A 143214-nucleotide genomic window follows, 5' to 3' on the forward strand; every position below is an offset into this window, starting at 1 on the left:
TTTAGCACAAGGGCTGCAGGTCCTTAGCTGGTGCCAGGGCAGGCAGGAAGATCTGAAGTGATAACGCAGCTGGCCAGGTCTCTCGCACCCCCAGCTCCCTGCTGCAGGCAGCGCTGGAGGCAACCCGACTCCTTGGGTAGCTGCAGCCACTGCCCCGGCAGAAAGTTTCCAGGCAGTTGCCATAGCAGTGCCCCACCCTTGCCAGAGAGAACGATTTAAAGTCCTCAGTGGCTCTGGGCAGGAATTCCCTCCTCCAGCACCACGTCTCTGTGGGAGCCTGTTATAGTAGCCTCCTCTCAACTGTTTAGGGACAGACAGGAGAGTCTGGGTGACTATCTGTGATGGTTTCACTCTAGGCCTTCCTGGAGACCAGCTTGTAACCAGGAAGGAACTAGGAAAGTGATCATGGAAGTATTCCATGCTATTCCTTTACGTAACTTGAGGTATAAATAAAGCCAGCAGGAGGGACCTCGGGCTCTTCCTTTCCGGCGAGGTTCGAGAACGGTGGGTCCCTGTCTTGGTCTGGCTTATCTGGAGCTGAGGCCTACAGCGACTGCTGTTATCTGCCACACGTGAGAGGAGAGCGCTGGGCCGTGTCTAGCCATCCCGCCTGTTCAAAGGGAAGAGGTGAGATTTTGCTAATTTACCTTCAGTTGGCTGGTTGACTTGCTCGGTCTTTGTCCCTTTTTGTCCTTCTCCCTTCTCCCTCCCCCTCTTCTCTTTTTGGGAACTGTTTGGGATTTCTGGAGTTGTGGTGTATAGTATTCTCATTGTATATATCTGTCTCATATGTAATATATATATATATATATATATTTTTGCTATAGCTTTGGCTGCTTAAGTTGTTTCTTTTCTCTTCCCTCTCTGGGAAGCAGGTCCTTGTTGTCGAGTTTCGGGGACTTGGCGGGAAGCCAGCTCGAAACTTGCACACCATTGGGGACGAAGAAATCCATGCACTGCCCAGCCATGGGTAAGCTGGCAGGGAGTCAGTTTTAAAGAGGAAACTATGAAGTGTTTTGGGAGAAAATGAGAGTGGTATTTGGGTAGAGGAAACTGAAGGAAAGAGGAGTGTATTAAGCTACCTTGATGCTCTGATGGATCTTCCCAGATCTCAGGTGATGAGAAAGGGCTGTTTGCTAGCCTCTTCTCCTCACTATTTTTTTTTCTCTTTTGAAACCACCCATGAGACTCCCCACCTTCAGACCTGGCATCTCTAGTGTATGCTAACCTTTAAGGCCATCACATCTGCTGAAGATCAACAGAAGACACATCAACCAGAGACATCTTGCCTCCAGCCACTCCAGGAAAATAGGAGCTACATCAGCTCTGTTCTGTTGAGATCGTCCTTGGCCAGATGGATACATGCCTGTCACATCACTGCTTGCAGGACAGGTGAAGAGTGAGAGGGACTTGGAGGAGCCAGAGGTTGGCCCAGAGGGTCTGCACTCCTACCTACAGGACTGCAGACAGGTGAGATACCAAGCTTTTCTAGCTGTGACTCTACACCATGCATTGCTTTTCCTTCCTCTGCTTCAGCTCAGTCTCCAGCACAGACATACAGAAGCTCTGTCCCACAGCAGTGCCTCTTTTACTAATACTAAAAAAAAATCCCAAAAACCACCACCTGAAAGTGTGAGGAAAACTGTGCTTCAAAAGATTTATTACATATATTTGTACATATTTTACATGAATGGAATGTTAAACATACAACCTAAAAATCAATAAAAAAATATTTTCATTCATGATTATGTACTGGCAAACCACTGAAAAGAGTACCTTAGAACAACTTAAGTCAACTTGCAATCATACTGCTCAATTAAAAAAACCCGAACAAAACAAACAAACATGTTTTACATTAGACATTGCAAATTACATTCCAATTTCTGCTCTGGGTAATGAAGGAAGATATCTTGTCCATTACCACTGCACATACAGGTGGCATTTCAGAAGCTAGCACGGAGTTCCCTCTAACTTGCTGTGGGCAGGGTTAGCTCTGCAGGAAGAGGCATATAAAAAAGGGAATGCACACTCTGCTCCCTACCAGCAGGCACCTGCCAAAGGCTAGGAAGAGCCAGAATGAGATTCACAATCAAGTGATAAGGTTAACCCTGGATCACCACTGTGTCAGTGTGACATTGGAGCTCTTAAACTTTGTTACAAGTAGATTTTAAGTAGTTCATTAAAGCATCCCCTCTACAGCTAAGTCACCTCCCTTCTTCCTTGAAAGTAACAGTGTTTTGGCAATATCACTGGGGAGAATTCTTGACTGCATGGTAACAAATACTCCAGGCTTCATCTTAATATATACAAGTAGAGCACAGAATCAAGCTTTGATGTCTCTTCCTCTTAGTATTTCACACCTTGAGAGCTTGTGACCAGTCATGTTGAGAAGTGTTTACTACTAAATAGAACAAATTAGCAATAAAGGGGACAGATTTGAGGGAAAACAAGAGGAACTGGATTCAGCAACAGATTATGTTCCTGCAATGTTGGGTTACTTACATTTGAAATTCTGCCAGAATCGAGCAAATCCTATTTATTGTTGCAAAATCTTTGCCAAAGCACACCCAAGGGCAAAAGTCTCTCAGACAAACACACATAGATTAAAAGCTGCCAGAAAGATCAGCTAGTGGGCTGGCTGCCTTCTACTTCTTGTACACTGGCAACTTATTAGATCAAAACCAGAATGAAGTCCAACCTTTTTCAGGTGCAGGATATTCCTACAGTAGTTTACTTGAGCAAGTCTTCAACAACTAATAATGCCCCACAGTGAGGTCATTTTACAGCTTATCCCATCATCAGCTCTGATGTAGTAATTGAGACATGACTTTACAGCAGTTTGGGAAGCTAGCCTACAATGTGTAGTAAGATAACCAAATGCAATCTGAGAGTAAGGACTGGGTTGGATTTTTCAACCCCCAACAGGCTACAACGTCTTCAACTTGATTTTACAAGCAGGTTAATTTATATGGAAACAGAAACATCAAGAGTTTTACATTCAGGAAACAAATCCTGGACACAGTTCTGTCGTGACCTGCTCACACAGAATGTTTTGAATGACAAAAAGTTAAGCAGTACGAGCTGCATGAAAAAATCATATTTGGCTGGATTGTAGGAAACCCATAACAAGCCTCCCCTTCCAGTTACAACCTCTTACATTATGTTTGCTGATGCCAGTGGAAAGCCTGTCCAAAGACTGAGGGAATATGGCCTAAAATATAACGTGTCTTCAGCTAAGAAGAGAAGAAATTGATACTAAAATGATTTTTAAGCTTGGAAGGGTGGAAAGTAAATCATAAAATATAGCACTCATCAAAAAATGAGATAATCCTCCACTGGCAAAGGTGAGCTGGAAGATCCCATAGCAGCATTTCTGCATTCCCAGGTATATGGGAGTCTCTCAGCAGGAAACTCCCAACTGCCCAGCAAACTTAGAAGATACAAAGCAATACCAAATTCGCATACGAATGTTCTCTTTCAATGTGGGAAAGCAGCTAAAAGCCACAGAAATTCAGAGAGATCATGGCTTGTACCAATATGTGTTTTGCTGCTGTTTCTGTAGAGAGAATAGTAATATTCAACCACCAAGTTCCTTGCTTTTGGTGGAACACAGAAGAAATGGAGCAAGTTTCTGAAGCCCACACATGGAAAAGGCAGCATGCCAAAAGCATCCATAAGCACATCTTATGTATTAGACATTAAGCATCCAGAAACACCAAATATCCACATTTCTGAATAAAAATTACCTTTCTCATATTTGTTGAGATTTTAGTCTTCTGGGAGTCCATTTTACCAGCTCTCCAGCCTTTCAGGAAAGACTTAAAAAGCCAATGCTCCTAACATTAGGAAGTAGGATGAATGTCTGAATCTTGACATTCAGTCATAAGCCCCCTTTACATCATAAAAGAGGGGGAGCAAGGAAAAAAACCAAGGTCAAAAGTACATACTCAAGTTTTTGTACATCACTTATATGTTGTCCATTTCAAAATACTGCAGTACACTTAACCTTGACTACAAATAAGACCATCTGGTTTTGGCCTTGTTCCTCCCAAAAATAAAATATCAAAAATTTGTGGTGTGCTTTGTAGTTTTGCTTTTACATCCCACTGAACTCATCATTGAATCCACACGCTGAAAGAAAATTAGCTACCTCCTTTAAAAGGGAAGTGTTATTATAGATATACTGACTCATAAGAGATAGGACAAAGGGTGCCCTGTGCCAACAGTAGTGTGACTCTCTTGGTATTGTAGGGATATGGTTATATACAATTCAACTCACAGCCACCTCCACTATGAACTTCAAAACACAAGTTGCTACTGAAGAGACATGGGTATGTTACAAGTTCAAAAAAATCTCACATTTCAAGACAGTGTCGAGTCTACTCTTCCCCTGCTGGCAAGCAGCATGTTTATGGCAGACCTGAGTATGGGAATTATTTCACACCTTTACATACTTAGGGAAGATATAGGCCAGATGACAGAAAAATACTCTGAAACAGCACAGAATTGGCAATCTCAAGATATTTACAGGCAAAGAAGCATATCGCACCATAATATAAGTTATTGCTTCTTGTGGACAAGTGTGGTTTTCCTTGATCAAGACACAGGAATTGTTTGGTGTTTTATTTTCCCCTTCTGAAGCACAGTGACTCAGCACCCCTGTGAGGATGTTTTCAAACTGAAGGTGTTGCCTATGACTAGAGCTATGCCTACAGCATAGTCATCAGCAACTGATGGTGACAGAAAGCTTACCTAGGTGAGTTTCCACAGGTGTTTTCAAACCCAAGCATCACTACCAGGCTTCCAGGGTCATTCTAGGCTTGGTCTCTATTACAGGTTTTGATACAAGAAAACCCCCCATAGTCTTTCAGAAGAGATTCATGGATACCAAGAATGTCAAACTAAGGCTGACCTCATGTCAGTTCCTCAAATAATCCAAGGTATTGCTGCTCTACTGTGCTGATGGAAGTAGCGATGGACTCTTGCCTGCAAAACCATGCACAGTGCATTGGCTTGTGGCATGCTTTTCTAACACTGTTCCTAAACATGGGACAACAGCGATAATGGCTGGGTCTTTAAATCAGCTACTACCATGAACTACCAAAACTGAGCTCAAGTTGTAAACAGATTCATGTTTATAATATTTACCTACTTAATTCCCAAGCCAAAGGCTATCTATGACCTCAGAGCCCAGGACATCAAAACACTTACCTACCCCCTTTACATTGCTACAGGTTTCTGTGGGCATAAAGCCAACAGCAAACATTAAATCAATGCAAATGCAAAAGCTTTACTTTCAGAAGGTATCAGGAATTTAAAACATTGAAAAAGTGGGCCTGCAGGCAACACCACTATTTGAGTATAACAGGTGCTGTAATTCCTCATCCCCTCCCTCCCTTCCCCAAGATAATACAAGGCAACACAAATATTCTTGTTGAGAAAGGGTTCTTTACAGGGAACAACTGTACATTTGATGTGACTACGGAATTGAACGTGTGACAAAATGATTCTGCTCCCACTGAAAAAGAGAATACAACAGGGCCCCATAGTTACAGGTTCCGCTGAAACCAGTGATGCAAGCCCAAAAATGTAGAAACTGCACTGGCAACTATGACAATTACCTAGTTTGGACTCCTTTAGATTTGCAGCATAACAAAGGCATTTTACAGAGCAACATTCAGGAGAAAATGTTATCCAGGGAAGAATTGCTCTTCAAGCAAGATGGGAGAGTTTAAGAACACGCACTGCACTTGTTCTCCAGATAGCAGCAGTTGCTCCTGTTCTTTGCCCTTTTTGATATGAATCACAGTAGCAACAGAGAGAAATGTGTACTTAAACAAAAAAAAGAAAACCAGAATTATTTATGTACAAGAAAAATGTTTGAAGTATTGTGCAACTTATTTTAACTATTGAAACTCACTATGAATGCTGTTGCTAATAAATATTCATAAACTCTTCCCTGTGCTGTGAAATTCAGAAACCACTACAATTAATTCTCAATATAAAAAGTATGCTTCTAAGCCCTGATATCTGTTCCAGTTTACTGTCTTTTTTTCTCTGTCTTCTTTTATTTTAACTGTGATACTTTATGGGAACTAATATTTATACACAGTTTTACTTGATGTACGCACCCAGAGACATCCCGTGTTTCGTGGAGCCTTGGTTATAACAATATAATACAGTAAAATAATAATAAATTAAACAAATGCAGATGCGTTAAAAAAAAAAATAACCAAAACAAACCACACTGTCAAATGCTGGTCTCCACATGAAGAGACCAAGGGTTTAGATGCAAAGTACTACAGATCCTGCCACCAAAAAAACATTCAAACAAGGAAACATGAACTTGCGCATGTTTTAAAAATTAAACACAAATCCCACCTCGATGTTCTCTCGCCTGTGCCTATAAAAACCTCTCGCTGTGCCCACATTTGCAGTTATTCATTTACACCTCAGGAGGCAGCCTGGAGATGAGAGTAGTACAATAAAATAATTACCTGAAACATCTTTAAAAAAATACCCGTTAAACAAATTACCTTAACTGGCAGCACTTAAAATTGGTAATTCTTTTCTTTTTCCTATTTTAAAAAAAGTTGCATAGCTGTAAGATTTTGCTTTGCTGCATTTTTTTTTGTAGTTTTTACTCACAAGCAGTAAAAGAGATGTTTTAGTTACTTAAATAGCAATACAATGTGCAGATCTCAACAATCTCTATAGCTTGATCAATATAAATTAGTTACCTGTCTTGGTTTTACTCTTTGGACTGCATTGTGACAAAGGTTTAGTTAAAAAATTTTGAAATATTCCTACGCAGAGCAGTTTATGTTTTCTGTTCTTGAAAAAAGTGAAGAACATAAAACTGGGTGTGAATTCAGTAAATTAAGGTCACACTATTAGAATTTATTTAGTTTGCCATTTACTATTCTTCAGCCAACGAGAAGGTGAAAACGTTCCCACTCAAATCCGGGGCCATCCTCCTGCAAGGGTCTCAGACAGCACGTATCGAACATCTCCGCTTCCACTCGAGGCAGTAGGAAACATGTCCAATAACTCGCTTCTTCACAGAACCAGAAGTTAGGCTGAAATTAGGAACTTTGGCCTTCGATACAAAATAGTGTCAGTAATGTCTGTGGGGAGTCGATTGTTACAGGATGTGCAGCATTTTCAAAATCCCTGTATGTCCTTTGCATGAGTGTTTGGTATACTGAGCACTACTGGCAAGTAACTGGTGTCTGCAATGTTTTTTCCATGTCATTGTCCGTCTTTGCCTTTTTCAGCCACAAAGAACTCTAAGTCTCAAGCCAGGCATGCTGTGTTCAGCAAGGGAACCTCACATCTCCTATGTTTTCTGATCAGTGGAAGCAGCTGTTGGAAAAGCAGAAGACAAAGTACCATCATTTCAGCTATTTCAGTACAGAACACACTCAAACAGCATGAGCACAACCACCGTGTTTTCCTTCCCCTTTTTCCTAAGCCCCTAGTTATCATCATCTCTGCTGTAAACAAAGCAAATAGAATTTAATATGAGGTTAGACACCCATGAGCATGTACAGAGACAAAGGCATTCATGAACAGCATGTAGGTTTCTGCCACAGTCAGTAGTTGGGGGCAATATAGGAAATGCATTTGTTTATTAATTTTGGCTAACACTGCCCTGAGATTAAAACAATTATCCCTGTAGCAGGATACCTTCCTTCAGGTTTTCTCTGCTACCCCTGCAACAAAGACTCATGAAGCAACATGAAATAAATGCACAAATAAATGCCAGTTTCCCTCAGAACAACAAAACCAAACCCTCAGACACCAGCTAGAATTTCAGATATCTCTATGTCTCTAAGAATTATGATGATTGTTAGTGTGTTTTGCAATGCTTAGGGGCTTAATGTAAGATAAAGTTTTCGAGCTAGTCAACAAAAAGAATAAACCTATCCTTTAAACTTTTGACACTGATTGCAGATCTGCAATCATTAAAACAAAACATAAGCTGGAAATACGTGAACTTCCGTGAGATGGGATGGATAGAAACAGGTCAACATTTTTTATTTATTTATATATTTTAAACATTCTGGAATGCATTAACATGAAAGCAGTTCTGAAAGTATCTAGTTTTAACTTTTCCATATGATTCCAAAAGCTTCGTGTCAGAAATAAATGCCAGTACTCATGAAATAATCCAAAATGACACAATTATGTTATTTTAATTTTGTTTCATTTCCATGGAAAAATATTCTTTAGAAGTTAATGGCTAAAGCTTTAAATTGCCATTACTTGCCGCTTTCCAGTACTAAAACTGGAACACAATATTTCAGACCATGCCATGTTAGGATGCAGAAACCTTTTACCTATATTGCAATATATGTCAATGCTTACTGATTAATATTATAGTTCTGAGACATAGTAGCAAATTCACAAATGAAAAAAAAATTAGCATGGAGTTACTCCAGATAATCAAGATATTTATTGTTGAAATGTACATGTCTAAAAATAAACATTACCTAAAAACATGAATCTTGTCTTAATCAGATGGATGCTCAGGGCAAGATCGATTTACTTCAAACCATTCGTCTATGCAGCTGTTGGATACAAAACAAAAATGAAAACAATTGACATGAATATCAGAAACATTTAGCAGTAACATATGAATAGAAATTGGTTTCTCATAATTTCAATGACTAGTAGGATTTTATATTATACAGAGTGTATCATACACACACACAATTGGAAAAATTAATAACCCCAAACCACAATAATATTTAGATATTAAACACTGTTGAAAAACTAAATTTCTTAAGTGTTAAAATTTTCTCAGGAAGTATTTTACGAGTTGCTATCCAGCTTTTTTACACAGGTTACTTCACTATTAACATTATCATTTTGCTGATATAATTTATTGACATTTTACTTCCCGTAGTTACAGACACTTGTGAAAACAAAATATGAAACAGGTTTAAAAAGCATTCCCCCTCCTCCCTGCCCACATCCATTAGCATCTGACAAAACATAAGCACACTAAGCTCCTCAGCCATGATGTGCACTCCTTCCCCATACAGGTGATTTTGCAAGAATGAGAAAATTATAGCAGGGAAAAATAACTTCAAATACATGGTGAAGATGCAGAGAGATGTAATTTAAAAAAACTCTTTAGGGTTGCTGCTGTCGTTTTGTTGTTGTTTGTTTTTAAATGTAAAAAGCAACTAAGTTTTAAAGCTCCTTTAAGCACCCCTTAAGGAGTTACCCAGTAAATGCAACCTTCCCATATTTTATATCCATCCCAAGGAATACTTGCCCTTTATGATATATGCAGAGGCAAGGCAGCCGTGCTATAGTATCTCCTTGCTGCAGCTCTTCCAGGCATATTGCACACTCCCCAGCATCTTTACTCAGCACATCCTCTGATGAAAGAGCACAAAGTGAAATGGTTAAAAAGCAGGCTACTACAGGCAAAATGTTCCTTATTCAGAACATCAAGGACAGCTACAGAAAAAGGTATTTCTTGTTCTGCAGAAAGTCCTGTCAAGGTAAAGTTAAGTGACATACCAGCTGACTCATGATGAGAGACCTCTTAGTAGCTCAATTTACAATATGGTTATGATTCTATTTCTTGCCTGAACAATACTGCCATAGCTCAAAATGAAGTCCTGTAGGAAGACACCCATATGGAGAAAAAGGGTACCCATAACCAACAGTCAGCATTCCTTTGGAGTTTATACTGTGACGGCAGATCTATAACCCATCTCACAGGCTCTGAACCACACAGCCACAGTAGACAAACACTGTGTTTGCCAACCCCAAGAGGTGAACATCGGAGAAATTGGGTTCTGGACACAGATGGTATGTAATGCCTCCAGGACTGCTTTGAGGATTCATGCTAAGTGGGTTTTTCTTAGCTGTACTTTCTTCCTTACGCTCAGTTTTCAATATGGAGGCTAAGCTCGAGCCTGAATGTAACATTTCTCTGGACAAGGCACTGTAGGTAAGTAACTAGATAAAATTGTTCCTAACTTCTAAACACTTAGTCTATCATTTTTATTTTTTTTTAACTCTCCTACCCATCTGGCATTCTTTTACCAGCCTTGCTCATAATTTCACACCCTCCACCTCTTCTCACCATGTAGCAAGTTCTACATCCCATCCACCTTTTTCTCAGTTTAAAGTATCCAACTGTTAGCTGTAAGAACGGGAGATTTTCATCAGGGAAAGATCAGTGCTGTATGGCTCCAATGACCCTAAACTCCTGAAGACACTGAATTTTTTGCAGCATTATCAAGTCCCTTAACAAAGGAGGAAAAAGTAAGCTACTAGGAATGCAAAAGAGTTGGCTTTCGAAAAGAAATTTCTGGGAAAACATATTATTTTTAATAAAAACCGTCTCTCTTGGACACTTCTCTTAGCCAGAATGTGGGATGCAGAATTCAGTCTTAGTATGACACAAAACAGGAGATCACGTAAGGCCCTGTTTGCCAGAAGCAGATTAAAAGTCCCAGTTACACACATCCTCACACAGCCCACAGAGCACTCCCAACACGGGACCACATAGCAACCAAGCTGGCAATGCAGTCTCTGGCACAATCAGAAAGGTGCACACTTGGCAAAATAAAGCCCACCTGTTCAAGTTTCCACAGTTTCATGGGAAAAGGTTCCCCTTCTTTACCAAAAGCACCTAAAGTGACTGTTTATGGAGAGTACCCGTTTCCAGGCATGACTGAGAAACCAGCACTCTATGCTGTTCTCTCCAGTGGCTCCAATACTCACCACTGGCTTTCCAAACACAGAAAATGACAGACAACTACAAAGTTATCATGGTAGCAAAAAAAATGAGAGGAAATTAGGTCTACATTGTTTCCATTAAATGACAGCAAGCTGTCTTGCAGGTGCTTGGGTTTCTAAAACAGTGCTTATTTCAGTCTCTGCTATATTCATTGGTTATGCTAAAAACACCATGTAATGCCACCTTCCTGAGGAGGTGTGAAAAATATATAACATGAAGTGAACCGTTATAAAGAAGAATATTCAAAACAAAATAACGAAGAAAATTTAAAAAATGTATTTCAATGTGGTAACATTATTAGAAGGTGTTGTATTAAAAAATTGCTTCTGTTGTTCTATCAGAAGCTGTAAGCTTCTGAGAACATTAGAGATACTTCAGAGACAAAGTAATTTAAAACAATACAAAAGATTTTAAGAACTCTGTCAACTTGCCCAGAAGAGGGTGCTTGGGATAAATACTTTCTTAAGGTTGTTTTTTGGTGGCTGTTGGGTTTTTTTGTTTGGTTTTGTTTTGTTTTTTAATAAAAAGATATTCCAATCTCTGACACCAGGAGGCACATACTCTCCAGACAGCATTGTCCTGCTACAGAGATATTAATCTTTGCCTGAGGCTCTCAGACACTACCCTCCTAGACCGCCTCTTTGCATAAGAACTTTGCCAAAAGTCCTATGGGTAGATCTGCTTTCTTCCCACAGTTAGGCTGTAGGAAACAGCACCATTAATAATGCAAGCATGTATCATGTACACAAAGCATACTTAATAAAAGCAGTTTTTTTCCACGGAGTCCCTTTATCAGATCAGCAACTGCTACCTAAAACAAAATGGCCCTAAGATACATCCAGTGTATTAAACCCCAGCCTTGCTCCCTCAGCACTCTTGAGAGGGAAGCATTTAGTCAAGCTTTGATAGCAGAAATTAAAAAGCTGTCTGATAAAAATACAGTTCATAAAATGAAGCACTCGTGTGAACTGCTTTCCCATCATTCTCTATTGTACACGTCTGGCTTATCCTGCACTCCCCAGATTGCACAACACTCGGGTCTGAACTCCCGCTGAGCAATTTAACAATGTTCTGCACCTTTGGCTAACGTTAGGGCACGATGCCAACTTAAACATTTGTATCTCCCACCAGCCCTGGCGCAAGTGTCTGACACTCCTTTTATTTTCCCTCCAGTATTCCTGTACTCTCCCTCTTGCCAATACTGGCCCTACTGCCCAAGTCCCTGGCAAACAGCTTGCCGCCCTCCCTGGCTTCACCCCAGGCTTTCCGACTGGGATGAGCCACCAGGCACACACTGGGCTTTGCCTAGTCACACCAGAGGGAGTTGGTATGAACGCTGATGACGGCCGGCACGGACTGGGCCTCAGAAACACGGTGGAGTTCTGCCACCCCTGCAGAAGAGATTTTGTTAACAGGTTTCAATGCTCCTCTTCCTCTGGAATAATGAGGAGTCAGCATTCCCTAGTTCTTACGTTAACCTTATTAATCCTGCTAGGCTCTTGTGCATAAATACTGAAGGAATGACTACCAAACACCCAACTGCTATAAATGTCCACATGTAACTTGGCACTACCTATTAGCAGACTCCAAATCCATGTAATTAAGCTCATAATTAATTACATATGTAGAGCGACGACAGCAAAATCAAATCTTTCGTGGACCTATGACACTTTGGGTCTGCTACCTTTTGACCATTTTAGGTGATTCAGATCATCAGTCCAGATAAAGAAAGAGGAGTGAATAGTCCTGTTAGACCTGGATCTGGTCAGAATTTGTTCTGTTATTTATTTCACACTCCTGTATCAACACTGGTTTGTATCAGATGGAAGTCAGTTTAAGGGCCATTTAACAATGACTCTTAAACATATCTGTTACAGAAAAATCTGTAAATCATCTTGCACAGAACCACTGCAGTCTGAACAGTTTTTTTGTTTTCATCTTTTCCTTCAGCGGAGTGATTCAGCAGCTACACATTATTTCTTCCTTTTTCTCTTAAAAAAACAAACCAAACAAACAAAAACCAAAAGAAAAACCAGTGAAACAGTTCAAAATTTCATCAATGTTATGATTTAAACATTTATATCAGTGTACTACCTAAATGGAAGTGGGAAGAGGAAACAAGCATTTTTCCATTTCACCCACATGTGGGTACATACACAAATACCACACCTCCACATCCATCTGCCTTGCACCAAATAGGAGATAAACACTCCTCCGCCTTCCCAGCTACTTGAACAAGTACACACTAGCCAAAAACTGGTGTCAAAGATGAAATCTGGCAAAAGAGCATAGTATTTCCCTCCTGAGTCTGCTCAAGTACTTCTCCCTCCCCTCCTCTATCTCTAGTTACTACTACTACTGTTTTAACTTCTGGTTGTCAGTGTTTTTTCCTCCTGAAATTCTGCTTTTACCTTCAGTGGAAAATAAATTCTACTCCACTCCTGCATTTATAGCAAAATAGGTAGTACTGAATTAAAATACAATCATCTTGGCAAATTTACACATACTTTACCAATTAAAAACTTTTTCTATAACTTTTGAAAATATGTCCAACAATTAAAAAAGCCATTAACTCAGCCATCGTTAGGATTATAGGCAATATCTGTGATTAAATTGTCTTTAAACTGAGGACTGCAAAAGCACATGCAATACATACCTTATGGAATGAGTCATTAAAATCTGTGCTCCTGCTTTCTGTTTTTCCTTTTAAAACACAGATATAGCCCTAGGCTCAAGAAACACCAAGTCACAAATCATGGAGATGTTGATAGTATTTGGGGAGATATCACTTTATAGCTGCAGTATTTTACTTTTCTCTAGGCATTCATTGGAAACAGAAGACCAAGTTAGAAACATCTCTGACCTAATCAAATAAAAATTTTTTCAAAATACATGTATTTTTATTAAAATTTAAAACATTAAATGTCCATGGAAGCTGCCACCATAACTAGCTTAACAGTGAAGGGCACCACAGGAGTCCACCCTTTCAGGAATACAACAGAAACCAAACTGAAACACCTTTGGAACAGTATCTTATCAGAACTAAAACTGGTAAAACAAAAGCCATAAGAGGTTAAAAAATATTGATGAAGCTTCATTAAATGGTACATATTACCATGTATTACACATTCATTAATTTTTGAAGCTGATTACTAAAAACTGTCTTAGTAAAGTACTAGAGACTGTCTTTGCTTGTTTTTAAATGGAGTATGTAGAGCTCAAGACTAATAGCCAACATGTTCACAAGTATAGCATAAATTCACCCATATTGCAGAATTTATTCTACATTTTTACTGTTATCACAAGTAGTCAAGGAGAATCTGCATGTTCCACACGTATCCTACTATTCAGTAGCCAGCAAGCATGTGTGTATGTGATTAACACATTCTTGTTAGATGTCACTGACTTGATTTACTAAATCTTCCTGGCTTCTGCTGCATCTGTTTTTTTCCCCTCTCCATTTCTTTCCAGCTATCTCCTACTACACTTTCCTCCTCTTCACACTCATTTCCCCCAAAATATCACTGTCTCGAGACCCATATTTTCTACCACTCCTCCTATTCTCCAACATCTTATTTAATTTACTGCTGTAATGCAGCCACTGGAGAAAGGAGAAAGAATAATATTATTAGCTATTATCTGATGGACAGCCTTCTTGTACGGGGTTAATATCCTTGGAGAAGCAGACACTGGAATGGAAGGAAAACCATTATGCAGGATGTGTTTCTTTCATGTAGCTCAGTAGCTGTCTTTGCAAACCAGTATTGGCTGCAAGCAAATGCTGCTTTTCCAGTCCATCCTAAGCACTAGGAGAGCAAGCAGCTTCTTTGACATTCCAACTGTCTTTCAGAATTCTGACTACCACAAGAGGAATGCTCTTGATTCGCTAAGGGTCATTCTTGGATGACCAGGTCAGCCATCCGCTGCTGCTCAAAAGTTGAGGCAGATAAACACTCTGAAGGAGAGCTGATTCTTTAGTGCTCAGAGCTCTCAATAGCAGGAAAAAGATCATGCAGTTGTCACTGCAGATGCTTATTTTGCCACTCAGTTTTCCCAGCTACAGTGTCAGTAGGCTTGGTTCACCAATGAAGATTGTACCTTCACAGGTAGAAGTTAAACTTGTGCTGCTCTCAGCAAGGAACACACCTCCTGAAGAAGCAGTGGATTTCTGACTAAAAACGTTTCTTGTTGTTCTAATACAAGCCAGCTCCTCTAAATTAGATGTAAAAGGGAAGATTTTCAACATCTAGTGTTTTCACTTGTACCACAGCTAAGCAGTTTTCAGGATTCACAACACCACAAAGTTGAGTATTCAGCTGTCCTGAATAACTTCAATCCAAATTCTCTTTTATGCTGCTGAAAAAAAACTAACACCCTTGTGCTAATCAAACAAGCACAGGTTGCAACTTTTTGTGCGCTTCTGAGAGGCACAATAACACCATTTCATGACTCATGTGGTAACACATAGAATTTAAGCAAGCCAAAAACATCTTTCCCACCACAATACACAAAAACTTAACATCTGTAAAACAAACTAGTCAGCTACAACAAATGTGACACTTCATCAAATACTGACAAAGCATTTGATGAATTGCTGGTGACAATGTTGTTTGGCATCTCACTCTTCACCCCTTGTCACATGGCAGCCTGTTACAATTTCCTACTCAAGAGTCCAAGCATTACCCTTGTTTTCCCCTTCCCTCTCACCTTGCTCAGAGTTGGTTCAAGACTGAGAAAGCTATACAAACAGACACCCATCATGAAAGACTTCCTGTGCAAACGTTGCCTACAGTCTTTGGTTCTCCCTCTTCTTAAAACACAAAAGCAAAGGGGAGAAAGCACACAGCAAAGTGAAAGAAAAATATTTACAGAATAAGACCTAAGAGGCAACACTTGTATCGCAACACCAGGCTGAGCTAGAAGGAAGTGGCTGCAGAAGTGTAACTATTTCTCAGAGAACCCACATTTGAAGACCTGGATTCAGATTTTCATGGGACATTCTCAGCTTTCAGCAGTGAATTCTGAGAAACAGCTAGAGAGACTTCCTGTTCACAGATAATGATCAGGTGTATGGTGGAGAAAAAGTACTCATTTCTTGTCGAATAAAGACAGAAACCAACATAGTAGCGACAGAAATACATTTCAAGGAGCAGGATTAGTATAAAACAGTCTAGTTTACAAATGCATCCAGGTAGCTAATTAATATAGAGGGGAGAAGGATTTGTGCACTGAGGAAAACAGTTCTTTCATAAAGAAGTTTTGCTTCAGTGGTCACAATGGAAATCTATCTGCAACTGTATGATACATAGAGTCAATACAAGCTACAGTTTGGGGGGGGTGGGGAATAGAAAATTAAACCCCAAGTTTAAATAACACAGCTTTAATACAATGTCCAATTAAGATACCTTGGTCTTAGACAAAGCCATGTTTGCATCCCAGGACTTGCAGTGAAAAGCTAGGCTTTGAAAAAAGGCCAGGTAGTCAGTGAAATAAAGCTCCTTGCTTCCAAGCAACAACATCCACAGCCACTCCTATGCTGTTGGGATCAGTGTAACAGCTTTCTCAGTCCATATCTGTACTGCTGGCAGAAAGTGTTGGGGTGAATTAGGTATTCATACAAGAGAAATTTTATCAGCCCAATTAGACATGAAACATCTTGTGCTCCTGTCCTGAGATTTATTGCCAGAGTGTCTATACATTTCCACAGTGATTCAAGATTTGCTCTCAGGAATCTGATTGACTCTGAAACTTCTGCTTAAGCTACAGTCTTTCCAACTTCTGTTACTAGGTTTGCTTGCAGTTTGAGATGCCCTTAGACATTAAATCTTTTCAAGATAGCTAAACAACTTTCTCCTGTTGCACTGACTTCTAAAGATAAGTTCCATTCATCACATTTGTAAGTACCATGTCCTTAAATTGTCAAGTTTTAGTCTAGATACGGGCCAAAGAGCTGCACCTGTTCATAAATTAACCACAAATAAATAGTCTTGTCCTCCAGAACATGATGCAAAGACGCTGTGTCTCACCCTCACCCATTCCGTACTAAGTCCCCATTCCAACTGAACTGACGTATATTTGTGTTTTGAATGACCCAAGGGATACCTTGTTCTTGAATAGTCTTCCTTGGCATGCTGTGTTTTGTTCCCAAGGCTTCCCCCTCTCCCTTCGGAAACATTACTCCTAGGAAATGATAACACCTCTAAATATTGTCTCATCAGGAGGTAACTGGGAGAAAAAGTCTTGAATGCAGCAGTACCAAACTAGTGTTCCACCGTGAAACTCCATCACAAATGGTGTACCCCAACACATGCTTTCTGAAAGAAAGCTGCTTATTGCAACACATGGAATAAAGAAGTTGTCTTCAGGTTGTTTTCTTGGTTTTTCATCATTATTACATGACCTCTCAGGTTATTGGGAATTAATCTTGAATGTCAGGAGTTAAAAGCAGCATGTAAAGGGGCAAACCCACAAGAAACAAAACAGCAGCAAAATAAGATACCTTAGGAAACAGCGTAAGAAAGTATCACTTGGGGAATGCGTCCTCCTTGGCTCCATCAGGTAAGAATGATTTACACTTCTCAAGGCTGAGTTTACCATCAAAGAGGATCTTACACCACAAATATGCTACAAAAGGAGGAGTGGTTGATTAAATGGCCAGAGGCAACCAGCATGTATTGCTGACAAAGAGTTTGCTTCTTACAGGGAGCTGGAGAGAGCTTGGATGAAGGAAACTTACAGAAGCAGGCAAGAAGGAATACCAGTGTTTGATCCAAACACACAGATCTTTTTTCATTTGGGTGTTTTTCCTACTCTTGAAATTAAAGACCCAAACACTCATTATATTACTGGGATAGTAATAACCTGTAGGTAGGTACTTGTTAGTACAAGAAATACTATATCTCTCTGCTTGCTAGAATAAATTATATCATTTTTGTTCTTCGTGGTGTAAAACAAAGCAAAATATTTAAGCACTACTTATATTTGCTTGCCAATCCGTACCAGTACTAAGAAATTATGATAGGTGAAAAATCAATTTAGACCTGCTGAAAATTTGCGATTGTAATCCAGAGATCCATTTCAGAGGTGGTTGAACAATACAGCTTCCCCTTGAGCAATGGGTAGAGATTAGGTCCTGTCACCAAGCAAGGTACATTCAAGAGAAATGATAGGCCTGAAGTCCAGCTTGGCTTGCATAGCAGATAATTTCTTTATCAAAAGTTAAAAAAACCAAAACAACAAAAAATAAACCAAAACCCCATACCACACCAAACCTAAACAAACAAAACAAAAAAAAAAAACTACAAAGAAACACAAAACCATCAGCCACACCACAACCAGTCAAGCATATAACCCCAAGAATATTTACCTATAGTAGCTTCTTATGGTAGTATGGGAATCTGTGTTAATGATTTCATCAGGAAAAGATCCTTCTGTGGTCACGAGGAGAGTGAAGAATTCCTTTCATACTGTGCAGAGACAGATCTCTTCCAACAGCTTTACAATTGGAAGGAAGACTTAACTAAGACGTGTAAGTCTGTTAAAAGGAGCAACTTTTCCAAATCACAACTAGATGCTACCGCCAACAGCATTCATAAAAACTGGGCAAGCAAGGCAGAGCATGGCTGTGGCAGAGTAAGTACAACAGAAAATGAGTGTCTCTGATCAAGCTGAAGGAAAGATCTAAATTGGATAAGATCTTGCAATTGCAAGATGTCGATGTGGCTGTTCAAAAAGATCCCCACTGAGGTTAGGAAATACCTTTTGCTTTGTCAGCTTTTTTAAGTGGCTAAATTTATTTTATCCCTAACATGAAAGGAAACCAAAAAGATTGCAGAACACAGTTTTTCCAAATGGCAAGTCTTCAACCATTCACCATCACTGAAACTACAGTCAGAAGCCAGAGAAATTGTTTTGCAATGATTTTCAATTAAGAAGTTTCATTCTTCGTGGTCTGCAATGAACCAGGAATGTGATGGAGACATGCTGGCCTAATGAAATCTGTGAGAACTCTCATCTGACAGAAGGCAGATGAAGGAAGCCCATTAGAAAACTTCACAGAAGGAAAGGATAGGGCAGAGAGGGAATGAAGAGAAGCAGCTCAGATCAAGTTAGCTATCCTATTACTCTGGGCAACACTGGTTACTTTAATAGTGACTTGTTTTGAAGTTGGATGAAGGATTTGATTCCATGTTTTGTTCACTTTGTCCTTTTTCAAGTTCCTATTCCAGGCTTCTTACAGGTGCCCTGAGCACAATGAGTTTTGCCAAATCTTTTTTCCAGTCTTTTAACACTGGCCAAGTAACTGACTCATTTCTTTGCAAGCTTGCAGAGGAGTTTAGTTTGATCTGATGCAAAATGAACGCATAGGGAGCATCACTAAGGAAGATGGCATGAAAGATGAAACTATGAGCCTAAGGTCGAAATAGGAGGAAGGGAGAAAAAACAGTTGTGTGTGACTAAGACACTATTCTTAGGGAAGATATGATGTATTACTGAGCAACACACAATGAAAACACTGCTGCCAAAACTCAGCATGCATGAAGTCTGACTTATTAACCCCACTGCCAGGTGCTAGGCCTACAGGGTGCTTTTCCCAGCAGGCTCAAGATCAGTCTTCTCCAAGTTAAAACTGAATGTCTGGTGTTAACATGTATACACGGGACAGGGATATAAATCACTGCATAATTTTTACTTGTCTGTCTTTAGTGTTCTCAGCAGACAGACTGCTTTTTCCAAGCTATTCCTATTTTAAATGCAATTATCCTTGTGATATAGATGGAATGCAAAACATGTCTGAATGCAAAGGGTTCTGATAACATCAAATAATGAGTCAGAGTTTTCAAAGCTATCTCCATTTTTCTTCTCTACACTAACCCATTATCCACTATTATAATTTATTCCAGCAAGCACTGAGATACAGTATTTCTGGTGCTAACATATACCTACAGGTTATTACTATACCAGGAAGATGCTGAGTATATGGGTCTTTAATTGCAAGAGGAGGAAAAAAAAACACCAAAAAACCAAACTACCCATAAGCTTTCCTTTAAATTTTATAGCAATTAATTGAAATACAAGACACCTATATAATTTCAACAGTATTCAGCAACTATGATCATTCACAAATAATAACACAAAAAGATTAACATGGGAGATGTGTTTACAAAAACAAAAGTCCCCAAAGACAATTGTCCAGTACTTGTTCGAAGTTATATGCCCACGATCTGGCAGTATAGTTCCACAACCATATTAAAGTTATATTTTTCTCCTATTTTTTTTCAATTTACAGGCTAACAAAACAATTGGACGCCATTATGACAACAAAGTATTTCAGGTAATAAAGCCATAGATTAAAATAGACTTCCTTGGAACTGGGGAGAAAAAAAAAAAAAAAGGTAAGTGTTAATCAAACAATTGTTCACTCCATCTCTTGATTCCAAATAAATAAACATTATTTATGGGCTAAAAGTTATCAAAGAATACTACATTATTGCTTAGCTACACAGAGGCTATCCAATACCTAACATTACATGAAGACTATCTAATGAAACTTCACACAAGGAAGGAGGGCATGAGGAACATGGTCAAAATGATGAAAATTTGACATGGTTTTAAATTACAGATAGCTGTTAGTGCAGTGTTAAAATGGAAGTTGATATTTTTATGAGGAAACTTTAATAAGGTTTCCTAAGTGTTAACACAGTTCAGCACTGAATCTAGTGCTGAACGTACAGCTGAAACATAAGAACAAAGTTTCTTATTCTTCAGTTGTATGTTAAAACTTGGGGTTATTTCTGTAGTCAAGCAAATCTGTAGCTACGTGAGACAAAGTTAAGCAAACTTCGAGGAGCAAGGAGGTTCCTCCAGGGAGGCTACAATAGGCAAGTCTAGTATTTTGTACCTGTGTCCGTAGGCAATTTAGAGCCTGGTCTAGAATCACTGGATTTTGCTAAAAATACTAGAAATGGGTAATCTTTTCCCCTGTGTAAGCAGTAATAATAATTCCCAGTTTAGAAGTAAGAGTACTCCACCACAGTAACAATGTTTTCACCCAGGTTGTTTCTGAAGCTAGGCTTGTTTTATCACTGAAATTCCCTGCAAAAGCTGGACGGACTTCTTTTCTACATTGAAGGGTTGAGTCTGCAACTCAGAAGCACAGACTGAGTAATCTAAAGGTAGCTGGTTTTAAAGTAAGATTTTAATATGAAGAAAAAAATAAACTACAAATGACATTTCAGGCAATACTTGCAAATTGATCAGACCTTGGGGTAGTTTCTGAGCAAGAAGAGTGCCCCTTATTCTTTTGTATTTCTTTAGGGAAAAAAAAATCCTGGTCTGCAAACAATCTGTACTAGTCCCTGTAAAGCAGTGAGGAATTTAGGGAAGAAAACACCATGAAATTCCTGTACAGATCACTCAGTCTCAGTGAGATACAGCTTGGCATTTATGTTTTAAAACATAATGAATTCAAGTACTTTGATTTCAAAATCCAGCCAATGAAATCCATTCTCTAAGATTAGAAAAGGGGTATTTTCAAGGTTTTGTCTCCACAGAGCAACTTTAAAAAAAAAAAAAAGAAAAAGAAAAAAGAAAAAGAAGGCAGGTTGTTGCTAGCAAATGAGTAAAATCTTAAGGTTTTAGAGGTATCAGCTTTAAAGACTGCAGAATTACCATACGAAACTAGGAACGTTATTTCCCTTGGAGCTAAGTTCCCAGCAGTCACAAGACTGCAGCAGTTGCAGACACGATTTATGACATCCTCTGAATGACCTCTCAAGAGCTAAAGACTGATTAAGTGTAAGGCATGGAAGGTAGCTCCTGTCTGCCCGCATCACATGATGCGGAGTCACGGCGCAGCGAGCGCTCGCTACCCAGCGAGCAGGACCGTCCCTCGGCTCTCTGCTGCAGGCAGCACTGCGCAGGCATTATGTAAGAGAAACACAGTGACACAGCGCAGAGTATCGGGTCCCCCGATCTGAATCACTCCCCGTGTCACCCGTAGATGTTCTTTGTGGCACTGGTTCACAGGTGTAGCTGTAATTTTCTAGGACAAGAATTGTCATTTGACTTGAGCAGCACTGTCAGTACAACGGAAAGACAACGGCAATATCCGAGGTTAAGGAGTAGCTTATAAGCAAAAGAAACAACTTGAGCTATTCAGCACATGGGTGATCCCACTTTATTTATTTCAGAAACAAGCAGGGTTGTTCTATAGCTGTCAAAAGCTTTACTGTATTTATCCAGTGCTGCATATAAAATATGCCCGTGACACAGGTATGTATTTATATAAAGGCGATTCCAGTGTACTGAGAAAAAAAATTATTGTCCCACTCTCCAGAACTAAGTATGAGGTGACATTGCCGCTATTTTGGCCATGGCTTTGTCACAGGAAGTTCAGTCTAGCAGATTTAGGCCTGGCTCAAGGGAAAGTATGCAGAGAATCACCCAACCAAATATCCTTCTCTTCAAAGGTTCATTAAAGAGTAAGTCACATGCACAGCAAATCAGAGAAAAGTTTAAGATATTAATAGGTGTGATCTCTGCAGTGTGTCCTTCTCAGCAGGATACAAGCATGTCAACTTTACTTCATTACAGAGAGAAAATGCAGCATAACCTATGTAGCATCTCCAACCTGAACCATGAAAGTGAGCTGTCATACCTTCTTCACAAATCTATACCTCCCTTTCTCTTGTGTGAAAAGTAAAATAATAAACAATATTGATACCTCAACCACCCCCACTAAACCTCTGAGATTTTATTTTACCATGATAAATGGGGCAATTTGCAGTTCTGGGAACTGCTGCTCCAGACAGTCAAAGCACTTCCCTCTCAGTTACACTGTGTTCCCGTTCATGAGCTTTCTTCACAGCCACACCATTACAAACACACAGCTTACTTTCCTGACTCCATAGAAAAGAGTGTGGAGGAAAGAGACGAGACTATGGTCTCTAAAAGTGCTGCAGCTCCACACTATCACAGACTGACCCAATTCATCCAGTGACTGAGGCTGAAATGGAGTCACTGAAGCAGGCCCTACCCCTTTTAGGAGGCAGGCACAAACTGAAATGGAGTGTGTTTTTTAGTGACATCTGTCAGCATTACTCTTTCAAATGAACAACCTCCCTTCACAGAAAGCTGAACCGTAACAGGCTGCTTTTGCAGTGATGCTCTTTTGAGAGGCACCACAAACTGTTGAAGGAGAGATGTGAGATGGTGGGACAGAAATACAGCTTTACTGAACAAAGGGAGGAAGAACTACAGTTTGACATTGCTCCTCTTTGCAGTCTGGTTTGGACAAGTAGCTATCCATGGCATACATTGGTGAACACAAGTGAAAGTTTCCTCTTTGTTCAAACATTACCAACAATTCCCAAAGGGATAAAGTATAAACCAGTCAATATATTTTAATCAAGGTCTTCAAACACAATTTTCCTCCTTAAAATGACAATTCCCTCCTTAAATATAACAATGATGTACAAGACAAGCTATGAAAGTTTGGGTTGATATTATATCCGTTCACAGAAGAACAGCTGTGCAAATGTCTGAGATGAAAATTTTATTTGTTATAGTAATGTTCTACTGTCACCACATTAAACAAAATCTCAAAGTTAAACGGCCCTACATAATCTCAAGAACTACTGAAGAAAACAGTTTTAAAGCATTAGGGACACTGAATGAACCTCCTACATACTCTGGAGGATGTTCAAGAGTACATAAGATCAAAACAAAGAGTAAATATCACTATTTTAATTGCAAGCACAGGATAAGGGGTTTTTTTTACATGTTCCGTTAAACCATCTTTTAAAGGTTCTTCCCCTGCATCCCTGAGGACAGAGCACAGAACTACATAAGGCAGAGCAAGAAGCTAGAAACTTCTGAAGAATCTTGTTAAACTTTAAAAATGGAAGAGTTGAGAAATTCTATGGAGAATTTTACACCTTGGATAAAGTGGAAAGAACTGGTCTGCCTTAGTATTATTTTGTACTGCTCTGCTGAAAGTCTAGTCCTATTAAAGGATGAAGACAAAGAGGAAGGCTTAAGCTTTTCCAGGCAGACTGGCAAGATGCCCTTTTGCAAGGTCTTTCAGGGTATGATCTCAGGAACCCTGGAAGAGAAGTGAATTTGAGGTTAGTAATTCCCTTCATTCCAGATTGAAGTTTTGAGTGCATCAATCAAAATAGTTGAGAGCATCATCCCTGCAGAGTAAAATACTCTTGGGTGCACAGAAGTGACCAAGAAAATCAAGTCACTGCAGTGGGCAGGACTACCAGAATAATGTATTTTGGTGGTTCAAACATCAGATTAAGGTGCAATATTTTAATTTTGTTCTACTGAGCAATATAAACTCATCAAGTTCTGGCATAAGTATCTTGCCCCAAAGATGTTGAAAGAGACAGCAATCAATAAAGCTTATAACTTGTGTTAGAAAAAAATTAGGTCAGCCCCATTCACAAAGAACATTTCCAAAATATTTTTATTTTGTCCCTCAAGTGACTCATGCCAGTCTTTAAGTCTCTACTTTTGATCAAAATGCAAATGTTATGGCTGTCATTTCGATGTTGACAACTTCTCTACCAGGATTACTGCTTACACAGATTCCAGCTCAAGATTCTGACACTTGCTCACAGGCAGGCCTCGGCATGTGGCAGTCCCAGCAAGAAATGCTTTCCTCACAAGATACAACCCAATACCTCAAACTGGTTTAGAATAAACAGTGTATTTAAATCATGGCAAAACCCTTTGCATCCTTGCTAATCTGAATGAGTTGCAGTGCTGTGGCCCAGGTCAATTTGAATTCACTTAGATGGCACGGGAATTCTTGGATAGTTGTACATGGTATTAGATCAAACACCCCAGAAAACAAAGTACATGGCCAGATAGGAAGAGCACCCAGAGTTCTGCTCATGTTTTTCCTTCTGGTACACCTATCTGTCTGTAGGTACACCTACAGACAGAATACAGACAATATTCTGTCTGTAACAGTTTTCCACATACTAATTCTTGATTTCAAAGAAATTGGATAAACTCCTAATATAAAATTATATCTGTAATCCCTGCTATCTGTGATGTCTGATCTCCTGCTCATTTTTAGTATGATAGGTCTAAAAGAATTCACTTGTTGTAATTTAAAAAGAAAAATTACAAAGTCCTTACTTCAAGTAAGGAAAAAATCTCCAGCAGTTCATGCACTGGGTGTCTCAACATTCTTCCTGTTTGAATTACACTAGTAAAAGCTTTTCCCCTCAAAATGAACCTCAGTAAATATGTTGGCCAACAGTCAGACCCACTGCCATATGTGAATTAAATGCAGAACAGTCTGAGTGAAAGCAACACTGATGTCAAAGCAGCACCACCCCTGAGCAAGCGGCTTTGAGGAGGTCGGCTTAGAAAGTTTCCAGTAGAACACCATTCCAACAGAAAGTGCTGACTTGATGAAACCCAAAATATTCCACAGGAATGTGCTAATTCAATCAAAACTTTTGAAAGAGGACAGGCTGGCTCGCCAAGCCAGCCAACCACTCTAGTGAGCTGACTGGCTCTCCCCAGCTCTCTGGGGTCACTGGCTTCCCCATCTGGCCAGGTGCCAGGTTGCTAGTCCCTGCTCTCAGAGGGGCCCTTTAATAATAACAAAAATAATATTGTCTTGCAAAGTGTTCTGAGAAACAAACAAAGGAATTTTAAAATGAAAATCAGAATTATTTCAGAACGAACTGCAAGGTTTCTTCAGAAGGAATTGGGTTCATTTGTTGCAAAGCATCTAAAAATGATGCCTCTAAAGTCACAAGTCTCTCATGCACCTTCTCAATTTTTTATAGAACACTTTCCAATGAAAAAAGAATCAATACTGTAACAACACAAAATGCACAACAATTATATCCAAAACCTAAACTTCACCAGATAGCTCTAATCATCAACAAGGAATCAAAGGCTTGTTGCTTCCAAAGCACTGAGTAAATTCACATAAATGCTCCAGCCCAACCAAAACATGGGGTTACACTGTAAGCAACACCTTCTGCAGAGTAGTCCTGAAGTGGGCTCCCTGAGTAACTCACCATGGCAAATTTGAACAAGGTGGTGCAAGGGGCCTCCTTTAACGCTTTGGAGAAGCTCAAAGAAATAGGTATGGCTACAGAATATTTTAGTAGTGTTTTTTAAAAACCCCTGTCAACTAGCAAGTAACCCACTTTCTTCATAAAAGTGGTTAACCAGTGCATAGGACCTACTCTAGTTTCCCAGCAACTCAGCAAGTAACAGTATTTTCTAACTGTTAAGAAAAGGAAGACTCTTTAAGACAGTATCACCAAACAGTACAATGTTTTTTGCACAATACCGTTGATTTAACCAGCTTTTGTATAAAAATTCCTAGATATTGGTTCATATGTGAGCACCACAAGTAGTTTAAAGAGATGTGGAACAAAGTTCTACAGAAAAAAGAAAGAGCTCTTTTTACATGCCAAATTGAGTCAGCAATGAGATCTCTGTTGCAGGCAAGTCATGTGATTTTGAAAGAAAAAAGCTAAATAAAATGTACCGATTTATTTATATGAAAATCAGTGTAACTTCCAGCATAGAACTGGGACAATTTTGTGACCACTCTCTTTCAGAAAACACATGTAAATCAGACAGCTGCCCGAGTTTGCAGTTCACTGACCCTTTCAACTGCCAAATGCAGTGCACAAAGGTAGCTCAGAAAGCAATTAGAGATTGGCTGGGAGGACTCATTAATTTTTTAAAACTTCAAATCACAACTAAACAGTCTTATAACATTTTTCTGAGGGAGACTATATGCCTTAGACTCATATTTAAAAAGAAGGAAGATTTGTCTTCTCAGAATGACAAAATGCATAGAATTTGCTCCCTGGTGTTTCTTAGAAAGAACAACTAATACATTTACAGTATCATATGGAGACACAACTAGAACAGAACTAGACGTAAGTACAGTTCGATCCAACTGCTCAGTTTCTAAATATCTCAACATCTGCAGAGTCTAAGGCTCCCTTCAATGTGCAACACAAAACTCAGAGACAAAAGAAAGTGAGGTGGAAAAAAGGAAAGAAAAAAAAAAGATATTTTTCCTGCTAGTGGTAACAGGACTGGGAATGATCAGTGACCAACACAATCAAATGGTGCCTAGTTGGCTTTAGTTGAGTATGTATGGCACAAGGCCAAGAAAACAATGAGAAAGTAAAGTATAAAGAAATGCCTTCCATTTTGGAAGAGGGTATCAAAAGTTGAGCAGTATCTTTTCTTCTCTCAAACAAAACTTGAGATGCCCTCCTTATGGCCTATGACAAAAAGGCAGATTCATCACTAATCTCACCATGGCAAACAGCAAAATAGACAAGCAGAAAAAGCATGTATGTAGTTCTGCTCCTGAAATCACGGCAGCATTACGTTACCAATCTGCTAGTTAATTTGCTTTTATTATCCTGATTAAAGGGACCACAACCATACTACAAAGTAGCAACTGAGCACTGCACAACCCTGAAGCCATACTCTTGTTTTCTTTGTGTTGCAGTAATCCGAATAGCCAGCTATAGGCTATAATTTAAGATTTAGGTCATGAGTCCAGGAGCTAACTAACTGGAGTCACAAGGATCAATGCACACTTCTATTAAGTGTTTATGAGAATGAGACCATACTTCTAAGTAAGTGTCTCTCTCAAACCTGCCTACCTAATTTAGCAGTTTTCTTCTTCCGAGTTTATATAACCATTTCCTAGAATGAGTTTCTGAGGCTCAGTGTACAGCAGACACACTCCTAAATTGAGAAATGACATGTTGCTGGTAATAACTGCACAGAGTTAACAAGATGGCCCAAAGGAGCTCCAACCAGTAGTGTGCCAGTTGAGAGCAACAGTTCAGGAACGAAAAAAAGAGCCTGAACACAAGGCACTGCTGTGATACAAACACACACCATAAACCATACTGAAAGAGTACCTTACGTAATTGCTGTATCTTTCAACAAAAGTCAGTCAGTTGAGTGCACTCATATGTACATGTAGAAAGCAGCAGGGGTAAAGGATTTCAGTCAGTCAACTCATAATTTGTGCACATTCCATCAGCTGGATTACTGCCAGTGCTTGTTCTCTGCCAGTCTGCCTCCTCCTACTCCACCCTAACTGATTCCAAGAGTATTATCCACCTTGACTGGGGTGACTAACCTGCTTCTCTTCTCTCCAACGTCCAACATCCCCCAGTGCACAACTTATCTTGAATAACGCTCAGTACAAAATTTAAAAAGGAAAAACAAAGAGAAAAAAAAGCCCTCGCTGTTAGATGAAGTCAACCTTCTCAAATATACATGTGGTAACAACAGGAAGAAAAAAGAAATATTTACTTTTCTCAAGTGCTGTGCTGTGAAATGGATTTCACAACTCTAAGCATATGATTTCAAATTATTTTTGCAATTATTGCTGTCTGGATAAAGAATAAGGTGGGTCCAACCATTCTTCAAGACTTGTTCCAATAAAGAAGTCCAGTACAGAGTACCATAACAGCAAGGTGCCTGGAGGGTCAAAGAGCCATAATACTGCAGGTTATTTATGCAATAAATAACTTATGTTGGAAGTGACCTCTGGAGGTCTTCTGGTCCAGCCCCTCACTCAAAGCACGACCAAGTTAGACTAAATTGCTTAGGGCCTTGCTCAGTTAATTTCTGATCATCTCCAAGGATGGAGGTTGCACAGCCTCTTCGAGCATCTGCTACTATGTTTGACCACCCTCATTATGTGACGTTTCTATTTTACATTGAATCGGATTTTTCCCTGATATAACTTGCAAGCATCAGCACCTCCAAAAAAACCTCCAGCTCCCTCTCTTCTACAATTCCTTTCTAATTGCATTCTGTTCTCACATCTGATGACTGGTGAGCAATAATCTCATTGAAGAGACACCGTAAGATTTTCTGGTAGCAGGGCAGCTCTGCCAAAGCAGGCGCTAGGATTTCAGTAAAATTTTGAAGTCCTAGTTTCCTGAAGCCTTTTTCTGTGCTCACCATAGAACTCAGTGTCAGCCTAAGCTACAGTGATAGAAAGGTTTGATCTCAGTGGCAGAAGTCCTGTTTGCCTTGCATCAAAAGTTGCCTAGAAGGAGAGCTTAGTAGTAGAGGAAAAACGGCTACTACAGGTGGTTCATTTGATATTGGCCAGTTTGATCAAAATAACAAAACCACATATATCTACCAGTCCTTATGAAGTATCACATATGCAATCAGCTGAAGAAGGAGGAAATTCTTTAGTTCCTTCAAGAAAGGGTCATTTTCTTGAATAATGTGCAAATGCACAGTGTGTCAAGTAACAGTCCTTAAGAAAGTCCCCAGGAGACTTGACTGACCCACCTCACTACTTGAGGTAATCACGAGAGGACATGTAAGCTACACATATCTCAAGTGGACACTAAATGCACACTGACCAATGGTCAAAAAATGGAATGCATACAATCAAATGAGAATAATTTTATATTCTCAGAACACAGTGCAAATTATATTGGCATGCAGTATAAAAAGACCAAGTTCTTAAGCATTAATTTGAAAAAACTACAAGCAAAAAAACATACCTAATTTCTGAGTTCACTAACTAGTTACCAGAGTATCTTATTATGCAAAGAATTATTATCACAGTAATGTTTAAAATTAATAAATAATTATCAGCTTACTTCTTTCTTACCATTGTAGGTTATCCTTGGTTTTGTCAAACACATCACAAGATGTAAATCCATTTCGTCAGAAGATACAAATTTTGAACATACAGGGCACTTGAATCCTATGGAAAATAAAAATATATAAGTGTGAGTACACTCAACCATGTAGCAAATACATGTATTCAAGTCAAAAAGTTATTCTGCACACATTAAAAGAAAGAAAAAAAAATCCTGGAAGCTTTTCAGCTTTGACCTGATATTTCTTACAGGAATATAATTCCCTTGATTTCAAAAGATCTCAAAATGGACCATTTTTTCCGGAAATTGTTCTGTTGCCAATTGCAAACATGTCAGCACCTCTGGAATGCAAACTTTCCTAACAACCCTAAGAACAGTTTAGGATAGGAGCAAGAGGATAATATGACTAGTAAAACAGACATTAGAAATGTGTAGAGGACACAGCCATGAAAATCTGAACTTGGGCAAGACCTCTGAATTAACATGTCTGTTTTTACCAGGAATTGCACTGAAACTTTAACCAAGGATCTCAGTTTTACATCTCATCATACAAGCAGCAGCATCTTTTACCAGGCTGGGGCACTGGAAAAACATTAACTCAGGGGTGTTGCCTCACTTACTGAATCACTAATATTTCCTGTAGCACTGATTTTGTTTGACTCTCTCATCCTAGCCAAGCATGACTTGTTGAGCTTTTGAGGTCACAGCCTCAGGCAACATGGGGTAAAGAATAACCAAGACAATCTGGATTGTGATGCAACTGCATAACAGTCTATGACAAAAGTGCTTAATACCTAAATTTATGTCATTGCCAAAGACAGCAGTCTTCCAGTTAAAGGACAAGATCAGCTGGACAAGATTTACAGTCCACAGAAAAGTCTGAGAAAAGCCTGATTGATTTTGATCTGCTGAATAATTAACACACAAGTGAGAGACAAAAAGCCACCAACAGGCGTCTTGATCCACAACAGTTGTTAAGGAGCATCCTTACAGGTAGGTTGTCCAATAGGACAACATCCGGCAAAAATATCTAATCTATGTCCACACTCAGTGCACAAGCACAACTTTTTCTCTCATGCTGTTGAAAATAACGATGCAAGCCTGTATAAAAGGCCACTGCACCTTCCAGCAACGTGCCCGTCTGGGCCTGCTCCCACATGTTTTAGTTTGTTGCCCTTTACTTCTGTACTTTTAACCTTGGGAGTCCACAGTGAACCGAGTCAGTCAAGGATGACAAGAAACTTGATGCTGCACTTTCAAGTTACTGATGCCTGAGAATTTTCATCTTTACTGTTAATTATTATGCAGCAACTAATCTGAAGCATTAGCACTTGATAGAAGTACTGCACTTCCTTTATCAAGACAATGATTTATTCCTTTAGTGCAGCTAATAGGAAGCAAGTCAAAGAGGACAGCTGGTCATAACCATAAGGAACTCAGGGCAGCAGCTGAACATGTACTGGAAGCCATTTCCTGAGGTAAAGTACAGCTCTGATTCCTCTCATTTTAGTCATAAGCCATTCATATCTATTTCTTCTTTGTGTCAATCTTACACTTCAGTTTAAATACTGCTCTTCTCTCAATATTTTTAATCCTCCACCCCCAACCCACATTTTTACAAACAATAGTTACAAACAGGTTAGTAAGCATACAACAGCCAAACACATCTTTTGGAAAAAAAAACAAACAAAAAATTTGAAAGGACTAATTTACTTTTAGAAAGCTTTATCTGTGACATTTCAGCCACTGTGTAGCCTCCTTCCCTGAGGATGCATCTCAACATGACTAAAATTGAAATTAGTATCTCAGTCTTCTGAACACCCAAACCTCCCATTACTGTTTTGTTATGGGTTTCCTCAAAAACTGACCACGGGTAAACTTTCTCTCCATCTTTATCAGCCTAATGCAGCTGATCACCAGGCTTTGACTAGACCTAAGTCCCATGCATTATTCTCATTTATAATTGACAACATAGTTTGATGTGAAAAAGCTGGTAACTTCCTTCTATGCTGCAGACAGAGTCCTGCTGTGACAGAAGGGAGTATTTGCATTAGAGCAAGTTAACATTTATGTTCATGGCTAGTTAAGCATGGAGACAGTCATTAACAGGTTCCCTCTGCTTTCTGGACAGAACTCTTCTAGTTTATTCCCAGGGTCATCAACACACGTAATTGGGAGTGACAGGGGGCAACGACAACCACCAACAGGTCCTTAGAACCACTGCTAAAGTTAACAGTGTTATTAAAAAAGAACATACATCCTGCATTCTATCAATATAGTAAATATTTTATCAATACATTATCTTGTGGTTTGTCCTGTGTCAAAGGGGGATCTGAAGGTAATGGTTAAACAACTACAAATATCCTCCTGACACAGCAAGTCTGGGATACCTGACTGCTGTAGCTCTACTCAGCATGTGGAACTGAAGTACCCAAAGAGTAGAGGACATCATACTTAACTAAGCCTTAAGGACAAATTAGCTGACAGGGGTAAAGGTATATTTGTGGAAAACATGTTTTTCCAGTGTCCAGAATCAGTTGCATGGCAAAGACTAGCATAATAGCAGAAAAAGAGCCTTGGGGTCACAAAACTTGCTGGAACATTTTTCAAATACAAGTAAAATCCGATTTCTCATTCTTTCACAGTGTTCTGCTGCAATAACCAGCTCCTGGATTTAGCCATCTTTCCTAAAAGATGTATAGTGTATGTTTTGTGTGAAGGAAATAAATATTTCTAACTCGCTTAGTAACCCCAAAGAACAGATTATTTTGACTGCAGAGACAATATTTACTTTATTTTAAACTGTATTTGAAAAATATAAATAAGTGAAAAATCAACACTGTCCACAAGCCAGTTAAAGGTTCTTAAAAAAAAAGCTGGTATTTTCCCACCTTTTCTCAAATCAGAAGGCAATAGTTTCACGACCCAGTTTATAATTAAGTACTTTGTAAGAACAAAGATTCTATTGTATCCTGCCCAGCAGGCTAACAACATTTATAGCCTATGTTTGTTACCATCAGTCTCACGGAACAATTCCAATAACTTAAAGAAAGTTTCACATGACTTTAACAATCAACAACAGGTCAGAAATAACTTGCACTCTACATGACTTGTTTTACTAGTTTTGTAGATAAACAATGCATGCACAGACATTTGGAAAACAAAGAGGAAGTAGTTATCAGATGAGGTACTATCACGTGAAGTGTCTTCTAAAAACTGTGGCACTTAACTACTTGCTCACCCTATTTACAAGGAGGGCACAAGAGATAACGCACAGTTCTAGGTAAATATCCATCTCTTATGAAGGTGTTGGTTTCACAGCATTCCTTATGAAACCCAAGATGACAAACTGTCACCTTTGTATTAGTGTTGTCACTGTCAGCATATCACTGCAAAGCTGTCCTTCCTTCTACCATAGTAGAGAACACGCCAGTGATACAAACTAAGTCAGTTGAAGAACTGCCTCTCACCTCATTCACTACATACAGAAGTACAGCAGGAAAGAACTGAGCACCAAAACTGAGCAAACACACACTTCTAGCTGACTTTTCCGACTGCATCCTCAACAGGCAGGGAACCAATTTCTTACAGGCTCCCAGCATCTAGTTTCACAACCCTGACTACAATATTGAAAGTAACACATTACTTAAAACAAAACCAAAATCCTGGAAAAAAGTACAGTTACAAGAAATGGAGACAGAACAGAAAGCTGCAGTACAGTTACTAGAAAATCCCAAGGTGGCACAGAAAGTTTGAAATAACTAAACCTGCCTAAGTATCAGGACTTATATCAGAGGTGAATTCTGTCTTCTCATTCTCTCTTGCATGCATCACTTTCTTGATAACATCACCGTCTTTTGCAAGTGAACCTCTAGTTAGCCCAGAAATCCCATTTTCTTTCACATTCATCTACCAAACCTATGATTTCCTTCTCTGGCAGGCTTGGAAACTATCCACATGGACAGGTCAATGGGTGGCCACTCACTCTATCCGTACCAGTTTCAACCTGTTAGTGATACCTTACTGTGTTTGCCATGCTTTGCAAACATCAGGCCGCTTAACTTCGTGGAGCAAACATAAAGCATCCAAATAACAAACTCCTGGACCTATAAATTTTTGCAAAATCATACTGGCACTTATTCTGGAATATCTAGTTTGTGGTGAAAAAAAAAAGAAGAGCTAAGAGCTTCCAGACAACACAGTGCAGTGTGTCACAGAATTGCACATGAAGGAAACATGTTAAAGCAGTATTAGACTTGCACAGAAGAATGGATGATTATTTCTGCCAATATGAAAGAGTTGTAGCAAGAAGTAAGCACAAATAAAACCTGCAACAACACAAAAGACTGAATCAGCCTGATCAGAGTAACCTTTCAGCAGAAAACATCAACTGGAACACTGCCAAAGCCAACCTAAAAGTATAATGAGAGCAGCTGCTCCTTTAAAATAATTATGCAATATATTAGTATTTTAAGTCTTTGTATCCTTTTGTTTTAAAATAAGATGGATAAATCTACTTTGTTTTGCATTTAAAGAAGTTATAAGAAAAGATAAATCCTTGCATCCACACACTTTTTCTAAGATCTATATCACAATAAAATGCCTGACAAATGTTACTTATATATTCACACTTCTTCTTTGGTACTTAGAAAAAGAGGTATAGACAATGTGGTAGCACAGCAACCAGTAAATATGACGGTATGAGAGTGGTATGCAAAATTACTGTCACACAAATAAAGCCTGCATAGTAATGCTAAAAGGAAACAACACAACACATTAAAAAAAAGTTCACTATTTCTTATGTGTTCAATAGACATGAAAAACAGGCAGCAACTGTGCTCAGTATAAAACACATGTTCACACCAGAAAGTGTGTGCCCTTCATCTTTTTCCCGTAGTCTGAAAAAAAACCAAGTTACTCTAATCTTTCCTCACAGGCCCTGATGTCTAAACCTTTTATTCCTCTTGTTGTCCTCTGGCCTCTCTCCAACCTTACTGTATTGCATTGCCAAGAACTGGGCAGAGCTCTCAGGCTAAGACTTCACAAGTCCTAAGCAGAAATTAATAGTTACCTATCATATCATTCCATTACACCTGGTGTTAGATAGCTATATAGACATCCATCTATACATAGAGATATCTCCTTTATGTGTGTGTATGAGGGTAGGTTGATTTTAAACAAATCAACAGGTGATTGGCTCATTCCTCTCATGTCCCACAACAACCCCTAAATCTTCAGCAGAACTGGTACTAGCCAAGTCCTGGGTTATATAGTGTTATATTTCTGCTTACCTTTAGTAATTCTCATTTGTCTTTTTTAATCAACTATGAACACTCTTCTAGCATGTTAAAAACAATGCTAGAATGCTAGCATGCTAAAAACAATGCTTCCACAAAAAAAAGTTGACTGAAAACAGACCCAAAGCAGACCACTGTGACACTTCATTCGAATTGCTCTCCTAGAGCAGCTGCAGGACTTTTTTCCCAACTGTTTCAGCATCCACCTACTTTTTCACCTAGACCATGTTCCCTAAGTTGCCTAATAAGAATATAAAGCAAAATAGCATAAACATTTTTTAAAAGGCAAAGTATAATGCCTCTACTTCTTCTGGTTCTTCATTTTCTATTCAATTGTATAGAAGACTATGAAGTGAGATCGTAGAACAGTAGAAAAATAAATGGAAATACTTCAGATTCTTGATAAAGTAACAGTCCTGTTCAAGCCAAAATTCTGTTACTCCCTTCTGGAAAATAATTTGTAAAAATTAAAGAAGGAAAAAAAAAAAGAAGGTTCAGTAAAGACTACATGGTCTATAAGTTATAATGTACAGAATTCTGTCTTCTCATCAGAGAGCTGAAGTGGAAAGACAGAATGAGTAATTCTGTAAGCTCAAAACCATGAAGCCTTGTACATGAAAGCATATTCCTTTAACACATCTTACCCAGCAAGTTTACCCTAACCATCAAAGAGAATATGAAAATTATTTCACAGTAAATTCAAGAACAAAGAACTAACATTTAAAAAATGTCTAAGTTAGAAGGAAAAATAAAAAAGAGCATTACCAACTCCCAGGGAACCTTCTACAGGTGAATTTCTAGCTGCTGTAGCTGCCAATACAAGTGGCCACTCAAAAAAAATTTGCCATTTTATGTACAGAAGTTTTTTTGCTAAGGAAGAAAATGTCTTGGTGAAAAGATACATCAAGTTCTCTAGCTTCCATCCTTCCTTATGTTGTCAATTGTCTAAGCCATGAGAACACGCACCATCTGGAAAGACTTCTGGAGATGAAAAGAAATAAAGAAATACTCCCCTCAATTTGGGAAAGAATAGGAAATCAAATAGAGATGAGGAACAAAATACAAATGTTCCAAGCTCTGTCTTTTATAGAAAACTGAATCAGGATAAGCACAAATAATATCTTCTTCTCAGCTCTTACTGATTTGGGGCTCATGATCTGCTGGGGTTTTCTTCCCCACTTTTGTACCGTAAAACTAAAGTAAACAAACTTGTGAATTCCTTGAGGGGAAAAAAAGTATTTTCTCTTGTATGTTCCAACTTAAAACTCCCACAGCATTCAGTGGGAAAGGGGGGATATATAAAGTGGGAAATAAAAACAAACCTGAAGTATTTTAATTAAGGAGCCCACAGAATAATTAGACAAAATATGTTTGGATAATAATTCATCTCCTAAGCAAAAAGTTATGATTGACACAATCATATTACATAACTTCTTCAGCTCACTTCATCTTCATAATTGGGAAATTGAGATCTTCAGTAGGAATCACTGAAAAATAATACAGTATAGAATGAAGAAGAGAATTTGAACAAGACACATTATTTATTCATAAATGAAGCCTTTTTTCAACTGCACAATTTTGAGTGTCTAATATCAATGTAAAAGTAACATGTGATGATGATTACAATTGAGAGCTGCACACTTTTAGAAACTGAATAAATACATCCATTAAAAGAGAGAAAAAAAGGCCCATTCTAAAATATCTTGCAAAACAGGAGATGAAATTACAGGTGGGAAAGACCCGTGGAAAGACTGATTTCAACTCAATACAGAACTAAGAAGAGCTGTTATTAGAGGAACAGCTTTTTAAGAGTGACATTTCAGACTGATGCAAGCACCCAGTGGGAGGAGGAAAAACCTTCTTAGCACCACCTGTGTTTGGGAGTGCCACCCCCCCTACCTGGCCATCCCATCACCCACAGGGATCTGTAGTCAAGCTATATGAGAGGTTGCTCAAGTCCCCTTCACGCAGTCCTAGAGTCTCTGCACTTTCAAACTGACAAGCACAGAAACAAGAACAGTTTTTAAAGTGACTTGTAAGTTACTAATTCACTCTACTTTATTACCTGCATTTCAGACAGTCACACCCCTCCCATCACAGATCCATACCAGAAGTTTCTCAATGGACCAGAAGCAGCTGAAGACAGACAAGTGTGAATATAAACCTATGCTGGGTGTTGCATTTGGCAGATTTAAAGGCAAGAGCAAGCATCAGTTTTCATGCAAAAAGGCTCCACCCACACCCTAAAACCAGATGATTTTAGCTTTTTGCTTGCTATTCTCGAGAAGTATATAGCAACCAAAAACTCAACAACAAGACTTTCCACAGAAGAATACCATTCATTTCCATTACATCTTTCCCAAGGGAGGGGAGCAGGGGAGAGAACCCAAGGGAACACACTTCCTCTCTCTCTTTTATGTGGGTGTGATGAGTCTCTTCCAAAATGACTCAGGGGCAACAAAGGAAAGATGCTTCTCCTCTTTCTCATGTCTGTTCATTGCAGATCTTCTGCAAGCAGAGATAAGAGCAAAGTCCCCTTCCAGTCACACCGGCAGAGCAGTATCAGTAGTACGGGAAGAAACTAATCCTGTCACCAATTTAGAGGCTTCTGTACACAAGTGGGGGCTCTTGCCACTGCTGTTGTCTGAATATGCAGCTCAGCCAGGGGTGATACATTTTGGAGCCAAATTGACTATCTTATTAAGAAAACAAGTAGCCAGAAAGCATAGTCAACAGTTTGCGGCACAAAAGTATTTTATTTACACACGGCAGACAAGATCAACCTGTCAAACAAGCTCAGTTCTTGCATTACCAGATGATGACAACTCACCGCAGGGCAGCTTGGAGGTCTGAAAACTTTATGCAAATGAAATGCCTGGAAACTCTTACTTCAGAGATATCCCATACTCCCATTGCTTTTTTCCTCATAACTCACCCATCACAGTTCAAGGAGGAAGAATTCTCTCTCATTCCCCATCTCTCCTGAACCTATACACTTGTGTTTTTTTCTTTCTTCCTTAATTTTGCTACTCCCTCAATTTTCTCTTATTGCCCAGAGCAACATTTTCCTCAAACACCTGAAAAAGGTCTTTCCACTCATCATTTCACAATGCAAGTTGAAGAAGACACAAAGGACAGCTGTGTTCTATTGCCAGAAGAAGGCACTTCCTGAGTAACTGAGTAATTTGGCAAGACAACTACAAATTTTTAAGTGCAGGGTACCAGTTTGTCTACACTCCCCTGCCCTACTTTGCACTGTCAATAAAGTCGCTACTTTCAAAAACATACTAGGGTTAAAGAAAGAGTTTCCATTAGAAATCACATAATTTAAAAGAGAATATAGGAAGAGCTGCTCCAAGATCAGAAGCAATAATCCTAGTTTTTCAAAATGCAAAGACGTAAATATCTTGAAAACTTGTGCTGTACATCGCAACAAATCTGACCAAAATTACACGAAGCACGATAAGAGAAGTGAGAGTGGCTATACCATGCTGAGAATATATTTAACGATAGCTAAAAGGGAAGATGTATGATGTGAAAATGGCTGAATAATGGTTAACAAGGATGACTAAACTGAACACGTGAAACAGAGCATCTTGTTGGACGCAGAGAAGTCTTCTGAGCAAACTGGCAAAAACGCATACGAGGTCTTATGAAAAAAAGAAATGGGAGAGACAAAGTAAACACTGCACTTGAAACGCAGCAGACAGGAACAAAGGAGCAAGCCCCAGGAGAAGGCAGCATCTTAGAAGACAGCACAGATAATGATGCTGCTTGAAAGCATGCAGAAGACAAAGTCTCTCGGAGAATCTGAGAACTATCACTCTACTACACAAACAAGACGATAATGGAGACCTGAGAAAGCACAGCATTTACAGACAATTGGTCTGTTGTCTACAAAGTTTTTACCAAAGTAAGTGAGGGCAAAAAAAATAAGTCCTCACTAAGGCAAAACTTTGTAAAGTCTGATTTAGTTGAAATACTTACCAATAACCTACTTGTTCCTGCAGAAATAGAGGTAGCAGTGGCAAAAAAAAAAAAAGGGGAAAACCAATCAATGACAAAAAAGTCAGAGTACGAAATAGAAAAGATTACATCTGGGAAGAATATATGTAAGTAAAAACTTAAATTAGTATGTGGGATGTTCCCAGGAGTGTATTTATTAATTCTAAACATAATAATGATTCATTTTTTGACAGCATTATTAAATTATATACCAAAAATACTTATCATTACATTTTTTACTCAGTATAACATAAAAATTTTATCTATTAAAAGTACAGTTTCAAGAAAGTCAAGGACAAATGTTTCAATGTATATTTGTTTTCTTGTGCTTTTCATCTCATTTTTTAATCACACATACCAGAATTTTTATTACCTAAGCACAACAGCACAATTTCCTGTATTATTATATTCTATATTTTCCCTCTAACTCTCCAAAATACCAGTCCTCTACAGGAGACACCAATTTCTTAATTCAGCAGGGAAACTTCTAACCTGTGGACTCATTTACTTTCATTCACTTGAAATTGGTGAGAGTAGAGTAGGTATGGTTGTTTCTTTGTTTATTTGGATTTGTTGGAGGGTTTTTTTTGTTTGGGTTGGGTTTTTCCCAGGGTAAAAGTATGGCTTATTAGAACTGAGCTTATTAGAAAAGTCCAGGCTGAAAAATACCATTCATCCTTAGCACAAAGGAATTTTGTTTCAGGATTAACTTTTTATTTAAAAGTACTGACGTCTCTGCTTATCATAAAGCGGCCTTTTGTTTTTAAATGGAAAATTCAACTAGGAGAATTTCACTCTGCGTTGACCCCCCTATTCTTCAAACGTGGAAAATATTTACCTTAGTGTATGGACTATTGCCGAAACTAGGGTGTTGGAATAAACCAGCCTTTTAACATAATTAAAGAGAATATTATAAAATGAGGAAAGGTCTAAGGGTTGGTTACAAAACACGTAATTTCAAAAGTGTACACTGGAATTATACCATTAAATCCCTCAGTATTAATGTAATTTAAGTGTTTAACATGAATTACATACAAATTTTGATAAAATGTGAGAGCAGTTTCTGGAGTTTGAATGACACACATTTATGTAATATAATTACTAGTTTTGCAAAAGTTCCTCTAAGACAGAACCTTTTAAGAACATTTGTGGATGTACCATCATGAAGAAAAGACACAAAATGCCTAATAAGAGGAACAGTAAAGAAGATGCATAATTAGTTCAGAAGAAGATAGAACTGAAGTGAGAGACACAATCCCCCAAACAAGTTTTCTTAACTACTGTCAATAAAAGCTGAAGAAAATCAAGCTATTGACTTACATGCTTTAAACATATAAATCATGACATATTTGTCTTTATTTTACTCTTTTACCTCTATTAAGCAAGTACATAGCACCCATACCATATTCTGCAAAATCTTCCAGAACATCCATAAATCACAAACCAACACAACTTTCAAATGACATGCTGCATCATTCCTACCACAGCAATTAAGTGGTAGGAATGTAATTACCAATGTAATTCTCACCTTTTCATGTGTAAGATGTCACTGTTTGAGCAAACTGTTAAGAAATATTTTCTGTATCACTCACGTTTTAAATAACCTTTGTAAAGAATGCTACTAAGCATTTTCTATTTTTTGCTGTTTACCACTGCTGCGTTGGTCTATCTGTCAAACTGTTGACAAATTTGATTAGTTACCTATTTTAAACATCTATGCTTAGAAGAGAAACATCTAGTTTACATTAACTAGATCATGCTAATAAGATGCGCACATGTATTGCATATACACACACACACAGAGCATAATAGACTGTAAATAAGTTTTAACAGGGATGTACAGTCGTAAAAAATTAGACTAAATGGTATTTTGACTTTTCAGCAGTATGAAAAATGACATCTTAAATGCTTTTACTTATCTAATTACAGATTTTATGTAAAATATTATATGCTTTCATTGCTTTACTCATCCATAAGGCTACTGAAGGTAAGAGAACCTGCAGCTATTTAAGAAGTATGTTTTGTTCTTCCCTGTTCAAACACAATCACGATTTGTTTTGTGATATACATATATATAAGAAATACTCATAAAAAAAAATGAGACACTGTCTCGAGTTTGAATACCGAGACAGCCTGCAACTGCAACGTGCTAATAAATTATATTTTAAGAAGAAAAGGTGTTGGGGTTTGTTTGGGTTTTGCGATTTTTGTTTTGGGTTTTTTAGTGACTATGATTGCTCCTATTTCAGGAATGTCCTTATTAAATCTGTATCACAGCATGCTACATGCTGCAAATGTTTGTGCACATATATGTATTAGTCCCTCCCCCAAAGAGCTTACACTCCAAAATAGACACGGAAAAGCAATGGTTACAATGGGAACAATGTCACCATTATATACTTTAGAAAGGCAGTAAGACTCGCCCTGCCTTACACAGAAAGTCAAACAATTCTCCTAAGTCTCTAGGTGTCACTTTATATAAAAATGCTTATTTGCCTACAATGACATTGAGAAAGGGGCACAGAAAAAGTAAATCATGACATAAATTTGCTCTGCTTTTCCACGTGGCACTGCCTTCTTAACCAGAGCCTTATCTAATGAGTTAGCAAGGCTCTACCACAGATCCCTAAATCCAGTGACTGTGCAGTTAAAACATCTATAATAAAATGCTCAATGAAAAGAGCATTCTGGGGTTTGAAGCATAAAGAATGCCAGAGTTTGAGCCTGCACTCCCCCCAACTTATTTATATGTTCATCCCTTCACCTTCTTAGCCCGCGTGCCAGGAGTATATACAACAATTCAGAGACTGACAGGATCAAAGCAGCAGCCAGAGGGCAAAGACCAATAAGTTGCATTTAAGTAAACCCTTACATGATATAAACAAAACAAAACAAACAAAAAAATACCCACACCAAAAGACTGTGGACTTCTAGAAAAAGACACAATCAAATGAAGGATGCACCCCAAATATGTACTATATACCTACTTCAGCAGTATTTTCTCTTACTTGAGAAAATAAAACTTCTATGATGCATGTTAAATAACCCAACACCTAACCCTCCTCAAACAATAAGGATTTAATTCTGTTTAGACTCCAGCTTTTTTAAAGTGCAAAGCACTCATTAAAAAATAATTTCTAAATCTTTATCACTTCATACATCTAAAGTCCTGAGATGACACTACTCAGGACTATTACTACTACTACTAACCAAATATCACAATTATTAGAGACACAGATTTGTATGTATTTTCCCATAGTAGTTTTTCATTCTAGGTTGAAAAAACCCTACAAATTTCCAAAATCTTCTGTGAAGAAAACTATCATTTTCAAAAGGCACTTGCAGTTAAGCTAACCATTGTCCAAACAAGAAAGATTTTATACTGCTAAGTATTTGGGGAATGGATTGTCACATTGTTACTTTTCACAAACCAGGTTTTAAGAATTAACAATTACCATAATTTATAGGCATTTCGTTGTTTCAAATTAGATCTCCTCCTTTATCTAAGAGGAACATTAGTCCCTCAAAAAGACTCCTGTTTCAGTAGACAGAAGATTTACTTTAACTGTCTTATAAAAGTCCCCATGATGCTCTTGAAGGATAAATCTCTCACACTTAAACCCCGTTACCAGTTTTCTAAGAAGGTTTTCTTATTTTGGAGTTTAGGAGAGGTCAAAGGAGCTCTTTCCCTCATGGACACCAGCTTAAAATCCCCTCAGAAGAAGCCCTCAGAAGGCAGGTAAGTCCACTGCACACAGATGAGTGCAGTAACAGCAACTGGGATAAATTTCACAGCATGACCACCAATAAAACAGCAAGATTAAGCCAGCTCTGGTGAAAAGACAGACCTGTTTCTGCTCTTCCAGAGTAAACTCTATCCGTATTAAAGAGTTCTGAGAAGTAAGCCATAGGCAAGTAAAGGACAGCCTCTGCCTCCAGGCTTTGATGTTTTATCTTTGCAACTTTTTTAAAACTTGCCTTTAACTATCATTTTCAAAAACACCTAATAAAAGCTTCTAAGGGAAGCCTGGCATTCCTGTTGGTCATCACAAAAGCACACTTTTCCTCCCTCTCTCAGAGGTCTTGCCATACCTGTCCTTTACAGCTGTTATATCAAATCAGATATTATTAAACTGGGAGATGTGTCAATAAGAGAAACCAACTTTTATGGTTTTTTTCTTTGAGATGAAGCAATACTCAATACAATTCCTGACTTTGGGCAACAAGAATGCCACTTAAATCACTAACTTATGTCTTTGCTTTCCAGAAGTGTGTAGACATTGTACCATTCATTCTATTAATCCTATAATCTACAACAACAGTTTCTGGTTTGGAAGACATCTTTTCAGGGCAGTGGGCAGGCTACAGAAAACTAACAGCTCCCTAATCCTTCAGGGAGTTCTTCCAGCTCTAGGTTGAAAAATGAGTGAATGCTGAACTTCTTTTGTGAACAAGAAGACTTCAGCCTGACACACTGTCTGTCAGGTACTTTGCAAAAATGTGGTGGGACAGATGAAATTCTGCTCCTGGTGTAAAACTAGTCCTTAGTTAAACTGTACTAAAAATGTCCAGAAGCTGGCCTAAAAGGGAAAAATAGATCCAGTTGTAAGGGTTATGTCATACACATAGGAATAACATTATTTTATACTGAGAATACATTTTTGGGTAGAAGTCAACATAAACATGAAAATTGTCCTTCTTCACTATTGTGTAAGTAGGACAATTTTTATTGACACATTCAAAACAATACTGAAAATTAAGCTCTTAATTAAGGAACTGTGTTCACAGCACTTAACATCTACACAATGACTTACAGAAGAAAAATAAAAACTTCAACTCATTACCCAGGTTTCTACCTGCAACAAAATTCATACAGGTTGCACTAAAACTTGAGACAGACTGCTCTTGTTACACTTTCACCCTCTAGAATGATACAGTGACAGCTTCAAGGGGAAAAGCCAAATCAAATGTTTCAGACATATTTGTGTCAATGCAGCATGTTTCTAACCTACAACATAGGCAGGATCATAAATCCGGCAGTATGTTATTGTTAGTCTTGGTCTAGGCTGGTATGTCAAGAAGTTGAGGGTAGTACCATCTAGAAATAAAAGAGCAAGCCTTCTGGAATCAATTCCAAGTACTAAAAGAACAACACAGTATTCCAATCTATTACTATTCTGGCAAGAAGCTACACAAAACTGAATCTTTAAAACCAATTTAAACAAAAACTCTGATCTCAAATGTATTAATACGGACAGCTACAAAGCTGCCTTTCTTTCATGGACAAATGGCTTGCACACAAGCAAGTTATAAAAGATATAGGAACGTCTTCTAAAGTACCAGTTATGACAACTTGTATTATCAATTCCTATTCCCACAGGGACAATTTTACAGGAAAAAAAACTAAAGTGAGGCAAGGAAAAAAAAACCTTTAAACTACTAGCTTTTGTCTTGCACTGGCTAATCTGTTAAAGTAGGCTTTAAATTTATTTAACTGTAAATGCACATGGTGGGTTCCATCCCCAACCGAGCAAACACGAACAGCATTTCATTCACTGTCCAATCTCCACATGTTTCTGTAACTACCCAGGGGGAATAAGCTGTCCTTATACCAAACTTAAGAAATCAGAACACCAGGGAAATAACTTCTAGAATGTGATTTCAATAAAAACTTTTGACATATAAATAAAATCATGTTACATATCATCTTTCAAATGAAGCAGGTTTAAGGGGAGGAAAAAAAAATAATATTGAAAGGTGGAATGCAACCCTGGAAATTACCCAACAACTTGCCACACTTCCCAGATATATGGCAGAGGTCCAACCTAAACAAAGCAAAGTTACCCATGTTAGGGACAAGTGGTTTGGAAACACATCTTTTCCAGGACACGGAGAAAACTCTAACACTAATTTTTGTTAAATGATAGATTTCCATTATTGATTTAGAAAATGTACTCCTACAATTGAAATAGCAAAATCAGTTTATTTTCTTTTCCTCATGATATTCACTTTATTTCTTCCAGTAGGGAGGGAGTGCAAGAAATGCACATGGGTTCCTTTTTCATTTGTTTAGTAGAAAAATTAATAAAGTTGCCAATGTTCTTATAGAAGCTGGTATATGGTATGTTAGTATACTGAAAGATCTTCAGCATAAAAAGGAATTAATATTTACTTAGGACTCCTACCCCCAAGGAAAATCCTGCAAGACATTTGTGAAAAGGTAACAGTAAGTAGGAAAAAAAGCACATACTATCTTAAATAAACTGAAGTTAACGATATGAAAAAAATATTCAAAGTGCATAGCTCTTTGCAGCAGAGTCATTAAAAAAAAAGGAAAAAGGTCACTAAAGTATTTACAAAACTTGTTTTCACACATGAATCAAAGTATTACTGTGTTTTCCATCTTGGCTTTGAAAGCCATTAAGTGAAATTAATTATTTACATGTTTTGTTCTTTTTCCTCCACACAAAAGATGGATCTTGTCTTGTTAGCTCAACATTACTGGATGCAAAACTATCCCTTTTCAAAAGAATATCACCTTGTAGATTTTATCTTTTTATCAAGAAAAACTAATGTTATTTCAAAAGTTAATCTTTGTTATCTTTCAGTGAGTCTCCTACTACTCAAGGTATCTTTCTAATACTAACTCAAAACTTAGCAGAAGTTTCTCCAGACTTTAAACATTTAAGATCAAATACTTTAATCACCTCATTTAAAAAAAGCAGTGTCATATAGTGTAAAAGAAAAGTGAATAGACAGTGTGAGAACAGAAAGGATCTGCATAGCTTGCTTTTTCTTTTTCTACTTCCACTTACTGTAAAGAACCAAGCAGGGAAGTCAAGTTGAAACTACAAGCCTAACAAAACTTTAGCAGAAAATGAGAACTAGCTCCAGAAAGTCCTTAAACCACATGAAAAATAAACAACAGATATGAAACTAAGAATAAGGAAGCTAGCTTATCACCATTTTGGAAAGCTGTGACAAGAAATCTATTTTCTAAGATAAAAATGAGCAAACAGATGAAGACTGAACTTCTGAAACCTAAATAAGATTTTCTAAAAAAAAAAAAAAAAAAGGCAACACAGAGGAACTGCAGGCCTATGAGTCAGACTTAGAAAGAATTACAAAGAGCCAGGGAAGTGTGTCTGGTCTACTCTCAAGGCTATGAAAGCTGTTTTCTGTACCACAAGGTACTGGGGCAAATGAGAGTCTATCACAAACTCTTGGTCTTTTAAATACAGTTCAGTAGCCTAACCAGAAAGCTTTGGGCCGGCATGGTACGTACAATCCTGTAATTGCCGCGGTTTACCTGCGGGCTATCGATACCCGGGGCGGCGGGAGCACCTGGACGGGAGTGGCAGCGGGACGAGGCTCCGCCTGAGCTGTCCAGGGCGCGGGTGCTGAACAGGTTCTGCCGGGGGAGGGACTCCCCTGGGGCGCCGGCTTCTCCTCGGCTTCGACGGAGGGTGTATTCAACCCCGAACAATTTATCCTTGATTACTAGTCTTTTGTTAATCCTGCTATTAAGTGCAGTTAGCCAAATACCACAACAGTGACACAAACATATATGAGGTCTGTCTTCTCCAGCCAGGCCAGAATCAAGCCCTTTCAATGGTTTTTACTCTAGGCCTTTGGGCAAGATTCATGGCTCAAGAGCACAAAGATAAAAATTTCAGTTTGTGTACCAGGATGATGAGGTATATGCAAATGCAAAAAAACCCTGAAATTCCCCTCTGTTTATACAGCACCAGTGCCAATTTGTATAAACAGTCACAATGGTACTTTTGTCTGTGTTACGGAAAGGTTTTTCGCAGCCCAAGCAGCTGCTTTGAGTTTTAAAGAATAATTGCTTCTGGCTTTCTTGTTTATACAAGAAGCAGCAGCTTCAAGTTTACTAGCTAACAGAAACAATAACACTAGATCACTCTCTACGCAAGTCTGTTTTTAATGAATTCTCTTACCAATCTATCCTCCTGAATCTGGCTAGGCAGGCAGCCACTGATAGAAACAAGCAACTTAAGTTTTTAAAGACAGTTAATTTATTGTTCAATGATGTTTTCTTCATTACCATCCTGGTCCTTTTCTGTCAGACACATAGCAAACTGGAGCTTTCTACAAACCTAATTCAAAGTAGGTGGACAAAAAAAATGAGAGATACTGAACTCCAACAGTGCAATAAATGCCCTTTCACTTACATTTCAAAGTTATATACTTCAATGAAATTGTATATAATAGCTAGAAAGAGTCACATATAATCAAAAAGGAAAAAAGAACCCTTTGCGCTTGTAATGAAGAAAGAGCTACTTGTTAATAAAAATGCATCAAATGCAAATTTCTGCATTCAAAATTGGGAATCAGTTGTGAAACACTAAGAGTAATTTGTTCATTAGGAATTTTTCCAATGGCAAAATTAGTTGTCAAAATAAAATACCTGAGGAAATAAATGGTTTTCCATTAAGAAAATTACAAAGAATAGACAAACATCATCACTCGGAATGGGCTAAACATAGCTGATCCTGCATTCCACTGCCAGGAAGGAACTGTTAAGCCCAAGTTCTCTTCAAGTGCTAAGAACATCAACAAGGAAGCTTTTGCCCACACATCACTCCTTAGAGTTAAATCTGTTCTTGTAACCCTTTTTGGGTAAAATTTTGGGGGGAAAGTCATTCTATGCCTACTAACCTAAAAATAATCATGAAAATAATTTAAAATGTCAAATGGCTTTCCGACACACTCTGTAAGAAAGGAACATGCAATGTTTAAGTATTGCATCCAACAATAACAGTTGTATCTTTCCTCTGTATTTACCTCTCTATGGACAAGTACTTGTGGTGATATTCCTACTCCTCAGTTATTGCCATAGCATTTACTGACTTTCAGAGATAGGAAAGCACCATTAAAATTTGCTTGCAGTTTGTAGCCTTCTGCAGAGAGCTACAAATCTAACAACTTAAGGATCTGAATACTGAGATTACAGAAAGAGCTCCTTCCCTTCAGAAGAGGAAGGAACCCTAGTCAGTTATAGATGACAATTCCAGACAAGTGGGATTCTGCTCTTCAAGGCAGATTTGTGAGTATATCTAAAGTTCTGCACGTGTAAGATTCACTGACTTGAGTAAAGTTGTCTTCAGGGTGTTTTAGCTGTACCAGTAGCTTAAAAACATCATACCTAGTACATTTATCATCACCTCCTGAAGGAGCACAAGGCTAAATATGTCAGAGAGAAACAACGGGAGGAAAAATGTAAGAAAAATAAAGGTACTGTCTTGAGGCTTTTCTTCCTTTCCTATTTCTATATGAAATTTCACGTCTGAAATCAAATTGCAAGCGTGTAATTTTGCAAATTTACAAATCCTTAAAGCATAAACAGAAAACCAATAGGATTAGAATTTAATACGTTGACATTTAAGTTCCAGGCTTTAATGCCTTGTGCTATATGTACAGCATATTTACATGGTTAGATCTTTGGGGAAGCAAGTGTAATCAGTTTTAACCCATCTGTGCTTCAAAATACTGCTAATGAAAATTTACATCACAATTTTCAATCTTGGGGAAATGCAAGTTAGAAAAACTGGAGACAAGAAAATACCTAAAAATAGATCCCTAAAATAAAGAATTTAATCAAAATGGCCTCTTTTCTCTCTGATATAGAACTTTAGAATTATCTATTTCAGTGTGTTTCTCTTCAGTGTCACTCCTCCATTAGCACTACAGGTATATAACAACTTCTAGATAAAACTAGGATAATGCAGTTAAAATCCAAATTGGATATAACACCCAAAATTGTGTCTTTCAAGTAAAAAAAGAAACAAGTCTGAAACTCGAGCATTGTTTTGACTTTAAATGTATTTTTAAGATCCAGCTAAATCAGTATTTCTGCACATTTATTTTTGTTTTCAACAGTACTTCAGTTACTAATAAAGGTGTTGCAACTAAGATGACTCATCCACACAGAAAACAGCATAAGGGCAGGAAAAAGGAAGAAAAGAGGAGAGGGACTCAATAAGTGACACAAACAGAGCTTTAGTGTCACAGTACCGTAGTTTAAGAGCCTGGAAAACAACTGCATCAGCACTCATATCCATGTATCCTGATTCCCTCTAAGTAAGAGTAATGTAACAAACACCACCATTCCATAGAGACCTTTCCTCCTCCTCTTTCTTGCTTACAAATTTGGGATCCTTTCCAAAGGATTTCCTGTGAGGGTAACATTTGCTGGGGTGCTTATGTTTTTCACTCATTTTAATTCTGCATCTTTGTTGATAGCGTCAGGCCACTGTTGAATACAAGCATTTGTTTTTAAACATATTTCAAAGAACGCTTGCATGCTACAGCTTACAAAGTTTTACAGTTAAGAATAGGCTGCCATGGGACACTGTTAAACAGCCCAGAGATAGCGCAAATCCATGATGGGAAAATGAAGAGAAATAGAATCCCTAGAGGTGCATCTTATAACTAATATTTTGTAGCACTTTGGAAAATACAGACCATGTTACAAACATTACAGCTAAATACAAGTAGAAACGTTTGACTACTTCCAAGCATTGAAGAGGCTTCCTCATGTGGACAAATCATGCATCACTCGTGTTCTTAAGCTGCAAGCTGCGGTATTTACTGAACAAAACAAGGGGAAAACCAGAATAATCACCATGACATGACCTGTCATGTCATCTGGACCAGAATACCTTCAGGTCTCCCATTCTCAGTTCATTATAGGAGAGCTAGTAGGTACAGTAATTTCCAATACTAAAATAGCCATGTAGCCCACATTCTCTAGTGTATGTTTTCAGCATTGGTGAGGTACTGGAACAGGTTGCCCAGAGAAATTGTAGATGCCCCACCCCTGTAAGTGTTCAAGGCTAGGTTGGATGGAGCTCTGAGAAACCTGATCTAGTGAAAGGTGTCCCTGTCCATGGCACGGGGGGTGGAACTAGATGATCTTTAAGATCATCAATGTAGGATCCATGATCCTACATTAGCCCAGCACCCTGTTTCTCAGCATAGTTAGCAATCCAGGTGTATCATCAAACCAACAACATGGCTGTATAGCTTTTCAGACTCAGAAAACCAACAGCATTCAGTACCACCCTGCATCCTCCTTCAATACCAGTCTATACCCTCCATACTACACTTGCCATTTTCATTAGTTAAAGAACAATTTGTGGTATGGCAGAGATGGAAGGAACAACTTTCAGATAGTAAAATACGAGAATCAATTCTCCAATACACTTCAACAGGGATCCATTTTTGGATGCTTTTGGCTACTTCTAGCTCTGCTGCCAAGTACATGTTTTTCATCAATAAAATACCAATTCACCTAAGATGGAGGTCAATATCATTAATCTATTATTAATAATCAGGCAACAGCCATACATAAGCAAGTATTTTGCAGAGAAAGATTGACATGTCTGTTACAACAAATATAAGGCAAGTCATTCTTAGCATTGATAAAGACTCTTCAGAGTAGAATTTTTTCCAAGAGTTGAAAGAAATTACAGACATTAATTTCTACTGACTATTCTAAAAGCAAGGACTACAGCTACGGTCCTAGAAACCTTTTGCTCTGACAGTAAGTAATTTAAAAGGTCAAATATTGAACACGTTTTTTAAAGAATGATTTAGCCACTGGTCAAAACTACAGCTAGCCAACCCCTAAAAGAGAAACAACACTAGCCAGAATTTAAAAATTAGAATGCTTTTGAGAACCGCTCCATGACCTCAGATTCTATGACAGCATAAGTATGTGTGGATAGGATACATTAGTATGTGTGGATAGGAACAATCTCAACACTGCTGTCAGTCCAAGCAGTCTTCAGCAGACTTAATTCTAGCTCTCTTTTCATATATTGATAGATTTCCCCAATGTATTAAACAGTTTAACATCAAGAAATTACATCATCCAAGCTTAAAACTCTTTCATACATTTCTTCGAAATAAAGCTTTAAAGCAAAATCTTTAAATACCTATAAAAGGTTGGTTGCCTGGACACCTGTAGAGCGAAGTCATATACACCAGCCCAGCCCACTAGAAGGAACTTTTGCCCTCCAGCTCTAAATGTGTTCATCACCTCCTTTTGATCTGATCAGCTGAACACAACTGTGTGCTTTACAACCTGGGCCAAACCAGTCATCCATTTCCCCCATTTGCACAACATAAAACACATTATTTGCATTAGCCTTCTTATTTCTTTGTTTGCAGCAGAACTAGTCCCATGTTTCCACAGAACATTTCCTCCACTCCCCAGTTTTATGCTGTCACTGGATCTTGATCTTATCAAGTGTGTGTAAACTAGTTTATTCTGGTACACAGTTTATTATGCTAGCAATGGAATCTGTATTTTCTCCAAACCAGAAGCTATTTCAGTACTGTATTTTATTTTCAGTAGCATTTTCAAAATCTTAGTTTTTCACACCCATGGTTACAAAGAAGCTCGGTATCATGTGTCTTTGAAAATGTTATCACTTACAAAACACACAAATTCACAGATATGAGACACTCGGATATAAACTAATCCAAGGCTGAGCTGGAGCAAACATACAATTAAAATTAACTTAAGAGTAATGTATTTCAGTCCTTAAGAAGCGAGGCAATGCCTGTACACTTGTCATCTAGTATCTAAACGTCACTCATCTAGTATGCAAATCTTAGGACTGCCAAATTAGATATTCAAAGGGTGTTTCTTTGATAGCATGCAGCCCTTTTACATATGTGATTTTCATGCTGGCTTCGTTCATGTGCTGTTCTAGTAGATCATTTCTCTTTAGCCAAGAACAGCCTTATGGCGGTATTGCATGGGTGGAAAAGGTATTTTCTTTCTTTACACAGTACTTCAAAAATAAAGAACGGGTATTACAATTACGTTTTATTATTTTGGAACTGTAATTCATTAACAGATTACTAGAGCTTTAACAAAAAGCCAGGTCTTCTTTGCTCCGCCTTGTACTTGGCCAGTCAAGCTAATTGTCATTCAGGTAGCACTACTCCTATAATAAAACAAAAACAAGTATCTATCCACACTGATCTGACTACCTCTAACAACTATACTCACATGGATAAGGGAGTGAAAAAATCCCAAAACCAAAACATTCAAGCCAGCCCTAATTTACCATTAAGGTTGAAAAATCACAACATTCAAAAATTAAAATGAAGACAGTTGCATAGCTGACCCTGTATTTAGGCATTTTACACCTGAGCTCAGTCATACTACCTTTCAGGAAACTTCATCACAAACAGCTCTGAAGATGAATCATGATTATCCGGTTTAAAAAACTGTAGAAGCCCTGAGCCCACTCTGCACAAGCATAGTACACCTTCCAGAATTCAGAATGCAGGCGTGTGACTTTAAACTCCTTCTTCCCAAAGGACAACACCACACACAAGAAAATGGACAGCAAATTCTCAGGTCTGGCATCTTAGGCTAATTCAGTCATCCTTGCTTTAGAGTAGTCTGGTCATCCTTGCTGATAGAGCAAAAACAGTGAGAAGAGGACTGCTCACAGTGCAAGCAGTTAAATGACCACAGAGAACTGCATTTTACTATTGTCACTGTTCTTTATATTCTGGAGATCATCCATCACTATCTCTCTGAAATTTGCTTGACTGATGATGCTCTGATCTATTTGGTAGCATCACAGCATTTTCTCAAGATAAGCAAGATTTTTTTCCCCAAACTGGAACTTCAATCCATATTCACACTCAATCCACACTGAAGAATATGAGGAGTGATGTTCTTCCTTCCACAATAAGTAAAGCTTCTAATAGCTGCAGGAAGTCAGGATTAAAAAGTAACATGATTTTTAGGGAACTATCTTCGATTCTTGACAGGGAGACAACCTATTTTGTAAGTTATCTGAAAAACTATCACTGGATCGGTCTGGATTTCATTATAACAGAAATTTAAGATTCTCAAAAGACTGCTTGTGTGTTCAAGCAATCTGCAGAAAGCACCTCTAAGCAGACTTTTCTTTTGCTGCACACAGAAAACTTCACATCTATTACTGTATGCTCTGGCAGGTTTTATTTTAGCAGTACAGAAAAACTGCATTTAGGTTACGCTCAGCACAATTCAGCAAAAACCCATCCTTCAATTCTGTGTCATATTCAATACTAAAAGACAGATGCATCTGTATTTTAATAAGACATGGGGTCTTCTCCTTTTTGCACTGAGTCCTGACAATTTGAGAAACACGGTAAATGCCTTAACTACATTTCAACTCAAAAAATTGTATATACACCAATACTTTAGGGAAAAAAAATCCAGAAGAATCATAACTAGGCTTAAGTTTTTTCCCCAGAGAATAGCCTTTATGCATGTTCAAGCATTGTGCTAGTATTGACATAACAAAGGCTGTCATTTACTAGTATTGATAGCATTCCAGATGCTAAACTAACTTCCCTATCTAAAAACTCCACCTTCAACTTTTAAAACCATAATGAAAATGCAGTATAAATCAATCTGACAAAAGGATTAATTATGGGAGCCCAACGAGGAAGTGTTTTGGAATACCACTAGTTTTAAAAGCCATTTACAGTTAAAATGTTACCAAATAATTGCTCTATACAAATGACACTTCACATGGAAAGCCAAATAAATTGTAACAGCTTGTTTTTTCTTGCCATTATTCTTAGGTGAATTTATTATAAGTTACTAGAAGACATGCATAGTGCATGCCAGATGAGAACTCTGTATTTATAGCACACTAAGTCAGTCAGCAAACAGAATCTACTAAAAATATCCCCAATGGTATGCAGCACACCCACCCTTTAGGGACACTTCACAGGCTGTGGTGGTCTGATTTTTAGACAGAGCAGACAAGCAAAAAGAAAACACCCAGGTAGGTCAGTTCCTAAAGACAACTAAGAGTAAGAGTCAAATCCCACACAACACTTGGTATTCTGTTTGGCAGGCAGTCAGACACCCTAAGCCCTATGAGATTTTCCTACGTGCTTCCTGATCTCTCTAGGTCAATACTATTCAATTTCCACGCAGAAAATAGAAGCATGTCCTGAGTGAAAGTGAGAACCAGCCTCATTCTTTCTATGGCTTACACTCCCATTTTTGCAAGCATCGGGAATTTGAAGCCTACCAAACAACAGACATCAAAGAGATCTGGATACACATCGAGACATCCTTATGAAAGTCCTAATGATCATTTACAAAGGAAAGGTGGCTTTGGGAACACAGGCACTTGTTTAGGGATTATATAACCCCAGATAACAGACAGCAAAAACACTTTCCTAGATGCTTAAGAAGTGCTGTTCTGGTTTTACTCAGGTAATTGTGATTTTATACAAATTGTTTTCTTTTGATTGGTAAGATGCATGTCTTTAAAGATATTTCACAATAAAAACTAAGAGCATTCAAAGGTTTCTCACTTTCTTTTCATGGGTTAAACATCTACAAGAAAAGCACGCTCTGCTACCAAAGTAAATGAACACAATCTGTAGAAATTACCATACGTCTCTCCTGAAACCAATTAAGCTATTAACGGGCAGCAGACACACTGCAGAAAATATTTTAAAAAAATATAACATAGGTTGCATGCAAATAGCAGGGAAAACCTACCCAAAAATCTCCATAACGTTATTTAAAACTTAAAAGTTTCCTGCAAGAATAAGACAGCAAATTAAGAACATTTGCATGATCAAGTTTTCCATGAACAGCTGGCAAGAACAGGAGAGGAGAACTTACCCAAACAGATGTGTAGGTAATGTGTTCTAAAAATAGTTTTGAATTTCTAGCAGTGACAAACGGCTTTCTTTATAAGACAAAGAAATTACTTGGGAGGTTGTTGGAGACTAGTCTGCAATTATGTGACAAAACATGAAGAGAGACACCCTGTCAGAATATCTGGGCAAGATAGGTATTCAGAAGACATTAAAGAGGAAGGCCCTTGTTTGAACTGGCACTGCAAAGGCTCAATCAGGTATTATCACTGCCTTGATAGCCAAAAGAAATATTTATATACGCCATTACAATTAGGTAGTTTCCTCTTCTTCAGATGGTTAACTATTTACATTTCTCCCAGAAATGCAGTGTTGCTATTTTTTATTATTTGGCTTCTTCTAACCCCTTCCGTTTACCATGAAGGAAGAGAAAAAAAAGAAGCCCTTCAAAGAGCCTCTATCATACACCTCAGTCTTTACTTCACTGCCCCAGGCTCCTTATCACAGAGACCTGTCTCCAACTGAAAGAAATGAAAGATGGTTCCCAGGGGCTTCAGGAGCACTACTAGAAGCTCCAAACAGTTCTTTCAGCTCACTTTGTCCAAACACTTAACATTTGAGACTAAAAGCACTCTCTAGATTGAGCTGAAGGAGGCAGCTGGTGGTTTTGGAACATTTGCTACTTTTTCTTGTCCCCTTTTTAGGAGGGTTTACACCTTTGCTGCCAACCAGGAACTGTATGCTACACACTGAATGCATGCAGAACAGAAGAGCCCACTAAACACAGGAACAGTGAGACCCTGAAAAGGGATTGGATTCCTCAAACCCTTTGGTCAGAATAGCTCTTCTGAAGCCCCTTATCAATAGACTTATCCTTGGACTGCCTTCCTAGCACATTGGATTTTTCAGTCTGTATTTTGGTTAAGGGGATGTTAATACATTTCCAAAATCTCCCATATCTTCAGAGACTGCAAAACTGACTCCTGTCTCTCCTTTGGAGTCAACTCATTGGTATAACTAATAGAAAATGAGGCACACATCTATCTCTTCCCTCTCCAGCTATGTGGTTGGAAAGTTATGTGTATGCATACAGACATGTTTGTATTTCTCTCAACTTTCAGACTGGTCTCCATTTTAACCTTCTGCAATCAGCACACTTCAGCCAGCCTCGAATTCTTCCAAAGTGGACAAACACGGATATAATTGTGTTTCACTGGCACAGCCAAGTGAATAGAAACAAGTCAAAACACCAAAGCAGAGACAGCTCCTTCACTTTTACTGTTTTACACCTTGTAAGACCTATGAAGTACGACAGCAAAACTATCTCAAAATGCACATGGGATTTTTTTTGTGTTCACAACAGCAAATAGAAATGTTATCATACCTTTAAAAAAGGGTAGAATTTGTTATAGCTTTCATTAGACTAAATCTTTACACTCTTTCCTCATTCTGAATGGCTAGGAAGCAATTTAGAGAAATACTTCAAAGATTCACTGGCCTTCCTCAAACATAAAAAAAATTCCAACTGCCAGGAAGATACATCTAGTGGTACCAAGACATACAGGCTGAAACTACAATAGCAAGTTTCACTGCTTCTAACGTGATTCACATGGACAGGATATCCCAACAGTCTCACTGCAAGGCTCGCTTCACAGCACTTCTCCCAGTTCAGGGGGCGAAAACCTCAGAGCTATTCCAACTCCTTTGGCTGGTAACATGGGAGCAGCATTGAAGTTTGAATTGTTTAAAAGTTTCATGATTTCTCAAAGCAACAGTACTTGTGTCATACTGGAAGAGAAGGGCAAGAAAGTGAGCAAAAGATAGTCATACTCTCCAAAAAAAGGTGTGGGAAAGATGAGAACCTCAAGAACATATCCAAATGCATCATATAACTAAACAGATCTGATGGGAAACCAAACAAGATGTGACTTTCTAGTCAGTTTGAGAGATGTCTAAAAAATTTCTTTTCTGAGAATTCACATCATTCTTCTACTGATACCTGCTTCCTACAATCCAGTTAGGAATTCAGGTTATAACCTGAGGCTTTCATAAACTTTTTTTTATAGAATGAAGAATCGATTCATTAGTTCTACCAGCTATTATTACAAATAGATGCTACTATAACATATCTATAAGTTTCTACCCATACTGTGCAACGTACATTCAGTAGCTAGTGATAAATCCTGCACTGTAAAGTACTTCATAAAAAAATGTCTGATCATTATTTGGCTTAAGAAGTACATAACAAACTTCCTTCTCCTAATAAGAGATGCAACTCTTATGCACATGCAACTTAATCTCCAAATTATTACTACAAATCTTGGCATATGCCTGAAAGCTGTTAACAGTTGTATCTGACAACACTATATATTTAAAAACCTGTCTATAAATACATGATGAAAAGTTGTATATGACTGTATACAACACAATCTGAGATTTTGATAATATTCGTACAGTCTCTGCTCAATCAACTTGAATAAAGAACTGATGTGGAAATTAAAAAACTCAGTGTGAGTTTCTGCTATCTTCGGTTGAATTTTTATATATTATTCCCTAAGATACTCTTCAGACAAAAAAAGTTTAAAGTCTTTGTGGTATTATAACAACATTCCCAAGAGCAGCTTTAAATTTGAACGCCTAGGCGTTTTCACCAAGAATTCTCCCAGTTATGACCACCCAGAAACAGGAACACAAACACAAAGCAGGTTCTGAGGAGCTGTCAACATTTTAAGTGATGGAAGTAACACATCAGCAGTTACCCAAAACAAAAAAAATTTCAAAAGACCATCCATTTTTAGCTGAACCAATTGCTGCAAGCATCACTGACAAAAACAAGGCATACTGTAACTACAGCAGTAGCTTTGCTGCAGTGCTGACAGTGTACACACCACTATGTAATGCCTAAAAACACAGTGGAAAAACTAACTGTGGATCTCAGGGTCAACTCTTCTACACACTGTTCATAACAGAAGGTAAGAATATTTACTTTGGGGAAGTCCCATTCACTGAGGAACAGAGAAGGGAAACTACTGGTCAAAATTCCTGATAAGTGTTATCACCTTAAAGGAAGCTGGAACTTGTTACTGTGCTGCAAGAAAGCTCTTGAATGTCACGCACAGGTTTGGCCCCTGCATCTGGGAGTGCCATAAGATCTTAAGGAATTTGGGTCTCACTCTACTTAATGCTCTAAGCCTACTTCAGGCATGCTCACAGCACAAAGCTAAACACACATATGTTTGTTTTGTGAGACCAAGGCCCCTAATTCCTGAGTGAATTGAACTCTCCTAGAGATGAGGCATAAAAATCACAGAGCAGTATTTACTCCACTGTATGTTGTTCATAAAACTGCACCAGCCTGAGGTCAGACAGGAACATGAGACCTTCACAGTCAGGAAAGGCTTTTATTACTACAGTTCCTATTAAAGGAACATAGACAATAACTGAACGTACTTTCCAATACATTGACATAATTTTTATATTTTCATTCAAATGGCATATTAACAAGCATAGTATGAATTTAAGTATGTTACATCAGAGGGTTAGTATTTATACATTACTTCAGCATGCAAAACAACTCAGTAAAAGTGACAATACAGTGTAATTTACTAATGGCAAATTAATGACAGTAATTTAACAAATGCAACACCCACGTGTCACTGACTGATGAAGCCAAGCAGTATGCCTAGAAACACACATAGCTGGAGATTCAGTTCAACTTACAGAAGTTATTCTTGTTCTTTTTTATTTTAATTCTCATAGAATTGCTATACAAATCCTCAAAATTAATTTTGGCAGTTTTCAGGATAAAAAGAAATGAAAAGAAACAATTCAGCTAATTTGCAAGTTACAAAACAAGGGAGGGGACTTCAAGCATGCTTATGATACACAAGATAAATGCCAGACACCACACCTAGACAAGCTTGAGCTAGTTACCATTAGGACAAAAACAATTCTTCAAGTTATTTTTCACCATGCTGATGCTACTAATGTATGATCTCCAGCGGGGCTACTTGCTCCAAGCATCCAGTTCTTACAAGGAATCAAGAAAGCACAAAGCATGCAACTAAATAAGGATGGCAACACTGAGTGTGATATGGAGTGATGTATCACTGATATCACAAAATATTTAAATTGAAAAAATGAATAATGTTTCAAGTGAGTCCTTTCATAGGTGTTGCAGTGTTATATGATTAAAGAGTTGTTCATCCCAATAAGACATTCTGAAATTTTTAACGAAGAAGTAGATTCATGACCATCTTGTGACCACGTAAGGGCAGTGTATCTTGAAAATTGCTACTCACGCTCTTCACATATAGCACTCCTTATTTATTAGTGAGTAGATAGAGTGTACACCCCTCCTGGTACTCTTCCTGCACTGGTAAAAGCAACAAGCTTTGCATCATTTCAGCCTCTATAGTCTTTAATATAACAATGTCAGAGATTTGCAAGGGACAAAATACACTGTAGTAGAGCAATTAAAAAAATACTATGAGCCATAGAAAAGATCAAATTCAGAGTTACTTTGAAGAGACCTTCCTGCATCTGACTAAAACTTTCAAGGTTATTGATCCTCATCACATTTACATTTAAACAACTCACTCCTGGCAGCAAGTCAGGTTGTAATATAATGTTTAAGCCAAGAGACAAAAAAGGTTTCACCTTTGAGCAACAATTGGCTACACATTCTAATAATTCCCTTTTGCTTAGCCCAAGCTGCACAATGCTCCATGACAGGGGCATCCTTTCATCACCAAGAGAAACGTATGCACCTTATTCCTCCTCAAGCTACCTTGATGGTGTAATGAGCATCCTTCCAACAAAGCACTCCTACTGAGTAGCTTAGTACTATGGTAATAGTTACGTTTAATTTCTAAAGAGAAAATATTACTATAATGGGGTTTGACAGCTTTCTGTTAAGGTTTGATCACTGGGATGAGGCAGTTTTAGAAATAGGAAATAACAGCTATGTGTCTCGAAATCAACACACCAACAAGAGGCGGCAGGTCATACGGCTAAAACCTCACATACCCTGCGAGGGTCAGACCCCAGACAACTCTGCTTTGGCTAAAAACTGATTGAATTACAGAAGACAAGAAAACCAACCTGCAACAAATAGTATTTACAAATGGATCAACAAGAACACAGAAACATAGGAGTTTTACATTAGCTTCTTCTTCCCCCCCCCCAAAAAAAAAAAGGGGAAGTTAGTTAGTATTTAGAAAGGTTAAAATAGATGTGTATATATGTGAATTATCAATTCAACGCATCCATTAAAAAAATCAACTTGCACATTAACGTTTGACCTATATAAGCAACGACCTTTAGAATAAGCAGTACTGAAAGCAGTCAGCAACTTTGAAAGGAGCTGGCAACTAACCAAGATTTTTAACTTTAAGTTAAAGAACACGGGCAGCAAAATGCTCGTCCTATACAGCCCAATTCATCTCGGTATCGCAGGAGAGACAAAAACCTACTGCTTGCTCCACGTTTAATATGCTTCTTAAAGGGCCTCAGCTTCTTGGTTATTTCAGTTTAGCCGAATGTTTCTCATGCCTCGAGAGCACGTGTGCCCATCCTCAAGGCTACAGGGTACCGGTGCTGCAAGCCTGTACTCCAGTGGCACGGAGCTATCCGGCTCTACTCATCTCTTGCGGGAGGAAGGAACAAGGAAACTTATTTTAACTTCTGTTTTTCCTCATTGACTTTCTGAACAGGGAACACGAGAACTCGGAAAGAGGAACAAGCATCAGCCACACGTTAATCAGTACCTAAAGAGGAGTTTGGTCCGATTTTAGAATAAACGGCGGAGACACATGATCCAATTAAATTCTAATTATGTAAGTAGTAGGCAAGAGTATTTACACAGGCACTGATTACAGCTATTAGAGCCTAAAGTCGCCGGCTGGAGACGCTCCGCTTCCTCCCCCGCCGCCAGGCTAGTCTCATTTTTAACTTCCCCCCCCTTCACAGCCCTCCCTACAGACAATAGGAGACGCCGGCCCGAGAGTCCCGTCTCCAAACCCATGCCCCCTCCGGCGGACACCAGCGTGGAGGAGCCGCCGCTCTCCCCCGAGTGATGTCCTCGAGTCCCACCTCGGGGCCGAGAGCCGGGGAAAGACCCCCCGCACTCACATCCCACCGCCCGCGCCCCCAGCCCCGCAGCGGCGGCAGAGGCAGCGAAACCCCCCCGCCCGGCCGCCGCCCCTTACCTCCGAACAGGTGCGGCGAGAGGTGCGCGGGCAGCGAGCCGATCACCAGCCGAGGCCCGCCGGAGGAGCTGCCGGAGGAGCCGCCGCCGCCGCCGCCGCCCCCCGCGGGCCGCTCCCGGCCGCTCTCCTCCGGGGTGCTGCTGACCGAGTCCTGCGAGCCGTAGGGGCCGACGCTGTGGAGGATGTTTAGGGCGGACTGCGCCGCCCGGGCGCCAGAGGCCGTGGCCCCCCCCAGGGACCTGCTCCGGGGTGCCGACCCCGCGGCACCCCCCGCCGCCGCCGCTCCTCCGGCCGCCGCCGCGCCGCCCGGAGCGGCGTGAGGCGCCGCCGCCAGGTGCGCGTACCGCCCGCCGGCGCCCGCCGAGCGCCCGCCGGTCCCGTTAGCGCCGCCGCCGCCGCTGCTGCTGCTGCTGGAGGAAGGCAGATCCCCGCCCGAGTACGCCCGGGTGCGGCCATTGGCGGCGGTGGGGCTGCTCTGCTTCGCGCCCATGGTCCCGCCGCCGCCTGGCGCTGCCCGGTGCCCTTCGCCGCCGCCTTCCCCGCGGCGCCCGGGGGTGGTGGCAGTCCGGCCCCGGAGGGGCGATCCGAGGCGCGGGTCGCGCCGGGGAGAAGGGAAAGGGTTCGCCGGGGGAGGGGGACGGGTCGCTCGGTGGGTCGGTGTGGAGAGGGGAGAGCCGCCCGCCGGGATCCGGCTCAGCTGGCGGCCCCGGCGCGGCCGCTGCTGGCGGGTCCGGGGCGCCACCATGAGCTGCTCGGGACGGTGCTGGCTCCCGCCGCGCGGCCTCTTGGCCCCGCCGCCGCTGCTGCTGCTGTGCCCGCCGCCGCCGCGACCGCCGCCGCCATCCTCCTCCGCCGCCACTGAGCCCTGTGCGGGGCACCGGCGGCAGCAGCGCCGCCGAGGCCGCTCGCTCGCCCGCGGCGCGCCGTGCCCGTGCGAGGGAGGCGGGAGGGGGCGGTCGCCCGGCGCAGCCGCTCCTCTACGGTGTCGCCATGCTGGGGGCGGCACCAGCGGGCGGGGTGCGGAGCGGTTACGGCGGGCGGGGGCCGCCGCCTCTCTTTCCCTCCCCGCGCCCGGCGGGAGACCGGCCCCCGGCGGCGGCGCAACGAGCCGGGCCCGCCGCCTCGCCCCGCCTCCCTCCCCGCTCCTCCCGCAAGGTGCGGGGCAGCACCAGGTGAGGCCCCGCCTGGGCTCCGGCCGTGCTCCCTAAGGTGGGTAAGGAGGTCCCCTCGGTGGGAACCTGCTGGAGACAGACACACAGACACGCACGCACACACATACACGAGGGGGGCTCGCTGTCCACCTGCCCGGAGGGGCTGCCCTGCCGGGAAAGGAGTGAATGAGCAAGAGCGCGGTGCTCGAGGGCGGGAGGCGGCCCCTGGGTCCGCTCTCCCCTCGAGCCCCGGCAGGTAAAGGAGGAGCGGAGCGGTGCAGCGGGAGGCGGCTCGGCGGGGCGGGCAAGGCCGGGGCGGCGGGTGCCCTCCTGCCGCCCGGTTCTCTGCTCTTGCGGCTCCAGCAGACGCCCGGATGCCCGACCTCGGCGGCCGGGACGGCTCCTGGTTGCTCGGCTGGGCCGCTCCCCGAGTCCCAGGCTGGCGGGGCGGGCAGTATAAGGGCCGCTTGGCCCCATCTGGAGCTCTCTCGGGTCCGGGGCTTCCTGCCATGGAGGTTTGCTGCCAGTCTCGGCTCTCCTGGAATGAGGACATACCAGGAGATATATGGGACGTATGGGGAAACTGGACAAGAAGGATGAAAATCTCGTGTCTCTGGTTCACAGGCGATACAGGAAAATCCCGTAGACCTCAGTTTCTCACTCAGAGAAAAACTCATATTTTTACACAAGAATTGACTAACCTGAAAATTTTGGCCCAGTGAATAATATCCATGTGGATAACAGGCTTGGTTTGCTCCTGACAAAATTATCAGAGACATAAAATTATTTTGTTCTTTAAAGGTATGTGATGTTGAATGTCATGTACATTGAATTTATATAAATATGATTCCTACAATCACTCATTCAAGGAAAACTGTTTTTATGGATTACTGTCTGTTCTAATACAAGGTATGTCACCATGAAGCACTGCTACACACCGACTCAGGTCTCTCCATCATACTGTCTCGGTCATACTGTCTCGGTAGGGACCCCAACTACATTCCTGCCTGTGTCACAATGGCATAGAACCCAAGCTGATTTACAATTAACACAATAAAACTGATCAAAACCTTAATTAATACACAAAGCATTATGTAACATTTTCTGTATTACATGTTATTATTACATGTATTATGTATATATAAGGTACAAACCTAACATTTACATGTACATGTTCCATTTACATGGAACATTACATGTACACTTATGGCATATTTGATGTTCCTCCTCAGATGCAAATAGGCACAAAGGCCTCCCTTTCCCCCTCCTTTCACCATCTCTGTTACAACTGCGTGTGGTCGTGTTCTGGCATCAGTGTAGCTCACAGCTGAATTTGCAAAAAGAGGTACCATAGTTGGGGGTGGCACAAGAGATTACTAGCCCCAACTCTTCATTCCAACACCACTTTTCTGGATAGCTGAGACACTGTGAATAATCTGAACCCCATTTAGAGGATGCTGCTGTAAACTATTGCCCGTTTCAGTAAGAGGCAGTGATTCCACAGCTGTCTCATGAACAGCTTGGTCCTTTGTGTGCTGGGTGCTGGGCAGACAGCTGGGGTCGATAATCTGCCGTCCCAAGCTATGTCATCCCCACTTGTGAATTATAAGCTGCAGTCTCTCCTAGCAGTGGTAGATACTCCAAAGTAGATCAATCATGAGCACTTTCTAGTTGTTTTCTACAGAAAAAAAAAATCAGTGTGAATACACTGTCTGCTCTACCACTGATTACTTTTTAAATCGTTGTCCAGCTTCAGCGAAATCTCAGAGACATTAATTGTATAGAAAATAAATAGTTATGTAGATGATAGAGATCCTAATGTTCCCACCAAAAGGAAAGCTACCGTAGGAATTCCTATCTTGCTAGATTCCAAGAATCTGCTCAGGCAGGGGATGTTGCAAACATGACTCATAATTTCTGCTGCTCACAGAATGCCTGTGGCATGTTGAGCCCTATTGGAGCAGGTTTAGAGGGAGCATGCTCAGAGTTTTATGGAGTTTTTAAAATTTCCACTACTGAGTGCTAGTAGAGCTGGTCAGCTGCTAGAATAAACAGCATTTTGAAAGTAGTGCATTGCTACACAGTACCACAGTACTTTCTGTATATTTTTTACAGTGGATCTAAGAGTTGAACAGGTATTAAATACAGATTATATTTGACTGTGAATAACCTTTTATTCAATTTAGGATTAAGATATAAAATCTATGGGGGGAAAAAAAGCTCTTAAGATATCTAGCCAGTTACTGTCTAACAGTCAGAAAATTACCTTTAACAGCATAGGATATGTCACAGAAAAAAATTCACAACAACAGTCCAGCCTGTGTTCCCTTCTCAGAGAGCATGACTGTTTCCTATGCTTTTGGTTTGTTTGTTTGTTTTTTTGAAGGCTTCAGTTTTTGTTTTGTATCTAGGACATATTTGCAGCTCTCTCACTATCAAGTGTGAGTCTAAACAAGACACAAATCTCAAAGAACACCTAGATCTTCAGAAAAGCAATGTGTCATGCCTCTGAGCCAGCTTTCTCCCCTCTATTCTCCCCGTCTCTCTTAAAAATGGTTGAATAGAGATTTTTCTGCATATCGAAATTTGCTTTATATCAGCAACAGTACAGTTAGGTTTTCAGGCTAACGTTTCTTCTAACAAATGTCTACTAGTCTTTTCGTCTTGTAGAGGCAAGTACCTGGCACTGTAACCTCCACCCCTTTGTTCATTAACACACTCCAGAAATAGTTTGCATAAAAAATTCCTAAGTTAAAAAAAAGTAACTAGTGATGAGAGGAAACAGTACAGAGAGAAAGCAGAATATCTTGGTGCTGACCATATTTCCACAGATTTCAAGGACTCAATGGAAAGCAGATAGTTATATAAAAATTGACTTTGATAGGCCTATATGGGTGAATGCTGCTATTATTCCTGTGGAAACATATCTAGGGACTCTTATTCATACTTAAATAAGCACTACTTGTTCCTTGTCCAGGATAGTGGGAAAAAACTGGTTTAGACAGGCAAATATACTTGCTGTTCTTTGTTACAAGCTGCATACCTCCACTTCAGTTCTGGTTACACCACCTCATCTATCAGCAACTGAAAATAATGAACTTGTTTCTTGACCAGTTTCCTTGAACATACCAAGTGGCAGGTGTGCCCTAGGCATACAAAATTAGCCGTCAATTCATAATATTGCACATTTTGGAAAATGTGTGCTGATAAATGGAACAGGGGTCTGCATTTTACTCAACAGTGAGCTATGCAGACAGATCAGCCCCCCCTCTCCCTCCCTGCCCCCTTCTGTGGTGGCTTTTAAAGGGACACTGAAACAAGGATTTAAGCAAGGTTTCATTTCTGACAGAAGCATCTGACCCTGAACTAATAAAGCCAGCCAGAGTTTCATTCTGTTCAGAACTGATCAGACACTCTTTTCTAAAGGAGAAAGATTTAAAAAGTAGCAGCACAGACTCATAACATGCAGCTTAATTTTATAATAGCTAGTGTGGGCTCCTAAAAGGGTTTGGCCAAGTAGGTTTTTTGAGCAGTTACCAAACTAGAAGTGCACAGTGTGATTGGAAGAGATCAATGCAGTTTTTACATTACTGTGTATTTCATCTGTTTAAAATAAAAAGTGCTGCACACCGCTTCTGCACAGATACTGAAAATAGACACTTCTGATGTGTTCTGTTGCTCATAGAGAAAACAAAACAGAACATTTTGTCCCTCTGAAATAAGATGTGTAAAAGAGATATGCCTTCCATCTGTAGCTAGAGTAAGCCATCCAGCAGGCAAGAGTTTTATACATTCACATCTGTATCCTAAGGGAAATAGGTCCCATATTATCCCTCTCAGTGTGACCCACGAAGTATACATAAACTTGTTGTAGGAATCTCTTTAGATATATTTTAGTGTCAATGAATCTCCAGCTAGTGACTGGTATTTCAATGCAGGAGACCCTGTTATCCAGTATCTTAGATTTTTATTTGCATTGAATAACTTTTTGTATGTATTGACTTTAATCCTATGGAGATTTATGCGTATGCTTACACTGATGTATGAAAAACAGTTCTGCAACATGTTGTGATCAGTCTTCATGGAATAAAAAAAATAAGCAGCTTTCAAGCTCAAGGTTTAGGTCGTAAAATTATTCTGGAAATGTGTGGTGATGCTTACAAGGATAAGGAAGTTTATCCTTGCTTTATAAAAATTCTGTTAAAGCCATCTACCTTTTGTTTGAAGTTTATGCTTTTTTGAAATTTCTATCACACTGCAGACAGTATGCTTGAATTTTTACGCTAGAGGTACCCGTAGAGGAAAGTGATGTTCACAGGAAAGATAACTTGATCTTAAAAATAAGCTGACATTTTGACTGGCCTTATTGATTGACCATTTGGTACAGAAAAAAGTATGTTTGGAAATAACATACTTCAAGAAATGGCAACTTCTGCTGTGCACTTCATTACCACATGCTACAAAGTAGTACTTTAAGAAATATACTTCAGTCTAAGATTTTTCATAGGAAAGGGCATTCACCATAATAATTTCTAAGCTGTTCTACATTCACAGTTGTATTACTGTAACCACGGAGTACCTGTGTAGGTAACCAAATGCAATACCAAATGCTATTCATATGAACTTGCCATTTTAGTACATGATCAGGCCAGTACTGTTACCAGTTCTCCCATAAACTCTGTTAGTTTTGCTCGTTGGTGGGGATTTTTTGTTATCAGCTTTGAATCAGTTATCCTACTGTGTAGTTTACTGACCTTTCATGCAGCTATAGCTCCCCCAATGCTATCTTTCTTTAGAATCTACTGTGCAGCTCATTTTTCTTATATACTCAAGGAACAAGAGAAGACAAGTAGCTGCTTAGACTATGCCCATTTCTACACTACAGGCATTTGCACCAATTCATAAATGAAGTTACATCAATGCATGTTTATCTGGGTAAGGCGTGGGATGTGAGTCCAAGGCAGATGAGCTAACATATAAAGGTCACATCGAGCTCATTTTTCTGTTTCTGTGATTTCTAAGAAGAGGGAGTGGAGGATAAACCAGCATATGGGAAGTATGTTTACTCTCTTATTTTCAGATCTCGTGTATTGGTGCCCAGCAATGCCAGCTGAATGTGGATTCAGGAGTTGGGGGAGGACTATCGGTCACCTAAGCTCCCTTTACTTGGGCAGAGAGAAATAATGGTAGTCCTTCAAGCTATACTCCTGAACTACACTAATTTGCTTTGCAATGCGGGGTGTGACCGTGAAACCCCTCTGCAACTAGAGAGGCAACTGGCTTTACAGAGAGCCTTATCTAGAGCAGTTTGTCATAGTTAATAAGGAAGGCACTTCAAGATGTGACATAGTTAAATCAGTTTTCAGAAAGTGATTTCAAGCAAGCTCTTTTACAGGATACATCTTTCGTTATTGGTACTAATTGCTTGAATGCCAGATATCTAGAGGAAGAGGTGAGTAAATGGAAAACAATGTTACAGAAAAATAACAGTGAAATATGTAGGAGTCAAAGCAGGTGGTAGAGCCATGTGACATTAGATTTGCCGAGTACAATTTGTATTCTCTCAGGTTCTGTATTATCTGCCAAATATTACCTTAACTTCTCAGAATCCAGAAGAAAAATTACCTTTGTCCTTATTTTTGCACAGTATTTGCTACTGTTTTATATTATTACTAATTTTTAATTAATATTCTTTAGCCTCGTACTTGCAGTCTACTACTCATAAGCCTAATAATGAGAAACAAAAACACCCTAGGTAAGTTACTCGTAGGAATGTTAAGCACAGCTGCTTGGGCAGTCACACATTGCACCGACTTTGTGCAACAGAATTCAAAGGGACAGGAACAACCTTAAAGTATAATAAAAGCAAGGCATACTAATGTATGCATCAGGGTAATACTTTAATAACTAATGCATAGTGAAGAATACAAAAGCACATAACTGAATTTTTTTGAAGGCCTAGATCACAGCTGCAACTAGACCGAGTTGGGAGGAATGTCAGAGAGCTCCGCTTTGCGTTCTCTGCCAGAAACATTTTCTGCCTCGGCTTCTGTGCATCACGCCTGGTGTAAACCAAGCACGAGGGTGGTGTAAAAGGCTCCATCTGTCGTGTTGGCTCAGATCCACTTGACAGAAGCCAGAACCCATAAGAGATGAGAAATCAGAATTGTGAACCCACTTCCTCCTCTCCCTAATTTGCCCTTCCCCAGTTTGTACTTCTCCAGGAGCAAGAGAGACAGTGTCTTGTTCTAGTTGCTGCTTGCAAAATGAGGGGAGTGGGGATGCTTCATGCATCTTCCTCAGTCCTCCCATAACAGCACAGGGACCACTCACAATTTAGACTAAAGGAATTAAAATTCTTAAAGAAAGAAAATGTTTTCCAAAGAATGGTAGAAACCAGTCATTTCACCACTTCAGAAAGCCAATGTACACTTCCTGGCTGGTTGCTCTGCCTCAGGCTGGTTTCAGTTCAGTATTCAGAAAATGCCAAGTAAATAGTAAATCAAGTTCCAGTTAGAACAGTCCTTGCAACAGGCTGGTGTAGCAAAACATTTCTAGATTATGCAATGTCTTTCTAGGCAGTAGGAATGCAAAGACTCAGTCTTGTCAGTAGGTTCTTGTTGAGATGCGAACTGTTAGTTACAGGGCTCATCATCCCCATGGAGCACCTATGCAATGCTACCTTAGCAGGGTCACAGCTTATCAAGATAACTCAGAACCGCTTATATTCTTTGTTATTTTCTAAACAAAGCTTTTGCTCTGGACTTATGGTAGCTCCTCTTTAACTCAGTCATGATATGGTCACAAAATAGATGGGGCCCTTTTACAGCCATATTGATCCCAGTCAAGGACAGAGTTGTACACTTTCCACGTGGAGTTCAAATAGTAAACAAAAGACTTGTTTTGTAGGAAGCACATCCTGAGGCTGGAGAAACTTGGATTCATTCTGGGTGGCAATTCTTCCTGTCTTTGACAATACAGAGCAATTTGGTATTGCAAGTCCACACTGACATCTAGTGCTGAAAAAATTGCACTAGCCAATGAGGAAACAAAGAAAAAAAAGATGTTGGATTGGAATGAAAAATCTAAAAATATAGCAAATCATCCCTCCTGCTTTATGAAAATGACAGTCTGTGGGTCTGTCCAGTGGGCAGGAGGTGCTTGGCTCCATGAACTTGGGTGCTATGGGGACATCCCTTAGAGAAATGCACAGGGTACCAGGTCTGACAGCCAGACAGCATAGCAAGCCCTGGCTGCCCCTGAAAACTGCTCTTGGGGACATGAGCAATCTAGAGCTGTGACTTATTTTAAGTTTGTTTTTTAGTCACTGCTGTTGTAGGACTTGGTCTGGAGCTACATAACTAATAGACCACTGCTGCCAATGGCCTGGTAATCTTGATTTTACAAAGACTTCACAAGGATGAAATGTTCTCACCTTCCAACCCGAGAAGAGAATTTCCTGGTACATTCGGAAGATTCCACACTCTAAGGTTTTTCTAGGGAAGGGGGTCATTTGTTTAACAGTAGCTTTTAGTCCTTGATATTCTCTTACTTCCAATTTTAATACAAAACATTCTCATCATTTTTACACACACACAAAAATTTGCACTTTTTAATATTTTATTGTGCCTTTAAGGGCAGGCAAAGATTGTAAAAGAAAATATTTGTGATTTTTTTATCATAATTTCTATCTTCCATGGTAAAGTAAGAAGTAATCATAATGTACAGAATAATGAGTGTTTTTCAGTATCTTAACTGCCAGCACAGTTCCTCCCCTGTCACCAGGGAAATGGTTAGATTAAAACCATGTGCTCTGTGTGCTTCAGAATTGAAATATGCATGTTAGTGTTGTATAAATCATCAAAGGAGATGAGCAAAAGGACAGATCCGAAGCCACCAAGATCAATGGACTTTTTTTTTCCCGGTTAAATCCCAGGAGCTTTGGATCAGGTCCCAGAGGATGTCAGAGCTCTGCCAGCCCTACTGAAAAACTGTAGTCCAAATGCTGGCGTGCTATTTGGCAAGCCACAACCATAAGGTTAAGCAGAGGTTGCCAGATGTATCCTCCATGGAGAGAATCCTGGTGTTGGTGAGTACAATTTCACAGCAGGACTCAGCACAGGGGATTTCTTGTCTCTCTGCATGGAGGCAAAGCAAGTCTTACCCTACCAGTCATTGCTATGTGTGAGGGGATCCTCTTCCTCCAGAAACCCTACACTGTGCATTGAGGCACATGGGCGAGCTGTATCTCCCACCATTTTGCACTACCTGGGGAATAGCTCTTACCTCCTCACCTTTCACAGCACAGCAAGCAACAAATGGCAGGATTTAGCCCTTATTGCCTTGTGAGTGTGAAAGTCTCAGAAGAAAACATAGTTTTTTCCTGTCCATAGGAAAAAACCCTTCCTCCCCTTATAGTCAGAAAGCCCAAGTATTCAGATATAATTTCTTCCTTCAATTTTTGCAATTTTTAATTTTTCTGAGAAATAATTACATACACATAAGCATGTTGTCACATCTAGGCTGCATTCCGCCCCACCCAATCTCTTGTAATCAACAAGAGTATGCAGATTTTAGAAATGTTTCAGACTTTTGTGTCTGGGCTGGACAGATTGGGATGTGCAGGAAGGATTGGCAGCCCCAATTAGACAATAAGTAGCATAAGTAGCTGTCAAAAAGTAAGGCTAAAGTAGGAGAAAGCATGTGGCATCTCTCACTAGATAAGCTAGAATGATTGGCATATTCAGTCAGAAACACTCATTTTCTGATTTAATGGGGGCTTAAGACAAATTGTCTCGCAGCTGAGACCATGCAAATCAATCATTAAAATGTCATGTTACAGTCTGATGCCAGTTTAAATTCCATTAATATCAGTGGAGTTGCACCAGATTTATCTATCCAAATTTATGGGGTGCAAAATTTGACCCATAACAATAATTAGGAGCATGCAAAGCATGCAAAACTGTATCACATGTATAGAATTTCCTTGAAATAAAAAGCAATAGAATAGTGAAGCCAAGAATGTAGAATAGACTAGAGTAGAATAGAAAAATAAGGAAAAGGAACAGGAAAAGGAAAAGGAAATGGAAAAGGAGATGAAGGGGACAAAGGAAAGAGGAAATGAAAAGGGAAAAAAAATGAAACACTGAAAGAAATGCCATGAAAAGAATGCAGGAATTTAGGAAAATTCCCTGAAGACATTTAAAAACATGGGGGGGAAGTTCTAAATGTATATTAATAGAATTGAATTAAATCACTTCAACACTGCTGTCATCATATCATGTTCCTGTCCATCCTTTCCTGTTCAGCTTCCAAGAAGACCCAAAGGACATGCAATCTGGTGGTAGTGAATTATTCAAGAAGATGCCACTAACATTTTAAAGGTGACTAGTTTACAGAGCATATTTGATGCAGTGATTGAACATCCAGTACAAATATATTCAGCTGACATTAGTTCCTAAGCCTTTAGGAACAAGACTGTATGGAAATCAGTGTTTTTTTCATTATGGTACTAGGCAATAACAGATACATCCCCAGCTAACAGCACTGACTTGCTTTATGCAGAACGCTATTTATTGTAATAAAATTTTGAATATATTTTGGAGACCAGTGAGTTAGGTTGAATGGTAATAATTTAGCATTGCATACTTAAGATTAAATCTCGCACCTGATCTTTTGCCTTGTGCTTAGGAGTGTTGTTTAGTGAAGGGAAAACTCCTGTTCATACAAAACCAGCATGAGTCAGGGCTACTTTTCAACAAGGGCTGGGGGACCACAACCCAAATCAAAGGGCCCCTATTGGCCCTTTCAGTGACTCAGTGACTCAGGATTTCAACAAATTCCCAGTCTGGGGTAAAGGAGTAGCTTTGGTAAAGCAGTAGACTGGTTTTACAAACAGCTGCTGCCCACAAGACAGGAATGACAGGGTTTTGGCAGTGTACAAACCCGTGCTGCAGCAGATCAAGCTGGGGTGGCTGACACAACTACCAACCTTGCCTGATTGTGCTGCCCTTATCTTAGAGGCTGGCATCTTTGCCTGGAGCTGACAGAAGGACCCAGACAGCTTGATGTGCTCAAGTAAAGCAAAAAATATGTCAGTCAGGAACAGTGGCAGTTCCGAAGCAGCTGTGTGACCCTTCAACACGCTCCCCTGTGAGGCTAGAAGGGGTGAAAGAGCCCTGCTTTATTCCGTTGCCACATCCAAGTTAATATCCTGATACTTCAAAATTTGGCTATGAACAGCTTCTAATTCAAGCTGGCTGTCCTCAGCAACAAAGAAAAATGTAAATGCACACTGATGGTTATGTAGTGCGCTGTTTTAGACAATGATGGTGGAGGCAAAGAATGCTTTAGAAAATTCACAAATGCATAATAATAAAAGCCCTTGAACTGAAGAAGCTGACGAGCCTTTTTTAATCTTTTTTTAACTCCCTCGCTATATTTTGAATAATTCTCGCCTTTATCTGAAAATGGTTCTTTCCAGAATCCTTTCAGATTTCAGACTTCATTTAAAATCACATTTGATGATCTGATAGTTTGTTTTGTCTGACAATATTACAGTGCCATTTTCATCAGCTGCAACCCACCTGATCTGATGTGCCTCAACTAATAGTGCTCAGTCCAGGCCTTTGATTCAGGTCCCTATTTGCAGTGTAGACTGAAGGAGAAATTTTAATGCACTTCCATTTTTATGAAGGGCATTTTGCAAAGAGAAGAGAAAAAGCCAAGCTGAATAAGGATGCTAAAAATTATTAAAAATATGTTGTAAAATCAAAAATTATTTACATGAAGAATATCTTCACAGTGGAAAAAACTGGAAAGAGGGTATATTTTCCCAGTGGAAGAAACAGGAAAGAGGGTACAATGCTTGGAGAGCAGCAGCATTGGTCAGAAGAAAACTTGTCCTTGATTTTCATCTATCTGACTTGATTATTTGGACAACTTATAAGTCACTTTGACTCTAGTTCATTCAGTTCCTCTCTTTCTGCTCCCTACCTCTTTATCATTTTGTCAGGATAAAACACATTACAAATTGCAAGAAGCTCACACAGTAAGTAGAAGTATGTTAATAAGCACAGAAGGTGAATACTTTTTGTACTAGATCCCTATGTAAGAAAAGCTTTGGAAATATAGAACTTTCAGGAAAGCCATGGTATCCAAGTTATGGAAATGCCAGTCACAAAAAAATTGCCACTAATGCTCGCCTGCTAAGCAGAGCCATGAAGCACAGAACGTGCAATAAATATTTCTGAAAAAATACCTTGTAAGTTCATATGCTGCAGGATATATCTGAAAAAACAAGTCATAGAAATACTTCATCATGTAGAGATTGTAGTGGCCTGAGAAGCCACTTCTCAGTTCACCTGGCAATTTATAGATATGACCTATACTGGAAGAAAATAAATAAATATTTTTTCCAATCAGCAACTGACGTAAACCAAACATGTTTACTGTTAATGCTGCTGTCACAATTAATCACAAAGGCCCAGAAATCAGATTGTGCAGAACCTAATATTTTACATTAATATCCCTGTGTGGTATGTATTAGGGCTTTCTCAGATAGGAAATTAATTCTTATTAAAATTTCTTGTGGGCGTTAAAACTGAAGTAATGAGACAAGAATTAGATGGGAGTCCAGAGGCAAATGGGGTGGAGAGGTTTATATAAAACAGCTCTTTAATAAACAGTAGAAGAAAGCTCATGAGAAAGGAGCAATATGCCAGATGGAAACAGCTTTGCCTGTTTCCTGAATAGAGTCTTTCACCCCATTTTAGAGAGGTAGGGTGAAACATTGTCAAGGCTGATCAGACCCACAGACACGCAGTAGAGAATTTGGTCTGTGTCTCTATTACTGCTTGCTAACTGAACTGACTGCCAACTCAGACCACTGGTAGAAGTTTAATTATCATCCCTGTTGTTTTCGTTATAAACTGCTGTTCCTTGGGGGTTTATCACTTCAGTTTTTAAGGCCTTTCTGTGAGTGGTTTGGTCACAGAGGTAACAGAACTAGATTGATTTAGAAACAGATTTAGCCAGACTGGTGCTGAAATTGTGGTTAAACTAGCTTGACATACCTCTTCACCTCTTTCTGTAACACACATGCTAAAAATCCTGCCCTTATATTTACCAGAGTCAAACATAACTGGAACCATGTTAATAGTCTTTGCAGAAAAATCTCACTAAGATGCCTCTTTGAGGGGTGTAGGGTTAATCTGGAATCTCTTCATGAGGCTACAGCCTGGCACATGGCCAATATGCAGGTCAGTTGGTCAATATTTGCAAGAAATCCTGAATTATATTCAAAATTTTGGTTCTCACAGAGTTCAGAAGATCCTTTCCCTGTCCTCCTCTTCCAGATCTGGAATGTGCTAGTCTCCCAGTTCTACTGGCTAATAAAGATCTGAAAGCATAGTTGTTACTGAGAGGCTTACATGTCTTTCACATACCAGCAAATGCATATGCCTGAAAAGTGAGAGCCTAGAAGGATATAAAGCAGATTTCTATAGACAAGTATTGCCTTATGCTGGTTTTCAAAAAACATGGTGTTTTTTAAAAGTTTGTTTTTTCCTCCCCAAAAATCAAAGAGGTTATAGAAAGGGTGATTAGTTCCTCTTCTTCTCCACAGCAGACTGTGCTTTTGAAGTCCTTCCAGAGTACTTGTCATCACAGTGCATGTAACCTTACTGTTCAGGTCTTTAGAGGGCTACAATATATCATTCTGGAAGCTGTAATTACATGGTTACAAATCCAGCATGTTGTGTGGCTGTTTGTGTAGGTAAATTTTATATAATGCTTCCCAGAAAATGTTTTGATAGTGGGAAGAAAGAATTTGGAATTGACAAACCAGGTTTTCCTAGGCCAAATTGTTCAGGTTTATCCCCTCAGGATCCATCTCCACAGTAGGTTTGATTCAAGTGAGCGGCCGACCTAGCCAGAGCATGTGCAGCCACAGCTGCATTCGAGTGCCATCACCCACTCAAAGGGAGGAGGAGGAGAGGACAGGCAAAGAGAGGTGGAAGAACTGTACAAGCAATTTGGTTATCATTTCTGTTTGGTGTCAGAACTGCTGTGGTTATATCCCAAAAGTCTCAGCATTATACTAACCCAAGATACTCTGTCATTTGTTTCAAATGAACCGCAGGCCATAACTAGAAACCCCCCCAATTTAAATGGTTTTCCTGCAAAATGTCCCTCCTCAGGTTGCCAGTGTGACTGTTGACAGCAGAAGGATTTTGGGTTATGACGCAGCCTAGTGCAGTGTAAAGGAAACACGTGGATGAACTGGTCTGTATTTGTGGACACATTTGGGCATAGCAACCCAGCTAGCACCCCGAGTGACTCCTCAGGGATGGCTGGCCTTTGAGCCACACGTACACAGATGTTACCATTTAACGGACATCTCTCGATACGTAGCCAAAGCCAGGATAACAGACAAATGGGGGATCAACTCCAGTTGCCTATCCTCATTTGTCTTCTTGTCACGGCTCTCTGGCTTGCTGATACGTTACCCTGCTGATATGCCCACCATGCCGCAGGCAATGCCCCTGTCTCAGGAGACATCTATAAACCATTTGTGGATCCAAAGAGAATCCGTTTTAGCATATGCGTTATCCGGCCTACCCAGGATGAATTTTAACTGGTGCATAAGCGCTGTGTAATCATTGTTTTGTATGCTATTTACGCATGTTTTATAAAGATACCGCCCTCTGCATAGCTGGGGTATCCCTCCATTTGTATGGTAATGAATCAGTATTTAGGGGGCCTTTTCTGCTCTGCTTCTTACCCAGCCCCGGTCCCTCTGATAGCTGAGCAAGACCCACAACAGCAGATCCGCTAACTAAGGTAGTCGAGATGAGGACAAAGAGCCCAGACATACCTATTCAGGGAGAAATCTGCATCTGAAAGTGCCTGCTGGAAATGGGCGAGATGCCAAACAGCAGGGAGAAGGAGGACGCTCTGGAATATAAAGGAGGGCATACTATTATGTTTTCCTGTCTTTAAGTCACTGGTTATTTGTACAAAAAAAAAAAAAAAAAAAAAAAAGGAAAAGAGGAAATAAACAAGGGGAACCGTTTGATTTGACAGCAGCATGTTTTATATCCATATCCCAGCAAATGCAACACCCCTTCTCTCCCACAGACCTGCCTGCTGCTGTCACTCTTCTTCTAATATTGCAAGCATTCTCCTGTTCCACCTCTCCACAACCATTCTCCGGTTCCATCTCTCCGTAACAGAGCCTCTACCAACAGCTGATGAATGTGCTGGATTTGCAGTTGCCCCAGGATGCAGCAGTCAAGGCTGTGCTATCTGAGCGGGTAGGTGACTTAAGCTCTCATTTTCAGGAATCACTGCCTTTTGGGGAGCGTAGGTTACGCAGCTGAACACATGATGCCTACACTTCAGGTCACAGCAATCACCATTGCTCAAGAGCCGTTGCTGTTACAGTTGAAAGGGGTTTTGGTTTACTGTTTCTGAGCATGCTGCCATGCTGCTTTTCCAGTTCTGCTTCCAGCCATTCCTCTGGTGCCTAGGTCTTTCCCATTATAATCTCTGCATGTCCTGCTGCCTCCAAGAGACCCCAGCAGCCTTTAGGTCCCAATGTTTAATAGTATCCCCTGCTGAACACGGGTCCGAACACGCAACTCGTGCCAAAAGAGAAAGTGGGAATCATCTCAGCAGCAGACTATGGCAGCAGAAAGTTGATCAGTACTCACATTCACAGGGGACAAGCTGCAGCAGCAGCCTGGATGACAGGTAGAAATGACATGCCCAGCCAGAATCAGTGGATACAGTAATGCTGGAGAAGAAGCCTGTGATCTTCCTCCCCTACTTCTTTTATGGCAGCTAGGCTGGTTAATAGCCAGCAACCCTCTTCAGGAAAAAGAAAAAAAAAAAAAGATTATGTGTAGGCCCAGAGTGAAAGAGTTCAACTGGAAAAGACCATCTTCCCCCAGCAACCCATTATGCTTAGCTCTAAACCCGATGTTCAGCATGGTGGCAGGAAAGCAAATTTGATAACAGCATGTAAATTGTGTGCCAGTGGACCTGGGCTGAGAACCTGCTATCTAAATCTCAGCTTCCCCTGTGCCAGAAGCATCCCAGCTGAGACTCATCCAGGATTAATCTGCAAAGACTAAGAAAGAGAAGGAGCAATGATTGACATGGTAATACAGCATCTCCCATGCAAAAATGCCCTCAACCGCCTCCAGCATTTTCATAACCAAATACACACCTTGTTTTGCACTATAAAGAGCATGGGAATGAAATGTGATAATGAGACATAAAGAGATGCATGTATGAGACAAGCTGTGGACAGGCAGTGAACATAAAAAGAGACATGTACATGTGCACATATGGGAGAAGTGGCAGATAGGCACATTCTTATAATCTAGCAACAATAATCATGACAATAACTAAGTTCTGTTATAATTTTCCACCCTCCACACACCTTTGCATCTCTGGAGAAAAGAAGCAAATGACCAGGCTTTCTATTCAGATTCTTGTAACTAGGCTCCAGTGGTCCCTGTCAAAAATACCCTGTCAAATATCCACTTAAATCATCAGGCAAGTTTGCTTCAGCTGTCTTCCTGCCACTTGTATTCTGTATTTTTTTCTTTATTAACAGGGAGGATGCTTCATGGAAAGCCTACAAGAATGCATTTTACAGAGACTATTGGAAAATATCAGTTCAGAATTCACTTTCCACAATCCATGACACATCCAGTGCTAAAAGCTGCTTTCACTTCATCAGGAATCAGAACCAGTGCCAGACCTGCCTCTGTTTCTTACACTTGCAAAATTAATACCAGTAAACTTCAGCTCAGAGAGGACTTGAAGAGATTGTCTGGCAAATATTTTCAAATGGTAAATAATAGGGGGGAAATAATACCATCTGGACAGTGCAGCAGCAGAAAAAGAGGCAATATTTGTTCACTAAATTCTCTTCTAATTATTGACATACTGCAACTAATCAGCATTAGAAGCAAAAAGAAGCTGTAATCTATGAACGTCCTCCTCTTTTTGGACTGTTCCCAGTACTAATTGCAGCAGAGGAGGATTCTGGACTGAAATCCTCTGGCTTTTCACTTAGAGGAACTCAAAGGCTGCACAAAATGTTACAGGTTTTCTGACTTTCTTGCAGCAACACTTTTGCCCTGCCATTTTGTGAGGCTATGGATCCACAGCCACAACCTTTTATCTGAAAGCTTTTTGTAAACTGAACCAACAGTAGCAGATGCAGAAACAGATTTCCCTTGGGAAATAAAATCAAGTCAGTCTGACAACCATAGTGGCAAGTACTAGCAATGTTCATTGCCCTTGTAAATCTTGGGGATAAACACCCCTAAAATGTCAGTGACTGATGGTGGAGATTGAGTAGAGTGTAGGTGTTGTAATACACAGTATACATTCCTGTGCTCTCTCTCTGCCAAAATGGCAATGAATGATCATTCGTATTGGGCAGGGTGTAATTGCCTATGCTGTGTCATGGAGCTCATGGGCAGGCAGTGCTGGGGTGGGTGAAGATGCTTCTACATGAACATGTCATGATAATCAGTCTTCATTGATTCTTTTACTCCCTTATATTTGTTGCTGTCCAGGTGAATGCTTCCTCTTATCTAAGTAGAAATTGTTTATGCATAGTGCAGTGCCAAGATCTGTGTAAACATTAAAATATGGATATGATTCACTCTTGATGATGGAAGCAAACCCATAGCATAAGAGAAGGAAATTGTTCTATCTCTCTCCACCATGCCATGGACATCTCTATAACAGGCTTGGGGGATTTCTAGTCTGGCTTTGCTCCCTGTTCTAGAGAAACATTTACTTTGCTTACCATGCTGCAGTCTTGCAGGAGAAGTTGTACTGGCTGCACACCCCCTTTGGGCTGGGACATGTGCCTGCCTTGTGACACTAAAGTCACCCTCTAGGCAAATTTTTCCTCTCAACCATCCTTCCAGATACCATCTTTTTGCCCTTTCTGCCTTAGGGGGCAAGGAAATTGCTGGTGGGACATCAACAAAGAGAAGAATTTTACTGGGGAAACCAGCAACCTGCTTTTCATTGTTACTTTTTACTCCTGCCTGGATCATCTTACAGTTGTTTCTATGACAACAGAAAAATTATTTCTTAACATAAATCAAATTTGTCAGACTTATACTTGTGCATACCACTTGCCAAAGGCTAGGAAAGCAATTCTGAGACCAAAAAGCAGACCAACTGACCCACTCTGAAAATGGAGCTATCAAGGATCTAAAATAGAAAAGATTCCTTGTTTTCCTAGGTAAATTTGTTCTGAGTATTGAATTGTTGTTGTTCTTTTATATTTTGAGAAAGAAAAGCATGAGAAAAGGGTATATCATGAATTAATACACTTATGTTTTAAATACAGACACTTTGGGACAAATCCACTGTGTTTCTAAGAAAAGAAGCGTGAATATTCAGCACATAAACAGCATAGGAAAAGGAAGAAAATAGAAGATTCATATGAGCTCCTCTTTGGAAAATGTAAAGGGACTTCTGAAAATGGCATTCTGTGCCTGTTTGATGCATGGTTAACAATAATAGTTCTTCGTAGCCTGGTCCCCGGAGTGCAAAATTATGTTTACCCTTTGCTTTCACATTGTGTCTCATCTTGTCCTCTGGCATCTTTTCATTAGACCCTAAAAATATAGTTAGCATTGGTAGATTGGAACAAATGTTTTGCAGGCAGTTCTTCCCTATGGCATGTGTTTCTGCTGCAGAGCAATGAGCCTTCTGAAAAAGTTTGAATTTTTTTACAGCCTGAATGATGAATGGTAGCATCACATATCTATTTAATCTAGAATGATCATAATTTTTAATTATGGCAAAACCCTTTCAGAAGTTTAGTGCAGTTTGAAGTATTGATAAAGCTATTAGTTCTAGGCAGTGGGTTACTCTCGCTAATTTAAAATTGGTGGTTAAGAGGCTATTTTAGTTAAGATGTCTCTGACCAAGGGGGCATCCTATTCATCCTGTGGAAGAGAACAAACTCCACCCCTGGGTATGGAGACTGGGCTACAATATGAGCATAGGTGAGCGTTCTGTCCACAGTACAACTCCTATTTGTCTCAAAGAGAAAGTTTCAAAGAATGAACAAAGGCAAAGCCTCATCTTTTGCTACAGAAGGTAATGTACTATTTATTATCCTTTCACTCTGTTAGTATTTGATTCAGCAGAACTCAGTAGGAGTGATTCTTCTTCTCTTCCTTCCCATCTTCCTTTCTCTGTTTCTGCTCTACTTCCTTCTTGGCATCTCTCCTTTCTTCATCCTGCTCCTTCCAGCAATTCCAAACCCAGCCTCAACTGCATTTTGGCTTCATTTCCATTCCTCTCCATCTGCTAAAATGCATTCATGTATTATGTATGAAATGTTGACATTTATAATGTTGTCAATAAGGTTTTGAGTCAAAGCCTGAATAGAAACAAGCAATTTGGGCAGCATTTATGTCTCATCAGTATCGTTTCAGACTATTTTTGGACTGAAGAAAGGAAACACTGCACAGTTTGGTCCTACTAGGGAGATTTCCTGAAAAAAAAAGATGGATAAGAGCATTTTTTTTACTTTAATTGAAGATTAAATGCCAAAGAGTATGGTGGTTCCATGTGGTTAACTCATGAAGCAAGGTGACCCAAGTGTTTCAAGAATACTGTATCAAAGCAAACGTACATCACTACGGTAAAGTGAACATGTACGTCTTTTGAAATATCCACATACACACATATGCATGACTGGGAGTGGGATTTTGTTCTTAAAACTGTAATTCTGCAGCAGTTTAGTATGGCATCTAAGTGGAGATGACTTCCACTTTTCCTTGGATGCTCTCTCCATTCTTCTTTTCACTGATATTTGTGCTATCAGGGATAAACACAAATATCAGGGATACAGGGAGCCAGTTAAGGGAGACAAACTAGCAGCTCATTTCATGAGGGGGACAGAGGGGAAAGAAGCATTTCCTTCCAATTTAGCTCCCCAAACCAACTCACTGAAGGATTAGGTATGTTTTTGCCAGTGTGAAGGAGAGACGAAAAATCCAGTCAGCAGTGTAGTGAGGCAGAGGGGCAAGTAGTCAAGGGGTAACAGCAACCTTGGTCAGGTAGACTCTGACAACTCCAGCTTCAAGTGGGGATTTTGAAAATCTCAGGCATGACTTTCCTGTATCCATAAAAAAAACAGAGCTCTGTCAAACTTGCTTCAGAAGTATTCTGGCATTTAGGGATGCTTAAATTTACAGCCCTGTTTTCCATTTCTTGCCTTTGATGTACTGATTGCCACTCTTCTTCCAAGATGTTTGCTGTGCATCATACTTTGATTTTAGGAAAGGTCTCAGGCATATATTGACAGCTCTGGATATTTCTCCTGCTGAACAGATTTATTTAATTTATGTTTATGGGTTGCCCATATCTGACTGTTTGGATATGAACTGTATATACAGAATAATTTGACTGCCAGTTCCATAGGTCTTTCAATTACAAGGCACTACATTTAGTTGGAGGCAAAAAATATTAAATAGGATCAGCTACAGGAAAAGTCATTCCTTATTTTTCCCAAAAGGAGAAATTTTTTTTTCTATTTCACCCAATACAAGGTTCAGCACTTGGAAGAGAGGGAACAAAAAATAATAGAAATCCTTAGGCATGATTTTTCTCTTAGTAAAAAACAATTGAAATGAGCTGTAATTTGGCTTCTTCATTAACGTGAAAGTGAAAAATAGACAAGGTAGACTAACAAGTACATGGCTGAGTCTAGAAGGAAACAGAGGTGAAAAGAGGTTAGAAATGAGAAGAAAAAAAACAGTGGTTTGTTGAATGCTTGAGGTAATCAAAGCCCTGCATGAATGCCCAGCTAGGTGAACTTTGTCCTCTTTACTCTTTGATCTTGGTCTGCAAATGATTCATGGCATTTAGTGACCCACTACACCAGCTTGCCAGTCAGTTATTAGGGAATCATAGCTCCTCTTTTTTACATCACATCCTTGTTTTCACTTTATTCCCTGAATCTCTCAGTGATATATGTACGAGTGTGAAAGAAATATCAATGACATGGAGAAGAGCTCTCTCTCTCTGTATGGCACCTCTGCCACCCCTGCCTTTGTGCTTAAATGTTTTCTCTTGTTCTTGCTGGTCCTGGTATTTTGCAATATATATCATTTTCTCTAACCATGTTCTCTAATCGTTTTACACAGACTGAATCAAAGGACACCCTCCAGGGGAGAAAGAACTCATCTTAAGATCAAAAGTTATGCTTTATTTGCTGTTGGAGGTCACCTAATCTGAACATGGCATTCATAACCTATTTTCAAATTGCTGTTTAGTCACTCTAAGTGGTTTAACTCATACATAATGTCCTAAAAAAGCCCTGGTCTTGGAACACTCTGAGGACCACCCAAGAACTGCTGAACATTTCCCATTCCCATGACAACTGAAGGCTCAAAGTAACCCCCTGTGCTGTGCCTTAACTCTTCTGGCCAGAGCAGGACTGAAAGGCTTCACCCTGATGCATCTGCTCCCCACATTTCTTGTTTGTAACCGTCAGCTGATAGATACCAACTAGACCAATGCATTTCTTCAGGTGTGTCTCAAAGAGAGAAGAGGTCAGCAGTACACTTTTTTTTTGTACATTGAACAACCTCTTGTAGCTATCCAGTGAAAGGAAATTAAATGTGGGAATCTTTGTAGGAAAATTCCAAATCCCATCACTCAGTAGATGAGCACAAGCCTTCATGAAAGAACCTACATGTGAGTCACAGGAAGGAGTGTATTATTTAGTTCCCCTTTTTTATTTATAGTCACTGGGACCTGTTAAAGCTGTGAAGCTGCACAAATGTTTGCCAAACTGGACCTGTATTCTTTTAACTCATAGTGTACCTGGAAACATAATACAACATCATAATAGATTCTTGAGGGTTTTCTCAGGGGGAAAAGGTGATGTTGTGAAGTGATTTCAAAAGGAATCAGAAAAAGTGTTCAGTCATAAAGCTAATATTTGGCAAGGGAAAAGTGGAAGTCACTTTTTAGTTGTCACTAAGACAACACAAAATATGTCTTCAGATGATAGCGAATGGAGAAGGATGCAAGAAGGCTGTGCCAGATGGCAGACCAACAAATGAAAAAATAAACTGTACCACTCACAGGAATTTTACATGGCAACATATAGTCTAGTGGGCTGTATTCTCATCTGTGTAGACTGGAATAACCCTATTAAAGTCAATGAAGTCAGCAAGTCCAGCTGAAGACATGGAGAAAGATGTACCTTTATCAAGCCTTTTTGTTTAAGCCACACTTTAATGCTTTTTATGCTGTTTGTTTTCCCCTTGTAACACACTAAGGGCCAAATTACAAGGTTGTCTAACACCCAACCCTGTCAGCATCATTGCTCCACTTTCAGAAACAACACATGGAGAACACAGCAACACACAGCAAACAACACTGTGGATCAAAGCAAGATGACCATGCTGGGCAATAGTAACAAATAGTAGACAAATAGGAACAGACTCTTCATCATCATCATCATGGCTGGGCTTTGACAATGAAGATTTGGGAAGGACACTACCTGAGTTTGTTACAAGCGCGTTGGTGGCTAAAAAGGCCAATACGAGATAGACACATCCAGTTTCAACAGGCACAGCAGAAAGACTCCTTAGGAGATATATTCTGCAAGACACGGTTCTTTCTGCGTTGTCTTTTCTCCTCGAGAGTGATCCTGCGTGCTTTCTCAAAAGCATCAGCAGAGTTATAGATGGTGTGTCTCCAGACCTCCTGGTTGGAGGCCAGAGTAGACCAGTTGTGGTGATCAATATGGCCAAGGCTGAGATGTTGTTTCAGGGAGTCCTTGTATCTTTTCTTTGGGGCTCCTCTCTTGTGGCAGCCGGTGGCAAGTTCACCATAAAGCAGGATCTTAGGGAGGCGGTGGTCCTTCATCCTGGAGACGTGCCCTGCCCAGCACAGCTGTGTTCTCAGCAACATGGCTTCTATACTTGTGACTGCTGCTTTTCTAGAACAGATGTATTGGTCACATCATCTGACCAGTGGATGTTTAGAATTGTACAGAGACAGCGTTGATGGAAGCGTTCTAGGAGACACAGGTGGTGGTGGTAGATGACCCATGATTCAGATCTGTATAAGAGAGTAAACAACACTATGGCTCTGTAAACACTGATCTTTGTACTTTTCTTCAGGTGTTTATTTCACCAAACTCTTTTATGGAGTTTTCCAAAGGCACTATATGTCTTTGCTAACCTGTTGTCTATCTCTCCGTCAATCTTACCATCCGAGGAGATGAGGCTACCTAGGTAATTAAACTGCTGGACTGATTTGAGCTCTGATTCGCCAGTGGTGATATGGGGATGGTGGAAGACTTCCTGAGGTGCCAGTTGATAGAGAATCTCTGTCTTCTTTAAGCTGACTTTCAGCCCAAAGAGCAGACTACAGCCTCAAAAACAGCCGTTTGAGCTTGCCTGCTCTCGCCAGTGTGCAGCCCAGGACTGGCAGAGCCAGAGGTGCTTGGGCAGTCATCACTCCTAGAGAGATGTTACGCCTCATCTCCTCTGCATGCCAGCTGCTTCTGCTCCTTCATTGTTTCCAGAGGAGGCAGGAACAAGCAATTACAAATCTGCGCACATACTGGCCAATCTGTTGTCCCATTACATCCCTAGATCTGCCCTCACTATGTTTAATGCAGTAGTGAAGTCAAACACAGAGTGTTCAGCATTCAAAGGACGTGAGCAATTTTAAAGGAAAAGTGAACCCTTTGACAAAAAAGAACTTTGAAGGAACTAAAAATTGTATTTATAGCATGTAGAATACATTCTTGTGACTGAATCATACACAGCAGACAGCTTCCAGAGCACCACCAGTGCTAAGCACAAAGCCATTTGAACAGAAACATAGGGCTCCTGGGAGGTTTTGCATGTTTTGCTTATATTTTCCTTTGGCAGCATGAATGCCAGAGGAGAAAAACACCTGATTTGTTTTTCCCTCCAACTTATTTTCCCGGACATCTGCAAGTCAGCATCCACCATAGGCAAAATTATGTAGTGATGACCAAATATGTCAGACTTACAGGTAAAATGGATACAGTGGCTCAGAAAGTTCACAGTTCTCAAAGTGAGTCATGCCTGTTATTTACTCCCTCAGATTGCAAGTAGTGTTTATTGAGGTCTTCTCTCTGTCTTTTACCCATCATCAATTGCCTTTTGCCTTGTGGACAACACCGAACAAATATGACCCTGTCATAAGAGGAAAAGCCTAGAAGAAAGGTAAAGGTTGATGTAAATACAGCACCAAACAGCCCACGTATTCATCAACTGATCTCAGGAAAGCCTCCTGAGATGTTTATCAAGTTAAATGTCAGTTCCTTTCTTCCTTTTCCCATTTTTCCTGCTGTCTTTGGATTTGTTACCTATTCAGAATAGTTATTTGTTCTTGTCTTGGTAAATAGGAGTCCTTTGGAACCATGTGCTGGCTCTTCTGGGTGACTTTTCCAGAACAGTTCCATTCCTGAGCACTACAGTTCAGTAGCAAAGCATTATGAATTGAAGCTTAATGAGTCCATTACTCAACTCCTCTCTAAATACAATATGTCCTAATTTCTGAGCAACGTGGACAGTTGCAGAGCTTTTCTGGCATGGTGAGGGTTCTCTTAGGTTGTGCTCACTACGGTTATAACCATAAGAGAACAATTGTTAAGGACCTGTTAGTTTTCCAACATTTTCCTGCAACCCCCTCAGAAGCCACCAAGAGCATCTCTTTTCCAATGAAAAGTCACTTGCTGCTGTCAGTAGGGCATCAATGAGTTGTTTCTTTGACTCAACAGCGAAAAGACACAGAGGGATAACCTATAAAGCCAATTAAGGTATTTTTTCAGTACTCTTTCGTGCAGCATAAATGTATATCCTATATGTGCTCTCCAGGTTGGCTATACCAGTTTGTGTTCGTACTGGAATGGCTGAAGCAGTATAGCTTATGAGTACAAGCTGTTGTTAACCACTGAGAGACTATGGAAAAGCCTCTGCTGGCAAGTTGTAGTCTGAACCTCCCTCTACCTGCCTGTGCCTGCTGCACCAGAGGAAACCTCGAGACAAGGATGGAAGACAAGTGGGTTTCAATAAATCACTTTCCTGTCAGTGTGGAGGTCCATTTTCAGAGCATGCAGAGAAGAAAAAGTTTGAGTAGGCTGCTCAGCCCTCCTTCCTCACTCCGGAGATACCTGGGGAGCTTATCAATACTGGAAAGTTTGAGAAGAACCTGAATTTCTTGTGGTTCAAGTGATTTTGAAAGGCTCTGGGCAAGGAGGTCTGTTTTGCAATGTACTCTCTTTTCCCTTCATTGTGCATTCATTCATTCATTCCAGTGTTACAGACTGGAATTAAAAGTCTTAGAAGGGTAAACTTCTGAACAAAAATCAGTCCTGAAACTAAGGAAGAAAAGGTTGGCACCCTCCACTTAACCTTATCTGGTGTAGATAGCCTCTGTTTATAGTCATTGGTCATTGATAGGTATCTCCCAAAAGCCATTCAGCCCACCCAGCTTACACTCCTGTTTTAGGATGCCAGTGGTAGTCAGTCTCCACTGATTATAAAGATAAGCTATGTGACAAGGTTTGCTTAGATGCTTGATTTCTAGGAGACTAAATTTGGGTAAAATTAATGCTCTCCTACATGATAAGATTTTGTTAGGACTTTGGGCATGATCACCACAGACTACACCGAGCTTGGCCACTGTAACCCCTCATTTGGTATTGCAACTTCTGCTTCTTGGGCACTGCCTTTCTTCACTGACACTGTAAGAAGCCAAAGACTGGCCATTCTAGATCACAGAAGTAAAAATCTGTCTTTCCTTTCTTCCCTTCAAATACCAGGGCTGTCAAACCTTATGTTTGAGATAGCATTTAAACTGCAAAATAGCTTTCATTTTTTATTTATACATACATTTCTTTGCCTCTCCTCAAGCTGCCTGAATGTCACATTTTGGCAACCAAGGCGCAAAAGAACCATGTGGGACTGAGACTGAAAGAGGCCTCTGTGCCACAAGAGAAGTCATGAGTGCCTTGGGGACAAGGCAATCTCCTTGGAGGTAATGAAGAGATTTGATGAACCAGGGTTGTTAATTCTGCTGGAACACAGTAAGGTAGGGGTTGGTGTTATCAACACTTGGAGCCAGATTTGCAGTGTATATTTAGTTGCAAGACACCTAGGCTTCATTTGCCATTAAGAGGGACACTGTCCATGCCTATATTATTTGTGAGTTTGATTTTTATGGCCTAATTTTCAGAGGCAACTCTCTCCTCCAGCCCCAGTGACTATAACTGCACTTTGGGGGATTTACTTCCTGTGAATTCTTAACTAATGTGAATTGCCCTATTGATTACACAAGGGGGAAATACTACTGCTGTATATAAGAGCTACAATATTGGACTCTGGAGGGTTAAGATTCTCCTGGCTATGATCAGCTTCCCCGTTTGATCAGCCTCCAATAAACTGAAGACAAGCGAAGCATCAGCGTACAGTACACAATTACATTTCTGACACATCACGTCTTGCTGTGCTATCTCTTCTTAAATCAGAACTGTTTTCACTCTTATAATTTAATAGACCATCATACGAAGCCTTGAATAGGATGCGTTTCTTTTAAATTTGACTGAAAATAGCTGCCCTTCCACAGTGAGCTCATGTCTTTTTGTTTTGTTTTATGGTCAGTTTACTTCCCCTTCACACATACACATATTCATTCATTTATTTTGTGCCTTATTTTAATAGTTTCCCGATATGAGTTCTCAGAAAAAGAGTTAGCTGTTATGCAAATGGACATTTTGCAGACATAGGACCTATTCTTGTACATACTCAAACATAGTCAAGTATATGTGCTTATACTGTTCATTTGAAAACCAGTAGTTTTAATGGCTGATGAGGAAGAGTTTAATTTACGTTTAAATTAATTTTTTTCACCTCTGGGTTTTGTTAATCTCTGTGATGGTAAATTTGCAAAATAAGTTGTATAAATTTGTTGACTGGATATAACCGAAGGCCCCCTTCTAAGTAAAAACTAGGCCCTGTTCCTACTGAGTCAGGTACCTGGAGTGAGGTTGTGGGAAAAGCTATACTCTTTATTTTTTCAGTCCTCTAAGGCAAGAGGGCTTCAAGGCTGTCCTACATTATCTTCTGCTTCCCAAGTATTTCTGTTAGCTGTGGGAAATGGACATCTGCTGGAAACTGTCTGTACAATTCCTGGTCAGCTGACTGGCCTTTTCAGTCTCCACTTATGTCTTAAATCCCTTTTCTGTGTACAGTGCGATCAGGTTTCTTGTCCCAGCATGGATTGTCCATTTTTATGAATACACATTGCAGCAGGAAACCTGGACATTCTGGTAGGCAAATGTTCTTGATAAAGTGCAGGTGGTATATTGAAGAGAGCTGTATCTCTGGGATAAAATTTCTCTGCATTATCTGTCAAAAACCAAGTTGCTTAGGGAGGGTAAGAAGGGAATTCACATTCTCAGAGTTCAGTTAAACTAAAAAGCCCTGCTCTTACTGCCTCATTAGCCTGACATTGGTTTCTGGGTCTGAGTACCACCATGGTCCATGTTTGTTCAGAGAAGCTGTGACTGATCACCAACAATGATGCAACTGATTCCTCTGCAGACCTGAAGAGACTTGCAAGGGGATTAACACTGGAGAACAGAAAATGCTCTTGGCACAAAAGACCTCATTAGAATAGATTTATTTATGGAAAGAAGACAAATTTGAAGATGTCACAGTTATATTCCATAGAAAACCTCTTTGTGATACAATGCTTCAAGAGCAGAAGACATGTAACATATTTACTCTGTAAAGGTTATTCAGGACCAATGCATTAAATGTGGTGGTGAAAATTAATCAGGAGATTTGGAAAAAAAAACATACCCTCAAGTAGGAACCAAGTTAGGTTTCACGTATGTTAGAAGCTGCGTCTGTTGCCTCAAAAAGCTATAACATTGGTTAAAGGGATTCTGAGCTTGTTTGCAGGAGGATACAGTTTCAACAGACTTGCAGAAGTCTGAAATGTTAGAGTGGCACTAAGACAACTTGATTACACCTCACTAGGCCAATGTGACTTTTCACAAAGCATTTGTTACAGTGTCCAGAAGTCTGCTGAACAACCAATTCAATTATTTCCTCCCTCTACTAGGCCACTATAACTGGAAAAACAAAAAAGAAGAAGAAGAAAATTAAATCACAGTGTTTTGTGCAGTTTAGCAGGATAACCAAAAAGACTTCCAGCAAGTGGCAGAGGTTCAGCCATAGAGTCCTTTGTCTCCTAATCAAAGGGAAAATAATGGGAGGACATGTCCCTGTTGCACAGTAACTTGTTTTTGTACTTTGTGCTTGAAGCAAGAGACCTGATCTTGATCTTCAGGGCAAACCTGATCTCCAAAGAGACCTATACAGAAGGTATAAGCACTAAGCACTTAAAAAAATCTAAATCCTGCAAGACAATTAAGATCATGTTTGATTTCACAGCATGGTGATAGAGCTAATCTGTCAGCACCACAATTAGCAACATGTAAGTGCCAAACCAAATGTCTGTTTCAACTCTGCTAAACAATACGTGTCCATGGGCAGGAGGTGAGAGTATTCCAACTGACTCAACAGCTTGAAGCTCCCTTGGTGTCAGCAGGGACTTCAGAAGGTAGTGAAGTCCTGGTTCCATGGAAATGCTGTTAAGATTGAGAGCATGGCTCTCCTTTAAAAGAAGACCCTATGAAACTTTACAGAAGATCTGTATTTCATAGAAACATTCCACGTAACATTATAAAAATAGTACAGAGTATCATGACTGAGCACCAGAATTGTCAGTGTTATAACCTTAAGTCTGCCCCTTGGTCCATACCAGTCTGGCAAGGCATACTTTTTAGGATAGATGGCAGGCTGAAAGGAAATCATGGACAGTCTGTAGCTTCTATTAAAATGTGTCTCAACATATTTCTCTCAGCAGCTCTCAAGTCCCTCCCAAGCCAGTGGCTGTGTGTACGTCCTATCGTTGTTCTTCCCTCACCCCCACTTCCTAAAATAGCAGTCTTTGTTTTCTGATACCTCTTTCCTGTGGAATCTGAGAGAGGGGAAATTCTGCTACTGCCTTGTGGATACCCTGTATATTCTGAGAAGGACTTTTATCAAATTTACTGTCAGCTGAGCACTACCTGGTTCAGGTGATTCCTGAATGCTATGGGAGGTGACACTTTAGAGAACAGCCATACCTGGACTATATCTTTTTCCTGCTCCAACAGGCAGCAGGAATGTAGCACAAATGTTCTCCTTTCACTGCAGTTAAACTGTGACCCAGAATGCTACAAATGTAAATTCATCAGCTTTATCCAAATTAACAATAATCGCAAGAAAATTTCTGCAGGTTAAATTAAAAAATGTTTTCATTTCATAAGACCTTCAACCAGCACTTCAACCATAAAGTAGACATCAGTTGATTGTTGATAATTTTGTCATATTTTAATTCTCACTTATAAGCATGTTGTATTTTTTAGAAAAGATAAAAAGCAAACTATAAAGTTCCCCAGTTCTTAGTGGTGAGTATTTTGGTGTATGGCTCATGACATTTGAATGTAAATATATCTTACCTGAACAAAAGAACTATTTTCAGTTCCTCATCAACCATTAATAATGTTATGGTTAACCAATACCTCAGCACTGTATCATAAAGTGTGCTGATTTGGACTCTTTGCAGAATGCAGATCCCCATTATTTGGGGGGAAAAAAAAGATTATGTAGGTGACTGTCTCAATTAATTAAGCTATTCAAATCCAATTAGCTGTTTCCAGAGGGTACTTTATCTCATTACAGTTCTCTCAACTTAAACAATAGAACAAACAAGCAAAAACTATAAACCCAATCTCACTGTTCCCAATGTCACAATGAGTTAATGTCCTGCTCAGCAGAAAGTGAGCAGTGATGCTAACAAGCCTGGTCAGGCATCTAAGGAGGGGAGCAAATCTGATGTTCATTAGAGACACTCATCACTGTCACAAGAGAATGGCCAGTCTTTGCACCACAAGAGTAGTGGCCCACCATGATCCTCATATTCCAGCAAGAAGCTTTTGAGTGTAACTTGCCTTTGTGGGCAACCACAAGTGTCGCTACTGTGTTTAAAGGTGAGGCCATAGTTCTGTTCTTGACTGAGACGGCATTGCCCGTACACTGACAGTGCAGCACATGTGTGAGGATTTCCAGGGCTCAGGCTCAACATTGTTGTTTCTCACACAGGATTTCACCCAGTCATGTGGAAGTGAAATGCTACCACACACCAAGTTGTTTTGCCATCTGGACACTGCTGGAAGCATTTTGCTTCTCATAAACTGATTGAGATCATCTTTCCTCATTAGCTAGGTCATTGAATGGCTGGCTATTGTGCCATGCTATAACATACACATTTCAATGCTTAATTATTTCAGGCCAACAGCCTTCAAACTGCAAAAATAAGGACAGATTCATAATTTTACTTTTCTTTGCTGAGAGATGCCCCAAATTCCTGTTCAGTGCTACTTGGTAGTGTGAACAAGCACTGATATTGATTGGCAGCTCTAAGAGAAATACGCAGACATTCTTGTTCATTTATTGCCACCTTGCAGGACTCTGGCAGCTGACTGTAATCCAAGAGAGGACTCATAAAACCAGAAAGAGGGGGAACTAAAGGCCAGATATGCTGGGGAGCCCGTGAGACCAGAAAACAAGCTGTTCTGCCAGTGACTCAGAAGAAACCTCCTCCCTTTGGAGGCCTTTTTTTTGTTAGAGGGCAGGATTTGGATTAATGAGAGACTTGATGAATATAAGTAACAATATTGCTATTTGGGCACTTGAACAGCTAAGAGAAAGGATCCAAACAATCTGTGAGTGCTCATAAAAATTGATAGCCCCTGAACTAAAGCAATGTAGGACTTGGCAAGTTAGATCTCTAACCCTTTTGTCCATAGTTGCTAGCATGCAAGTGGGACTCAGTAGTTGCCAGGGATGGAGCAAACGGAGAATTGTGTTCAACACTGAACATCACCAACAAGCCTAAGAGAGAGAAAACAAATATGCCAAAGTGTTTTTAAAATAGAGGATTTCAAAACACTTGTTATTGATATAAAAAAGAGAAAATTTGACATGCAGTTCCTTTCCTACTCCGGTTTTTTGTGTCTGCAGTGTTGTACCATATCAGATTCTGTAGTAGTGCAAAATCACATGCCATGACCCTTCCCTTTGTCCTGCCCTCCTTCCACAAGTGGTGAAATTTCAACCTATATGGATAAACAGTGATTGAGAGATCAGATCTCTGTAACCCTAGTTGCCATCTGTACATGGACTCAGAAGAAACAGCACCATAGACCTTGTTACTTTATCAGATGACCTGGGCGAAAGCTGGAAATGCTGTGGAAGGTATAGCTGGAGGCAGATGAGGGGAAATATGACACAAATCTGCAGGAATTCAATATCCATTTGTTCTTCTGTTGATAGAGCAATGTGCTTGCCTGTGACAACACTTGCAGCTTCAGCACCAGGGTCTGCTTTTTAATGATGGTGAGACCTAACAGCAGAATTTCCCTGTGACGTTTGAATGGTTAAACAGGTTTTGTTTTGGAAACTATGACAAGTATTATTATGATTAATGGGGGGTTTTATGTTGCCCATTTCCTAGCTGTGTTGTAGCTAATTTTAGCCAATGCATCAACTCTTTATGCAGTCACATGAAAACACACCAGTCTGTGAGGAATGTTCAGGGCTACAAGATGGGCACAGGAATTTTAGATGTCTGCAAAAGTGGCTAACTGATTCTCTTTAAGCACCCTCTCCTCTCTTCTGCCCTCCAGGCTGGCCTCAAAAGTTGTGATCACAGATCTGTCAATAGATGTTGTGTCCAAAGTTTTGCCCAGTTACTAATTTTGACTGGCTCTGCAGGGTGATTTCAGGGTGTTCTGAAAGCACTGTCTTGGCCACTAGTGGTTCTTTCTTTCACAGATAGCTAACTATCTGTGAAAGGAGATGCCTGTCCTCACTGAAAGCATGTTGAAGTGCTGTTGAGATCTTAATAAGGTTGTGGCACTGAGGAGACTGTGGCAAGACAGAGTCTTAGTGTAAATGACATATTCATGTAGCACACACCCAGAAGCCAATATGGGCAGGAGCTGGGTTAGGCAACTCTACAGAGCCTGAAACTGCCATCCAGAGAGGAGAGCAGAAATAACATGCATCAGACATGCAGTCATTTTGGCTGAGCCCTGAATCCTTCATTCATTCCAAAGACAACTTTGTAGATGATGAAATGAGAGGTTTGTCTTTGGACTGCAGCATTTACTGCTGATTTGAAGGAATGGTGTCAAGACTGATAAACTTGACAACCACTGGCCCCGGCCACTCAGGGAGATTGTGACCCTGGGGAAAAACCCTCTTTGTCGATACTTATGATTAGGTTAAGATCCTGGGTGATGCTACAGAAGTTGCCTTCTAAGCATGTGAAGGTGTTACAGTCACCAAGAAACAGGAGTTTCTGGATGATCTCTTCAGTGACCCTTGTTGTTGGATCTCACCAGCTGTGAATGAGCCAGTGGCCACTGTCACCGCTTGTCAGAGTCTGTGGAGGACAAGGCATGATAACTGAAGACAGGTGGGTTTGAAAAAGGAGATAACTACTTGGTTGTGTCTTAATTCTGAAAACCTGCTGCCTTACTGACATTCATATTCCTACATCATGTATTGGTGTATCTGCTGTATCTGCTGGCATAGTTGTCACAGATGCTCAGACTAAAATTAACTGCTACAGCCACCAGTCTGAACAATCGCATAATCTGTGCCACAGGGTTTAACCCACAACTTTGTCTCTGCTAACCTGATCCAGGTGGTCATTCCTATGAGGCAGAAGCACACCAGGAGAGCCCTTAATGAACGGTGACTTTCTCCTCCAGCTGATGTACATGGATGTGAAAAAGCAATTGGACACAAAATTTCTCAAGTCCCCAGTTAGGGTAACATATTATACAGGTCTGTTTTAATTTGTCTAACTCCAGGTTTTGCATCAGTAGTTTCCCCAGTCAGGGTGGGAGTCATCTCACTTAACATCAGATGTCTCCATCTGAGCTGGCCTTTGTCATCAGTGAAGTAGGTACTTGTAAGGCATGAGTCATTTGCCCTCTTTTAAATGTCTGCATTGGTGTGAGATGACTCATGTTCTTCCCATTTACTACAAAGGAAGCTCAAATCTCAAGTTGAGATAAGACCTTAAGATATTAAGACTAGTTGAGCATTATTCTTAATATCTTGAGGTGTGTCAGTGGCCCAGTCCCACTCCTGTTCTGCACTTTCTAAATAAAACAATACATTTCCCCTGAGAATGATGTGTCTGATTCCCAACTACTTAATAGGGCACTCTCAAACTGGAAATAGCCCAGTTTCAAGTAAAGTGCTTAAAATGTCATGGAAATGCCTCCTGTCCCTGGCTTCTATCTAGCCAGCTTCTACATTTTGCCGATGCTTTACAGTCACATCTTCCTCTTTTGTTTTTTTTTTTTTTAAACTATACTTCTCCAGCCATCTTCTCTTATGAGCCACTGAAAGATGAAACAAAACAAACGTGAGGAGTGGACACAGCAAAGAGAGAAGCTAAGACATGCAACTAAGTCTGCCAGCTGTATGAAGTAAAATGATTACCCAAAGGATGTTTTTCTCTTGTCTCTTTTCTTCTTCAAAAAAATAGTAGTTACTTATGACAGCAATACAGACTTCTCCAACAGAGTGATCTTAGTGGGCAGTGTCCGTTTAAATTAAATTTTTCTAATCAAATAGTTAACTTCATCAAACAGTCAGAATCAATGCTCTGTATTAGACACAGAACCAAACTCATTAAGACTTTATTATTCAAGCATGCACCTCCCTTCAGCTTTTATCTCCCCTCAAGGGTTTTCATAGTAAAGCAGACTTTTTTTTTTTTTTTTAATTAGCCCTTCTGCCCTGGAGTCTTCTATTTGATTTTCCAGTATCCAGGGAAGTATTGGTTTTTTTAACTGCTCAATCCTTGAATAGAAAATTTTGCCTCTTAGTTCTGTGTTATCAGTGATAATAAAGCTTCATGGAAGACATTTTGATAATGCAGAAACAGAAGTGCACAAAGGCAAAGTGACACTTCAAAGGAGCATTAGCTCTGATATTAGAATCTCATTTATCTAACTTGTTCCTAAAGGACAAGTTAGCAATTCATGGGGGTACAATTCGCACGCACACATGAAGTGGCATGAAAGGCCCTTCAGTTCAGCAGGGCTGCCTGATCCCAGTGCCCTTCAGTGTGTGGAGCTTTATGAATGTTGTTGTATTTTTATTTTTCCTCGACTTCGTTCATTTTCATACGAGAACCAATTGCTTATTTAACTGTTTCTCTGTGTGTTGTGAGGGATCCAGAAATGGTTGTACAAGGATTATTGTTATTGTAGGAGGATCAATCTGCATGTTTGCTGCCTTCCCCTGTATGCTGAACAACCTGTGACAGCTCACCAGCCAGTGACGTGCGGTACCATGACTATCCAGGTGTACATCTCTGTGTCAAGGATGCTCTGCCTTTGCTACTTAATCATGGTGTATCTCATCAACAGGATAAACAATGCACATGCATCAATGCCTTATTAACCAGTGTATGTGTATTCAATGGGCATAAGTGTGTGTATCATACACATTATCCACTGGAAATAACAAATACATCACCTTATCCACTGGAAATATCACATGCACCCATTTGGGAACTGCAATTTTATTAATGCGATAACAGCATTCAAGCATATCAGCAACTGATGAATCTGTACCATGGGCACCACCCTGTAGGAGCACTAGTGAACTCAGAGCTGCTCAGAGGGGCTCATCCCAGTGCACCATCACCAAGGCAGAGAGGTTCACCCCAATATGCTGTGATCAAAGCAGAGGAGCTCATCCTGTCCTGCAGCAGCCAGGGCTTCCAGCAGCAGGAGGGGGTCTAAGACTGCTATTGCCTTTTCTATTATTTCCATCCTTTACACCATAAAGTGGTGTGCCAGTGTTGAGTGCTGGTTGCACCTCCATGGCACAAAACAGCATGGTACTGAGCTGGGTCAGATAGACACATCCTTGGTACATTTCCATTCTGGCAGGTAATTAATTCATCTATCTCTTTTCCTTTACCACAGACTTATACTTACCTTATTTCTATGCATGGCTGGCAACTGCCAAATCCTCCATACCTTGCTGAAAAACTGGACTGTTGAAACTGAGACCAAGAAGCTAAAGCTTTCAGTGAGAGAAGCTCAGGAGCTAGTTTAAGTGAATTGGAACAGGCATTTGGTGAAGCTTTACCTCTGTTGTTTTCAAAATAACCTTCATCGTGAAGAAAACAATACAAATTCTGAGCAAGTTGTTCTCCAAAGTGGTAGATAGTTTCAAGCAGTAACTTCAAAAGGAAACTATTCTGCCCTTTTTTGTGAAAGAAGAGTTCTGCAACCTAAAAGTATCCATTTAAATGTCTACGCAAATTATTTCATTCAGTGATCAGTTTTGCTCCTGCTAATGAGTTCACTCATATCCTCCCAAAATCCCCAAAGCTGGGAACTTCGAAGTTGTGCACTGTTCTGGGGAAAACCACAATAATAGCAAATGAAAAATAGAATATGTTGAAATAGCGTAAAAGAACTGAAATTGCCTTAAATGGCTGTCAGACAGAAAGATTTTGCCTTGCTTTCTTGGTCCAATCAGGTCATTTGCAAAGTTAATTGCTTCTTAGTGTAAGCCTGTCAGAAGCAAGGCCCAGAGCAGTACAGAAGCTCTGAATTGTGTATTAATTTTCATAGTTACTCTGTGCGTTTTCATGTTTAAATTGGGTTGCCACAGAATCCCTGATCCATCCTGCCAGGGCACTCCCAACAAAAGGAGACTTGAGGCAGAGCTTAGCACCATCCTACTCACAGCATGGGTTTGGAGATACAGTTTTCTTCATTCTGCGTCACCAGCATGGAAGATAATTTCCCCTACAGTGGTGTTTGCTTCTCTGCCCCGCATTCCTGCAGGGTCCCCACACATGGGGGGAGCGGGCTGGCACCACAAGCAGATGGCTGGCTTTGCAGTGCCCCAGTACTTATTTCTTTTTGTTCTCCATTTTTCCATGGGTGTCAGGTTAGCATGGATTTCAGCATGTTGCCTCATTTATGATTTTGATGAGCACAGTAGAGCAAGCCAGGCTAGGTCATGCTGTACTGGAAAGTTACTAGAAATCTCCAGAGCAGAGTGTCCCTGGTGCTTGTTCCAGCTTGTGCTGGGGATTCCCAACCCCTCTGGCCTGGCACCTTACCTGTACATGTGACTATTTCCAACCTGGTCAAGCCCAGTCAAGGCTGTTTTTTGTCATAAATCACAGATCTTTGGTAACTTAAGGGGTGCATGGGGACACAAGTCATGTGTGAGCCAGGGATTTCATGTGCTCATGTCCTGAAGCTGGCTGGCTGGCAATCTGAAGAATATGCTACTCTTAAAATATCTGGTATAAATAGCATTTTTAATACAGATGATTTTCTTGGAACATTTCTAGTGGACTGAAAGAGAAGCTTCTCTTTTTAGCCAGCCCATGATTAAGACCATGCCAAACATACCACCTATGCTAGGTATTAAAAACAAATACCTAAGTCTTAGGAACTGCTTAGCTCATTAGTATATCTAAAAGCACCTCAGGAAATAGGACTACCTCAGACCTTTAGTATCCCCTAGTCTATCCTTCTGCTTCAAGGCAGAATCAGTTAGATGTAAACCATTTTTTGACAGGTATTTTCCTAATCTGTTCTCAGAAACCTTCAGCGACAGGGACTCAATAAGCACCCCAAGCAATTTCCCCCAGTGCCTCACAATGCCTATAGTTCAAACCACTACATTAGGGAACTTAACTTTCTGGTCTGAGTCTCCCTTGATGCAATTTAAGTTCACTTCTCCTTGTCCTACCTATGGCTGCAGTCCTCATTCTTAATTTTCTGTTTTCCTTTCTGTTCTCACTGAGCACTGACTGTTTGTAGTCTTTTCTTACTGGTGGTGTTATTTAGACACCCCTAACCACCCTGGCTCATTGCTTTCCCTCAAACTACTGAAATCAACTGCTTTTGTTTTGGAGCACTGTTAGATGCCAAGTACAGGACTCCAGCAGCTCTGTCGTGCTCAGTGTCTAGTGGATGACACTTACCTGTGTGAATCAAATGTCTCTCCTTTTTCACCACAGTGTGTTATCATCCATTTATGTTAAATTGGGAACACATTAGGGAACCCTTAGGTCTTTCTGCAGAGCTTCTGGTGGGTAGGAAGACCAAGAGCTACAGAAGTAAAACGGTTTGTATGGTCCCTCTCCAGATCAGAGGTAGGGGTGGGAACAGGCAAGAGGAGATTACTTTTAGAGAACTCTGTGAAAAGCAGGAAAAGAACATGGGAATGCAAGTATCAGTGGTTCAGAGGGAAGCCTGCAGGCTGTTTGTAAGAGTTCTCATCAGAGTTGCAGCCAGTTCTCAAATCACTCTCTTGCATCCCAGCCCAACCCGGAGCTTTCACTGTTTGCTCCAGACAAACCCAAAGCAGTCAATCCAGCATTTACAGGGTTAAACAAGTCCACGAGGTGATGAAGGCCATACAAGATCAAACTAATCTGGGGCTTTGGCTCACTCAGATACACACCTGGCGTCCGCCATGAGTGTTTTCCTGACATGCCAGAGTGCAGTTCAGAAGTGAAACCAGCCAGCAAAGCAAACACTCTGTGCTGTAGAGGCAGTCAGACCTCACTCATATGTCTCCACAGCACTGTCACAAGGTGCCTGGCTGAGCACAGCCCCCTCCATCCCTCATTGACACAGTGTTGGGTCAGGAGGTGCAACACTGAATTCAGAGGGGTCACAGCAATGTGCTCAGGGTCAGAGTGCAGGAAGGATGCCACTGATGCACATAAGGGTGACAGAATGGGGAATGAGAAAATGGGACCTGGAAAGCTCTGAGCATATTGCTTCCTTGTTACCAGTTGCTATTTGCATTGAGAAGGAAACTTTGTTTTCTAATCTTTGCCAGCACAGGGCATATTTCTTGATTATTTGGAGTGGTCAAGTCAGGTAAGCCGCTCTCATTGAAAGGCAGATAGCTTTGAAATAAGAAAGCCTGGTTTTGGAGATAGTCTGGCTTTGAAGAAAGCCACCTTTTGTTTTTCCTTAATGCCCTATTGTTTATCAGGTTCTGACAATGCTTGATCCCATGTGCATAGCATCCGTGCCTGGAAGGAAGGCATATTCTAGTGAAAAGATGCACAAGGCTGTCATCTTGGTTGCAGAGAAACAATAGCTCCAGGAGGCACTGCTGTCAGGAGCAGAGGGGACATGGAGCCTCGCAGCTGTCACCCTCCGAGTGAAGGTCCCTATTCACTCACCTCCTGCCACCCATGCTTAATGGGGCTCCAGATATTCCCCCCTCCCTCTCCGTGTCACTGAAGAGCCCCCAGGGATGCTAATGCCATACCCTCTCCTCTGCACCAAGAACAACAAGCTCTGTTCTGAACTCGGTTTACTAGGAAGCTTCACACCAACAATTAGAAAAGATTTGGGATTTGGTTGGGGTTTTGTTTTCTGCTTTGTTGTGGGTCCACAACAATGAGCCAGCTCCCATGCACCCAGCATAATTATTTATGAATGTTCCACAGAGACCAGGTCCTGCCAGAAAGTGATTAAGCGAAACACTTGCTGGCTGCACCACTTGGCTGTCGTGGCAGTCGTCCTCACTGTTCACTGGCAGAACAGGATACCGCCCCTATTCAAATAAGTAGACTACTTAATTGTCTCCTCTGGAAGAAAAGGCTCTTTCCAAATCCTCAGCTTCTTTGAAAACAGCAGATTCAAAAATGTTGTTTATATCTGTATAAAAATACGTGCATAGGTGTATTTACACGGCTGTAGTTAATGCAGAGACACACTGGCATGTGCACACAGGCATCAGAGAAAGGTGATAAGGATATCTGGAGTATCTCCTGCATGGTGAGAGGCAGTGGGCAGGCGGGTCCTATGGTGGTAGGTGGATCTCACCAGGAATCACAGAGATGACAGCTCAGTACAGATGTGTAAGGAAACCTTACACCAAGCCAAGTAGCTGGTTCCCTTCACACCGGGTCCTGATAGATAGACCCTGCCTTAATGCCCCCTTTGCTACACCTCAGTGTCATAGACCTTCTCCCAGTCTGTGGTTTCACAGGCCAGCACCTTTGGGCAGGAACAGGAGAGAGGCTAATCACTCTGTATTTGCAATATTTTGCAATATTTGCACTCTAAAAAAGCAGGAGCAACATTTACTTTGTGTCTTGCAGCACTGCTATCAGTACCTTGCTCACTGATCCATATTTCTGTGGAAGGCTGAGACTGGTGAGTGATATTGCCAACTCAGACCTGTATCTCCTATCACTCATATATCCTAGACAACTGATGTGATGCCATCAGTGCCCTGATGAAGATATGAGAGAATAAGGATGGATGAGGAGGGGACAGTGATCTAGCAACTTGTCTTCTATTGTGTAGTAAGTGCTGACAACAGAGGTTTCAATATGTGATGGAGATGTATGTTGTAAGTCCATCGCTTTTATTATATTAACGGTGATTTTTTTTCCTCTGGCTGACAGGTCTCTCCAGTTCAGAACTTGATGTAACTCCTGTTCTGATGCAGCTTCTCCTCTTCTACTAAAAAGACAACAGGCTAAAAAGAGAAGGAGCTGGGGGAGAGGGCAGGGCGCACTACAGCCATTTCTGGTCCCCCCAGAGATCTATTCTTCCATGAATTTGCTTAGCTGAGTTAAACTGTGGGCACCTACATCCTGTGTTAAGCAACATATTCCACCACTTGAGTACATTTTGTGTGAAGAACTAAACCAAACCTTCTGCTAGTTTTGTTTGATGGCCCCTACTTTCTGTATTGGAGGAGAAAGTTAAAACCTTTTTCCCGTTCTCCACCTTCACATCACTCATGACTTTATAGACCTTTAGCATCCCTCTCTGCACTTTCTCTTTCACAGAAAAAGAGTTCCAGAAGCATTTATCTATGTTAAGTTTTATATGCCATTTTATTGCCCATTCCCTTTGCAACTCTTTGCATTTGGCTTTGATTTTACTACATCTATTAATTTATTTTACTACATCTATTAACTTGAACTTTCACAGATGAAGAATGGGTATATCCTGGAGCAATAGCTCACATACACCATGAGTGAGAGTCTTTCTGCTGTGTTGGAAAGCTGCTTCAAAGCAGGCAGCCTTAGATCTGATTTATGATGTCTCCAAGGAGAGCTTAATTTATAACTCTTCTGAACAGAAATTCCTAAATATTTCAGAAGCAGTTAGCCCCAGTCTGCTGGCTGAATCTCATGCCTCAAAACAGAGAGGAGCCACTCCTGGCAACTGCTGCCTTTGGGAGAGGTGCAGGGCACTGACTGATACAAATGGATACATGTTCTACCCTGCTATAGTGCAGGGATTGAGCTATGTGAGGCACACAGGGTCTTGCCTTTCAGAGGAAAGAGGCGTCTTTCTGCTCTGCCACCAGTCTGTGGTATTTAAAAGCCTTAAAACACTAGTAGCAAAGGGTAGCTGCCCATGGGTTAGGTACAAAGAATTTCTTTTGACCTGGAATGCAGTTCCTCTCTTCCTGAGTTCACAGCATCATGTGCCACCAGAGCAAAAGGATTTGTGAAAGCCTATAAATAAAACATTTGGCAAAAAACGTGGGGGCAGCTACACTTCCATGAGCTTCTGCTTCTCTCTGCCATAGACACATCCCTTACGTGCCCAAAAGATGGGCGAGGTGAATGAGGTAAATGCTGAACTGTGAATTCCTGAGCCACTCAGCCTGTTACTAATTACCATGATTAAATATTGACACAGTGACTGCACACAGGACTCCCAGGCAGAGATCAGTACCCCTCAGTGGTGGCAGCAGAGAAATCCAGACAAAGAAATAGTTCCCCGAGCACTTACACTGCAAGACCCCAACCCATCCTACAATTAACATCCCTTGGGGATTGTCAGCATGTGTGAGAGCTTGAAGGGCTCTAGCAAGAGGCTGGTGGGGGTCAGGAGGTTTCTGATCCCAAATTATTGCCTTTGGGATTCCCCTTGTTGCAGTCTCCAGCAGCTGGTAGGGCAAGCAGGATGAGGCAGCACAGTGGGATCTGCTTCCCTATCGCAAACACAGGCTGTTACTCAGAAGCAGTAGGGCCCTGCTGCTCTGGCTGCCAAACCTAGGGCATCCTCAGGGAAGCTCCCAGATTGACCTCACAGTCCTGCTTGGTGGCCTCCCTTATACTCCTGCACAGGCTGGCAAGCCTGGTAACTGCGTCTCCCCACATGCTCCCTCGAGCACCTTATGCCCTGCACTTTCATGGGTCCCAGGTCAGAGATCAGAGCAAAAGCTTATGAATCTATATTTGAGATTGCCCCTATTCAAGAAACCATTCAATCATATGTCTTAAAAGTGTGCTACACAGGGATGCACAAACTCACCCAACAGGGAAGATTTTGCCCAAGAAAGACTCGCTGCCAGAACAGGGAAGCCTCTGGGGGCTGTAGCTCCTTCTCTTCTCCCCTCCTCTTTCCCAACACTGCTGGTTAATGTGCTGGGCTGTGTGCCAGGGCAGCAGATGCACTACAGCATGGTTTCTACTCCCCCATATCATGGCCGTGTCCAGCGCTGATTTTGACCGTGGTCATTTTTTAATACAGCAGCTGACTTGGCCACAAGTGAAAAATAAAATATGATCCCTTGCAATTACAAACTGCCCAAAGCCATCTGCAGCCCTGAGCTCCTTCTCCTCTGGGAACAGGCAGTAGTATCTGTGAAGCTTCCCTGTATCCAGTGCATCTACCAGCCCAAACCCCATTCCTTCTTCATCAGATTTTCCCTCTTCATCTCTTCAAATCATACTGGGGAGCTGCAGAAGCCAGGATGAATTTGCACCAGGCTAGTACACCTAAAGCAGCAGAATATTCATTTTCTCAGCTTAATCCTGCTCCTGGGCTGAGGTTTTTTACGAATGCTGCCTGATGCTTGTGTTAAGAACAACCACTTCAAAGTTTGAAGCTCTAAAGAGCCTCTGCTTTGTGGGTGAGCTTTCTTGTCCTGATGCCAGGCAGAAAAGTATAGTTTATTTCAAAAGTGATGATAGAAGCAGTAACTTTTGAGATTACATTTTCAGGACAATAACAAAGAAACAGCTTGTATATTGATACAAAATATTGCAAGGCACCAATTTCTCCATTCCATGGGCTTCACACTGCAGCATCCAGCAGCTCTGCCCCTGTAGGATGAAGGGCTGCAGCTGTGACAGCTGCGGGGAGGTTGGATGGGACCACCCTGGCTTTGGCCTCCCTCCTCACTCCCCCAGGAGCAGTGAAAATTGGGGTAAAGAGGAAGGAGTTATGCTGCAGCTTCTTTCCCCACAGGATGTCAGAGGCTGCAAAGACAGGTGGAGGCAAGGGGCCAGAGAGAGGAATAAGGTACTCACTTGTGGGGGTTTATCCCCTTTCAATGTAACTTCTGCTATGGATAACCCACATTAGGAGCCACAGGCAGCCCTGAAAGGCACTCACAGTACCTACTTATTTGAGATGGCGAGAGGAGAAGACAGGACACGATGTATTTTTTCTCCACCCTAACCATAATCAACAAGCTGTTAATTATCAGATTGTAGCAATACAGCTTATATGGGAAATTGTTTAAGCAAAATATCAAGGGTGATATTCCTTTGGCTTGTGGTTTGCCTGCACTTTAGTACGAGCCTGGTTTGTTTCCAGTTAACCAGAGCTGAGATGGGAAGAAGCCTGAGGCCAAAGGAAGCCTGATCCATCCCCCAGGTTTGCAGATGGTTTGAGAGAAAGGTCAGGGAAGCTCATTTTTGTTCCACTTCACCTCAGAGTTTTCCCTTGGCTCCAGGGAAAATGCTGGGACTGAGAAGGTTATTCTAACCCAGATGTAGGTCCCACACATCTGGCCTGAATGATTTGGTTTTTAGCAGCTCAGAGTTGCTCAGTGGCCAGCAGTTGGGGAAGTGCTTATCCAGTGGGAATGAAGAGGAGGGTGATGTGGGAACTCGTAGGGAAGGAAATACACTTTGTCCTGATTTCTTCAGGTACTTTTGTGACCTTGAGACAAGTGAAAGGAGTTTCAATTCTGTCCTTCTACTTTTAATGATATCTTAATATTCATTAATTAACACAGTCATGCATTCAAGTACTTGAACATTCATTGCTGTTTAGGTGTAAGCCCAACCAGCACTTCAGGATTAACTGCAGCTTCAGATGAACATCCTGGTCCATAGCAAAGCAGCAGTGAAGCATGTACAGGAGAAGTGACACATCACCATCTTAGCCAGTCATTTGACTCACATTGCTTTCAGCAGTAACTTCGTCCCTCCCCTCTTAGAAACATTCACTTGTTACTCCATCAGCTCCTGATTTAGGGTCAAAAGGCAAACCAGTCTTGTTTAGAAATAACCTCATCTGTATGGGAGGTTGTTTTTAACAAAAATCAAGTCTCCAGTCTGTTCATTGTGTGTCCTGACAAACAGTTTCACAACTGAGAGAGCAGAGCTGGAGAGAAACAAGTGGCCAAACGCAGAATGAAGTCCTGCTTGAGCCAGACCTCCTCGAGAACTGTGCATGCCATCCAGGTGCTATTGCCTCCTCATGCTGCTGCTGCTGCTGCGCACAGCATGCAGGGGCTGCTTAGTGCTCACACTCTTCACAATCTGCATGGGCAGTGCAGTGGTAAATGCACTCTAAAGACTGAAAATCAGCAACTGCTTTACATCTCCTGAAGAGCTGAATGTGTAATGGAGAAGGTAGTAGTGGAAGTGTTCAATGCAAGTAGTTCAAGTAGTTCAAGGTAGTTTCACTGCTGTTGGATAATCAGTGACTCTTTCCTAGTTCCCATTTTCTCTAGTTGTATTTCCATTTCATATATTAAAATGCATAACAAAGAATTTCTATCCTTGTTTATGCAAACTTGTAGCCAGAACTTTAGTTTTTGAAATAATAGCATGGGCTTAAGTACAATTGGTCTGAATTTTCTGATGAAATACATCCATATTTTACCCTTTTCTTGAGAACAACTAAATACTTGGTAGTAACTTATACCTCTACAAATCAAGTACTTATCATCTACTTACATTTTTTCAGCCTTCTTTCAAATCACCTCGTCTCCTGCTTTTCAGCAGAGAAACTCCAAATGCTTAAGTTCAGCCAGTAAAAGTTGTTCATGGGTTGGCACTGGGTGTGAGCTGAGAAAAATATTGTCCCAGGCTACCTGTCACTTCAGAAGCCATCAGTCCAACAAAGCCAGAAGCTGGTTTTACATTAAGGCATCCAAGGCATGTCTGCTCCTATAAATACATCACAGCAGAGAATTCTGTGGGTTGTCAAGGGGCAAGTTTGTATTTATGACACCCATTGAATAAAAAGAGAGAAAATTAATTTCCTGTTTTGAAATGAGTCTCAATTTTATCATTGGGAAAACTACATCAAGAAAACTACTGGATACCTGCAATTTAATGTACACAGCTTTCCTATTTAGCCATTAAGCAGATTATTCTCTGCTGTATGGATGTGTCATTCCTGTTAATGTTAATGATAGTCCCACACATGCCATGACAGAATAAATGCCAAACTACATGAACCATTTACTCTCTAAAGGGAAATGGAACTCCTTCAAGCAATGTAGGAATCTGCCAGCAAAGTGGTGGGAGCCTGGAAAGAGCAGAGAGAGATTCTAGCTGAGCTGATGTGTAGGAATGTTGCTTTGCCAGCTTTGGCAGAAAAGCCAATTGAAGATGTTCCCATCCATCCTGTCACCATCCCTGTCCCCTTGTGCTGTCATTCCCTGCTTCCTGAGTTGAAGCAACCATAAATGAGCTGCTAACATGACTGAGGTTTAAATCATCCCTTCAGAAGGAATCAGAAACCTGGTTGCCCTCATTGGTCTTTAACACAGCTCACTCCACAGTGCAATTCTACAGGTATTTGTACCAAAGGCACTCGGAGCAGCAAATAGTGGCCAGGGTCCAGGAATGAGCAATTAGGGAAGGGCTGGGGAGAAAACTTCCTATGCCGTAGGAGGGAGCAGGTGAGCTGGAGGATGTGGAGTTATGCCAGAGTGCCTGCCTTGGCACACAATGCATGTCTGTGCCACCTCCACACAATGACACCGGCTCACAAAGCAGTGGCTTGCCCAGCTGATGACTCCAGCAGGGTTTGGTCAGCACGTGGCTTCTCACCCATGCCTTTGCCCAGGTTTTGAGGTGGGTTGCCTAGTTTTCCTGGATTACAGCCAGGTTATTCAAGGTCTATTCCTGTTGTCTGCCCTCCAAGGCACCTCTAGCAGTCACGTACACATGCCAGGGCAGCATGGCAGGGGACTTCATGACCCAGCAAATCCTGAAGATGAAAGGAAAAGGCAAAACCAAAACATCCTTAGTTCTCTATGCAGCCATAAAGCAGTTGTTTAGATGGACAAAAAGAGCAGAAGCTGGATGAAAATCAGCTCCCAGATTCACTGATTAAGCTGAAGAGGAAACTGGAATTTTGCTCTTTTATAAGGCTCTTTTAACCACTGAGCTATGTCAGTAAAATCAGCTTTAACCATGTGCTCTCTTTTCACACAAATTTCACATCTTAACAAGTTTATCAGTAAACAAATCCACTGGCAGTACTTAATACCCTGAGTGCTAACATGCCAAGAGGCCAGAGTCAGTGCAGAGGAACTAAGCTTGTCCTGTCCAGTGTATTCCCATAGGAAAGAAAATCCAGCAACAGCCCACCTGCATACCTAGGATACTTCCACTCCCTGCTCTCTGCCACAAAACATGTATTTCTTTAAGAAATAAAGAAGGTTCTTGCATTTGGACTTGATGATCTTAGAGGTATTTTCCAACTTCAGAGATTCTATAATTCTATGATTCTGTGATTTCTGAAATAACCCTCACGACATTAGTGCAAGAATACACCGCACGGCATTGAAGGAATGAAGTCAGTCACAACAGAGGAAGGAAACTAACCAGGCTTTTGCTGTTTCAAACACAGAGCAAGTCACCAGATCGAGTTGTTTCCTCCCCAGATAGGGTTTTCTTCCATGGTTGAGTCAGTCCAAATTCACATGGAGTCTCTCATATGATACCAACAGGATATGAAAGAGAAAATAGCCAGGAGGGTCCACACTGCAGGTCTGGTGGGTTGGCCCCTGCAAGTCCTGTTTGGCATCCCATGTTCTGTTTCTCCAGGACTGATGAGGACTTTGCAAAGTCCTGATGTGTTGCTGTGCCCAAGATAGCTTCACATGCAAGGCTGCTGCTCACTGGTGCAGGCAAGTGGCTCCTGCCCATGCATTTGACCTGCTCTTCTGGCTGGCTGTGGCTTGGTGAGCCACATCCCTACTCCACCATTGCCTGTATTGGCTACAGCTTGCTGTAGCAATATCAGCAACAGCAGACAAGAGAGGGGAAGAGGACAGAGGACCTTTCAAAGAAGACTTCATGGAGAAATGACCCCCTTGGCTAGGAGGGGCTGTGCTGTTCACCAGAGAGGCTGTGAATTGTGACCAGTTCTTGGGGTCAACAGTGGAGGTGGCAGTAGAGCATGTAATTCTGAGAGCTCAGTTGTCCATTCAGAAGCACTTGGCCACCACTTGGCCATGAAACCCACAGGTTCAGCTACAAATGGCCAGGGCCAGCCAACTTCATCTGCGCAGGCTGGCTGTCGGACATGTGAGTAATGGTTGTGTACTCTGCAGCTACCACATGTTGTAAGACTCACTCGTCATCAGCAGTCATGGTTACTTATGCTTAGGACTGCATAGGAGCAGCAGAGGGCATCCCCACTCCTCCAAGCTGCACTCCAAACTCTCCCGTAGTGGTCAGCTACAGAAACATCAATTTTTTTGTTGTTCTCCAGCCTAAGTTTAACAAGGCAAAATGAGTTTCACCTGGAGACATTCAGGAATTATCATCTGTTTTCTTTAATGTAAAAATCTCCATTGCCAGGATAGCTAATATGAATATTGGTGATCATCAGTCTTCTCCTTCTTCTTAGAAGCTCTTCTCCTCTGTTATCATGGCTAATGAATGAATTTTGCAGATTGACATTATTTAAGTACCACTGCTGGAAAAGAGTCACTTCTGAGGAATGAAATGACAGGCACTGACTGGAAGCTTTACTCTGCCAAACAGCAGCTGCAAAGACAAAGAGCAGGGATTCAGGCATCTGCAAGACCACATGAGCTGCCCATCAGACATGCTGGCTTCAGTGGCAGCACTTGGAAACATGTTATTCATATCTTCTGTGTGTCTAGATGCTTGTGTGTCTAGATGTCCAATACAACAGTAGGTGTCAGGCCACTGCAGGTGACTGAATGGCTAAATTTGATCAGTTTTCTTTGTCTGTATTAACTCTCAGCATCGGCATCCCATTAAGGGACCTGCAGGCCTGGGCAGGTCCCTTCTTCATGGGCAAGGCTTGCCATACATTGTACAAACACTACCATTGCAGGGCCAGCATGAGGAAAGAGACTTTATTAGGAAGGAAAACACGATTTTTATTGTTCTGAAAGAACAGTTGGTGGTGAAAGCTCCAACGGTGTGATAACGTACAAGTTTGTGCAAACGGATGTGGTGACAATCTGTGCCAAGGGTACAGAGGACTTTAGTCACAGGGCTGCAGAAGTTCCTCATGTAGCAGCAAACAGCCCTGTCTGTTCAGTATGCTGCCTGGCTGGGTGTGGCAGCAGCTGGTGCTCAGTCAAAAGGATTTGGGGTCCTGACAGTGCTCTTTTTGCTCTTTCTGAAGAAACTGAGTGACAAGGGAAGGGGCCACAGGTGGGCTGCAGCTCCTGGAATCCAGAGTAAGTGACTAAGCACTGCCAGGTCCACCACTAAACAGTCCTCAGAAACATGTAAAAAATGGTGCAGGACCCTCCTGGTGGGCTGGTGAGGAGGAAGAAAAGCTGCAGTGGTTGCTGCTCAAAGGCTCTTGCTACAGCAGTGTTTGCCTGAGTGTTTTTCCATGAGATGCTGCTTTGTCTCTATGTCCATTTCAGTTATTGGCTCTGGCTGAGCTTGGCTGCACTCATCTGTCACAAGGCTTCTCCAGTCCCACCTCAGACTAAACCAATCCTCTTCTCCACCAGTCCTTTCCTATGATGCCCTCTTCCTGGTCTCATTCCTCTTGTATCTCCTCTTTGCCATTCCCTTTCCCTGTCTTGAGTATGCCACCAGCTCCTGAAACACAGTCACCTTTGAGGTGGGATCTGTGATCTCCTAGATGCCTTCTTGGCTCTTCCTGCAGCCTTTTGGCCTGAGGTCAATGTCACTGTTCCTCTACGGCTGACTGTGTTCATTGCTCAGTTTCCAAAGTAACAAAGATGATTCAATTTTTTTTTTCCTCCAAAAACACCCCCTCACCCCTGTTTTGAGATGCTATCTCCCCCATTTCTTACATGTTTCTGAAGACTGTTTAGTGGTGGACTGGGCAGTGTTAGGTTAATAGTTGGACTCAATGATTACTTAGAGGTCCTTTCCAACCTTAATGATCCTGTGACTCTAACCCAGAAATGGCAAGTCTATCCTTAGTTTTCCTCTTGATCTATTTTGTGTGCTGATGGATGAAAGCATGTTCCTGGGGCTGGTAGTATGCACTTTTGCTGATCTGCTGCTGCACTGCAAACTATCTTTTACCAGGGATGCTGCATGGGGCCAGCTACCTAATTAATTGCTCATCTCTGCTTGGGAGGGTTCAGGGAGTGCTGATGAAGCCAGGTTAGTGATCACATTACCGGTTCTGCAGATAATGCCCTCCCTCCCTTTTTCTGCATGACACAACAAAGAAACTACATGGACAAAACCTGAAGAAATTTAGCAAGAGCCTTGCTGTGGTGATTCCCAGAAAGGTGCCTCCTGCTTTCCTACAGAGATGGAAAAACCCACACACATGCCCTAGGACTAGTGGGAAGGAAATCCTTAGGCACTGTTGGAGAAGTCTCAGCAAACATTTCATTATCCCACTTTACATCTTCAGCTCATGGCTTGCTGCATCCATAAAACTGTCTTGCCCTCAGGCTCAGACATTTCACAGCAGTGAGAAAGGGTCCACACTGTGCTTTGTAATTTAGGTTTTGCATAAGTAATTTTATTGCAGTCTGCTACACTGACTTCAGAAGGCTCAAAAAGCAGAGCTGAATTCACGAAGGTTAAGACATTCACTTTCCATAGCCAGGGGCACATGGAGGAGAGATGTGACTGGCACAGTGGTTGACTACCCTCAGGCACAGCAGCCAAGAAGGCCATTGACACATTGTGGGTTATACATCAGCAGCCTTTGTCATGAGATGGGAGCGGGGCACAAACTCACATGCTCAGCTCCCAGAGCTGCCACTCCCCATTGCTGCTACATGACTAACAGGCAGTTCAAAACCTTTCCTGATAAGGGTTTTGCAGAGACAAAAATAAGTACAGCAAACAGGGAGTAATAGAATAATAAAAAAGAAAAAACCTTCAAGAAGAGCCAGTATAAAAATTCCCAAACTTTTATTAACCTAAAGGGACAGCATGAAGGCATAAAAACTGGTACTGATTTTCTGTGTGAATTGCTGCACTTCCAGCACTTCATGTCCTCCTGAACGGAGCCTGCAAGTCTCTGTTCTTTGCTGGAGCTGAGCATATGGTCCTTAAGGATGCAGAGGAAAATGGAGAGCCGTGCTTGGAGAGCATCCAGCTAAACAATAGGGAAAAAGGCAGCCATAGTCCTGGGCATGCTGACCAGGAGAAAAACTGGGGAGAAAGAGGCATATTTTGCTAACTGCACTTCCAGTTATTTAGTCTGCAGCTGCAGGTGGGGGGAGGGCAAGCCATGTGTAGGGTGAATACAAGCTCACCTTGAGAGGTAACTGATTTTCTCATAACTCAGAAATGTGATGCACATGTTGGCAGTGCACTGCAGGCAAATGCAGTGCTGGTTTTGGGTCTTCCTCTGACCAGGAAGACCTTGCTTGCTGCAAGGCCAAGAGTTTCCAAGGGCTGGCAGCAGGAATTAAAGTCTTGGTTTGGGGTCTGGCCCCTGGATCGCTAGCACAGGCAGGTAGGACTCGCCACTCAAAATCTCTTCAGCATCCTTTAGCCTAGGTCTGTGCCAGTGCCTTGTGCCAAAACTCAGTCCCTCCCCTGGAACTGTGGAAAGCTGACTGGACACGGAGTGGCTACCTGCAACCAGCTTGTCAGCCTCGAGTCACATGAATGTGGCAGAGCCTGGCTCCCTTCCACTGCCATTCCAACCCCGGAAGCTGAAAAAGTCCAGGAAAAACCCAGCTCCACCTCTAGCCCTGGGCCAGAGTTGCAGGTAAAGTGAGTGCCTGCATGAGGTAGGTTGGGATTGCAAGGACCTGGGCTTGCAGAGGCGGCATCTGGTCAGTGGCTGCAGCATGGCCGAGACAGTACGGCACTGTGGACACAGCTGAATGCTGAGAGCAGATCAGCATGACCAGCAGCCACACCATTGCAACACTGGAGCACAGATGCACACACACAAAGCGCGGCTGCAGCGGAACTTACTCTGACAGGACATTGCTCCTGATGCTCTACAGTCCAGCCACAATCCCAGGAAGAATGTGTACCACTGGAGTGATGAGGTGTAGGCACCAGCTCCCACTGCCCTGTGCAGCTTTGAAAATGCTAGCACCCATCTTCAGGCTGCTTTGACCCCTCCTCCTTATGGTCTTTCTCCAAGGCAAGTTCTCAACCCATCTGCCTGTCTCCAAAGCAGGACTTCTTGTCCCATGCACTGATTCTTTTTTCCCCAGCCTGATCCCTCCTCCAGCAACAGATGATATTGCCAGAGAGCAAAAGCCGGGTCTCACAGGCCAGCAGCAAACTTGCTTTTATCGTTCCTGCAATGCTACCATCCACTAGAGTTGCTTCAAAATGTAGGCTCTGCTGACCTCTAGGGGACTGCTACAAACCCAAAACCATAAAGGCTTCAGAGCTCATGGCATGCTACAGCCCTTCACACGCTCCCAAGGGGCCCTGTGGTGGGTATAACACAGCTGACACAACCCACTTCTGGGCCCTTTAGCACTACTAGAGGCTGTAAATAAAACCCTGGCTCTAAAACACTGCCTGTTCCATTGCACCATTATGGCAGCAATACTTCAAGAAAAGTGTACAAGCAAGGCTAGGCTGTTGTGGAGAGATATCTCCTGCTATCAGACTGCCCCATAATAATTGCTGCTTTTATTTCAGCGTGGGATGCACTTGGGAGCTTGAGAGCTTGTGGCTTTCTGTATCAGTTTGTCTAATAAAAGGCATACAAATCTTGCCTTGGTGTTACAACTACAGCACTACTCACTTTGGTGAAAAGCACAGGCACCGGAAACAAAGTTAAATGTGCTTTTTTACAGCACTTCATTGATCACTAAAGAAGTGGCAGAAGCAAGAGCCTTGCCACAGAGAATAAGGAACGTAAGACTTGCAGAAAGCAAGCATAAAATCTGATGTGCTCCTTAAAAGAGCACGTGGTGCTGCCGAGGAGGGTAACTGCATTTCCCAGCTGACCATTTGAGGACAGCCATGGCAGGGAATAGACCATTAGGCAGAAGACTACAGAGGAAGCACAAACTACATACCTCTAATGGATCAGTTCTCCTTGATACAAAGCCAAAGCCTATCACAGCCCTGGAATATTCTGACTTAGGGAAGGTGTGATATAACTCTGGAGGGCTGGAGTGTGGACAGATTTGGACTGGGCAAAAGCTGCACACATGACAGAGTGCCCCTGGCTGCAGCCACCACCTTGTGGGGCAGCTCCCCACCACAGCAGGGCAGATGGTTGTCCCAGGGCTGAGGTCTGTATTAGCAGAGGGCTGCTGTCTAAACTTTAAATTTATTCAATCTTCTGATGTAGGAAGAATTCCATCCAGCAGACCTGAGTGGGCAGCAGGCTCCAAGCAGCTGAAGAGGTGTTTGGGACCATCATCACTTCCACAAGGGCAGCTGTATCTGCCTAATTGTCACAGTGGCTTCTACCATATGCAAAGATCTCTCAAGAGGCTGTGGGGCTTGTGTTGTTGGGATCATGCACCAACACGAGGGAGTCAGTCCTGGCAGGCACTCCATCAACCACAGGAATGGCTTTATAGACAGCACTAAGGGTTCTGGGCACACCATGGAGCATGTAATTGGCATGCTCCTCTCAGTGCTCGTGCCCTGGGAAGTGCCAAAAATATAAAATAAGTGTTAAGTTAAAGCACTTGCTCTTCCATGGGTTGGAAAATGTCAGCCCACAGAGGTTTGTGACAAAAGGTAGCAACTGACAGCACTATTTCAACTAAATCAGGGTGAGAATATGTCTAAGCGGCAATTAAGAGTGAAGTGTTTAAAGAAAAGAGGCAAATTATTTGAACAGAATCACCAATTTTCATTTCAGCATCATTACATGTCTCTTAATTGGAACAGATGTCTCCCTAATCTGTGCAAAACAGAAAAGGACCTGAGAGGTCTGAAATACTGGCTCATACACAAATATTACCACCAATTCCCAGCTTCTGAATCCACCACCTCAGACTGTGCCAAACCACCTGATGGTTCTGGGTCCAGCAGGAATGGCTTTGCAGTGCCCGAAGCTCAAATGACATAATTTTCCCCTCCTTACACCTGCAAACACCGTGTTATACCACCACACACCAGCAGTGCCCAGGAAATTCAAGCCTGTTGCTCCCTTCACCACATGCATTGTAGCCATGTTTTAGCCCCCCAGATTCAAAAGTTAGCTGATTTTTCTCCCACAGAAAAGACTCCATCAGTCATCAGAGTTTGGTAAGCTCTTTAATGGCAAGCTCATGGTGTAATGACACTGCTGGATTTGATGCCTCAGTGGTGGGAGAGGAAGGAGGATCAGTAGGAAGGAGTATCAGAAAGAGGGCAGTGCTTCACTGAAGGCTTACACCTTTGAAAGCGCTGAACAAAAGGGCAACTTTCAGTGACCCACTTCCTAGCTTTGTAGTTCCAAAGACAGATCTTCTAGCCAGAAAAATGGTGGAAACCACACCAAAGACATCTTTGGCATGGTGTGGCACAACATGATTTCTGCTTGATGTGTTGAAGGTTGACTGGTCCCTACATTAGTAAAGGAAAACTTGACAACAACAAAAAAATTGCACTCACTGAAATCCAGAGCTGATGTTTTCACCACCACTCCCCCCGCAGATGAAAGCCTCCTTTACATGCAGCATTACTGCAGATCTTTGCCTACATGAGCAATAGCATGTTGGTACAGAAAGGGAATTTCAAAGTTCAATGTATTTTACATGAAACCAGTGAGCTTTCCTGTAGTCAGCAAATAACTAGTTCAAAGAAGGGTTTTTTTCCTGCAGACAAATCAAGGCCCTTTTTGTTAATCTGTATTTTTTTTACGTCCAAGCTTGTACTGACTGTGCAGTGATATGTGGCTCTGTAGAATACACTTGCAGTAATGCAGACGTGCCTTTAGGGATTTTCTTTCTTTAAAAAAAATTATCAGAACTGAGAAAAAAGTAAAACATAGATCAGGTAAATAATAATCTGGCCCACTGAACAGGTGATTGTGGTTAAGTGAAGAGGTTTCCTTTGTACACCTGACACAGACATCAGATACCAACAATGCAACTAAGTCTCTGAAGTCTAATAAAAACCAAAGTGACAGGGTCTGCCCTCAGAGCCTTTCCTATCACAGGTAAGGACTACATTTAAAGAATCTGTTTATTTTAATATCTGCCTTGGAAGTGATATCCCTGAGCCTTCAGCTCCCTGGTGACTCTGCAAGAACCACCTCAAGCCCAGCCTGTTACAGGGTCTAGGAGCTGCTGTCCTGAGTCACTCCTGCCTGGCTCTCACACAAAGCCTTCCCAGCTGCAGCTGGCTGCAGAAACAGGCTGTTGGGGAGGAGGGGAGGTTCTGCCAGAATTAAACAGATCAAACAAAGCATTTGGCTCCGCTCAGCAATTTACAGAGAGGTCCATCTAGCTAGAGCCCTTTAAGAGATACTTCCCTATTTCCAATGTCCTGTGGCCAGATCAAAACCAGCCAGCACTGAGAAAGATCTCCAGCCAGACAAGTCTCATTTTCTGGGTGCCCAGCCTGGAAAGCCTCAATAGGTTATGATTTTCAGAGAGTGGATTATTTGGCTCGACATTGCTCCCTGTGAAGATACTGGGTTTGGCACCTAAAAGACTGCTGTCTTCTGCATAACCCCTGTCTGGCATGGACCACTCATGGGTCCTTGAGGGATAACACATCTCCCATGCCACCTCATCCCCCTGTGCAGAGAAGACAATGTGACTTGGTAACACACACTGTGCTGGACTGGAGCTTTCACTGATGCACCCGGCTGCAAGCTGTGGGAGGTAAGAGGTGTTTCTCTCCCCCTTCCTACACTTCCTCTCTTCTGTGAGAAATTCTGAAAAGAACAGAATGGTAAGGACAAACAGGAGGGAAGTATGGACACAGGCTAAGGATGGACACAGAGTAAGGATGGATGAACTGGTAACCTCACCTCCTGCCACAGCTAAACCTGACGTTGAGCAAAACAGCCATGGATGTCCGCCCTGGATCCCAGAGAAAGATCAGGAAACATGATGAAAGAGGCTGGGAATATGTCCTGAATGGCACCTTTCCAAAACAATGTCTACAATGTTATTGCAATCACTTTTACTGTCACAGCCTCATGTCCCACCTTGTAAAGGGGGAAAGGGCAGTGACCTACTAAGCTATCTTGTAGCAGGAACTCCTCCACGCTGCCCCCAGGACCCATGTCACACAGCACACCTTATGTGGGACAAGGCAACAAGAGGCAGCAGCTGGTGTGCAGGTCACTGGTACAGGAAAACTAACTCTGGCTATTCCCATAAAAAGTGGCATTCTTTACAAGTATGAGACTTTCAAAGGCACAGCACTATGCACGGAGCAAGTCCTTTTAAGAGATGTTACTGGGCACTAACAGAACACCCTGCACCCTGACTGCTGCTCCTACATACTCACACAGTATCATAATGTTGAGGAAGAGGAGAAGGCTTTTCAGTTTGCTTTTTCTCCATCCCTTCCCCCCTCAATCACTTGAATGCATTCATCAGGCAGGACACTAATGGAAAAATATGACTGAGCTCAAGGCCCCAAAGCTCTGAGGAGCTTTTTTATAAACTGCATGGGTCCAATAAGCAGACATTTGGCAGGATGGTTTGGACTGTCTCAGAAATCACAGCATCTCTCTGGAAGGGGCCTTGCTCACTCTTGCCCCTGCTACCCAAAGCAGCTGTCACATTCTGAAATCTGTGCTTCCCTCTGGCATCCCATGTATTTCTCATCCCCCAGGCGCACTCTGCTCACTGCATCCATGCCACTCATACTCAGAAGCGCCAGTTCTGCAAAAGGCTCTGTTCTGGTATATTTATATTCAGTTAGAGCATGAAATGCCTACAAGAAAAGGGCGAGGGAAAAGGGACACACTTCTATGTCCTTTCATTAGTGGTTTGCTTTGAGGATAGGCAATGATCATGTGCGCCTCTTTACACCCACAGATCTAAAGCACTGTATACACTGCTGGGTAAATAATACAGTCCCTTTTACAAAAGGATTAAGGTGGGACTTTCGAAGGAGTTACCCTGCTCCTTCTAAATTTTCTAGAGGCCTGCTTTGAACATCCAGCCACCGAGACCCACTTGAAGCTCAAGGCGAGGCAATGGCTACGAATCCACATCTTTTCACTCATTTCCCAGGTTTGCAAGCATTTATGTTGGCAAACCTTTTGTCTCAGTCGCAAGCCTAGCCACTGGGTCATGCTACCCTTGATTAATTATTGAATGGCTACTAACTGCAATATGTGGTGGGAGGGAGGGAAAAATAAAATACAAATAAAATATAAAACCACTTCATAATACAACCAAACCAGTTTTGCATCTCTTGCATCATTTGGCAAGCATGGAACAAGTAACACAGTAATACAGAAATGTATTTGGTCAAAGTAAGGAATCAATATTTTTCGATAAAATACATTCTATATTAATGCTCATTCACATTTATTACACATGTAAATTAAATTTTCTACGTATAAAATTCCAGTTTATTCTCAGTGCTGGTTGGTCATGCTTCAGTTCAGCAGCAGGGCTCAACACATTCCACTCCTAGCAAAGTGAGAGGGAACGAGAGCGCTCAGCTCTGTGCAGGACCAAGCCTCACGCATCCCCTGGTCCTGCAGGTCCCATCTGAACAAAATCTTGCTGGCATCAGTGGGAGTTTTGCAGGCCTGTGCACTGCAGAAGGGCCCCCAGCTGTCCAGCACTTGTAGTCTGGTGTGGAAGTCACCCAAATGGTATATGGCATTCCAAAAAAAAGTAAGTTAGTGAATACAGAAAATAATAATATATCTACATAATTTACAGCATTGTTTGCTTGCAACCATATTAATGTTCAACCCCTCACTAACAATTCAATCAATACACAGGGAAAGGTAGCAGAGTGTAGTACATATTACAACCTCCTGTATGCAGTTGCAAGCACTGGATCCTACAGTCTTTCCTCATTTCCTGAATTGCCATGTATCCTGCTGCCGGCCAGAGCCCCGTTCTCCACTGAGCCTTGTGGAGTCAATCCTTCACAGCATTTAGGCTGGTCTGCACCTCCACCGTGGGCCCCTAACACTGTGCGAGGCGCATTTAGCAGGAGGTCTTCAGCTACTAGCCCGGTCCACCCCTGCACCCTCCCCTCTGCTGTGCTGGCACTCGTCTGTGCAGCCACACACTTAGCCAGATGGTAGGACTGATCCAGCTGGAAAACTACCTGTCTGTAAAAAGGCAGAGGGTTATATGCCAGTCAGACAGACCCCTCAGCCCAGCTCACGATGCAGCCATGCCACATCTTCTGCAGGTGTGTGTGTGGATGCCTGCACCTCCCCCTGAGTCAAAAGGGTGCAAGTGGCCAGCAAACCTGGATGGCAGGACTATTCCTCCTGCTTGGGCTACTGTAAACTGCTTGCTTGCATTATGCTAGAGCAGAGGAAAGTCAGCCCCTACTTGTATGAGCCACGACCCAAGGACTGGATGCTATGAAGAGAAAGGTTTTCCTGAAGGAAGGCTTTGTTTGAGGTTATAATATCTGTCCTAGCTGGAGAGGAAAGAAAAATTTAGGGACTTAAAGCAGGGATGGAAACCACTGGTCTTACACTTTATTTTAGTAAGCAAAAAGCCTATTGCTGCTGTACAGTGTTATACAATGAACTGCCACAGTTCTCACGTCACTAGTCCATAGAAAATGTGCTGCGACTACCATGTTTACGCTGCATGCTGAAAGAATGTACAAAGTTGCATTAAGCTCTGGTTTTCTTCCACTTTTTTTTCTTTTTATATTCTTAAACTCTGACTTTTACAGTGTTGTAGACACTTCTGTGCAGACTCAGGTACCACACATCATCCCAGTTACAGAAGGTCTTTGCCTCCAACTGAAAAAATCATGTGCTATGCATCTCTGAAGCCACTATCATCAAACCACCAAGAAAACTTGCTCTCTTTAGTAACCTTGGAAAAAGAGTCTTTAAAAAGTCTATTGAAAAGGAGACATTGTTAATAATAGGGTTTTCAAAATGATGAGAGCTGTTTCTAGGAGTTGTCCAAGCATTTTCTCTTCACTCACTCTTTGTTTTTATAAAGCTAATTCTGTATAAAAGGGCTTTTGAAACATGTGACCTTTGTCTAATGGTTTTTAAAAAAGGAGTGAATTTAGAAACATTTTTCTTCAGTTGTATTACAACAGAATTACCTTTGCTTCTTAAATTTTCAGTACAAAAGGCAAGTAAATAAAGAGACCCTGCATCTTCACAGTCTGGCACTCATCCAAGTCACTTAAATCTATGCAAAACAGGTATAAAACGTGAGGGTCTTCCTCTCCTTTATACCAAGACCCTCACCAAACCCTTCTGGGGAGCAAGTTCCCTGATAAATAAAACTCACTAGATTTTATATCAGTCAAAGTAGTAGTATTTTAACTCCCCTTCAAAGAGGTGTAAATGACCACACCAGCTCAAAGGCCCAGGGAGAGGAAGAGGTCCAGCATAATTTTAAGAACCAGGTGCTGGTTTATATCCCTATGGCTTCAATGTTAGGTTGCACTCAAGTTGCACTTAAGGTGCACTCAAGAAGGACCCTGGAAACAACAGGCCAGTCAGTCTCACTTCGGTGCCCAATAAAATCTTGGAAAAGATTATTCTGGGAGGTACTGAAAAACACCTGGAGGACAACACACTCTTCAGCCACAGCCAGCTCGGCTTCATGAGGGGAAAGTCCTGCTTGTAGAACCTGATTTCCTTGTATGACAGGGTAACTCACCTACCTGATCTAGGAAAGCCAGCAGATGTCATCTTTTTGGACTTCAGCAAAGTTTTTGATACTCTCTCAGTATCCTTCTGGACAAAACGTCCAGGACCAAGCTGGATAACTGTGTTAAGTGAGCAACTGGCTCACAGGTTGGGCAGAGGAGTTATACTGAGGGGTAACACTGGGCTGGCATCCAGTCACTAGTGGAGTTCCACAGGGCTCCATTCTCAGCCCAGTTCTCTTCAGCATCTTCATTAACAACATGGATGCAGGACTCAAAGGAATACTAAGTAGGTTTGCCAAAACACTAAATTGGGAGGAGCAATTTAGTGACTCCCTCCAGGGCACAGAGGCCCTGCAGAGAGACCGCGACAAATTAGGGAGATGGGCAATCTCTCACCAACTCGATGAAGTTTAACAAGGGCAAGTGCTGGATTCTGCACCTAGGACAGGGCAATCCTGGTTGTGTGTATAGACTAGGGAAGGAGAGGCTGGAGAGCAGTACTATGGAAAGGTACTTGGGGATCCTGGTCAGTGGCAAGCTGAATATGAGTCAACAGTGCCCTGGTAGCCAGGAGGGCCAACCATGTCCTAGGGGGCATTAGGCAGGTCCAGGGAGGGGATTGTCTCACTCTGCTCGGCACTGGTGTGGCCTCACCTTGAATATTTTGTGCAGTTTTGGGTACCACAATATAAGAAAGCCATTAGGCTATTAGGGAGCATCCAAAGGAGGGCCACGAGGATGGTGCAGGGTCTGGAGGCGAAGCCGTATGAGGGGCAGCTGAGGTCACTTGGTTTGTTCAGCCTGGAGGAGACTGAGGGGAAACCTCACTGCGGTCTTCAACATCCTCACGAGGGGAAGCAGAGGGGTGGGTACTGATCTCTTCACTCATGTGACCAGTGACAGGACTTGAGGAAACGGCAGGAAGCTGAGTTGGGGGAGCTTTAGGTTAGATATCAGGAAAAGGTTTTTCACTCAGAGGGTAGTTGAGCACTAGAACAGGCTCCCAATGGAAGTGGTCACAGCACCAAGCCTGCCTGAGCTCAAGAAGCATTTGGACAACACTCTCAGGCACACGGTGTGATTGTTGGGGTCTTCTGTGCAGGGCCAGGAGTTGGACTTGATGATCCTTATGGGTCTCTTCAAACTCAGTATATTTTATGATTCTAATTCACGATGCCACGAGGTTTGAGTAATAATTTGGCAGTGTATCAAAACCAGCGAAGCTTAAAGTTGGTTGTCATGCAGAAGTGAGATAGGCAATGGCTATTTTTTACTTCATTTGTAAGAAAGCAGCACTTGCCTTTGGATCACATGGTGTTTTGAGTACCAGGGCTGACAATAATGTGTGCTGCTGATACACATTACTCCCAGTTATTAATTCAGCACTTGTAAACTCAGGTGTCAGTAAAACAACATTAATATGTCTGACACCCCCTGGATTTCCCACTTCCCATTATTTTTGTTAAGCCTTCACATGCACTTCTGCAGCACCAACCACTATTAAACTACTGTTTTTAAGGAGAAGTTTCTCCAAGTTTGGTACTTTTTCAAAAACTATAGCTGTTGAACTAAATAGAAGAGCGCAGGTTGTGTGGTGTTTGCTCTCTGCGCTGGTTTCCTTGGAAAGGTCACCGGTGAGGACTCGGCACTCTCACCACACGTTTCCTACATTCTCAGTACTCTACATTCACGTCAGCGAATGCTACTCTCGAGCACAAATCGAAGAGACAAGTCAGCAACAAAACTACTTCTAGACTGATAGCGGCAGAATGCTACCAAGACAACTCCATAGAAAACCCACTGAAGCAGGAGCAAAATTCAGGTCACTTCTTAGCAAAGCTCATCACAAATTATTATTATTATTATTTTTTTTTTTAAAACCATTTTTTGTGAAACTTTTATCTTGGCAGCCAGATATCCCCTTGTGATGTGCTAATTCGAACAGGCTAACGTGGGACCACCTGACCCCACCTGGTACCAAAGGCTTCCGAATTATTTTAGCTTCTCAGAAAATCACTGCTGACTGACACCCATCTGTTGGTGATCAGCTTCTGGTTCCTCTTCTTCCACATCTGCGTTATATTCTTCAAATGCATCATCATCAACATCTGGAAGCCCAAGTAACTACAAAGAAGAGAAAATACTGTGTAACAGTGAATTACCCACTCATGCAGCTTTACTGCAAATCTTCACACAAATCCTACATGCCACTTCTTGAAAACCTTAAACCCTGGAATAACAGTATTGCATAATGATCTTGGCTCTCTTTCTCTCCCTCCTGGGACAGAGAAAGAGTTGAAAATGCATCCTCACACCAAATTAAGTGCTCAGAGACCGGAAGATAAATAAAACCAAAACAAAGCACTTGCAAAAAGCTTCACATTCTTCCCTGAGGTTGCATTATGAATTGTTGAGTGTTTAAGACTTGGCAGTGGTTTAACTTCAGAAAGAATCATGATAATACTGTAGCAGTAGTTATCTTGGTTTAAGATTGTTTTTTAGCAACACTATAAAAGCCAAAGAAGAAAGCATCCTCATGTAGAAACGGCTAGTATGGAGTAGGAAAGGACTCCCTAAAAACCTTAAGAATCCAGCCTGCTAAATGCTTCTCTTGAACCCTTCACTCCAATACACCAGACAAAGCCTTGTACACTGGGTGAAGCCCTTGTAGTGAGAAATACTGTGTATTCCACTCAAAACTGTCTGAGCCCCTTTAAACTTCTGCAAATTAGATCTGGGCTTGTGAGGAACTGCAAGCCCGTCTTCTTTGGACAATGTTTGGATGCCTCCACCTGATGGCTCCGATCACTGCAACGTGCCTTGTTCACTACAGGAAAAGGAGCAAACAGCCATGTTTGAACTTTTCTCCTCTCCTCCAAAAGGCTGCCAAGCCAACAGAAGTCAGGAAGAGAGATAAACCAAATAATACTCAAAACAACACATCTGTTGTGGAAATCTCATATTAGAATCCTACACTAACAACTATTAATAGCCACAAAGCAAAATCATATGCCAGGCATTACTGGGAATACCATGTATTTAGCTTGCAAGGGCTGGAAGATCAGCGCAGATGCATGAAAGACTCTGTTTGGAGAATGATGCAGCTGTTAGCTCTTGAAAGAGGTAAAGCCCATAAAAACTGGGAGGAGGGTGACACTCGCTAGGTGAGAGCACAAAAATGAGAAGGCTGAGACAAGGTAGATTTTCAGAGACCTAAACTAATTTAGTCTGTGATCAACATTCAAGATTATTCAGTGGACACAAATACAACGCACAGAATTAGCTTCTGAATGCAATGAAGCTTGTATTCCTCACTGTCACTGGGAGACAATCAGTTTTTTAGTTGCAGGGCTTCTTCAGCAGGGAAATGGAAGGAGAATTTTCTGATTAAATCCCCTCCTTTGTATTTTAAAAATACTTACAGCGAGACCCCAAACGGAAAATGTTCTTGTCTTCTGAGCAGAACAAAGTAAACTCCTAAACTCTTTCAAATCAAATGCTTAACTGAACGCGAAACTGCTTCGTTCATTTTCAGGATGCGGGGGTTTTGTTTTGTGTTGAAGCTAAAATTAAAACACTCAGTTTTCAAAAGGCAAAAGCAAGGGCTCTCTAGACTTTCTTATACACCAGTATTATTTTTTGCTAAACTGATCTGGTGGATTCAAATTAAATGTGAGTGTTGTACTCCTCTGTTTACACCACCTGGCAGAAAGCGTTTTGACCCTATTTTTTTTTCCCAGCTCTGGTTATAATTCCTCCTTGATTTGCAAGGAAATGAGGCATATGAGTTTTCATTTTATGGGATACTGCAAGACTTCCTCATGCAAACATGAGCATGGAAAACACAACATACACCACAAGAACCACAAAGACTTATACAGTCCCAAAGCATGGGAAACACATCCTGCTTTTCACACATCCCCTCTCTCTTTGCCCTTGGGAAACCCAGCTCTTCTTCCCCTGGAGCAGTGCAAATAAGAGTGATGCTGCAGATGTTGGTGGTTTTATGGAGGAAGGATGGGGATGGGATGAAGTGGGGTGGAGTGGAATGGGATAGGGTGGGGTGGGGTGGGATGGGATAGGATAGGATGGGACGGGATAGGATGGGAGGCTCCTCCAAGGAAGATGCAGTTTTATTCTCTCACGGACCCTTTATGACCTTCCAAGGCACCAAGGACCTTGACCATGCAGATCTCGCTTTTAGGGGCTGAATCCCGTCGCCTCCCATAGGACTATGGTCCCTCACTGCTGTTAACCCCTTACTGCTCTCTGGACTGCAGTGGCAAATCAGCCCACACCTTGACACCAAGGAGGGATGATCAGGGTCCAAAGTGCAGGGAGCTCTACAAACACCGGGTCAAAATGGAAGGAGGGCGTACAAAAGATAAGGACAAAATAAGATGGTGAAGATGGCCTGAGTTGGCTCTAGACTAACTCCGACCTTGTCTTCTTTCAAACACACTAGTTCCTGCTTCTAATCCATATCTGCTTCACATATTACATTATCAGCTATGTGGCAGACTTGAAAGGATTTAATTGGAGAGCAAAAATAAGGAGAAAAGAGGTAAAAGAGGAAAGGGGTGTAGAAACGGAGAGCTGATCCATCAGTAAAAGAGCCAAGGGGAACAAAACTGCCAGGTGGAGACCCGTGGAGAGGAGGAAGACAGGAGCATGGTGAGAAGGGAGGGAGGAAAGCAGGGAGAGAAGATAACAACCAGTGGCAGCACTGCCTGAACTACATCTATTTATTCCTGCTGGCCAAACTACCCATCTGGAGGTAAAGGAGAGGTCACCAGGATATGTATGAATTCAGTGAATATGGGATAAATGGCTTTTACACTGCAGATTCCCTAGTTCAGATGTAGGCTTTTTCAGGCTGAAGAGGAGCATGCTGTGCGACACCCGGAATTTGCCGCTGAATTGTACAACTCACACCTTGGTTCTCTGCAAACGTTGCTGGTTCATGTGATGTCCCTCAGGCATTTCTTATATTTGTCTTTCTTAACTCTTCCCAAGTGCCCTGATTTTATACAAATAATCTAGTAGTTATTAAGTCACAGAGGCAGAGTGACATTGCCTCCTACCAAAAGCTGATGCACAGGCAGACTGATAAATTAACCAAATACAAGACTGAGCTTTAGCGGTCCATGTGATGCTACACTAGAGACAACACAGTTCTGCTGAATCCCTGTGGAAAGGGCTTAGTCTCCAGGCAGATATGCTTACAAGCACTAGCATGGGCACCTCTGGCACCTGAGTGTGGCACCTCTGGCACCTGAGTGTGGCACCTCTGGCACCAGAGAGACAAGGGCATTGGAGGAGTGGGATGCTCTGAGGCAAGTAACAGTATTTGAGCCCAGTGCTGTTGATTGATACCATGTACCTGCATGGTGTCTGGCACTTTTGGATGTTCCCTGAATAAGTGGATAATAAGGCAAATCAGAGTTTTGTGGAAACTGATCCAGGAAGGCATTAATGGGCAAAGACAACATCCCCCCACCAACTTCAGTAAAGAAAAAGCTTGACCTTGCCTACAGCAGGATTTAGAGGTGTGGTTTAGCTGTTGCAGGTTAACCAACACTTTTTAAAAGCCTTGTCTAATGAAATATCTTGCTCTGGCACTGTAACATTAGGGAGAGATGCCTGAGAGCAGTGAGGGATGGTGAGCAGCCCCAGAACACCCTCATTGCCTTCTGTGCCCAGGGAAGAGTAGTAAGCAGAGGGAAATCTGTCTCTCATTGAGACAGATGCCAACTGCTGGGCATCCCTGTTCTTACTGTCTCTGAAACACAGGGCCCTGTGCAGCAGCAGCCAGTCCCTTCCTACCCCACAGCCTCAGGGTAAGCTTGTGAAGTCATAGCTGGTCTGTCACTGTGAATGTGCAGAGCAGAGCTGAGCTCAGTTACTGGACAAATATTGGTCTTGGACCCCTCAGTTATGGGAGGGCAGATGCTCATGCTGTGCATAAGGGCATGGAAAGATGCAGATGCACTGTCACTATTTTCTTCTAAGTATTTCCCTTCAAAAGACTCCAACAAAGAATTTCAGAACTGTCTAATAATCTTGTATGTCTGTTGGGAATACTGAAATGGAGAAGACTTTCAAAAGGTGCTTAGCAAGCACATGCCGAAAACCTAGTCCCCCTCCTCCCAGACTGATAGCCAGGACCACCAGATACTTCAGTCTGACCTTCAGCAGTTTTTACCTAAACTGACATTTTTCAAACTGAAGTTTTCCAGACTGGTCTCTGACAGCAGATTTGCTTGGGACAGTGAAGAAGAAATGCCCTGCAAATGCACTGTTGCCTTAAAGCCGACAGCAAGGTGGTTTCATTAGCGAAAGGGGTCCAGCAGAAAAATGACGTGGGACAGCATGAAGCGATGCCAAGGAAATAATTTCCCAGTACTGAAGAAAAGTGATTTTGTTCTGGAAAAGGCCTGAGGGCACAAAATAACTGTTTCCATACATCTATGGTAACACCACACAGTTTTAAAAATCTTTCCTACCATGTATGTGCTATTTTTAATAATTAAAATAAGGGAAAAATGTCAACACATTCCTTATTAGACTTATCTACATAAAACCATACCTCAAATCATAAAACGAGTTTTGTTATACAGATGGAAATCTCTCAGTACTAGGCCAAAGGAGAATCTGAGAAACTTACTCTTTGTGGTACATCCAAGAGAAAATGAAGAGGTACTTGATTACAGTCTGCAAGAGGTTTCTGGCAGTTGAGGACACCATTTTTGAGCAAACAAAAGCAAAATGAAATTCAACAGCTAGGAAGCAAAACTAGAAGAATGTAGATTGCAAACAAAAGAGACTTTCAGAGCACCATAACTAATAATGAGAAGAGAAAGTGCCCAGCAGTGTTGTATCCTTTAATTCACCCGAAGACTTTACATCAAGAGTGGGTGTCTTTGGAAAAGACACATTCCAGTTCAACCATGATTTATGTGCTTGGTTGTCAGAATCACGGGGTGAAATGTGATGTATTAATGAAGGGCCCAGGCTACATGAGCATAATAGTTCCTCCTGCTTTGAACCTTTTTATTTTGAAGAGCAGCTCAACTTGGTTTGACTGAATTTCTCAGTAACTTAACCTATGCAGAAATAAATGTGGTTTAAATGAAATAAGTAATCTGTACCAATTGAATTAAGTCCTCTTTAGTTAAACCAGTGGAAGTTTCTCATCAGAGACAGCTTCTCTGAGCAGGAGAAAACAACTATGAAGATCCAAGAGCCCAATACTGTTCTGGGAAACATATTTATATTTTTTTGTATGTTTTCACAATTACAAGCAGCTGTAGTGACAGATCAGATTTCCAGTCCTTTCTAAGAAAAGTATGCATCTGTTCTATTTATTTCCAGCCTCTCAAAGGATTCTTTAAAATTATGCTCTTTTATGTCACCCAGCTGTGGCGGTCTGCGGCAAATCATTGCAAGGGTGTAACACAGGGAGGGCCAGTGCTTTCATATCGGTGCTCCAGGCCCTCCCTTTTGCACTAAATACTTGGGATACATTTTCAGTCTTCTCAGTTAGTTAGGGAGAATGGCTCTGGCAATGAATCTCTGCTCTGCACCAAGTCTTAGCCAGCCCCAAGCATTCAAAAGGAGAGGCTGGGCAAAGGGAGGATTTGGCAAAAATGAAGGACAGGAGCCAGCCTAAGACACCTCACCCTAATGAAATCCAGGCTTTGACCCAAATCTTAGTGTTAAACAAGGACAGAGAAAGCTGAGCAGCAGCAAAACAGAAACACACATGCCCCCTCTCCACAAAACCCAGCTTCTGTTCCAACTTCTTCTCAAGCAGTGACCAAACTGGCGTTTGCAAATACCAAGGGGCAACCATCCTAAGAGCAAAATCTGGATCACTCGGGAGGAAAAAAAAGCCAACCATAAAATAAAACAAATCACTCTGAGGAGAAACCGTACTTCCAGCTTCCCAGAGGTCTACTCTTGCTACTCATATCCTTGCAAAACTCCCCAATTCCAGTGCCAGGAAACAACTCTGCCACAAAGTCCCGCAGCGCTGACTCGTGTCCCGTTCCTCGGAGTCAGCGCTGCATCAGCAGGATGCAAGTCCCTGCCCGCTGCCACTGGCTGACGCACCAGTTGGCCTCCCACCCCGGATGGGAATCTCATCCTCTCAAACACAGAGATGGAAATAAAAAGGCAGCTAACTTCCAAGAAACAATTTCCAGCAGCCTAACGGTAGTTTATGTATAACACTCATGTGCCCAGGCAGCTGACTGGAGGTATAAGTTCCTGGAGAAGAAAAAAACACCTTGCTCTATCCAGTGCTGCTCTATTAAGTCACAGGCAACAGTCAACGTTTAGAAGTAAAAAAAAGCACTTACAGGTCTGAAGGATTTGAAGACTTTTTCCAATATTTCATGGAGTGTCTTTTTCCCACAGGAGGAGATGTAATCCTGTGCGAGCTGCAGAAAAGGTAAGCAGTCTTCACTTTCGCTCCACACGTGCTGCAAGCCAACAGCAACACAAGAAAGTAAAGGCATTAACAGGAATTCACGCCAACCTTTCCATGTGATTTTATAAGGTCACATGTTGTAAACATCTGCCAAAGTACACCGAGCCTCCTGCAGTTCAAGACCCGCCCTGGGGACAGGCGCTGCAGGCTGTTTCAGAAGCCACACTTCTGAGAAGGAACCCGCATTTTATTAACACGATGCATCAGAAAGCAGGGAAATAGATCCAGAAGTGAAACTGCCTCATGACTGCACCAGCAATGAAGGGTATGCACACTTTGTGCATGCACATTTTACCCATAAAGGTGTTTTCATTTGACATCAGCCCTGCTCAGACCTGGAAGTCACATTGGGTTTTCTCCTCTTCTGCATCACCCACTGCAGTGAAGCCCTCAGGGAGACAAAGCATCTCTTTCTGTTCCTGGCGTTAGTGCAAATATGATGTGACCCCGGAGGTGGAACTTGATGTGTAATTCTCTTGACGATGCAGAAGAAAAGATGTAAAATACACCCGCAGTCTAGACACAGTGCCAAGGAGAGATGTTTGGGCACTCACAACATCCTGACAATTCAAGCCTCCCTCCCTGTTCTGAGGTTTACTCCTCTTACAACCTGATCATCTCTTCACAGGTAGGCACACTTAAACCCATTTCAGATCTTCCTCTCATCTTGCTCCTGCTTCGGAGATGCTGCTCCCCCAGCCTGACTCTGCGAAACCTCTCCCAAACTGATGTTTATTCTGCTGCTAGGAGGTTTTTCGTTTGAAACAGAGCTGGCAGGTGATGGTGGGAGTGCTCAGACAAGAAGGGCAGCACACAGCACACGCTAATGTATAACCTTTAAGACTTTCTTCTGGAAGATTTTTTGTATGGAACTGTCTTAGGCAGTCAGCTACACAGAGAAGCACGATACTGCCAAATTGGTTTGAGACTCTGGTACCTCTCTTTTTGCACAGCAGCTCTTTTCCCCAAAGTGCCGTGTAGCTTTTTACTCTGCTATAAACAGCAGGTTACACTTAAACAAGGAAAAAGGAGGGTCTCTCTGAAGCTTAACTAACATTCAGGGAAAGACTCAAAATGACAGATGTTTCAATCCCTAACATAAGGCTTGCACGTCACCTTCCCCTTCAGTGGTGAGTACCCGTCAGGGATGCAGTTTTACACTTAAAGAAAGAAAACAGTACTTAACATCATCTAAGCTGCACCTTTAAGATAAAAACTAGCTGCTTTGCTATGAACCTCACTTGACCTACATTTTCTTTGCTGCTTGTTGCATTTTACAAGCATAAACATAGTGAAATGTTTTGTTATGAAAACAACTCTGCATTACTGAGTAGGTTCTGCTCTTCCATATAACCAGAGTCATCTCTTAACCATTCTGGCAATAAAAATAAGTTCTTTGCAGTCTTGCCAGCTCTCAAATGCACATACCACAAGTCTCATGATACTTCATGCCATCTTAGAGTCATGGGCCTTGCAAACCTATAAATATACAACTAAATCTCAGCTTCTGTTTACAAAAAAAAAGGCAGAAAAAAAGCCTGCACTTTGTGATTTTTACGGTCTAAAAAGGCAGAAGGTACATGAAGTGAACTCAAATGAGCCCTCTATAAAATAACTAATGAACACTTTCAACTTAGAACATTTTAAGAACAGCCTCAAGATTTTGGAGCTCTGGCTCCTTACTTCAGGTTAGCAATAACTCTTTAGTTATTCCTAATCTTTTCATCGAACTTCAGAGCTGGATATTGCAGCTTGGCAATTCCTGGCTCGTACTAAACCTGTTGTAATTGTTTATATGTATAAAACGATTATGACTGCTGAGATCCTCATTCTTGTTTAAATTGTGGCTTCTTTCGACTACCAGAGCTATACACAGGAGCTTCTACATAAATAAAAATCAAGTCCCGCCCTTTAATGAATAATAGGTACTTCGTTCCCCAGGGAAAGGTAACTCCATGTTGTCCTACCATGTTTTTACAATCTCTTTTCAAGCTGTACCATGTTTTAGACTCCAGTGTGAATTTGTCAGCAGTATTGCAGAATAAGATGCATAAGGGGCAAACCTAAGGGAGTAACTCGATCACTGAATTTTTGAGGAGACTTTTTTGCATAGCATCATGAGGCAATAGCAAGTAAGGCTTCCAACAATCTCTCCATGTGCAGAAGATTTCAAATGTTGACTGTAGCAACAAATGCACTATGAAAGGTCTCACATGCCATTAGTGCACGCATCTCCTTCGGAAATGGTTTGATTTTATCTTTGCCCCCAAAAAACCTCAACCATAATAAATACCAGGGTTATAATGCCTATAGGTTATAATGCCTACAGCTCTCTGTGGAGGTTCAGTGCTGCAGCAAGGCAGTGCAGGAACTGTCTCAGCACTGACTCATGCGTCTCCAGAGGAACCTTCAAAAGGAATTTTGGTACCTCAAAATAAAAACAAATGTAATTTGAGGATTCAGCTCCTGCTTAAAAAGTTAAAGCAGTAATTAAGGCTACACATAAGGAGATGTTTTTCCTGGAAAACCTGATGCCTAAGGATCTCTTTGCAGTGGGAGAAGCAGTCTGCTGTCAAGCTGGTGGACCACAGTGCCCAGATGTGGCTGTTTAATTAAAAAAATATTAACCTCATCATCTGAGTATGTGTTTTCCAAGCTTGCCCAGTTTTGCTCACAGTTGCTTTGTGTCACTACAAAAGCACACAGACACTAATTTCCACCTCAAGTGACCTAGGATCATGGTTGAATTATTTAGCTCAGCATCTACACACTGCAGATAGCTGAGACAATTCATAGGGCTGCATCTGGAAGGGTTTGCTTTCCCTCACACTTTTAGATCACTCAGTGTTGCTGGACAACAAAGTCACTTCCTAGACCACCTTTTTCTAACCAGCCAACTCGTTGAGCATGGCAGCAAAACTTTTTCTGTGTGAGGATGATTCCATTTGCAGAAAATATTCAGACTCACTGGCTCTGTTCTAAAATATTTTACAGGAAATCTTGAATCAAAATGGCCTCATATTTTTATTTATTTTATCAGTTACTTTGAATATCAGTATATAAATAACATGGTGACAAAACAAATGACAGATGACAAGGAATAGCATCACAACCCTTACCCTCCTTGATTATGGCTACACAAGGCCAATTAATTTCTTGAGAACACCATAAGCCTCAGGAGCTAAATTATACATAGTTCAGCTATCTAAAATGCTGATTCAGAGAGTTTTAGTGTCCAAGTGGTACTGAAAACGTCAATAAGCGTCTACATGGGTTTCCTGCATCTCTACCATGTTAAAGACCTAGCTCAAATATAGCTTTTCAGGAAATTAAAAATATTTGATTGTTGTGATCTGGCATCTCTGATTTTATACAAAATTCAGAATTATTCTCCCCCAGATTGGATCTTGACAACCTTTCCATGTTTTTCTCCTCCTCCCTTATAAGTACATGAGGCTCATCATTTCCTCCTTACAAGTGGGTTATCACGGACTTCTCTGGCACCTCCTACATAGCTTTTTAAGTTGCATTATTATGAAATGAAGACATAAAAAAAGAGTACAAGAATACCAGGCACGAGATACTTATTAAATGTAAGGCTCCTTTATAGGAGTCACAGGGTGCAAAAAGGCTGTAAAGTGTGTCACTGTGAATTCTGTTTATATTTACTCACTTTCACACTCCATTGTGCCAAAGGAGCCATGCAACAAGGTTTAAAGTGCAAATTACAATCAGTCCCTTGGCTTTTATTAACTCTTCTTAAAATAAACTTTAGCCTGTAATCAGATGTAGAAAGGAAAGTTATCTTTTGGAAAACAAGGGGGAAAAAAAAGACTGCAAAAAAACCCAAGATAGCCAAGCTGGGACTAGAAATTAAGCCCTACTAGGAGCAGAAAACAGGATTCTGGAGAATCTGCTCATTAGTGGGTCATAATCACATTAAAGAGACACCATCAACAGGAAAAAAATTAAGAATGACACCTATTTGCCTGTTTTAAAAGTATTATCATTACAAAAAGTGCCTCAAGTACTAATGCTGAAAGAGACAGAAGACTGCTTCTAGTTTTCCACTGTTTATGTTCCACATAAGAGTTGGTCCTTCCGTTCAGGTTTACTACTGGTGGCTCTGGGCAGGGAGTCTTTCCCACAGGTACCCTGGAATGAAAATATTTGTCAAAAGAGGGGGAAATGTGACTGAAAATTCAAAAAAAAAAAAAAAAGGTCAGTGTTGGAAGCATGGGAATTGAGTCTGAAACTGCTTAAGATTTTTTTTTAAAGTTGACTAGACTTTGATTTGAAAGAGTTCACTCAATTACTGAGCAGTGTATAAAGAAACAAAACATGTCTAAGAAAAATAATGGGCTTTCTTTGCAATTTCCAATAGCATTAGTGTCCAATCATAGTTTTAGCCTAGTGCTGCACTGGATTTATCCCTGCTTAAGAGTCCATCAGGCATGGCCCTTTCTGGGCACAGGCATCTCTAGAGAGGAATGTGCACTGGGGTCTGACAGGCTCATAGGTGCTGGGAAGATGGATGTGCAGGGCTAGTCCCACAGAGGACTGAGAGACTCCACACCCTGAGATGCTCCACTGCTACAGCTGGAGATCTCATGTATCATCCCTGGACAGATGCATAACTAAACTCCAGATAACTTCTTTCATAATTCAGCATGACCATCTGCCCAACACAACAAATAAATATCCCGCTTGCTGGGATCTGTGGTCCAGGAGAAGTCACTTCACTGCTCTTTGTTTCCATGGACCCATCTGTCAAATGAGCTAACTCTGCACTTACCTGTTCAAAAGGGAATTAGCGAATATTTGTCAAGCAGGTGGAGGGAGAAGACTTGCTCCGGGAAGGGAAAGACCTACAACATTCCTACAATAATGATCTGTGCTAGGAGCTATTTTGTTAAAAAAAAAAAAAAAAGAAAAGAGTAAAATAAAACCCTTTCATTGAAGTTAACTCGCACTTGGCAGGTTACAAACCTCGTGTCGAGGTGCCGCTTTTCGGTGACTCTTCCTGCACTTCTGCTCACCACCGGGAGGGTCTGGACAAGGGGAAAAGCACCCCCCGACACCCTTCCCAAAGCCCAGTGCTGTGGTGCCGGTGCCTTTTCTGCACGAACTTGCCGCTGAAATCGGCGACGGGCGGGCGAGGAAGGGGCGCGGCGGCCGCGGCGGCACCTGCCCGGATTCCCCGGCCCCGGCGGGCCCGGGGGAGCGGCGGGGGGGGCGCGGCCCTCCTGTCATCCTGACTCCATTTTATCCCTGCCCATTCTCCATTTGCCGTGACAGTCCTGCCAGTCCGCCCGTCCCTGCGCCGTGCCCCAGCCCGGCATCCCGGGAGGATGGAGGCGCCGCGGGGGGAGCAGCAGCTGCAACCCCGCAGGGCGCGGGAGGCGGGGGGGCTCGCACCCCTCCTCCCCGCCCGCCCCGGGGCCCGCAGCCTCCCCGGGCCGGGGCGATGGGGATGAGGGGTGCGAGGGGGGTGCCCCTGCCCGCGGGGCCGCCCCCCACCGCCAGCAGACTCCATTTTGCAGACTGTGGGAGGATCCCCCCGGCCCCCGGCCCCGCCGCTCTCCATCACCGCATCCCTCCCTCCTGGGCTCGGCCCCGTCCTCCGCCCCCTCGGCGCTCCCCCTCCGGTGCTCCCCCCAAGCACCGGCGACCCGCACGGACGGAGCGTCCCAAAGAGGCGCAAGGGCTTCCCCACCCGCTCCCGCACCCACGCGGGGCACCCGCGCACGCCCGTGACCCCCGATCCCCTCCCGGGGCACTCACGAAATTGTCCCCGCAGGCGGCCTCCGGGCACAGCACGTAGAAGGAGACGCCGGGCTCGGCGTAGAAGTCCATGCGCCGCTCCGTTTCCTCGGCGGCGATGAGCTGGAAGGGCGTGCGGGCGCACCACCGCTCCGCCGCCTCCGCCAGCGCCTCGAAAGCCATCGCCGACCCCGCCGCCGCCGCCTCCCGCCGCCTCCCGCCCGCGTCCCCCGCACCGCCCGCGCCCCCCGCGCCTCGCACCGCCCCGCGCCCGCCCCCCGCACCGCCCCGCCCGCCCCCCGCACCGCACCGCGCGCCCCGCGCCCCGCTCCAGGCACCGGCCCCGCTGGAATTCGCTGCAGACAATTGACTCGACGCCTTCTGGCAACTTGGGGGCGGGGGGGGGGGGGGGGGGAGAAGGAAGAAAAAATCGACAAAAAAAAGCCTTCAAGCCCACTCAGGAAGGCGCTGTCGGCGAGATGATGCCTCGTCTTCCCTCTTCCCTTCCATCTTCCCAGAACTGGGCCGGCATCTCGGCAGAACCCACTGTGCTAAACTCACTGGTGGGTACCCCCTTGCACTGGATTCGTGGGAGCCACCCACATGTGAGCTGTTGGGCTGTCCAAATGTGGACAGATTCCACCCCATGACACTGGAAAGCTTTATAGAGGTTGCTCCCAGCCCCCCATCCTGTCACTGGGGGCTGGTGGGTTTGCAGTGAGGTTAACGTTACTCTTCCAAGCTTATCCCAAATGATTATGTATATATCCAGCAAGGCATAGGAGGAAAGCGCTGGTCTGCATTTGTAAAGGGCCTTAGATTTGCATCAGTGTCCACTGTGCCACAAAGGAAAACAAATCCCCACAGGCCTGGATGGATTTTCAGCTGGAAGCCTGGGAATTCATAGAGGGGAATAGGAAGCACAGAGCCCATACGTGGCAGTGGGCAGAAAAGTTTGCAAGGACAAAGACAACACTGGCCTCTAACACAGCCAGTTGCTTGTCTCCTGAGTGGTGTTTAACTGCATTTCCACAGCAGGTACCAAATGCCCAGCTAATATGGTCTGTGTCACACATCATACACTCCCATCGTACGTATTAGTCGGTACATAAATCATTCGACCACTCCAAAGGAATCAGTGAGGTCACTCAGTGATCTTAGAGGTCTTTTCCAACCTGTATAACCCTGAGATTAGCTCAGTTGGTTAGAGTATGGTGGTAATAATGTTTCTATGATTCCAAGTTGCAGAGGTAATGAGGCCAAGCACAGCAGTGCTGGCAAGGATGCAGCCCCACTGCCTCTGGCTGGCCCAGGGCGTGCTCTGAGCACCCATGCTGCTGTGCTCAGCCCTGTGGTCATTGTCTGCTGCCTCTGGCTTGTCCCAGGTGTGTCCATGGATACAGCAGAACTTGGTACTAATGACACCACAGAGAAAAACCTCCTCTGGCATTGCAGCCTGAGGTATAAAGAAATGCCAACAACATGAGTGCTTGTGCAACTGTAACTCAGACCCTTTCTGCATGTGGGTTGTGAATGACTGCTGGTTTTCCCACAAAAGGATATTTTCATCTATTCTTCACAGACAACCTGGATAATGCCCTCATTCCTGGGTTGCTATTAGAGTGGCAAGTGCTGAGCACCCTTCATTACACTTGGAGCTGTGCTCTGAATGTGCAAAGCATTGTAAAAATTGCTAATGTTCCAAAGCTCCTGGTCTAAGTGCCTCAAATCCCAGAATCCAGGTGTGCTTTTGTAGGTAATTACCCTGGTCCTGCTGCATGTCTCTTCACCAGGGGAAAATGAGGCAACATCAGTCTCCTACCTACTGCACAGGTCTGGGGAGGTGAGTGAAGTAATACCTGCAAAGCCTTGCTGCGTAGGGCACTTAAAGACTTATGGCTTTGCAGGAAGCCTGGGGCTGGAGCGGTGTGTCCTGAACAGCTGGAAAGGAAATCCTAAACCTCTTGCCATTTTCTGAAGGAGGCAGGGGTCCTGCAGAAACCCAAACATGATTGCAGGTTGTTGGGCCTCCAGGGGTTGGCAAGGCTGTGAGTCCTGTGCAGGGCTTTTCAACTTCAGCACTCTTTCATTGTTGGGTATTTGGTGTTTTCTTTTCCAAGTGTATTTAAGTAATTAGCATGAAAATTGGACATGAAAAAATACAGCCTTTTCTCCTAAAATGTGACAGTGACTGCTTTCCAGCAACCAGTGGGCAGGATGCTACCACCAGGACAGACATGTCCCACGCCACTGTGCTCAGCCACCAAGGTCAACCTCAATCCCACTGTCTCTTTGTGCTTCCCCAAGGTGGGCAGCCAGGCAGCCATATCCTCCTGCCTGACAGCGCCCTGGCGCATAGCAGCAAGGGGAGGTCAGGGCTGCATTGCAAACAGACACAATTTCAAATAAACGAGATCTCAGTGTTAACACCTGTGATTTATATGCATTTTCAAAGCCCCACGTGAACGTGTTTTTAGTCCTTAAAATGTCTCTTTGAAGTATGTGCTGTTCACTATCTCCCTTCTGTGGAGCAGGGAAGCTGACAGGCTTCGAATGAGATTTAAAATATCTTATTGCAGCATGTGCTGCAAAATCCTTTGTCACGTCTGACAGCACAGCCATTCAAATCAGAAAGATGTGATTATTTGTTTATTTACATGTGATGAGTCTCTTTGCCCCAACACCTGTACGCCAAGAGCAGATCATAAAAACAACCTGGTAAAGGCTGATGATTTTGGCAATGCTAGAAAACAGCCCGCAGAAGTGCTGCTTGCAGAGCAAGCCAGGCTCAGTGGCCCTGGCCATCGTGCTGATGTCAGAGGCTGAGGGATGGCAACATGGACGTGAGGCAGATGCAATGTTCATGACACCCTTATGCCTCTCTGCAAGTCAAAATCAGAAGCACCTGCTGCTCGTTTGAGGAGATGAGTAGATGGCCAACGATGCTGTACAATGCCTCAGCTTTTCTGAAATACTGTATACCGAAACCACACACATCGTTCTTCTTCCTACTTATTCCAAATACCCGTAACCATTCATGCCCCAAAGCATGGCCATATAAGGGGAGCAACTGTCTTCTTGGGAGAGGAGAGGGGAGGTCAAGAAGCTGTCTGCTGTGGCAAGGATGGCTTGCAGATGGAAAACTGCACCAGAGGGAAGGTAGTTTCTCCTGTCCTGCAGGGATGCATTTCCATTTCCATCTTCTTCTGGGACACAGAAGAACCAGCAGCTCTGGTTCTTTCCATTGACCTGATCCAGGCCATAGCGAGGGCAGGGAAATGTTGCTAGATCATTTCAGAGGGATGCCACTAGCCAGTAACTGTCATCTACTGGAAAACACATTTCAATTTGAAGAACATATGGAGAGTATTAGGAAGAGAGAGCACGTGCCATGCCACAGCCATACTAGTTGGAACAAAAATATAAATATCCGCACTTTACAGGTGACTTCTGGTTCTATGCAGGTTCTCCACATTCACAGAAATTAAATAGTCAGGTGAAAAGGGAATGACAGCATGAGGATTGAGAGGATAAACCAATTTTCTGCCATTTGCATGGATTGGAGGAGGTGTGGAGGGGAAGGTTTTTAAAGTACCTGGCTCCCAGGAGTTATCTTTACAAAAGATCTTGCCTCTGCAATGCCTGGTGATGAGCATGGTCTTGAAGGCTGAAAACTCGACAGCCCTGTGCTCAAGTGAGGAAAGGGAGAGTACCTTGCTAGGTGTTCACTATTCCCCTACTCCTCCAGGACACAGCGACACTAAAGGACATGGGGAAAAAGCGTGCAGGGGAGGGGGGAGCGAGAAACTGCAGAGGGTGGTGGAGCAGAAGGGTTTTTGAAATGTGTCAGACAAAGGCAACTTGCCCATGGCTGTGGTGCCTCTCTGAAACACTGAACCACTGTTCTACTCTACAGCAGGTTAGAAATCTGAAAAATCCTACCCATGGACTGGCCACCTTCAAGATTTTTTTTTTCCCTTGTGAAGAGCCCTCATTGGTCTGCTTTTGGTGAACTGCCAAGCAATTCACACTAATTCGCCTGACCAGCTGTAAGAACTCGATTGCCCTCTTGCAGCCCTCATTATGCACCCTTCCTGCTGATCTAAATACAGAAAGGTCAGGAGGGTGAGCTCCAGTAAATTATTAGAGATACACCCTTAACTGCTGTTCTGTGTCAGCTTATTCTCTTGCATCTCTGTGCTGTCTCCACAGTTTGGTTTCCTACAGAAACCTTGCTCCAGAAGACAAAAGCATCAAGAAATCCTAGGAGGAATTAAATAGGTGAGGGAGATTGATCCCCTCGTGGCCAATCCCTCATAAACCTTCTTTACACCATGGACCTTTAAAAAGAAAATATTACTTATTGTTATCAGTACTGGCTCATTCACAACATGCTTTTCACCTGTCCAGAGCCTTGACATTTGCGCTTGCTTGAGAGAGGTGCTGAAACAGTTGTGCCTGCAAAAGCCTGGCCTATGCAGGGCTTCCAATGGTGCTTGCACCCTCACAGCTCTACATGCATTTCCACCGAGCCTGTAACAGCATTAAATGTGTCCTGCTGCAGCAAAGCAGCAGTGGGTTCTTCCAAGGACTCAAGCTGAGTGACTGTTGACCAACAGATCCATTTATAACTGCCAAGTATCTACCCTGAGGCTACTAAAAAGTAAAAAATTCCTGGCTGCTATATTTCCAATCTGCCCATCAGCTGCTGCATCTTCCCTGAGCACACAGCCACGTCGTCCCCTGAGGCTGGAGTCCAGGAGGCAGCACACTGGTATCTTGCAAATTGTTCCCCACCTGACTTCCCTGCTCCTGAGGATACTCAGCTTTTCAGAGCTTCTAGACAGTCTGTGTTTTTCTTGTCTTTAACGAGGAACACAGCTGTTTGCTTTGCTTTGGGTTGCCTTTCTTTTTTTTTTTCCTCCCATTTCTATGGTAAATGGAGTTGAGAAAGGAGCAAGAAAACTGTGAAGAATGATCCAAGCCAAGAAGATGTAGAGGGAAAGTGAATTAGAAATGCACAGTTTCTCAATTAAATTAAAATGTTAGTTAAAAATCTATATAGAATGAAGATCCTGCTGCTCACACAAATCCTCCTTTTGAAGTCAGTGGTTCAATATCCTATTGCTTTGGCAGTAAGAAATTAAACACATAAATAGTGATGAAGATCTGGGCTGTGAAAATCTGCTTGCTAATTAGAAGCTTTCCCTGGTGGCATTACCTGGTCCAAAATATGAACTTAAATTTTAAGAAGTCATCAAACAACCCCTGGATCAGTTGTCCTCATAGTCCCTGCTTTTTAGGAATAGGAAGATCATGTGCTAAATATGAAGGAGAATGATGACTGATGCCTGTCATCTTCCTGGTCCTGCCAGCAGACAGTTTGGAAGTCTATATTGCTCTTGACACCCAGACCATCAGTATCACACCACATTGCCGGGTCCTGTGCAGGAACAGCACAGTGTTTCCTCTGATTTGATAGTGCTATGCATTTATTAAGGCAATGGCACATTACATTTGTGAGCAGTGTACTGAAATATGATGGAAATATTAGATGACTCAGCAAACTGAGGGTGACATAAGAGGCTGGATTAACTGTGGATTCCTTTACCTGAAACTTTTCTTTCATCTTCCCTTTATTCTCACCCTCAAAGCCCAGCACAAAGCCTTCATCCTACCACATGCACATAAAACCAACACCAGCTGATTTTGAAAGAAGATGATTTTCCTTGAAGCTTTCTGAAGCAAAGGCTGAGTACACATTTAATATTCAGTGTCGTTTCGGAAACAGTATGTCTCATCTCAGACATAGACACAATGGTAGGAATGAAGAGTTGTGAACTTTGTTTAGGGCTGGCCAGCTGAGGGTCAGCAAGCAGCCAGTCAGCATGGCCAGAGATGACGCTTAGTGAGTCCAGACTGGGTACAGGAATGGAAGAAACTGGGAGGAGAGCACTACACAGCTTCTGCCCTTGCATCTTCTTTGGATACAGAAATTGGTACATCACAGTTTCTGCCTTTTTCACCAGGAAGTATCTGCCAGCACTCTTATTTATCGTTGTATCTGTGTAGCCATGAGCAGATTGTGTGGCCAGGCAAGCCAGGTGTGGGGTATGTTATAAATTGACTTATTAAGGGCTGAAAGGTGGTTTTGCAAAGACCTGAATGTCGTAAGGCACTGTAATCTCATCAGGCAAACAAAGAGGATTTTTTGTCTATTTGTGATCCTTTATGATATTGAGAGGGCACAGAGCTGCAGACTGTCCCTGATTTTCAGATGAATTGCTCCACTAATATAAAAGATATTCTCATAATGGTCCCAAATTAGTTGATTGCTTGAAGTGCCAGAATCCTTAATGCTCTGCTATTTTAAACATATGGAAATTGATTCAACACTTATCATCTATTTAGAGATGTAAATTTATTGAAAAAGATGCCACTTCTTCCTAAGCTTCAGGCAAGCTCTGATACTTAGCTTTCTGGGAACAAGCAGGTTTTTACTAGGACTTGTGATTTTAACTGCAGTGATTTACTTTCCTTCTAAAAGAGGAGAGAAGCAGAGGAAAATTGACTGTATTGTCTACAGGAAAAAAAAAAAAAAGACACTGGTACCAGCACTGGTGTGAACTGACACAGATAGGGCAGTATCTGGCACATCGTACCCTGAGGGTCTTTTCCCAAGCAGGATACTGGCCTTGCCCTAAATTCAGTTGCCATTGCTCTGTGAGTAAGTCCACACTGATGCTGGAAGCATCCCATAACTCTGATACAGTCACTTGCTATTGGGGAAGAGCTATGAAAGATCAAGCACAGGCAGTGACAGCAATGACATTGGCCAGGTCAACACCCCATGGCAAAGAAAGCTCCCCCTCCTTCCCAAGTTTAGCCTAAGCTTCTAAAAGCAAACAGAATTGATCATTGATCTGCAATTAAAAGCTATTCTCTGGAAATCAGACTAGTTGCCAGCTTCAGTCTTTTGGGATACCTTCCTGCATGGGCAAGCACTGTGCTGATGTCATGGGCATGAGGCTGCTATTAGTATTAGATGAGAAAGTCTGCAGCCTGGTCCTGGCTGTGCTGCTGACAGCCTTCTTTTTTATTTGGCATAGTCACTTAGCACCTTATAAGATGGAGATTTGGATGCATTAGTTAGTAATGCTGTTCATGCCTTAAAGCTTGTGAAATATGAGTTTCTGCTGAGGAAAATTGTTTTTTTTAAAAAAAAAAAGGTTGTCTTAGGTATTTGATCATGTGTTATTATTCAGTATGATTCATGTATTAATTCCACACTAAGAATGTCTCCATAAAGCCTAATATTATGCTTCTGGGATTAAGCAATATTTCTTAATGTGTTTCTTATCCCAGTATTTTTTCAGAGAAGCTGGAATGGAGCCAATTCATGCAAGGTGCCTACACATTAGTGGTCAGCTCGGGTCAGGAGAGCACTTACAAAGTGAATGCCCCAATCATCCCCACTTGCCCTGCTGTGGTTTGCATCACGAAGAGGGCACAAGAGGTGGATTCCTCTCAGATGAAAGGTGGACAATGCACACACTGCAATCTCAGCACTCTTCTGCATTATGGATCTGCTCCCGGACCCTACTACTTGCTAGCATAGACATGGCTGCAGCACATTAATGCACCTTAAAATCTCTGGATGGCATTTAGGAGGTGAGTTCACTGGCTGGATTAATTAACCACCAAGCCTGGTATTTTAACTGGCTAATGGTTAATCAGAAGCTTTATTTTCTTGTTTACACCATCTTGTTTATGATGTTGAGTCCAGCCTCAGTAGCACATTAGAAAAATCTGGCTCTATTTGTGAGGTAAAGCACTTTAGTGTCTTGCATAAGCCTGAAAATTAATTTGGAGTAAGACAGGTTTACAACAGAAATGGTTTTGGAAATTACTTCTGGGGGAGTGGTTCAATCAGTATCTATTCCCAGTGGAAACTACTGATCTCCCTTAAGACCCGTTAGCTCCACTTTGAAAAGAGCAAGAAACCATGAGAACTTGCTGCTGAGTGGTCCCTGTCCCTAAATTTCCCTTCTGCCCTTGCTCTCCACCATCCCAACCCAAGTGACTCTCTCTCTTTCCTAATTACACAATAACTACATACCTAAATATAATATTTCTTACATCATGAATGAGACAGTGACAACCACCAGCATCTCTCTGAGCATATGAAGCTGCTCCACCACACTGGTGACCTCTCGTGTTGGTTGTGCTGGGCTGCTCTGGGGCTACAGTGTGACCCAGCTGACTTTTGGCTGGCATCACTGGATAGACACTCACCTTCATATCCCCTCCATCTCAGTCCCATCAATGGCCCTGATGTAATCTCACTCAAAAACATCTCTTCCCCTTCAGCTTCCCAATGCACACAGGGCACAGCCTGTGGCTCTGGCATGACTGAAAACTCTGGTACATGTCCCATATGGTTAAAGAGTTTTTTGCCATCTTTGTTACATGTGATGAGCATGCCGGTCTCATATCACAGGCTGTGTGTTCCAAACAGACTGTCACAATCCTGAGACTTATCTGAAGCATTGCAGTGAAACGCATGCTGCTCACTGAAGCATTTGATAGTTGTTTTCCTGAGCAGGTGCTTGTTTATTTTTGTTAGTGATTATAACATCTGGCATTTGGAAAATGTTAAGGAGGTGTCAGAGCTACGGAGGAAAAAGGCAACTCCCAAGTTACGAAGGGGTGATGGCAGAATTTATGGGCTGACTGGTGTTGCAAAGAAGTGGACAATTATATCTTACTTGCAATACGGAGGGAACATTTTCCTTCTTTGTACCTGGCGCTGTACAAGTGTGCCTCAGTTTTCACACAAGATCCTACAACAAAGCTAGCTGGTCTGGGCAGAAACACAGGTCAAAATTTCAAAACCTTCAGGATGGTATTTAGTGCATTTTTACACTCTGCCCTTCAGAAAGCCCTGTTTTTACAAAAGTTTGTGACAATTAAAATCGCTGTCAGAGGTACCAGAACCTACAGATTCAGTGGGATTTCAAGTCAGATTCATATGATTCTTTCCAAGATATCCCATCAGTTGTCTCATTCAGCTTGTCAGTGCCATTTTAAAAACACACAGTTCAACTAAATCCAGCAGCACATAGAAAAAACCTGTCAGCTTTGCTCCAGCCTCTGCTTCCATCAGCATCTGTCAAAAAAGTTAGGGAAACGTGGGTACCCCCACTACACAGGGCACACAAAACCTCACTGACAGAGCTAAATGAAACTTAGCAGGGCCAAACATCCCATCAAAGCTCTTGCACAAATCCATTTAACAAGATATTTTCAACCTACTTTTTTCTCCAACCTCCACCCCTGTCTGCCCAGCCACAGGGCAGTGGTAACAATGAATTTTGTGTTCAGTTTACAGCGATGCTGTGAGATCGAATTGGGCTAGTTCAGACCATGACTCTGTGAGAGAACATCCCCAACATACACAGGGACATCAATGCAACATGATGACTCAACATCAACTTGAGGTGTTTCACCCTCTGTCATCTGGCCCTTTAGTTCTCTTGTCCAAAGGAATACTGTTTAGCCCTAAGAAAGGCAAAGACAAGGAGGGGGAGGAAGATGAGTCCATTCACAATGTCTTTGCCATTTACAATTAAGTTTAGAGCAAGGATGAATACAGCCAATGGATTTGTAACATTTCAACACCCACCCCCTTTCCTGTAAATTCCTGCAGGGCTTTGGCAGCAGAAAGCATAACTATGCTAGAAGTAATAGAATTACAAAAGAAAGAAAGGAAGGGAGTGTAAGCA

General features: G+C 41.8%; 2 protein-coding genes and 2 long non-coding RNA genes across 5 annotated transcripts; 2 read left to right on the forward strand and 2 right to left on the reverse strand.

Annotated features, from left to right (window-relative positions):
• Positions 1-6252: 6252 nt before the first annotated feature.
• Positions 6253-61722, reverse strand: ZNRF2 (zinc and ring finger 2). Of its 2 annotated transcripts, XR_005567210.1 has the most exons (6): positions 60605-61722; positions 38712-38728; positions 29436-29531; positions 9287-9392; positions 8496-8573; positions 6253-7365 (listed from the first exon to the last, which is right to left on the reverse strand). XR_005567210.1 is itself a non-coding variant. In XM_027733343.2 (5 exons), the coding sequence occupies exons 1-4, from the start codon at positions 61347-61349 to the stop codon at positions 8516-8518; spliced, it is 1005 nt and encodes a 334-aa protein (XP_027589144.1). In that variant the 5' UTR covers positions 61350-61684; the 3' UTR covers positions 6253-7365; positions 8496-8515. The 2 variants fall into 2 exon arrangements, 1 of the variants encoding a protein (XP_027589144.1); XM_027733343.2 differs by lacking the exon at positions 38712-38728 and having other exon boundaries at positions 60605-61684.
• On the forward strand, positions 30280-36971 carry LOC113994374. The gene is made up of 3 exons (XR_003543056.2): positions 30280-30420; positions 30810-30905; positions 36801-36971. It is a non-coding gene; the product is annotated as an uncharacterized LOC113994374 (long non-coding RNA).
• Positions 61723-68708: 6986 nt separating the features above from the next.
• On the forward strand, positions 68709-95414 carry LOC113994395. Its single transcript, XR_005567211.1, has 8 exons — positions 68709-69245; positions 69692-69844; positions 71064-71138; positions 75895-76070; positions 77381-77619; positions 93332-93405; positions 93637-93779; positions 94326-95414. It is a non-coding gene; the product is annotated as an uncharacterized LOC113994395 (long non-coding RNA).
• Positions 95415-120299: 24885 nt separating this feature from the next.
• MTURN (maturin, neural progenitor differentiation regulator homolog) lies at positions 120300-133647 on the reverse strand. The gene is made up of 3 exons (XM_027733405.2): positions 133451-133647; positions 127536-127658; positions 120300-121296 (listed from the first exon to the last, which is right to left on the reverse strand). The coding sequence occupies exons 1-3, from the start codon at positions 133610-133612 to the stop codon at positions 121186-121188; spliced, it is 396 nt and encodes a 131-aa protein (XP_027589206.1). The 5' UTR covers positions 133613-133647; the 3' UTR covers positions 120300-121185.
• Positions 133648-143214: the final 9567 nt, after the last annotated feature.

Source organism: Pipra filicauda, unplaced genomic scaffold (assembly GCF_003945595.2).
Source record: "Pipra filicauda isolate LSUMZ 115617 unplaced genomic scaffold, ASM394559v2 scaffold91_size2508729_pilon, whole genome shotgun sequence".
NCBI lineage: Eukaryota > Metazoa > Chordata > Aves > Passeriformes > Pipridae > Pipra > Pipra filicauda.

Excerpts from the sequence above, each read along its gene's own strand:
- ZNRF2 (XM_027733343.2), bottom strand. The coding sequence starts at position 61,349 with ATGGTGGCGCCCCGGACCCGCCAGCAGCGGCCGCGCCGGGGCCGCCAG. Across the intron at positions 9,393-29,435 it reads ACCAAGGATAACCTACAATG|AGGATGTGCTGAGTAAAGAT; the intron begins GTAAGAAAGAAG and ends CTCTTTCATCAG. Across the intron at positions 8,574-9,286 it reads CTCTGCATATATCATAAAGG|CTGCATAGACGAATGGTTTG; the intron begins GCAAGTATTCCT and ends TGTATCCAACAG.
- MTURN (XM_027733405.2), bottom strand. The coding sequence starts at position 133,612 with ATGGCTTTCGAGGCGCTGGCGGAGGCGGCGGAGCGGTGGTGCGCCCGC. Across the intron at positions 127,659-133,450 it reads CCGCCTGCGGGGACAATTTC|CACGTGTGGAGCGAAAGTGA; the intron begins GTGAGTGCCCCG and ends GTTGGCTTGCAG. Across the intron at positions 121,297-127,535 it reads TCTTCAAATCCTTCAGACCT|TTACTTGGGCTTCCAGATGT; the intron begins GTAAGTGCTTTT and ends TCTTCTTTGTAG.